This window comes from Peromyscus eremicus, chromosome 15 (genome assembly GCF_949786415.1).
Source record: "Peromyscus eremicus chromosome 15, PerEre_H2_v1, whole genome shotgun sequence".
NCBI classification, from domain to species: Eukaryota; Metazoa; Chordata; class Mammalia; order Rodentia; family Cricetidae; genus Peromyscus; species Peromyscus eremicus.
In genome coordinates, this window is record NC_081431.1 from 31,328,837 (window position 1) to 31,473,015 (window position 144,179).

The 144,179-nt window shown below is 39.9% G+C and overlaps 1 protein-coding gene across 2 annotated transcripts; it reads left to right on the forward strand.

Moving 5' to 3' along the window:
* The first annotated feature begins 42,273 nt into the window (after window positions 1–42,273).
* Window positions 42,274–107,472, forward strand: Prrx1 (paired related homeobox 1). 2 transcript variants are annotated; one of them, XM_059280462.1, is made up of 5 exons: window positions 42,274–43,517; window positions 92,560–92,735; window positions 96,832–97,013; window positions 100,702–100,773; window positions 106,579–106,690. In XM_059280462.1, exons 1-4 carry the CDS (start codon window positions 43,277–43,279, stop codon window positions 100,754–100,756), a joined length of 654 nt encoding a protein of 217 aa, XP_059136445.1. In that variant the 5' UTR covers window positions 42,274–43,276; the 3' UTR covers window positions 100,757–100,773; window positions 106,579–106,690. The 2 variants fall into 2 exon arrangements, with proteins under 2 accessions (XP_059136445.1, XP_059136444.1); XM_059280461.1 differs by lacking the exon at window positions 100,702–100,773 and having other exon boundaries at window positions 106,579–107,472.
* Window positions 107,473–144,179: the final 36,707 nt, after the last annotated feature.

The following is a 144,179-nucleotide window of genomic DNA, read 5'->3' on the forward strand; positions in this document are numbered from 1 at the left end:
GGACTGTCATTTACTGAAGGAGACAAAATCCATTATATTCGTAGTACTTTGTGGATGGACTTTCTGAGGTAGCATAAAGGGTGGTAATATTCACAGTGAGGACTAAAGAAGTCAGTGTTTGAAAGGAAACGGATGCTATTGGTGACCAAAAAGTATTCAACCCTGGCCTTCCCTGGAGAATGAGACTGAGTGGGTGTATGTGTATTAAATTTAGTTTAACACCTGGAAGAAAAGGTGTTTAAAATTCAATTTTCGTTCACAAAGTACGAAAATAACTCAACAGGGTAGATTTTGATCCCTGAGCTAGAGTGTAATATAGGTTGAATATTTGCTGAGTGATGCTGAACTGTTAGGTTCTGATGGCAAGGTATGCCCCCATTGCCTCATGGGCCATAGGAAATGATCCTGGGCACTGAAACATCCCCTGGAATGTGTCTGGCCCACAATCCTTAAGAAGGATTCACCTTCTGCACTTTCCCCTGGTCAGGCCCCTGTTTCCATGGGCTGGCACACTTCATATCCTTCCTAGAACCTTTGGCACTTCTCATCTCCCCAATAACAGAGGCCCAGAGAGTTCAGCAATTTTTCCTTACTACCTCACTCCATAGTCTTGATCATTTTTATATGCTGGAATTCTGAATAAAGTAATTCGAGTGCATCAAATGAACCATGACATTAGATTAAAACAACAATTGTGGTAGTTACTCTTAGAATAATTACCTTTAAGTTTGTTTTTGAAACTCTTTAAAAGTGGTATATGAATTGAACAATTAGTCTAGAAAAAGGCCCCTCTATGTCTCTATGTGTTTTTTTTTCCTATTTTTTTCACTAAAATCAAGCATTCTCTTAAAGATACTGTAGGAGAAGCTGTTTTCTTTGTGCATTCCTAAAAGGAACTGTCAAATTTCTTTTATTTCACTCTTAGTAATTTAATTCATTTAGAGACTCTTCAATAATGGATGAGATTCAATAACCAATGATATTCAGTGGCAATTTTAAACGTCTTATCTGCAACTATTGACTATAGACAGGGCATATTTTTAGATGGAAATGCAGGAAAGTCTATAAATAAAATACACGAAGGCTGAAGAAGACACAGCTCATTCGCATGGGGACTCTGACAGCTTGTTGCTGTTGTTGGAATATCTTCTGAGCTAGATAGTTTATGATGTAACCATGTCATTTCTTACCTTAGCCATATGCCATATGCAGCTATTCCCTTTTTAAAGATAAGGAGACCAGGGCTTAGAGAAGTTAAGTATTTACTCACATTCATATGTTCACATGACTTTAAAGTGTAAAGTTGAGAATTTCATCCTGGACAATCTGATCCAGTGTAGTACTTTGAGTCTAAAATACTCCTTAGTCCACATATCTTACTCATCCTTGTGAAATCCCAATGAGAACACTCAGAAGAAGAAAAAAATCACAGGCAACAAACAAGCGCACATTTTGTTGCTGTCTTGGATTTTTGGACATTGAATAGTTGTTAAGCTACAATACAAGGTAATTTCTTCCATGAACAGTTCCTGAATGTGTTAGCCAGTCAGCTTTCCATTACTGTAACAACAACAACAACAACAACAACAACAACAACAAATCAAACCAAACCAAAACAACAACAAAAACTTAATAAAGAAGATTTATTTGGGCTCTTGTTTGCAGACCATGGTCACTTTGCCATGTTACTTTGGATCTATGCCAACATAGCACATCATGTGAGGATCATATGGCAGAGAAGCCCTGCTCTTACAGAATGCAGAAATCGAACAGCAAGGAGACTGGTGCTTCTAATACCTTCTTCATGGACCTGTTCCCAAAAGCTCCACCTTCTCACAATAGCACTGTGGGCTAAGGAAAAATCCTTCAACACAATGACCCTCAAGGACCATTCAAAATCCAAGCTAAACATATTTGTTGCTAGCTGATTCTCTATGTAATGCATCTACTCTCATTTTTTATTTACTTTACTTTTAATTTTGAAATTTTATAGATGATATATGCACATACATTTACTTGATAACATGAAAAATATCTTCTTAAAAGAAGTGATACATTTCTAAGTTTGGACTGATTTTTTTAATCTATACAAATATTTATACATTTTCATGAAATAATATACACATACTGGCTTGATGCACACATATGTATATACTAATGTCTAAATCAGATATCCATGTCCTTAAATATTTAATATTTCTTGTTGGTAAAAAAAATCTGAAATCCTTTCTTCTAGTTTTTTGAAACACACAATACTCCACCATCATTTATAGTTACATCACTATGTTATGCAAGAGCAGAAACCATGTCTGCTGTCTCAGCTTCATATTCCTTGATCTACTTTTCCTATCTTTGCATCCACTCATTCTTCCCAGCATCTAAAACTACATCCTACTTTAAACTTCCATGAGATTATTTTAGAAATATACTCTTCATGCAAGTGAGATCGTGCAGCACTCATCTTTCAGTGGCTGCCTTATTTCACTTAACATCATCATCTCAGTTCGATCTATGATGTCACAAATGAAAATCTTTCCTTCTTTTTATAACCCAGTAACATTCCATTACATATAAATACATTGCTTTTTTTATTCACTCATCAGCTGAGGGATATTTTGGTTGTGTTCAATTCTTGGCTGTTGTGAGTAGTACTATAATAAACATCAAAGTACAGATATCTCTTCAACATACTGGTTTTATTTCCTTTGGATAAATTCCCAGGAGTGGGATTTCTGGCTCATATGGCAGTTTGAGTTTTAATTTTTGAAGACTCTCTATTATGGTTTTCTGTAATGACTACACACAGTTTACATCCTCACCAACAGGATGCAAGAATTCTCTTTCCTTCTCAGCCAGGACTTGCCGTCTTTTGTCTTTTTTTTTTTTTTTATAATAGCCATTCAAACTTCCAAAGATGATAGCATCCCCCATTACATCTTTGGCTTGCATTTTCCTGATGACTAGTGATATTGAATATGTTTTTCATCTGTCTAGTGGCCTTTTGAGTGTCTTCTTCAGAGAAGAATCTGTTTAGGTCCATTGCCCATTAATTAAAATTATGTTATTATTTTTGTTATTGGATTTATTGAGTTTCTAAATACGCTGAATATTAAGTTTTTCCTGACGTATGTTTGAAACATTTTCTTCACCTGTACAGATGCTTTTAGCTTACTGTAATTTCTTGTGTGTACATCTTCAGTTTTTATTTCTTGTGTTTTGAGGATTTTATCTAAAAAAAATAAATAAATCCACCTACAGTCCAGTGTCCTAAAGCATCCCCATATTCTTTCTGCTTGTAGTTTCACAGTTCCAGGTCTCTAATTGTTTAGGATGGAGCTAGGTTCACTTTTTTGCACCATTCATCGAAGACTATAGACTTCTCTAACTCACGACTGTAGCAACTTTGCTGGAGAACAGTGGATTACAGGTACATGTTATAGCTTTTTTTTTTTTTTTCTGTCCAACAATCCATGTGTCTGTTTCTTTGCCGGTATCATGCTAGAGTTTTGTAGTATATAATTCAGGGAGCTTAATATTTCCTTCTTTGTTCAAAATTGGCTCTTCAGAGTTTTTGTGATTCCATATGAATTTTAGGATATTATTCTAGTTCTGTGAAGAATTGATAAGTATTGCACTGTAAACTACTTTGAATAATATGGATATCACATTATGAATAATACATTACTTTGTATAATATATATCTGTACATTACTTTGAATAATATGGATAACCAGACAGTATTGTGCTGTGGGATGTTCTGTATGTCAAATGTGTTGCTAATTAGTCAATAAATAAAACACTGATTGGCCATTGGCTAGGCAGGAAGTGTAGGCAGGACAAGGAGGAGAATAAAGCTGGGAAGTGGAAGGCTGAGTGAGAGAGACACTGCCAGCCGCCATGATGAGAAACAGCATATGAAGATGCCTGTAAGCCACGAGCCATGTGGCAAGGTATAGATTTATAGAAATGGATTAATTTAAGTTATAAGAACAGTTAGCAAGAAGCCTGCCATGGCCATACAGTTTGTAACCAATATAAGTCTCTGCGTTTACTTGGTCAGGTCTGAGCGGCTGTGGGACTGGCAGGTGAGAGAGATTTGCCCTGACTGTGGGCCAGGCAGGAAAACTCAAGCTACAGTATTGTTCTTTCTTATCTATTAACACATTTCCCCTATTTGTATCTATATTTAGTTATTTACATCAAAGTTTTATAGTTTTCACTATAGATACTTTTGTGTCTTTGGCTTAATTTATTTCAGATGCTTTATTTTTTATATAAACGGAATTTCTTTCTTTTTCAGAAAAGTCATTACTGACATTGAGCAATGATACTTTTATTTTTAATGTCATCTCCTACAACTTTGCCAAATTCATTTATTAGCTCTAGCAAATTTTTGTTGACATAATTGATTGCCTCTTTTGCTTTCTTTTCTTTCTTTCTTTCTTTTTTTTTTTTTGTTTGTTTGAGACAGGGTTTCTCTGTGTAGCCTTGGCTGTCCTGGAACCCTGTAGACCAAGCTGGCTTCGAACTCACAGAGATCCACATACCTCTGCCGTCTGAGTGCTGGGATTAAGGGCATGTGCCACCACTGCAAGGCTCAAGTGCCTCTTTCTATAAGATCATATCACCTATACACAGTGCCTCTGTGACTTTCCCTTTGTCAATTAACATACCACTTATTTCTTACTCTTGCCTCATTGTTCTGGATAGAACTTCTAGTGTTCTGCTGAATTAAAGTGTTAAAAGTAGTAGACTCTTGTGCTAGATCTCAGGATATTTTGAGCTTTTCCCTGCTAAGCATATTGTGAGATATATGTTTATTTAAGTAAAATTGTCCCTTGTCTTCAGGCAGGCTGTAAACCAGGAATGAGTGCCCGGCCCACTGGATGTCCTGGAATTCCAGTTGAATCAGGGAAACAGAGAAGATGCATGGGCCAAAATAAATAAGTAAATAAATAAATAAATAAATAAAGGTTTTGTATATTTTGATAAATAAAATAATGACTAGAAAATCTGTTATGACAGTCAGGATCATTAAAACACAAATCAACCCAATAAACACATTTTAATATGCCTGGAAAAATAGTACATGGACAGCTATATGCAGGAAAATATTCATGACAGCAAAGATTTGAAAACATTAGATATGTTCAAAATTAGAAAAATTAATGCATAAATGATGACTTTTATACCGTGCAAAATGTTCCTCTGATGTGGGTTGAGTGTCCTTAATCTAAAGATCTAAAATTTAATGCTATGCTTAAATATTTTCAGATTTTGAAAATTTTAAAATTTTGGATCTTGAATTTTCAGGTTTGGGATGCTCAATTATTAAAAATCTATACAGATATTCCACAACTTAAAAATATCTCCAAAATTGCAAAAAACTGTTAATCCCAAGTGTTTCCAATCAAAAGCATGTAACTTTTAACAAAATTTCAAGTGAATAAATTATAACAATGTCTTTACACTATTCATCAAGTTTGATGAAATATGCATTTAAATAGACAAATCTGAAAAGCAATGCTTCAAAGCTTTCAAAGTTGCTCTAGTATGAGTGCTACTTCAGGGTTTTGTAAAATTTTTACTTATACAATTGAGAATTTCTTGAGTACTGTACTAACACCATTTTCTCCTCCCTCTCCACTTTCCAGTGCCTGCTATATCCCTTGCCTCATTCCCTTTCAAATTCATGGCTTCTTTTATTTAATTATTGTTTATTTACATATTTATGATATATATATATATAATTGTAGTATGTATATGTATATATAACCTGCTGATTCCACTTACTGTTGCTTGTACATATGTTCTTAGAGCTGACTACTTGGTACTGAATAACCAATTAGGGAGCTCATCCCTGGGGAAGACTGATTCTCCATCTCAGTAGACTTTAATTTCCTGTAGCTCTTCATCTAGGGGTGGGGCCTTATGAGATTTCCCACATCTACATTGGCATGTCAACTAGTTTTGTCATCATTCAGGTCTTGTTTAGTTAGCTATACTGTTGATATTTCATGGTAGATAGTTTTCAATGTCAAAAAATCAACAAAGTTTGGGTAGGGTAGCATACACCTCTAAAGTCTGAGGCAGGAGGCTCAGAGCCTGGCTACATAGTGAGACTCTGTCTCCAGTGGCAAACAAACCAGCAATCAACACTCAGCAAAAAACCAAAAACCAAAAAACAAGAACCCATCACCACCAATAAAACAAGATCAAAACAACAACAAAACAAACAAACAAACAAACAAACAAACAAAAAACCAAATCATGTATATGGAAAAACCAGGAGTGAACATCTCACCAAATGGCAAAAGACTAATTTTTCTTTAATCTAAAGCAGGAAAACTCACTTTTGCTACTTCTATTCAGCATATTGTTGGAAGTCCTAGACAAAGAAATAAAAAACAATCCAATTAGAATGGAATAAGTAAGATTATCTCTGTTTGTAGGCGGCATGATTAGATATGCTGAGAATCCTAAACATTGTACAAAAATAAAACTAAAAGAACTGACAAGTTCAGCCAAGTGTTAAGACATGAAAGAAGTCCATGAAATAATCAGAAATCAGATGTTCCTCAACACAGTGACATGAGCAATCCATGCAGAAAGTCAAAACAGTAATTACACCTGCAGTTCCACAAGAAAGAATAAAATACTTAGGGGTGAACTAAAGAAGTAGAGGAGACAATAGAGACAGCCATGCTCCTGGCTCGAAAGATTCAGTACCATCAAGTGACAACACTACCCAAATGATCTGCAGCTTTAACAAAATCTTTATCAAAATCCCAATGTGTAAATAAATTAAAACTCATATATGTAGTCAAAGTTCCAAACTCCAAAACTGGCATGAGGCAGACACTGAAATAAAATAGAGTTCAGAAATAACTCCTGAAACATGTGATTTTTCAAGTGACTTACTAGGATCATTCAATAAGCAAAAGAAAACCTTCTCAGCAAACAGTTCTGGGATAGCTGGATATCCACATGCAAAATAATAGTTTTGGACTGTGGTGGTATTGTGTTCCCCAAAATATTGTGCAGTCTAATAATCTTATCTGGGGTCAGAGAACAGAACAGCCATAATATTAAACATAGAGGCTAGGCAGTGGTAGAACACGCCTTTAATCCTAGCACTCCAGAGGTAGAGATCTGCCTGGATATCTGTGTGTTCAAGGATACAGCCAAGCATGGTGACTCATGCCTTTAATCCCAGGAAGTAATGGCAGGAGGCAGAAAGGTATTTAAGGCATGAGGACGAGGAACTATAGGTCTGGTTAAGCTTTTTAGGATTTTGAGCAACAGTTCAGCTGAGATTCATTCTGGATGAGGACTGAGAGGCTTCCAGTCTGAGGAAACAGGATCAGCTGAGGAACAGGCAAGGTGAGGTAGCTCTGGTTTATTCTGCTTCTCTGATCTTCCAGCATTCACCCCAATAACGGGCCCCAGGTTTGATTTTATTAATAAGACCTGTTAAGATTCGTGCTACATTGGACCTTTACCTAAATCCATATGGTAAAATTAACTTAAACTGGTTCTGTAACCTAAATCTAAGATGTAAAACAAACTTTTAGACGAAACCACAGGATGAGAACTTCCCTAATGTTGAATTTGGTAATGATTTCTTATATATGACACCAAGGCACAGACAACAACTAAGGTAGATAAATTGGACTTTATGAAATTTTAATTATCTAAAGAAACTATTAACAGCAAAGGGGCAACCTAGTGAATAAGAGAACATATTTACAAATCATATGTGTGACAGCAGATTAATGCAGGATCTACAGTGAATTTCTAAAACTCAACAACAAAATAGACAGATCATTTCAAAGCCATGTAAAAACCTTTGTGGGGACATTAATATATATATATTAATTAATATATATATATATTAATATATATATGTAAATGTCAAATAAGAACATAAAAATATGCCAACATCTAATCACAAAGGAAATTGAAGCTACAAGGAGATACCATGTCACTCATCTGAGCGGCTAATATACTGAACAGAACAAGAAGAAAGAAAAATGGAACAATAACAAATGTTATAGCAGTGGTTCTCAACCTGTGGGTTATGACCCTTTGGGAAACCTCTGTCTCCCAAAATATTTACATTACTATTCATAACAGTAGCACAATTACTGTTATAAAGTAGCAACAAAAGTAACTTTATGTTTAGGGGTTGTCACAACATGTAGAACTGTATTAAAGGGTACCAGAATTAGGAAGGTTGAGAACCTCTGTTTTAGAGGTATGTGGAGAAATTAGAATCTTGATGCACTGCTCATAAAAAAGTAAAATGGTATAACACTAAGGAAAACAGATCAACTTTTAAAAAATAAATAAAAATACAATTGCCATATGATCCAACAGTTCCATTTTGGGGGTATGTCCCCCAAAGAATTAAGATCAGTATCTTTCCAAGTGTAGTAGCACATGCTTGTAATTAAAGCATTTGGGAGGATGAACAAGAATGCTTCCAAGTTCTAGTTCAGCTTGAACATCATAACCAGAAGGTGTCTACAAATAAATACAAGGCATGACCTCAAAGAATTAAGATCAGAGTCTTGCCAAGTGGAGTATCATATGCCTGTAATCCTAGCCTTTGGGAGGCTGAGGACAAGACTCCCAAGTGCTAGTCCAGTGTGGACAAGACAGTGAGGACTTGTCCATGAAAAAACAAACAAAGTCTCAAATAATCTTAGAACCCCAAACCAGAGTTTCATAGAAACATTCAGTATAGACAAAAACGTCAACATAGCTCAAGCAGTATTATCAATAAATTCATGGATGAGAAAAATGTGCTATGCACATGGTCAAATGGTCATAGAATAGTGTCACACTTAAAAAAGGAATGAAATTCTGACATAGATGATGAGAACATTTTGCTACGTAAAGTAAGTGGTGCCAATGGTATATGATTCCTCCTATATGATCATTAAAATCATGAGACAGCACTAGCAGTGGATAGAATCTGAGGGAAGAGAATGAAGAGTTGTAGTTTAGTGGATAGAGACAGTTGGAAGACAAAGGGTTCAGGAGCTGGCAGGATTGCTTGCCTAGCATGCATTTGCCAGCAGAGCAGTGTGTACCTATAATCCCAGCACTTAGCACCTGGGAGGTAGAGGCAGGGGATCTGAAGTTTAAAGGTCTACCTCAGCTACTTAGGGAGTTTGAGACCAGCCTGGTCTAGAGACTGCTTCAACAACAATGTAAAAGTATTATGGAGAAGAATAGTGGGGACTGCTATGTAAGAATATGAATATAGTTAATGTCACCAAATACTTAAATAGATACAAGTAAATTTTATATTTTCCTAAGAATTTAATTTGGTCTCATTTTTTAAGACTATTATTGATTTCTAGTGAGGTGTGGAGGCACGTGGTGTAATCCCTGCAATCATTCTGGAGGATAAAAGAGCTGACATATTATAATTTACATGAAGTATGCCTGAAACAGTACCTGAAGAAAGAATGTACAAGTGTATAGTCCCATATGAAAGCATGAAAGTCTTCAGTACAATGACCCTGCCCTACCTTAAGATGCTAGATCAGGAAGAAACAAAGAAACCTAAAGTAGCAGAAGAAAGGAAACAATTACAATTAGAGCAGTAATCTATGAAACAGAAAATGGGTTAATGAAACCAAAGGCTGATTCACCAAGAAGACCAATAGAGCTAATACAAACTCCATAGACAGACGAATAAAAGATACAAATTACCAATAGCAAAACAGAGTGACTTTCTGCAAGAGGGCTGACTACAAGTACCTGGTGTGACCCCCCTCTCTTGCGGAGGAGAAATAGAAAAGAATGAACACCATCACTGCACTGGAACATTTGAAGACAATCACTGAGCAGAGTGGGAATGAAACAGAGACTCTGGAACACTCAGCATCAAATAAAGAAACACAACAGCACATGCCTTGTATCAGCTGCCCCATCAGCGCTCCAGTCCACAGCGGATAACCAATGACAGGCAACAAAGCCCAAACCAAACAAACAGGATTCTTCCAGACTCGAAGCTTCTCCAAAACTAAAACCGCAGAATAAGGAAAATGGGAGCATCTCGCCGGTGGTGGGTGGAAGGCTGAAGGAAAAGGAGGCTAGGGACAAGATGTAGTCTTCTAAGGCAGACCACCACTGGCCTACAACCTGAGAAGGTCTCACCTTCTGTTAGCCTAGTCACTCATCAGGTGACAAGGTTAGTGTCCTCAGGATTCAATTACCTCTCAGTAGTATCACCAGCTGGAGAATGGGCCTTCCTTTCATACACAAGCCCTTCATTTTTTCCCCATGGCTTAAAACAGCAAAATGACAATCGTAACTGTCTATTTTGTGTGGTTAGTAAACCTGATTTCAGCACTGTTTTTTAATATGTCTGTTGGCTCCTCATCGTTACAATGCTCGCACTACTTCTTTGATGAAGTTTTTTGAAAGAATTTGAACATATCTTTTACTTAAAAAAAAAAATCTGTCTTTGGAGGTTTTCTTCCCCATCAGCCCTTTTAACTTTAAGATTAGACCTTTATTTAAACTCCACAAAAACCTATAATTTTCTTTTTGTCTCTTCATCTTCCTTTGCACCCTCTAGAAGTCTCATCATTCACTTAAATGACTCCTGTATTATACCTTTCAAGTCCCATGTGGTAGGTATTTGTGCATGTGAGTGTGTGTGAGTGTATATGTGTGGGAGAATGTAGGAGAGTGTGTGTGTGTTGTATAACGCCTTGTATGTGGTTTCCATGTGTGAGATATTATGTGATTGGAGATATTATCTTTCCTTGATAGTCTAGACCATTGGTTTGAGCCTCAGTGGTAAGCATGTAATTCATCTATTCATTTACTGAGCTGTTCACGTTGGAAATTACAACTTTAGACATGATAAGTACTTTTGGGCTGCATTCTTATAATTGTCATATAAATTGTCATCTGTCTCCAGCAGCATTGAAAAGTGTTGTATGTTTTTCTCATGAGCATATTGCTTGTTATCATGAGATAGTAGTGTGGGTGTTGGAATAACTAGAAATGAGTTGAGGCCCTTGGTTTGGGGGAGGTGAAGGGACAGCAGTAGGCCTTTACTCCTGAGGAAGCAGGTGAAATCCTTTCAGACTCTGAAATCCACACTCCCTTCCTCCTGCACTAGTAAGAACCCAGCCTGCTTTGCTCCTCGATGAAGACTAGAACAACAGGTGTCTACATCGGTACTGACACTGATTTTCTTCTGAGGATCCATGATGTTTTGGAACAGGGAATTTTCCTTCAAGAATCCTGTTTTTCAGTCTTCATCTGGAAGGTCTTCTGATCTCAGCTTCTCCCAGACCACACAGAATACAGCTCCACACAGCTTCTCCTCTGGGTGCCATGCAGCTGAATGTCACTTACACCTGAGTGTGCACCAGTGAGCTTTAGTAAAACCTCACACCCGAGTGTGCATCAATGAGTTTAAATAAAGCTTCACAAGTGAGTGTGAATCAGTGTTGGTAGAGCAGAAGAGAGGTAAATTAAGAGGAGAGAAGAGAAGCTATATTTTAGTTAACTTGGCTTTTTTTTCTGGAAAATTTCCATTATACATTGAAGAAATTGTGTAACAGGGAGAATACAGTAGAAGAGTTGTAATAATTGTGAAGAATCCGGGTGCTCTATTCAAGTGCTGCCCACTTTTCTCCATTTTTAAAAGAAAATCTTAGATCCACACCTATAAGAAATATATTTCCACTTCATAATACCGATGATTTTCCAAATCATGTTTGACAGTACTGTATGAACCAAATCAAATATGTCTGAAGAAGGAATTTGTCTAGAAGGGTCCTAGGTTTAGAATTTATAGAGTGGGTAGTGCTTTGGATGATGAATGACCACCTTTTGACTAGGACATACTGTACAGTGGTCGGCAATCCTCATTTTTCTTATTGAATAAGCTCCATGAAGGTGCAAGCAGGTCCCCCACTTAGTTTTGTGACGTCCAAGGTTCCAAATCTTCCAAACAGTATACACAGGCCATTTAACGTATATCTTATGGAATGAAGAAAGACAACCTTTGTGAATAGATACCGTAGTTCAGTAAAGGAAGCAGATGATGGAGCAATTGGAAATGAGTGGCTCAGGATGGGAGCAGAGGGGAGGGAGGAGGGACTGGGAGGAGCAGAAGGAGGGGGAACAGTAATCAGGATATACTGTGGAGAAAAAAAATCTATTTTCAATATAAAAAGTATGAAACACAAAGCGTGGTGTCTTTAACAATTAGACCCTTAAAATTGATTTCAGTGGAAGTAGGAAAATGTGCATTTGTTTGCTTTCTGAGTGAGGTCTCAGCTATGCAACTTTTCTATGGCACATGATCAGCCAGACTGTGGATCTTGTTTAATGCAGAAGCAGGAAGTTTTGTCCCAAGGATGCAAATGTGAAGATTTCATAAATGCAAAGCATTGTCTACTAAAGCCCGAGGATGAATTAGAAACATTGATTTTTTTCATTTCCTTCTTATTTTCAATGCTTCTCTAAGAGTCTTGCAGAGAAGGGGAAACAATGAATTCATTGTCCTGTTCTTTATAAACAGTCTGAATATTATAATGCTGAAGAAATAATTGCCCACATTGAGCGCTAAAACATGATTTCAAAGCCAGAGCGACAAGGGCCAAAATCAGATTTTGAATTGCAAACCTACTTAGTGGTTAACTGGACTCTGATGGATTCTTCTCCCTACTGCTGTCTGAATAGGGTTCTTAATTACAACCTGCTTTTAGTTTTCCTAGATGACATCAAGATGTGTGGGATTAAGTTGGCAGTGCCAGGCACACTGTGTAACAATTATGGCAAACACTGTGTTTCCTCAAGAGTAGGAGAGAATAATTTCCTGGGTCAAAATATTAGTGTCTAGATTTTCAAGGCTGCTATTATTATTCTGCAAATAAACTCGTTCTGTGATGTCATGTACCTATTACTGAACTCAAACTATTTTACTCCCTAATTAAAATTTTTATTAAATTAAATGTTTAATTTGAAAGATGGGTTTCAAAATAGATATTATGAACTATCATGAATATTGTTGGGGCTACTTACCAAGGATAGCCACATGGGAATATAGTAACACTACACGTTTATTTGTGACCTATGTGCTTTCAAAGAAAGGATCTGAAGTACACCACTCAGAGTGAGTGAACAAAATTCCACCAGCTCTTTCTGTCTGAAAATTCAAGACTTGAACAAGAATGCCCACAGAATGCCAAACATGGCAATTTTCTCCAGGACTGTCACAGCATTCTGCTTCCAAAGGGGCCGACACCCAAAAAGCTCACAGCTGTTCGGTCATTGCAAGTTTAAACTTGACACTAGTGATATCATAACCATGGAATATAACTTATTAAAAATACCACAGCTGAGCCTTTAGGTTGCATAAGTTGTCCTTAAGAAAGGCACTCCACAGGGTCTGCCTTAGGTTGCTCACACAATAGGGTACACAATGGAAGGAGTTGGCTTAATTTAAGAGTCCACTGTCGCATACTGTGCTGAGACTTTAATGTCCATTATCTCAGTCCCGTAAGATGGGGGACTGAGATAATGGACATTTTCTTTTTATTTAAAATATCTTTCATACAATATATTTTGATCATGTTCCCACCTTCCCCAACTAATATTTCCTTTATTCTGTAAATTAGTACTGAGACTTGGAGAGGTTCGGTACCTTCCTCAAGGTTGCCCAACTGGCAAGGGCAGAAGGCTGCTCCCCTAGCACTCTGCTTTAGGAGCATGCTTTCTTTCCGTTACATCTGGAATGCTTGGAATTCAGATTAAGTTTCTTTTAGTCCTGCATTAAAGATCCGCTCTGGGCATCTCTCAGAAGCCAAATAAAATAGAAGATAGTGAAAGCAGTTGATTTATCTCCTAACAAAACAAGGGACCAGGTCTCACCACTGGAGTACCCATTGTGGCAGTATTAAAAGTCCTGTCCTCCACCATCCCTTCTCTTAGATCACAGGATCCCCCAAGTCACTATATGTGCTTATGGCTAGGCCCTTCTTTAAAAACATTAACAAAAACTACTGTCTGGAAGATGAGACAATTGCATATGATATAAATGCACACTCAAGTGCTTTATGACTACTCGAATATTCTTTCTTCTGAGAAGAAAGGTAGCTGTGTACAGCAGAGGATGATGCTTAGAAACAGAAAGGGGCTGCAGCAAGAAAATGAAAGAATCCTCTACTTCACGTTCTGCTTAGGTCAGACCCTACACATAGCATCTTGGGGCAGGAGGAGAAAGGGAGACTTTGGTGATCTCCTTCCCCTTGGAGTCTAGATACTTGTAAGAATCTGAAGATTCTATCCCTGTTCTTGATGTCTGCCTGAAGATAACCATGGTACTTTGGCCCTATGCTAATGTACACTGGTTATTTTGTTTTAAATCATTTTGAAGATCAAGCTTTGGTATCAGGGTCAATTCTGAACTGATACTTCCATTTTGATAATACAATGGATGAAAAATACATTTTGGAGGTTTCTCCTTATTCTTATATTTATCCTTTGAGTTAGCATGAAGTTTGAAGTATAAATTAAGAATATGACTAAGACTGGTACTTGATAGATATTTTACAAAGGGAAGGGAGAATTCCATGAATTATTGACATCATTGACTTCCCTGCTCCCTGAACAATGCAGAGTACTGTATAAATGACTAGAGAATGTACCACAGCCTGCAAGGGTTAAAGAACCGAATTCCTGCCCATAGTTCGTAAAACACGGAGTTCCATTTTTAAAACAAGGTTCTTAAAAAATTACCCCACTCTTCAGGAAGTAGTGTCGAAGGCTGTCACAATGAGACAAACCCAGGGACTTGGCAGCCATCTTGTGCACTGAAAGACGAAGTGTCTGGCCCTGAGCCAAGGAAAGCCAAAGTGATCAATATTACATTCTGAAAGCACCAATGGACCCTTTGTCCGAGAACTAGCACTTCTGGGAGATGTGCCAGAAGATTCACGTGTGTATATGTGCACACACGGAAAGTAACATGATGATCCAGGAAATTCAGTCATATGGGAAGATCAAAGGCACAGCAGGGTATTCCTGTGACTGGCGTTGGTCAGCAATACTTCAATGTCCACATCCAAATATGAAGGCAGCTTAAAGAGTCTACAGATGGAAGAGAAACCGAGACTTTGAAAAACTGTACCAATTTCTCTCTCTCCTGTTGTCCTTCCACCTACCATGAGCAACCCTAGTGGACTGTCAATCACTCCCTTGTACCACTTTGAAGTATGACTCTCTCCCTGAATCCTACAGAGTGAATGCCAGCCTGGTCTGACTTCACCTCTTCAAGCATTCTGCCCTCCTGCACTCAAGTGTTTGGAACATAGATTGGGGGTTGAAGGGAATATGATCCCAGATCCAAGTCCAGACAGCCACTAGGACATGTCATGTGTCTGGCACTGAGCAAGATTGCATTGCTAATTTAAAATCAAATAAGTGACCTCAGTTTTCTTGGGAAAAAAAAGGACATGTGCCTAGTGAGAGAACAGTGAAAAGATAATGTTCCCCTGTGCAAAATTTATTTATCTGAAAATCAAGGTCACATTTGGGGCCAAATACATGTTTAATTCATGAATAGCATTAACAGAAGGGCCTAATCAGGCATTCTTTCAACTCTAGTCTTTACATATAAATTTTAAGAATTCGTGGAGCCAAAGAGGAAATGAATATTCAATTTAGACCTTTTTATACATTTAATATCTGCTTCTCATGATGTTTGCAATTTTGACAATCTTTGTTATGAATAGCTTCTCATCGCATTTCTGAGAGGGAAATCATTGTAATTACAACCTTATGTTATAGTGGAGCAGAAGGGAGTGACTTGGCAAAGGTCATGGGGCAATGCAATGTCCAAGACAGGAAGGGAACTTACATATATATATGTATATATATGGAAACCATTGCCAGTTATAGATTCCAATGTGCATGGCAGAAACAGGGTTCAGCATGCCCAGCCAAAGCACGGAGCTCATTCAGAATCACGCTTGGTCTATGCTGTTGCCAAGAAGAAAACAACTTTGGTAGCAATATCTTGAACAAAACCTTCTTAGAAGATATGTCCCGATTATCACTAGTCTTGTGATGAAGCATGAGGAATATGACAGAGCAAGGAGGAATTCCTCTTTCTCACTGTGAGAGTTGACTCAGCATTTAAGCAGCTGCACATTCTATTCTTTGCTGACAGCCTATTCTTTGCCAAGGTGTTATAGTAACCCAGGTAAAAATCTTAATCCTTTTCTCAGAGTCTCAGAGAGCTTCGTCCCAGTGTCCTTGTGTTGTCTATAGGACTATGTGATGAACTAATAACTTATATTCTAGGATTCTTATGAGCAGTATGAATTAGGCACTAAATACTTTTAGAACATCACAAAGTTCCTAATTTCTGTGTTCTGTACAACAACTGAGCCATTTTCTCTGATCTTACATAGACTATTTTTTCTCCATCAAACAAAATAATAACAATAATAAAGATAAGCCATATGTCAACACAACATAGAGTAGGGCAAGACTGAAACTCAGATGAAAGAAGGAACTGCAAGTATATTTTCTTTTTCCTGTATTTTTTTCTTTGTATTTTCGAATATATGTATATATATATAGACACACACACACACACACACACACACACACACACACACGTTGTATTTGTCAGTCCTACTCACCACACAGCATCAATAAGAAACACATATTTTAGCTCCTTCACCTTACTTTTTTTCTCAACTCCATTCTTTCTTATTTTTAATTTGTATATGAAATAGATATCTTGCCTTTGGGTGTGTCTGTGCACCACATGAGAGCCTGGTGCTTGCAGAGGCCAGAAGAGGGTGTCATATCTCTTGGAACTGGAGTTACATGCAGTTGTGAGCAATCATGTGGGTACTGGGAATCGAATCAGAGACCTCTGGAAAAACCAGCTAGTGCTTTTTCTTCCTTCCTTTCTTTCTTCCATCCTTTCCCTTTCCCTTTGTCTTTCTCTCTCTCTCTCTCTCTCTCTCTCTCTCTCTCTCTCTCTCTCTCTCTCTCTCTCTCTCTCCCCTCAATTCAATCATTCATATAATATTTGAATTTGGATATTACAGTTTAATATTCTGTGACTCCTAAAAATTGTTGTCTAGCAAGTAAGCTTCGTCATCCTTTCTATTTTTTTCTTCATGATGCTTTTAGACAGCATGTGACTTGCTTCCCATGCTCTCACTCTTTTGGAAAGCTGTATCTTTTGCTCTGCTATGGCAGTTCCTATCAAGTGCAAAATCTCACCAATCTGGGTTGTTTTCATTGTGTCTATCTCTGTCCTTAATCATTTCATCCATCTTTTCTATTGCTTCTCCATCACTTTTCTCTATTCTCTATCATCCTGCCAGACTTCAAACTTCATTAAAAGCCTTCTAAAAATTCCATTGTTACTGTGTTTTCAGTGCATGAATGGGCCCAGATAATGCTCTTTGCAAAACCTCCAGTCTTTGGGAATCGGACTCTAGCACACTTGGTTTCCAGTGCACTTCTATTCTCTTTTAAATGGCAATATACAGATAACCAATCCTAGTAAACTTCTAGTTATTTCACTTTCACCATACCACTGAGAAGTGCAGTTCTTTTAAAACATGATTCTCTCATAATCAGGTCAGATCTCGGCTCTGTTCCTTGGTTTGGGTAACATGCTGGCTAGCTTTATTTGAACTTTATGTTAGCCAGAGTCATTTGCAAAGAGGTAACCTCAACTGAGAAAATGGCCCCACTAGGTTGGCCTGTAGGCAAGGTTAATGATTGACATTGGCTGGTCCAATCCATTGTAGGTGGAGCTACCCCTGGGCAGGTGGTCCTGGATGGTGTAAGAAAATAGGTTCAGTAAGCCAGTAAGCAGCATTCTCCCATGGCTGCTCTAGTACCTGCCTCCAGGTTTCTACTAAGTTCCTGCCCTGGCTTCCTTAAGTGATGGACTTATTAGCTGTAAAGTGAAATAAACCTTGTTCTCCCCAAGTTATTTTTGGTCATGATTACTATTAGAACATTAGAAACCCTAAGGCAGGTAATTTATGATGCTGAGTTATTGCTGAGGCAAGATAATGCAAAGTCCACTTTATTTCCTGAGAGCACTTATCTGTGGTGTCTCCAACCATCAGATTTAAAGGCCCAGCTACCCACAGGCCAATATGATCTAAGGCAAGTCACGCGGGGAGGTCTCATGGCTGCATGTAGGTCATATAGTCACATGTACTTCTAGCAGATAGCTCCCCTGATTCCTGCCTTCCCTTTATGCCTGATTAATTGCAGACATGTAGCAAGCCTATAAATGATTGTGTCCTTCAGTTGTTCAAGTCACTCTCGGACCCTCCATCTTGAGTTCCACACATAGTAAAGCAGGAACAGCTCTGCCAACTGTCAAAGGACAACTGGACAATGGGCATGACAATTCAAAGACTGGATTAATCACACCTCTATGTGGTGGTATTGTGTTCCCCAAAATATTGTGTACCCTAATAAACTTATCTGGGGTCAGAGAACAGAAAAGCCACTAGATACTTAGGATAGGCAGTGGTAGCACACACCTTTAATCCTAGCATTGCAGAGGCAGAAATCCATCTGTTCAAGGATATAGCCAAGCATGGTGACTCATGTCTTTAATCCCAGAAAGTGAACCTTTAGTCACAGGGAGTGATGGTAGAAAGGAAAGATATATAAGGCGTGAGGACCAGAAACTAGAAGCATTTGGCTAGTTAAGCTTTTAGGTTTTGAGCAGCACAGTTCAGCTGAGAGGAATTTGGATATGAGGACACAGAGGCTTCCAGTCTGAGGAAACAAGATCAGCTGAGAAGTTGGCCAGGTGAGGTTAGCTGTGGCTTGTTCTGTCTCTCTGATCTTCCAGTATTCACCCCAATAACTAGCCTCAGGTTTGATTTTATGAATAAGACCATTTAAGATTCCTGCTACACCTCTAAGATTATTACCAAGATGATGATTAGGTGGATTTGCCACACGTTAAATTCCACCCCAATGTTTGGAGTATCTAAAGAAGGAGAACTTCCTTGCTTTTTCAGCTACTCACACAGCTTAAGACAGACAAAACAAATTCACCAACAGAAGACTTCGGTGGGTATGTTTCCAAGACTTCAGATTTTAAGAATTCATCACAAAGAACACTTTATCAAATTGACCAACATAATGATACCCATTAGGTCAAAAGTACTGTATAACAAACATGCTATTGTATCAGAGGACCTGTTGTCTATCAACACCAGAGTCTCCAGCAAAGACCATTCATCCATGAATGAATGGAAGATCAACACAAATGAGCCAATATTTTTTGTTCATCCTTAAGTCATCTTCTAAAACTAGTGTGACATTATTAGCCCAGCTTTATTTATTCATTTTTAAAATTAGTATTAATTTTCTGTATATATGACTCTCTTCTTGGAAACCTGTGATATTATTCTTTAGTGCTTTACATGACAACTGTCAGATTTCTTTTCTGTCTCTTATAGGATGTCTCCTATTGATGGTACTTTAAATGCCATCCCTAGCCTCCTGTTCTTCTCAGTATCCTTCATGTGAGTGGGTTATTCTATCTCCTATATGCTGATGTCTTTCCTGCATCTACTTCTAATTCATATTTGTTTTGAAACTAGATACATAGTCTTATTGGGGGAATAGAATTTCCTTTCTGTCCAAGGGTGGCTTGCTGATTAGAGTTTGGGGGTCACCCTGCCACTTTCTATGAAAGTTAACTTCCCTAGAACAGAATGAAGGTGAGTCAAGTCCAAGGCTTATTTCTTGATCTGACTGGAAAACATGAAGGTCTAGAAAAAGGATAAGTATCAAGTAAACGTTAGGTAATCAATGGGCTGAGGAGGATTTAAATTTCTTTAATCTTGTTTATGTTCTTGTTTAAATTTCTCTTAGAAATGTCTCTATAGAGAGTTAATGGTAGTGAGAGGGGAAGAGCTTGCAAGGCTTCACCTCTCCCGGGGGATCTACAGGTGCTTTGGTGGTGGCTGAGGGAAGGAGAGACATTTTCTTCAGCGGGATAGCCACTGGTGAGGTACCCATGCTTCTATATATTAAACTCCCACCCATGCCTTTCAGCCAACCCTAGTGCAATTCATTGAGTCATACACACAAAAGACAGAAAAGGAGGAAGAATCACTGGGAAGAAGACCGAGCTGTGCCAGAGTGTCATCGGCATGAATATGATCAAAATTTATTATGTCCACCAATGAAAATGTCATAATGAAGCCCAATGCCATGTATAATTCATACATGCTAATTAAAACATAAAAAGTAATGTCTACCTTAATGAGTGATAGATTCCTTAACATTTTCAAAACTGAATTTGCTTTTAGATTTTGAATTGGGAGCTTAGTCTGTTTGGTTCAGAACTGGATCTCCAACATTTAACAGATCACCTGAATCCTGGCAAGTAGTCAGTACTGACTGAATACATGACTGAATGAATAAATAAATGAGTAAAGACATCTTAGAACAATTTCCCTCCCAGTGTGGTCTGGTTTGGGAGTACAGTAATCATATTCTTTATTTTCCCAAGTTGTAATCTCAGAATCTTTCTAGATTTTGCTTTCCTGGCCCTGGCATAGCCAATCAATCATCGATTTTGTCATTTCTATTTTCTGAATGTCTGCTCTGTTCTTCCAACACTGTGACCATTGCCTTATCACCAAACACTTCATTTTCTACATGACTAGCAGAGGAATAATTCTATCCACAAGTTCTACTATGCTATATCCTGCCCAGCTGCATGACCTTAGCCAGAAAACCTAATCATACCGTGTCTTAATGTGACTTTGGTGGGTTAAACGAACTACTATATAAGAATCATTTAGAAAAGACCCTGAGGTGTGGTGACAGTCAATAAATACTATCTATGCTTTTATCATATTTAAATATTAGCCAATGAACCTCCTTTACCTATAGAAAAACGAAAGCAAACCAACCAAAACAATCACTCAGCCAAGCATACAAGGACTCTCCTCTTGATAGCGCTGTGTGAGCTCCATTCACACTGAGGTCCAGGGAAACCAAATCACATTGCATCCTCACTAATGCCTTCCCATACATTTGAACATACTGTTGACATCTCTTTGTGAACTCTTCTTTTCCTTTATGTGTCTACCTCAGTGAGCCTTTCCTGGCATCTCTAGATAAATCCATGTGCTTCCTGGAGAGCCCCACGTAGTTGTACACATACCTCTTCTTATCTTACAGATTGTTAATTTTAAAGTAGTATTTTTTTTACATTAATTAAACTGTGTGCTTCTTTTGGGAAAACAGTAATTTTACCCCTTCTTTATAGTACCAAGGTTTGATATTTAGTAATTCTGTTTAATTCTTATTTGTTGAATAAATGAATTAAACTTACTTGGGAGGCAGAGGCAGGCGGATCTCTGTGAGTTCTAGGCCAGCCTGGTCTACAGAGCAAATTTCAGGAAGCAAAGGCTATACAGAAAAACCAGAAAAATTTGTCATTACTATTCACGACTATGAACAGTTAGTGATTTAAAACATACATACAAGCTCAACTTTTGAATAGTCCCTATAGTCAGTGACATGTTTTTACCTTCATCTATTGTTTCTCTAGTCCTTTCTTACTTTGCATAGGACCCAAATTTCAGGCATATTTTCCTTCTTTTCGATGAATTTCTCTTGACATTTATTGCAGAAGATCTGCCGGCTATGAATTCCCTCAATTTGAAGGATAATTTCAGTTGGACAGAGGGCTTGCTCTGTGGGCATGAGGACCTGAGTTCGAATTCCCAGTGCTTCCAGATCAAAAGTGGTAAGCAGAGTAATAAGCCAATATACTTTTTTAAATGAAATATAAGTGATTAAATATGAATGACTGATATGGAAATGCAGAGCTTTATTTGGAAAGAAAACGTGTGCACCCGCCTTGGTAACCCCTTTTATAAACAAGGAAAAAAAAAACCTGTGATTTAAACTTTTTTGTTTTTTTCTCTTCTTTCAGCCCCAAAGAAAACAAACATCTACACAGCTGTTATAGCACTTGCTTTCTGCTCCTTAGAAGAGTGACTCTGGAACAGAAATCTTCGGTGCTCTCAAGACATTCCCTACTAGCTGAGCAGTGACAAACAGCAGTGGCCAGACTCTCAGCATGGAGGAGATGATTAAACAGATGCTTCTGTGCACCTGCAGCGAGCTGTCCCCTGCTTCTCTGCATGCTAGAGACTGTCCTCTGGGAACTGTAGAGTAGGGAGGCGAGGGAGTAACATCGTGAATGTAGGGAATGAAGGCACACTGCTCCCTGCACTTCTACCATGATAGGTCAATTTCCCAAGATCAAGTAGTATAAGAGCCAATAATGTCTCTTGTTCAGAGGTAGTGGGCAGAGACCATCAGTGCTTTTTCTTAGATTTAATGAAATAGAAAGGAAAGACCACTTACAATTTAAGCATTTCAGTGGGTCATGCGGTTGAAATGCATCAAGATCTTTGTCTTAGGTTAGAGGTGTCCATGAACTTAGTCTTTCTTGCAATTGTTCCTTTTTATAGTTACAGTTACTAATAGTATTAAATAATGCAGGTTAGGGCTGCAAAGAAGAATCCCTGGTTAAGAGCACTTGTTGCTCTTGCAAAGGACAGAGTTTCAGTTTCTAGCACCCACAGGATGCTCACAACCATTCACAACTCCAGCTCCAGCAGATCAGATGCCCTCTTCTGACCTCCACCGATACCAGGCACCATGCTGTACACAGACATATATCCAGGCAAAATATTCATACATAGAAACTAAAATAAATAAATCTTTAAAACAAAAAAATAGCAGATTAGTGTTTTATATATTGTTCTTTAATGAAACTAAATTGGGTTTACTTATTCCTTCTTATAAATTCTCAAATTCTGTTTTGTAGATCTGTAATTCTCCTGTATTTTAGCTCCTTTTTTTTTTTTTTTTTTTTTTTATTTTTATTTTGCAATACAATTCAGTTCTACATATCAGCCACGGATTCCCTTGTTCTCCTCCCTCCCGCCCCCCTCACCTTCCCCCCAGCCCACCCTCTATTCCCACCTTCTCCAGGGCAAAGCCTCCCCCAAGGACTGAGATCAACCTGGTAGACTCAGTCCAGGCAGGTCCAGTCCCCTCCTCCCAGGCTGAGCCAAGCGATCCTGCATAGGCCCCAGGTTTCAAACAGCCAACTCATGCAATGAGCACAGGACCTGGTCCCACTGCCTAGATGCCTCCCAAACAGATCAAGCCAATCAACTGTCTCACCCATTCAGAGGGCCTGATTCAGTTGGGGACCCCTCAGCCAATGGTTCATAGTTCATGTGTTTCCATTCGTTTGGCTATTTGTCCCTGTGCTTTATCCAACTTTGGTCTCAACAATTCTTGCTCATATAAACCCTCCTCTTTCTCACTAATTGGACTCCCAGAGATCCACCCGGGGCCTAGCCATGGATCTCTGCATCCAGATCCCTCAGTAGTTGGATGGGGTTTCTAGCACGACATTTAGGATGTTTGGCCATCCCATCACCAGAGTAGGTCAGTTCGGGCCAGCAGTCTGTTGTTGGGGTATCTTTGTGGATTTCTGTGGGCCTCTCTAGCACTTTGCTTCTTCCTATTCTCATGTGGTCTTCATTTACCATGGTCTCCTATTCCTTGTTCTCCCTCTCTGTTGTTGATCCAGCTGGGATCTCCTGCTTCCTCAAGCTCTCCTTCCCTCGACCCTCGCCCTTCACTACCCCCACTCGTGTCCAGGCTGTTCATGTAGATCTCTTCCATTTCTTTGTCATTGGGCGATCCCCATGTCTTTCTTGGGGTCCTGGTTTCCAGGTAGCCTCCCTGGTGAGTAGCAGTCCAGTCATCCTTGTTCCACATCTAGTATCCTCCTATGAGTGAGTACATACCATGTTTGTCTTTCTGAGTCTGGGTTACCACAGTCCGGATGACTTTTTCTACATCCATTCATTTGCCTGCAAACCTCATGATGCCATTGTTTTTCTCTGCTGAGTAGTATTCCATTGTGTATATGTACCACATTTTGTTTATCCATTCTTCAGTTGAAGGGCATCTAGGTTGTTTCCATGTTCTGGCTATTACAAACAATGCTGATATGAACATAGCTGAACAAGTGCTCTTGTGGTGTGGTTGAGCATTCCTTGGGTATATGTCCAAGAGTGGTATAGCTGGATCTTGGGGGAGATGGTTTCCCAATTTTCTAAGAAAGCACCATATTGATTTCCAAAGTGGTTGTACAAGCTTGCATTCCCACCAGCAGTGGAGGAGAGTTCCCCTAGCTCGACATCCTCTCCAGCATAAGGTGTCTTCAGTGTTTTTTTTTTTGTTTGTTTGTTTTTTTTTTTTTTTTTTTTTTTACTTTAAAGATTTCTAGCTATTTAGAAGAAGTTGATTGCTGTTCTTCCTTGCCTAATGGTAAAAGCAATAAGAATATGAATTTGTTGTAAATATAGTTTATGTTGCATTTCTAGGGAGGAAAACATTTATTGGTCTAACTATCATCTATCTATTTATAATCTACTTATCTGTCATTATCTATCAATCTTATTAGCTATTACCTATCTAGCTAGCTATCTGTCATCTATCATATATATGTTTGGTACACAAGATATGTTATTTAAATGGACCTATAGTTATTAATTATTAACTACTATATTTGTTATTGTGTTTTTCACTCTTTCATTCTTTTCGGCAGAATAAAACAAGTCAGTCATTACAATGAATTATCTATGAACCTGTCAATTCTTTGTAGTTTAAAATATCTGAAGTCTATACCCACAAACAACACTTAGTAATGCTTTACATTTATTCTAAGCACCCTGCAGATACTACCATGCTGATAAATTCATCTATATCTTTTATATTTAGGATTATTTTCAAAAGATATGTTGATTGATGTAGTTATATAGATAACTTAGGGAGAGACCATTTACTCCTAGCCCCTTAGCTGCCATATTGTATTCTATCATATGACTAAAGCTGGTTTGCTTGTTTGTTTGTCTTTTCAGACAGCCTCATGTGGAACAGGCTGGCCTTGAACCCACTTCATAGCTGAAGATGACTTCGAAACCTTATCCTCCTTCCTCTACCTCCATAGTCCTGGGGCTACAGGTATGTGCCAACAGGCTTAGCATACATGCTGCTGGAGCCTGAACCCAGAGCTTTGTATGTACCAGGCAAGGATCCTACCAACTGAGCTATATCCAGGAGCTGACTAACCAGTTTTAATCCTTTCCATTATTAATATCTGTTCTCTTATTTTTCAGTCTGTTGGTATTGTTTTTGCTTTAAATGTATTATTTGTTGGTTTTACAATACTGTGTTTTTCTTTCAAATATTTTCTAACCAATTTTGACTTTTAATGATGATCTTAATCTGTGTGTATCAAGTACTGTGAGTATTGACGTATTTGGTTTCATGTTTTATATTTATTGTGCATCTCTCTATGATTGTATTCCCACATCTCTATCAATTTTGTTGATTTTTATTAATGTTTATTTTCTTTTAGCAGTTTTTAGGTTGCGTATTCAATTTATACTTTTTAATGGTTAACCTCAAATTTATAATACATTAATTTAACTTAATTAAAAAGTTAAAAATTAAATACTTTACTCCCTTCCTCCTAAAGAAACTGACACAAAGTTCTTAAAATTATTTAAATCAATGCTCTATTTTCTGCATAATTTTCTTTAAATTTTTAGCCTTTATTTTTTTAATTTTCATGATTATTTTTACAGTTAATCATTAAAAATCACAAATGTCAGAATTAAACTATCTTAAGAGAAAGTGACTGAATCCACAAATAGTAAAACTTTTACTTTAAGTAATGATAATGTTAGTCTTAAAGATATTAAATAAATACATTCAAAATATTAAAAATAAAGTGTGCATTGAAAATCATTAAGTAAAAGTAGGAAGAGTATTTAAAAAATCAATATAGATGGCCATTGAAATAAAATAATTGACTAGGTGGATTAAACAAAAGATCAGGTCCTGCTAAAGAGATAATTAATAAGTTAGAAATAGATCTAAGAAAGTCATTCAAAACACAACAAAAAGGGATATAGAAATAGAGCATATGGTGGACATTTAGGAGACCTGAATCCTGTAATTAACCAATCACAGAAGCAAATAGAATACTTTTGATAGTGTGTGAATTATCTATTTTTCCATAACACAATGCTACCCATTCACTAATAAGGTAGTCCAGGCTTGCCTCATTAAACAGAGGCAGCCAAACTCAAAACAAGTAACACTATAGTGCATGTTGTCTGTGCGCAACTAAAACTAACTGAAAAAAAAAGACCTTTGTGTCAGTTTCTTTGGGAGGAACACAGTAAAATGTTTAATCTTTAACTTTTTAATTAAATTAAATTCATGTATTACAAATTTGAGGTTAACCACCTATAAGATTTGGCAATATTGATTCTCCTTTTCTACACCTGGACATTACCATTAGCATTAAAGAGAATTTAGGGTTGTAACCTTTATTAATGCAACAATATTTTACCGTTCAATTTTGTGAGTCACTCTTCTTTCAGAAGCCTGTATATAAGTTGAGTTGACTTGATGCTCCTATGAGAAAGGGCAGAAAGTTGTTATCGGGGCATGGTAAGATGTATGCAGTCACTAAGGTTCATTACCGGTATGTCAGGCCGTTTGTTCCTAGGCTATTTATTTGTTATTGTTGTTCTCCCAAATACGTTCTAAAATATTCAATGATCGCAACAATATTTGATTTCTATTGATTTTAGGATGATAGAGCAATTGATTTTTTGGTTTTTGTTTTGTTTGTTTGTTTTTCTGCAATGCCTAAAGGCTCTTCATCAGCTGACAGATTTTACTGTCAGATGCCATCTCATTTTTCTTCAGTGTGTGTGTGTGTGTGTGTGTGTGTGTGTGTGTGTGTGTGTGTGTGTGTGTGTGTTGCTAGAGATTGAACTCGGGGCCTCATGAATGTTAGGTAAGCATTCTATCACTAAGCTATATACCTAGCTACCTCTAACTTTTTATTTTGAGACAGAGTCTTACTAAGTTGCCCAGGCTGGCCTACAATTCACTCTGTAATCTAGACAGTCTTTGAATTCGTGATCCCCTCCCTCAGCCACTGAGTAGCTGTGTCACTATGCCTGGCTTAAATTTTCATGACTTCTTAAAATAGAGTCCGCATCTCAGACATTTGTATGAGAAAGCTGTGGTCTGTCATTGAAAGCCCTAAGAAATCCTATCAGGAAGGAACTTTGTGTATTTGTGTATCTTGCACCAGATTATCAAAGAGAAAACAATTGCAGCAATTCAGTTAACTCTATTTCTGGTTGTCTATGCTCCTTTTTTTTTTTTTTTTTTTTTTTTTTTTTTTGCTGTTTCCATTGTGACTTATAAACTTACAATAAGATGATGTATTTTTAAATTATAATAGAAGTAGGGAGAAAGAGTCAGTCTGTGAAGTGCTTGTCCTACAAGCATGAGAACCTGAGATTGATCACCAGAACTCTCGTGAAGATGTAACAGCATTCTGGGTGGCAGAGTCCAGACACCAGAGAATTCCTGGGACTAGCTGATCAGTCAGTTTAGCTAAGTTGATGAGCACTGAGCTAATAATAGACCCTATCTCAAAGGAAGTGAATGACATTCCTAAGGGAGACAGCTAAGGTTGTCCTCTGGACTCCATGCACACACGTGCATATGTACAACATGCACATACACACACATAAAATGCAAAAACAATAGCAAATAAAATATAAATCTACATATGCAATTTTAAATATAAGATATGATAAATAGATTAAATATAGTAAATCTTAAAATACACATTTTTTAAAAACTTGTATACGTGTAACTCTAGTTATTCAGAAATAAACATCTGCATGAAGGTGGAAAGTAAAAAGAGAAAAGAAAGCAGCTGATAACAACTGACTAAACATGGGATGGACTTAGAATAGTTTTTATGATAGCATTCTAGAAGGCAAGTATTGGGAAAGAAAACTCATTTCTAATTTTTAAAGCCCTATAAATAATTAAGAATTAGGACTTACCAACTTCAATATCAGATATCCAATTGTAGAGAAACTTCACAAAACGTAAGTCATGTCTGCATAGATGAGGATGAGACTACCCTGTCAGTCAACTTGGTTGAAGAAAAAGAGAGAGAGGAGGAGTGAATGCTTAGCCTCGATGCCTCAGACATCCTTCTTACAGAGTGTCCTGCCAATTCCAAGGTCTTTTCAAAAACCCGCTTTCCATTCAGATCTTTAGAAAGTGGTGGCCTCGCCGGGCAGTGGTGGCGCACGCCTTTAATCCCAGCACTCGGGAGGCAGAGCCAGGTGGATCTCTGTGAGTTCGAGGCCAGCCTGGACTACCAAGTGAGTTCCAGGAAAGGCGCAAAACTACACGGAGAAACCCTGTCTCGAAAAACCAAAAAAAAAAAAAAAAAAGAAAGAAAGAAAGTGGTGGCCTCATGGAACTCTATCCTGAATCAAAATAAGGTGGCGGAAGGAGCTGGCTTGTTTATGAGTCCTGGGTTATCCCTTGAATGGCTTCCTCATCTCCTCCAGAGTATGAGAAAGACCCAGAAGTTTGCATCCTCTGTGGTGCAGAATGAGGTTGGGGTTCAGAAAGCAGCTGGGCTGAGCTATTAGACCAGTATGGCATGTTTGTGGGAAGAGATGGGAGACCTACAAGGCTCTGGGTGTGGGGAAGCAGAACTCAGCTGGCAGAGACGGAGCAGTCTGGATAGGGTTCACCAACAAGCATGAATGTTAAGAGAGAATGGAAACACACCTTTATCAATACAACTGTGAAAGAGGAGTCCAGGATTGAGCCCCCAAAAGCATCTTGTCACAGAGGATCCAAAAGTCAATGCAGAACTTTCACACATGAATCTTAGATTTATTCTCCCAGTCCCTGTGAGACTTGAGACACCCTCCACAGTATTCTAAATGCCATCCTAGAGGAAATCAGAAGAAAGCAAACAAGGAAAAAAAAACTACCAGGAAGACAACAGACACGACATTAAGTCACCTTTGAAAGACTTCAATGTCTAGGAGTCTGAGGTACCATGAAATATTAGTTTAAACTTTCCTTTGGTCCTACACATAGAAAAGCTAGGAGACTGGGACAATCATAGAAATTGTAGAAATTGCCTTTCCCTTTTTTTTAAGACCTGAGAAGTAGAATATTCAATGATCAATCCTGCAACACAAATCACTTTACAAATACCAGTTTGTTTTTCTCTCCTTGCAGCGAACACACTGTGGGCAAGGCAGATTTCTTTACTTCCTGGGGAGAGTGGGCATGCATCCTGAATGCCACAGCTGAGGAGTTGTTTTTTGAAGTCCACATTTTGATGGTTACAGATAAACAGACATGAGAAAGGACACTGATGATAGAGCAGGTAACCGTGGATACCCAGAACAGCAAATACAGAGAAATCAGGCCCGTCACTTTTGTATAAGCTGATTCTTTCTGAGCTTTAATCTCCAATATCATTAAAAGCAATATGGGCCATAAAGGATTCTGGAATCCTCACTTCAAGTGCTGCCCGACTCAGTAGTTATACTTTTTATTTGATCTTCAATAAAGCCCTCTTTGTTCTGATGTATGAATAATGGGTTCAAGGTTTTTATTAGCTCCCGTGCGGCATCAGGGAGCAGTAGCTCAAATTCTTCCTCAACTTGTGGAAGTACAGATTTACTTCTCAATTGTAGCTATTATCTCTAAAAGAACACATTTCACCAGGCCAGCGCAGAGGCAGTCATGATCATAGGTCTCCTCTCTGTGCAAGAACAGGCAGCTGCCTCCTGGATGCTGAGGCTCCTGTCTGAGATGTACATCCCTGTTACAACCTGAGGACCAACAGCTTTCAAACACAGAGTGAGGGAACGATGAGGGGGAGCGTGGTCAGGTGTCTTCTGACTTACAGCTAAGTGTACATTTTGCGGTCCCTTTAACCTGTGTTGTACCCAAAACTTCCCAGCAAATCTGAATCCAGCCCTCTCCTCTTTTACTCTGACTGCAAGAGAAGGAACCAGACTGGACAGGTTCTGAAGCATTCATTGCTAAAGTTACCCTTGGATCTGAATCCTTTGGCGACATAAACACAGGTATCAGTGTTCTTTGGTTCTTGATATCTTTGTTTTTGTTTTGCATTGTGTTGTGTTTGTTTGTTTGTTTTTCTAGAGCAATGAGACTCAAAAGGCATGGGCTAAGGAAGGGAAATGGCAACTCTCAAGGATGAATGTATTTAAATCTTACACTTACAGTTTCATGTCTCTGGATTAGTACTTTTTTACATTCTAAATGTATTCATTCCAGCGTAACCCTTCGACTGGTGTTTCAGACGGTGGGACTGATCATCAGCAAGAAACAGATTTTAATCATGGCTTGATGATTCCCCTGGGAAATCTGCTTGATTTTTTTTAATCTGTTAAAGGGGATAAAACTTCCATTATGTGGCTGTTGTGAAGACCATGTAAAAGAGTGGATAGAAAAGCATCTAATGTGGTATTTGACATACTGTTCACACATCTGAAGATGACCAAGTGTAGTCATTCAGTTATGAAATTGAGAGCAGTGTGAACAATTGCATACCTGATAGAAAATTATTATGAGCATATATATTTTAGATAACTGTGTGCAATGATATTTTCTTGGCATGTGTCCTAGTTAGGGTCTCTACTGATGTAATAAAACTACATGACTAAAAGCAACTTGGGGAGGAAAGGGTTTAAGCTCATCTTACAAATTTCGGGTCATAACCCATCACTGAGGGAAGTTAGGAGAGAAACTCCAGGCAGGAACCTGGAGGCAGGAACTGAAGCAAAAGCCATGGAGGAATGCTGCTTGCTGGCTTGCTCCCTGGAGCTTACTCAACCTGCTTTCTTATACCAACCAGAAAAACATGCTTGATGTGGCACTGTTGCCCACAGGGAGCTCTGCCCTCCCATATTCATCATTAATTAAGACAATACCCCCCACAGACTTTTCTACAGGCCAGTCTTATGGAAGCATTTTCTCAGTTAGTATTCTCTCTTCCCAGATATGTCTAGGTTTGTATCAAGTTGACAATTATCAACCAACACAGTATATCATTTCACTGGACACAGAAAAGCATGGCTAAAAGCCGCTTCAGAGTTGGACTGCAACTTATAAAAAAAAAATTGCTGTTCATTAGACCAATTAGCATTATATTATAATCATTTTATTCATGCTCCAACTCACTCATATAGAAATCTCCTATGGTAGTTAAATGGAATCTTGATAACAAAACTAAGTCTTTGATTTCCTGCTTGAGTTATCATTTCTATAAGATGTGATATGAAATCTTTTCAGGCTGGGAAAAGTAATATGCAAAGAAACAGCTTTTACATCCTAAATAAGTGATATATAAACTCTATGCTGTTTGTGTCTACTGTTTTTCAAATATTATCTTTGAGAAAATTATCCATATTATTGCTAGTATTCAATTTAATTAGCATACAATTTTTTTATAATATTGATTTTGAGTATTTAGGGATTTGGGTTATTTGTTTGTTTGTTTTGTTTTAAGATAGGTTCTTATTATGTAACCCAGGCTAGCCTTGAACTCATCTTCCTGTCTCAGCCTTCCTGCTGCTTAGATTACAGGCATATACTGTTGTTTTTAAGTCCATGCATTTCTGTTGTATACTTACTTAGGAATAAAATATTTGGGTCATAGCATGTATTTGGTGCTTGTAGATATTATCAGCTTTCCAAAGTTTTATCTGTGTGTATTCCCCACAACAGTACATGAGAGTTACAGTTAGGTGTACTAATTTACTGGCAGAGCATGAGTACTCTAGGGCATGACAGCAGAGTTATTATTGTTCTGCATCCTTGAATATACCAGTTTAATTAACCATTTTGGTGAATGTATCATGGCATCTTAGGTATATTACTCCACTCTTTTCATACAAAGAGAACTATTTCCATCTTATTGCATATCATCTGCCTTCAGAAAAGATTATATAGAAATATTAGTTATCAGTTACTCATTAAAGAATTTAAAAGAAATACTTTTACATTTTACCAGCAAGTGCCTATGTTTCAATAGGGTTTTCATAACTCCTGTTGATCAGACCAAAGAAATTGCTTCCTATTCCAAGTTTGTTAAGAAAGTGTGAGTGTGTGTGTGTGTGTGTGTGTGTGTGTGTGTGTGTGTGTGCATGCACACATGTAGGTTGGAATTGGTTGATGTTGGGTGCGTTTCTCTATTGTTCACTGCTCACCACAGTATTTGTTAATTATTATTATTACTATCATTAATTTTGATACAGCCTCTCACTGAGCCTGTAGCTCACCCATTCAGCTAGACTGGTTGACCAGTAAGCCCCCAGGATCTTTTTACCTTCTACCTGGTAGTGCTGAGATAACAGGCCTGCACTGCCATATTCAACTTTTGACATGGGTGCTGGGGACCCAAACTCAGATCTTCATGCTGTACAGCAAGTACTGTACCCACTGACCAACTCCTGAATTCCAAGAATTTTAAAAATTATAATTAAATTTAGCTACAAATATAAATAGAATTAAGTTATAGCTAGTGAATTTTATCAAATGCTTTTTCTTCATCATGTGATAAACATGTTTCTCTTTCATTATATTCAATTTTCATTAAATTAAACTCACATTGGTTCATTTTATAATTTTAAACCATCCTTGCATTCCTGCAATAAACCCAACTTGATTGTGAAGTGTTTGGATTTTTGTATCTCACTTGCCTGACTTTTTAAAATTTGTATATAAGTTTTATCTGTTTACTTATGAAGACTAGCCTGTAATTTTTCTTCTGTGTGATTTATTTTTTATCTTCTATTTTGGTGATGTTGTTAGGATCACACTGTTCTCATATAATGTTAAGAGGTATTTCCTCTTTTTTCTTCACTGAGTTTTATGATGTTACTGTTGGTTTTTTTTTTTACATTCTTAGAAGAATTCACTTTTAATGACAGTTGAACCTGAAGATTTCTTTGTGGAGAGAATTCCACACTCATTTTCTTTAAAAGGTGCAAAATTATTCATACTTTCTAATTATTTTTATACCAATTTTGGTGAATTATGTTTAATTATGGGACTTTTATGTCCTGTGAATTTTCAATCTTATTGTAATAAAACATTTATAATGTTCCATTCAGACAGAGAGCAGGGATTCAGTTCAATGGCCCAGTGCTTGCCTGGCATACATGAGCCATGATTGTGACTTCCAATATCACTACATTCTTTAAGTGTTGACTGTAAGAAATTCATAGCACTATTCCCAGCATCAGCAGTTTCTCCTTCTTTACAATTCTTTCTTAGCCTTGCTATGAGTTTATGGGTTTTCTTAGTCTATTTAAAGTATCTGCTTTTATCTTTGTAGAGTTTTTTGAGACAGGGTCTCTCTATACAGTTCTGGTTATTCTGAAACTCAATATGTAGGCGAGGCTGGCCTCAAACTCACAAAGATCCACCTGCCTGTGCCTCCAGAGTACTGTGATTAAAGGTGTGTTCTCTTACTCCCAGCCTGATTTTATTAAAATTTCAATTTTTACTGTTATTGTTTTGTCCTTGTACTCTGTTAGTCATTAAACTGAAGACATATGTCTTCTCTGATACAGTTATGTGACTCATAGGTTTAGTTCTTTTTTATGTCTTAAAGGTATAAAAATCCCCCATTAATCTCATGCCTCAAATACCTTCTATATGTTGGAGATATATATATATATATGGATATATATATATATATATGTGTGTGTGTGTGTGTGTGTGTGTGTGTGTGTGTGTGTTATATGATCCACATTGTTTGTAATTTGCATTTTAATTTCTTCCTCGATGAACAGTCTGTGGAAATGAATAGCTTAATTCCTAAGAATTCAGAGATCTTCCAGTTATCTTTTTTATTGATGAATAGGTTACTGTCATTTGAACTCTAGCTAGCTTGAAGATTTAATTGGCTTGTTTCAGTGTTTTCAATAATTTTTTTTTTTCGAGACAGGGTTTCTCTGTGTAGCTTTGCGCCTTTCCTGGAACTCACTTGGTAGCCCAGGCTGGCCTCGAACTCACAGAGATCCGCCTGGCTCTGCCTCCCGAGTGCTGGGATTAAAGGCATGCGCCACCACCGCCCGGCGTTTTCAATAATTTTGAGACTTGATTGAAAGCTCAGCTTTCTAGAAATCCTGACATATACTAGAGTGTGTTTTACAAATTTTCTTCTTCAGCAAATCGTAAACACCAATGATGTTCCTGGAACTCTCAAGTTGCCAAAATTTCTGCTCTGATTTTTATCTACTTAATCATCTGTAGACTCTTGCCTGTGCTTCCATATTGGGAAATACTTTTAGGGGAAACTGGTGGGAGAGTTATTCTCCTTTGTCTCAGCTTCTGTTGTCTTTGAAATCATAATCACAATCTCGAATTTGTCTTTCTCCAAGGCCACACAAATGTATGTACCTGGACTGTATTTTCCTTGTCTTGATGAGCATTTACTCATTTTCCAGTCTCTTGGTATACACCGAAGTATTGGAGATAAACCAAGAATTAAAAGAGAAGGAAGGGAGTTTAGTTAACCTCAGAGCATCTTTTTCTGGAATACTGTTGCTCAAGTCTTGGCTTCCTCTTGATATCTGAGGAGATGACAAGGACACAAATATTTCGGGTATTTTGTTTGCTCTTGGAGAGAGCATTGGTGGTCTGATCCAAACAACTACATCATAGCCAAATGTAGAGACTGGAACTCTACATTAGAACTAACCTTTGTTGACTGCTTACCACATTCCAGGCACTGATTTTGATCCTTCACGTGTTATTTTAGCGCTTCTGAAGTATCCTGAATGCTGAAGCTCAGAGCTGGAGATTGTGAGGGACTAAGTAACTTGTTTAAAGCTGCATTAAGAAGGCAGAACCAAAGGTATCTAAAGCCATTTTCTCTCCCCCAACTTGGGCTCTACGTGGCCAGAGCAAAGATGTCTAGTAGTGATTATAAGAATTAATGGTTCGCTTGCACTTTACATCATTTGGTACAAAACAGATACAAACTTTAACATCTAAAGTCTTAGACAATAATTTAATGGAGACTGAAATCAACCAAATAATAATGAATATTAGAGACATCACTAAATCTTACCTTCAAATTTTGTGTTTGGAGTTTTTTGTTATGTTTTTGTTATTTGTGACAATAATATCTCTGTATAGCCCACGCTGGCCTAAAATTCAGGATGTTCTGGCATTGCTCTTCCAAATTTTAGATGTCAGGCATCCACCATCATACCTGCTGTCACAGTTAGGATCTGGAATGTCACTAAACATTGTTACATTGAAAGCTTGCTTTCCCATTGCAACAATGTGTGTATGTGGGGCTTTGGAAAAGTCATGGCTTTCGTAGTAGCTCTAAGTATTAAAATAATACATTATTCGGATTTTTAAAAGTCAGGTGCCTCAGTTCCACTCCTGAAAGCTTCCTGCTTATTTGTGGTGTAAAAGGTAAGGCAGGAATGTTAGGAAAAGATAATTGATAGTGATGGTAACTCAACTGGTCTTATATACAGTTGTGGCTTCTACCACATCTTACATATACATTGCCCATAGCATCTGTTGGAGCCAGGCAAGGAAAAAAAATGTCTCTGAATTTTTGTTACCACTGTTTAATCTGCGGCAGAGCTTGAAGTAAGACAGATCCACGTGTGTTTAACAGGAGAAAAACATAAAGAATTGATAGTAAAAATATATACTTAACCTAGCATATGAAATTAGAGGAGAAATCTCAACCATCCAGCATTACTGAAAAAGTGGAGAGGCAGGGAAAAGGAGGAGAGGGAGGCTGAAGTAGTTAGAAATTTGTGAGAACACTCAGGGAGAAGAAAGCAGTTAGAGAGGTGGTCTGGGGTTGGCTCCAGATTTTGGGGGGACGACAAGACAAGGAAGGTTATCCACAGCATACCCATGGAATTGTGTAAATCAACGCTGAAGTCAGTTGAAGAGACTAACTGGTTTCTGATCAGCCAAATTCACCCAGGAACAAAACATTTTGTGTTTCTACAATTAAAAAAAAAATCTATGTCATCTGGGCATAGGCCATAAACAAATCTGTGGCCCAAAAGTTAGGGATTTTGCAGATGCCCCAAGTCTAGGTACACATGTCTTATGTAAGGCTGAGAATCCAATGAGTATGAAGATTCATGAATTCTCAGAATGGGGCACCCTCCCCTCCCCACCAAGAATCAGCTATCTTCCTGTTAGGGATTGAAGGGTCAGTGATGGCTTTCTCGGTAGCTCTGTGTGCTATCACTCATAGTTACGTGCCCTTGCCATCTTTAACGGATTTTTAAAATATGCAGCGGTAACAAAAATTGAGCCACTTATTATTCAGTGCAGCCCCAAAGAACATGTAGTTTGGGCCATCAAATATAAGGGAAGAGACAGAAAAAGAGAATTAATAGTTGTTGAATGTGACCATGGTAAGACAATTCCTCTTTGTTTTCTGTCTTAATCTTCCCAAGAGTCATATGTGGTCCATCTGAAAGGCTGATGATTAAGGCTTGGATGCCTCCAAGGAGGCATCTACACATATATTTTTCTGAGGATATTTGGCCAGAAACCTTGACTACAGATTATACCATGTTTACATAATATAAACATACCCAAATATTATACCTACATATTTTCATGTAGCTTTTCTTATGCCCCTCCCCCATTATTACCTAATCTTCCTCCATTTCAATTCCACTGGAATATGGTGATTATTTTGTGTCAGTATTATAGGTTGTTATATAAAACTGGTAGACCCTTTAAAATGTTTTTAATTTAATTTTTTTTATGTGTATGGGTATTTTGCCTGCATGTATGTCTATGCACCATGTATATGTCTGTGTCTGTGGAGGCCAGAAGACAGCATCAGATCCCTGAAAAATGGTGTTATAGATAGTTGTGAGCCATCATGTGGGTGCTGGGAATAGAACCTAGGTCCTGAGGAAGACTATTAAGTGCTTATAACCACTGAGCCATCACCTCCCCAGCCCTCAAATTGGTAGGTAGTACTGATTACCTGGAGAAGCCAGGGGTGTTGTCTGAAATAACTCATTTCTACTGGGGAAGAGGATTCATATGGGGAGAAGATGGTGAGTTAAATTTTGGACATGTTAAATTTCACTTTCCTCAATAAATGTGCATGATCATCAGGGAGATGGCTGTCTTTTTGTTTCCAAGGCTTACTATATGCCAAGTACTGCACTAGATGAGTTGCATGCGCAGTCATTTAACTTTTAAAGAAGTGTGATAGAAGCCTTATTAGCCTAATTAACCTTATTTTAACCACTTTTGAGCTCCGTCCTGGTGGCATAGCTTTGAAACCACTCAGGAGGCTGAGACAGAAAAACTCCTAGTGTGAGGGTACCCTGGGCTACCCTGTGAAATTCTATCTTAAAAACAAACAAAAACAAGACAATTATGGGTTTTAGATTCATTGGCAAACAAGGGCTGGTTATGATATTGCTCAGTAGTAGTAAGTTATACTGCAGAGACAGGGGTCAGGAGATCAAGGATAGTTTGGGCAAACAAGTAGCAGTTAACCTATGAGTATATGTGAAATATAAGAACCATCTGTTTATTATCAAGGGAAGTAAAGATGACGGACATATCTCAGGACAATATCAGTCTTTAAGAGGGAGAGAAATTCTCCATGAAGACCAAGGGAAGCAGCCAGGGACAGAGAGAGGACGAGGAAGATCTCCCCAAGTACAGAACTCTGCATTGTCAGTTACAGCAGAAGCTTCTAGTAGCATTAGGCCTGAGAAGGGCTCACTTGTATTGCCAGCATGCAGGTGTCTTTGACTAAAATGACCCCTGTGACATAGGCAGCTAGTTGATGGTCTGAGAGGCGGACAGATACAGTAAACAGGGACCACACTAGGTCCCTGAATATACTGATCTCACATCCTACAGTAGAATGGGCCATATCAACTCACTGCCAACAAGTCTGTTTTTAGTCTTATTTCCTTTTATTACTGCAAAGTTTCAAAATCTTTCAATGGGAATATTAGATGGAGTTTGGGGTAAGTAGGAAACCTCCACTCAAGACATGAGGAATTTTCCTAATGTGCCACTTAGGGTTCCAGGAACTAGAATTGGAAGGACATGATAGGGTCTGACATAAATGCTCCATAGAAATATTAAAATATGGTGGAATCCAGCTAGCACTTCTCCCGCACCCACCCCCATTTCTCTATTAATGGATATGTACTGGACTGTCAGTCATGGTCAGGAAAGCAGTTCCACCCCTGGCATGTTGTTTACATGAGGGTAATACTGTGTTCTTTATGTGTCACGGGACCTGTGACCTGTCATGTGTGATTATCATGTCAGCAAATTAAGATGTCAGAGAGCACAACTCCTGGCTTCTAGCTCAGAGAGGGAGCTGCTTAGGGTGGGGGGCATCCTGCTAGCCAGATGAGGCAATGTTGTGCCAGCTTCTAGTGCCAGAGAAACCCTGGACAAATAACCACTACCAAGCCTATGCAGGACCACCCAAGACTATGTGGCTGCCAACCAAAAGTCCTTCTTACCTTGGTCTAGTCTCTTGGCAACTCTCCTCCCTAGTTCCAGCTCTGCACCCACTGGGGGCGGGGGCGGGGGCTGGCGGCGGGGGGGGGGGGGGGAATCTGAAAACATGAATTCTTTTACAGGGGACTAGACAAGAAAGAATGGGTGGGAAGCCACTGTCAGGTGCTGGGTAGATTATTAGGAAGAGAGCTCTGTAAGTTACATCATCCAAAGTTACAGACTTTAATAAATAATGATTGACGGATAGGAGTCAAAGCGAAAGGCAATGGGGAGGCTACACATGTTCCAATCTTCCTACAAGGAAGTCCCTTGGGAAAACAAAACAGTGATTAGACAATGACAAAGGCAAAACCAGGTCACTTTCCTCTAGGACCTTCTAAGTGCTCAGGCCAGTCCAGCATCCTGCCTGGAAGATGACTGGGTGCTGATAGTCATAGCTTCCCTGAATAGCCCCTCCTGGTGTATTTCTGCCAGATGGTCATTCTCTTCTGGAATTCTGAAAGTTCTTGGCTCTCCTGGTAATTGCAACCTGAGCCCAGAGAACTTGGTTTAACATTTTTCTCCTTGCTCCACCCCTGCAGCCAGTAAGCCATCCTCCAGCCTGGACAGAGAAGAGAAAGGAGGCAAAAACCTCCCCAGCCCTGAGCTGAGTGTCTCGGAAGAGCATTAACAGTACTGATTCCATGGGATCTTGGAACACCTTCTTCTGCCCTAGCACAGGCTCATGATGTAAATGTTGTTTGCCATGTCTTGAATTTCCTCCTGGGGCTATTCCACAGTTTTTAATTGCAATCTAGAATCTCAACAAATCACAAATGCCATATGTAAACACAATCAGGATGTAGATCCAATCCGGGTTGTAATTGCTAATAGAAAAGGAGAGAGAGAGAGAGAGAGAGAGAGAGAGAGAGAGAGAGAGAGAGAGAGAGAGAGAGAGAGAGAGAGAGAGACTCACTAACTCTTGAAAGAGCCTAGGGTAGAATACTTCAGAGGGTTTTTTCCGGTGCAGCCAACCCTTCCCTCCGACGGGAGTCCTATGCTAAGTTCCCTGGCCAGACAAAAGGGCTAAAATGCTCGCAGCAGAAGCCCAGCAGGCTTTCTAGGAAGAGTACAGGTCCCAGGAGCCTTTAGAGCTAGCACAGCCGCTAAGGATTCTAAACCCGGCTGGGAGGTGGCTCAGCTGCCTGCCTTGCCCTCCCCAGGCACTAAGGGATGCAAGTTTCTCCGGGACTCTGCTCCTGAGTTCCAGCTTAGGGGACCTGAGTACACTCTGGGCCCACCGATTTCAAAGGACACCCTTCTAGTGTGCCGTTCTGGTTTCTAGAGTAGAGGTGGAAGCCACGCGGGAGGCCAGCAACCGGCAGAGTTGGTTTGCATTTGAATCTTAGGAAAATAGCACACATTTGAATTTGCTGTATGCTAGGTGCTATATTTGTTACTATATAAACAAATTGGACGCACAAATGTCTAGGTATATATCCTAAGTTCCTGTAGAAGCCGTTAGTATCCTAGCTGATACTATTGCATATACGCATGGGTAACACCTAAGGCGATTTTCAAAACCTGTCTCCTGCCTCTAGAAAAAAAAAAAAAAAAGGATACCTGCAAGGGAAGGCATTTGATGGTACTTCCAGAGATGGTGTATGATCTCTCTTCCTTGTCAATATTCCGGGGTCATCAACCATACCGGCTGCACACAGAAACAAGGCTACTTCTCTGGGGGGTGATGTCCTTCCACCTGGAAGAACTGTCTTGGGGTGCTAGACTTCCTGAACTTTTGCTCAGGGTTTGGTCACAAATGGCAATACTCGAGTCTGAGAGAAAAAGAAATCCAACTATATAAGTGAAGTTGGAGAGTGTAAGGCTCCAGTTCTGGGACGATATGGGGGAGACCGGTGCTGTGGGGACCTATGCTGGCCTTAGGGAAGAAAGAAGGGGTGGCTTCTTTCACCTAAGAGAGTAGAGAGTTCAGGAAATGGTGGTGGAAACTGTCACTTTAACCTGTCCAGAGTCGCTACCGCTCCAGGGAGCGGCGCCCATGGTTTAGGCTCTAGAGGCCTCACCGTTAGCATCTCTAAAGACACCCAGGATACCCACGCTCCCAATCTGCCCAGCCCACCCACGCGCAAGTTCCTAGCGTAAGAACTAACTACCTTTCCCTTCTCAGGCTCTGGCATACAAATATTCGCTGCTCAGAGCCTGGGCTGAGGAGCCAGAGCAGCCGCCGGGCTCTGGCGGGGCTGGGGGGCTGCCAGTCGGGGGCACGAGTGGCTGGAAGGAGGCGAGGGGGTGGAAAAAGGAGGGGCAGCGGGTGGACTAATGATGAAAAAGTCTCCTCCATCCTGGCTCCTTAATTAAATGCATGGAAAGAACCGAGGCGCGCACATCTGGTTTCAATCTACAACCCTTTGATGGCATCAAATGTTCTTTTCCCAGATCAGGGCTGGAAGTTCTGGGCTAACTATGGCCGTTTGGAGCCCAGAAACCATTTACACACACTCGGACCCTTCCTCCTTTTCAATTCAACCTCATAGCTGTAGGAGGAGGGAAAATCTAGCAATCAAGGGAGTGAGGGGAAACGTGTGTGTGTGTGTGTGTGTGTGTGTGTGTGTGTGTGTGTGTTTAAAGAACATAAAACCCCACAAATAAGCACTTACTATTTTACTTACTGGCTATATAGTAACTCATTCCTAATGAGACTATTAAAGCTGTTACCAGATTCCAACAGGTCATGAAAACACCGCCCAGCACCTCTCTGTCCTCTGTCAAGCCTGGTCCATAGACACCGACCCTGGCTTCCTCTGACTCGGTGTCTGCCAGGACCGCACCCGGCTGGACACAGATTAACACAGAGCCTATTCCCAGTTCCCCCAGTTCCCCCAGTTCCCTCAGCCGGGGTGCTCCTGTCTGCTCCGAATTTGGGCAGCCTCTATGCTAACAACAATTGTCGCCTGGGAAAGCGACCTTGACCACACCTAAGAAATTACACCCGTTGGAAGGATAGTGGACCGATCAGGACAGACTTCTCTCCTGCTTAATAAATATGTAAATTTTCTACTTGTCTGAAGCCTGGAGATTTCTAAACGGTGGCAGCGAAAGTCTCGAATCCATTCGACGCTGAAGACTTCTGGATCTCTCCAAGCCGCCTTTAGAACGCAGAGAGCCTCCAGTTATTATCGCTCTTGTTATTTTATTACATTATTTAATAGGCTGTCTCTACGGAGCCAAACGAGCTTTAATAGGCTTGCTCTTTTGCTTTTCTGTCTCAGACTCTCCCTGCGCTCTTCGCCAAAACAAATCTGCAGGAAAAGTTACCGGGGGGCGGGGCAGCAGCAGAAGATTTGATTGTTAGAGATGTGCATTCTTCTTTTTTTTTTTTTCCTTAACAAGTTTGCCCTCAGCTGTTATCAAAGCATGCAAATGAGATTTTCCAACAGGATCTCAAACAAATCCGGAGGAGTTAATGCCCAAACAAAATAATCAGCCCGATTAAAAAGACTGTGGGTTTCGGCTCTTTTCTCTCTGTGATACTACTGCAAGGGAATGATAATTAGACCTTTATTTTAAAAAAATCCAAAGGGACTCTCTCTGTGCTTCCCTCCCTCTCTCTCCCTCCTTACCCCCCCCCCCTCTCTCGCTCCCTCCCTCCCTCTTTCTCGCAAAGGGGGTTTTCTTAATCAGACTGTTTTCGGTCTGAGGGAAAGGAGGAAGGAGATCGTGATGGAGAAAGGGGGTCTGTAAAACGTCAGGCGCCGCACAAAGGCTTTGCCACGTAATTACAGGCTCCTATTAAGTGGAGATCTGCCCTCCCAGGGGTCTCCAATTTTCTTGTATTCCCTACAAAGCCTCCTCTCCATGCCAGTCTGTGCCTTTTGAAGTGCCAGAGAGCTTCTTGATCCGACTGAGAAGGGGAGAGGAACTCAACCCAGAGAGGAGAGAGAGAGAAGGGAAGGGGGGACCCGCCGCCCTTCTGCAGACTCTTGAAGCCCCTACTTCTTTATTTCTTATTTTTTTTTCCTCCTAACGAAAAGTAAAGTGAGAATCCTGCTCTCTAATACATCTGCAAGACATCACTCTCCTGAAATTCTAGTCACTCCCGAGAATCCACAGGAGTGCAGAGAGGGGGAACGCGATTTCTTGAAGACATTTTAAAGCTGGAACAAGCCTCCTTCTGTTGGTGCTTGAACTCTTGCCGGGGAATAACTTTTTTAACCTTTTTTTTAAACCCACTTTGATTCTTCTCTCCACCCCTCTTCTCTCTTCTGTTTGCCTAACTCCCCCGCCCTGCTGGCCTTCCCTTTCCTCTCTCCCCCTTATTATTATTTTTAGTGTCTGCGAGTGGACGCTTTTTGAGAGTTCGAAGGGATACTTTTTTCTTCTTGATTTAAGCATAGGGTAACTTTTTTTTTTTCTTTTTAACTTTTTGGTGTGAATTGTCTCTTTGGACCGCGCTGCCGGACTTGGCTTCAGGGAAGCAACCGAGGCCGCGGGAAAGTTACTGGTGCCGAAAGTTCTGCTCTTCGGAAGGGGACTCTCTCTCTCTCTCTCTCTCTCTCTCTCTCTCTCTCTCTCTCTCTCTCTCTCTCTCTCTCTCCCTCCACTCCCCCCTCTTTCTTCCCCACTCGACTCCTCTCCCCCCCTCGCGCCCACAGCGTTTGGTGTTGATTCGAGCGGGAAGAGGGGGGTGGGTGGGATTGGAGGGGAGACCATGACCTCCAGCTACGGGCACGTTCTGGAGCGGCAACCGGCGCTGGGCGGCCGCTTGGACAGCCCGGGCAACCTCGACACCCTGCAGGCGAAAAAGAACTTCTCCGTCAGTCACCTGCTAGACCTGGAGGAGGCCGGGGACATGGTGGCGGCACAGGCGGACGAAAGTGTGGGCGAGGCGGGCCGGAGCCTGCTGGAGTCACCCGGACTGACCAGTGGCAGCGACACCCCTCAGCAGGACAGTGAGTGAGGGGCGCGTGCTCCGCGAAGTGTGTGCGGGGGGGACGGGGGGACAGCGGGTGGAGGTCCGGGAAGGGCGGCGGGAGCGTGTTCTAGGCTTAGGTTCTGGAAGAGGTGAAGATGAGGAAGTTTAGGGTCCTGGGAAAAGTGGCTGATCGCTGATCGCAGAAAGACGGGTGAGAAAAAGAGGGTTCCGCCAAGGGTGTAAGCCAAGCGGACGCTGGAGAAAGGCCCGAAGGCCCAGGGACGCTGGGAGGCCAGGCGATCCCAGGCAGGGACTCTTCGGCCGCGACTGTCTCCAGCCACCTCGGCTGCGTCTCGGTTTCGGGCGAGAGCGGCGGTCAGAAATCCCGCAGGCGGGGCGTCTGCGCCCGGGTAGGAGCGGTCTGGCCGGAGCGCAGACTGCACAGCCACACCGGTTAGGGAAAACCTCGGACAAAGATGCCGGGTGGGCCTGGGAGCGCTTCTTCCGCGGGGTTGAGGGGAAAGCACTGTGCTCAAGGGAGTCTGGCAGAAGCCACTCAGGTTGCACATCCCAGTGCGTGAGACCCAGGCCTGGAAAAGGCAGAGGGCAGTACGCATATGTCCAGCCCTAGCTGACTAGGCTTGCTCTCTGCCCCATGCTGTCATTTCTACCTGCAAATCAGTTTTGAGACGGAGCTAAAAGCCCATCTGTTAGGGCAAACCTTGATGAAGCTAGAAGAAAGTTCTTTATTAGCAAAATCCAAAAACTGCTTAGTTTGATCTAGCACCATAGGTGCACCGGGAAATCGCGGGTTCCAGGCCCAAGTCCTCGAGCAGCAGCGCAGCGGGGACTATTGGCCCCTAGACCTCCAGAAAAGTCTATGTACAAGATGCCTTACCTATCCTCAACCGACGAAATGTTCATCTCGGAGTTATTAACTTTGCCCTTACAAAAAGACTGACTGCAAGCGTATGTCGCGGTCCCTGAGTATGTAACACACTTGTCACCTGGTTCATCCCAAGTGGCCTCTAGTCAGATGCACACAGATACTCCCTTCCCTCCTGGGGGTCGCAGGAGTCTGGACCCAGAAGACAGTTCTAAAATGACCTCTTTCCTTATCTTTATATGCTGTTCGCTCTTTCGTGAACTTTGTAGTTTGGAGGTCCTGGGACATTCCATGATTCTCTCAAGACGCCGCCCATCTTAGACTTGCAAATAATAATTTTAAAAAAGATATTCAAAGCAAACTGGCATCCAAAACAGCTGGAAATGGTACCTGGGCACAGTGGTGAGGGGTCAGGCTCACTGAAGCAGGCCACTGGAGATCCCTACCTGGTCAGGGCACTGGCCTTTAGTTCTGTAGCCTTAAATGCTGCAGTCTGCTAGGATTGAATTAGTTCAGATGGCAGTAACCTGGGGGACAAACAATTCTGGATTGGGCCCACTGAGTGCCACAAGAGCTGGATGAAGAGGTTTGAAGTAGCCATTTGAATTACAGAAACTAGTCCAAACCACACTCAGGAAGAATTAGTGTCCCTAAACCCTGAGCATGGACTAGGTTTGGAACTATAGTCATTCTGTGTAATGTTTGGGGGAAGCTGATCCTGGTATACATACCAGCATCATCTCATGGATGAAATGCTAACAAAATGGGCTATGTAATTCTATGATTATTTAAATCCTTTCACTAGGGAAAATGGAAAACAAAGACTAGGGAGATAGTACCAGGAACCCCAAAGGCAGCTGCTCTGTGACTATCAGGACAGTTTCTATAGGACTCGTTATTGATCCCGACAGTTATCACTGTTTGAAGAACTGAACGTTCACACCTCCACCCATATACACACTACCCCAACAGAAAACAAGCTTTAAAGAAAGTGCTGTGTGGAAGACCAATGTGGGCAGGAGAGAGGAGGTAGTTAGTATTGCTTTGCTCCAAAAGAGGGCTGGAGCATAGGAAAAGCCGGACCAAGGCTGGCCTCAGCAAGCGAGAGCTCCAGAGTGGCAACCAGCCTCAGAAACTGTGGGACTGGAAGGGGACAGAAAGTACTGTTTTTGTTTGTTTTGTTTTTTTCTTCTTTAAGGAAACCTAAGAGAAGGGAACTTGGGGATTGTCATGGTCGTGTAGTGGGCCTATAGAAAAGCGAGGCTAAGGAAGCCATTGTGGAGCTGATTTAGAGAGGCTGTACTGAATGAAGCTGGTTGAAACGAGGGAGTTTTTTTTTTTTATGAGACTCATGCCTAGAACCACCCAGGTCACATCATGCATACAAATCCCCTGGACAAGCTTAGGTTTGCACCTGAGTTGGGGGGCCTTTTACCCCCAAAGAAAGGGACAAGACCCCACGAATCTGCCTGCATTGAACTCAGCCTCCCCTCATACTTGTAATGAATAGAGAGGCCGATGGAGAGAGGACCCAGAGAGGAAACCGAGCCTCTTAAGTCTAGCCCAGGGGAAACAGCAAACAGGACCTTCGCTAGTCAACACAATGCAGGGTGAGGTGAGAGGTATGAGTGACCAGCACTTAGGACTGACAAAGAATTCAGGGAAGCATAACACACAGGCACCAGCTGACTTGGCCTTTGCTGGGAGATGGCCGCAGGGCTCTACTAAGAGACTGTTGCTTTTGGAAGCAGAGTTTTCTCAGCCTTCCTCTTCTCCATGGGGGGGGGGGTGTGCGATATCAGGAGACTCCAGTCTGGTCAGACAAGCAGCTCCCTCACCCCTGAACCCCATCCTTATTCTTGGGGATCAGGTAGAATGCAGAGGAAGTTGTGAGGTACTTGGAAATCAAGATCTGTGGGGCAGCACTGGTTCTTCAGCTTGAGGAGACAGTATAGACAGAGAAGAGGGGAGTCTGGGACAGAGAAGAGCTTCTGCAGAGATCTGGCTGGATTTAGGGGTCACACTAGGGGTCACAGAGGATAGAGAAGTTCACAGGGTGTCAGGTGTGCAGAGTGGAAAAGGAAAACACCCTCCAAAGAGATGGAAACAAGGAACAGTTGCTTCAGCTGGTCAGGTACATGGAAACCTGGCCTCTCTAATTACCTATCTGGAGAAATTAGCATGTAGGTTCCACAGACACCCTCAACATTAGATTCTTAATTGTGCAAAAATTGGCATTTCAACCTGGCCAATTATTATAAAAAGTAGGGAGTCCTTATTGACCTCTCCTACCATAAGTCAGCAATCCTGTCCCCTCCACCGATCCCCTGGGTGGGGGCTGATCCTTACTTTATTTTCCCTTCTGTGGAAGGGTGCTTTTTATTATTGATTCTTCCAGCCCAGTGTATTTTTCTGGTACCTTTACTCTATGATTAATGTAGTGGAGGAACATTTGGTGTATAAATGCCGGTGATGGAAGAGCAGGGATAAGTAGGGAGGGAGAAGGAATCATAAAAACAAGCAGACCTACTCTTGGGAGGACAGTTCATCCCGCTGTCAACTTCTTAATTTCAACTTCTGCAAACTCTTAAAAAAAAAAAAAAAAAAAAGCACGCCTGCCTTCCACATTCCCAACCTCTAAATTAGTGAAACCAGATTGTCCTAATAAGACCTTTTGTTGGAAACACATGTAGTCATAAAAAGGTAGACGGAAAGTCAATTAGACACACGCGCGCGCACACACGCACACAGTCACCAGCCAGCGCTAAGTGTGCACCCGGGCACAGCTGGGTCCCGGGCCGTGGTGGATGCAAATGTGGAACAGCGCGGGGAAATCGATTTGTCACAAAGGGAGAGGTGTAAACGCAGGCAAAAGATCGCCCTCCCGATTGATTCACCAACCCCACTCTCGCTGGCCCAGCTCCCCAATTCCTCTGCGCCAGAGGAACGCCCAGGAGAGCGGGAACACTCTCTAAGGCGCTCCCCAGTTGGAATCCGCATCAAAATAATATCAGTTCCCTCTCTCCCCGCAGCGTCTCATTTCGCAACAGTTATGGCGCCAGAAGTGTCTTTCGCGGCACCACCCTGGGATTTATGCCCCATGCTGGTACTCTGAATTTGAATTCAGGCCTCAATGATCTTAATTTAAGATGGAGATAATAAAACAAGTCCTTTCAATGGTGGCCTGGAAAATTCTCTCTTCATGGAAGCAGAGAATGACATTCAGAAACAAGGGAGTCCCCAGAGCATTAAGCCCAATGCAAAGGCTGGTGGTGAATTGCTTATTTTACACACAGAGGCTAAGAGCCTGGTGGCCTCCATTTAAAATTTTCAGAGAAAAGAACAATCAAGTAATTTCGAAGTTTGGGGACCAAGGACAACTTGGGTTTGAAGTTGTAAGGGAATTGGTCCGTGGGAGCCAAGGACCCAGACTGAGCAGACTCCTTGAGGCTCCATCCACATAAGCGACTCTGGGCGTCACCGTCCCAACCTCACTCTCCCTGAAACAATTTCCAATGCACCATAGCATCCTAGCCTTAGCCTTTGCTCCGTGTAGGTGACCTTTCTCAAGAGGCACTCAAGGCAGAACACTGGGTAGCAAGACAGGCCTGTAGTGGATCACAGGATGGTCAGTAGTAGGTCCTTTGTTTTCCCGGGACAATCATTTTAGATTTTCCAGCAGGAGTGAATAAATGGTCCCTAAACCAACAAATGCCACCCCTCTGTGAAGCAGTCTATTCTAAAGCAGTGGGTATTTTTCTACAGCAGGGACTCCAGAACCCAGTTTTTGTATTACTTCTAGCCAGGACCGAGTTTTGAAGAGTTTTGACCGCTGCTCCAGGCCGGCGGCATGGAGCCCTGTGCACTAAATGACAGCTATAGATTTTCAACTATGAGGGTTCCTAGCCCAAATGGATGTTTTATTTTAAAGGATTTACAATTCTCTTCCTATGCGGTGTTTATCGGCTCACTGCAGAGGCTGTCAAAGCAGACCCTAACCCTTCGGTGGGGAAAACACTGGATCTGCTGCTACCCAATTGTTGCAAACTTTTGTGCCTGCAGGTCTTGCACTGTGACCCCAGGGAGCCTCCAGCTTAAGGCTCCATCCTCTTTGTATGCTGTGGAATGTTCATTTTATTAACCCTGTAGAAGAGCCACATGAGGAACCACTTTAAAACTGGAAGGGGTATTTATAGAAGAGGAGATACGTTTTTGTATTGTGTTGGGGGTGGGCAAGAAGAGATTTTTTTTAAGTCGGAAATATTCTGCCCCCCCCAATATGAGTCTCAGGATATTCTATCCAACTCTTGATAAGTTTAACCACAACCTCTTAAGAGCTAGAAACATTTACAAAAAATGATTATTTTTATCGTTGTTAAGTGCCCAACTCTCTATGGCCATTTTGTGTCCCAACGATTAGAGAATTCCCTGCATACAGAGCATTTCTCTATGACTGGCCATTTCTTGTCCATTTCCCCAATTTACTCTGATGCTCTGAGGTACCACCTCGAATGGGTTTCCTACACTTTAACTTCCTCTTTATCAAGAAAAGGAAGATGGGTGTGTCTTTGATAATGGCATTGATCCACCAGAATTTGAATTCTTGGAAAAATGAAAGACCTTGGTGTGCAGGCTACAGCACTCGAGTGAAAAACCGATATTCACCAACGGTAGTGAAAATATCAGCAAAGCACCATGCCCTTCTTTTTTTCTAAATATATCTTCTGGTTATGCCAGTATAGATGAAGGTATCAGAGAAACGACAGCAGGGCAGTCACAGGCGTTTCTAAGCAAGTTAGCAAGTTTATTTTCACAGAAAGATGTCTCTAATGGAGATGGACTATTAGTAGATTTTTGACATCCGTAGATAGAAGTCTCAAAGAAGTGTTCATGTAGATCTCTATGACATATCAATTTTGCACTAAGATTTTAAAATTACAGTATTTCATTAGCATTGAAATCACTTAATTAAAAAAAAACGAAGAAGCTGATTGCAGAGGTTGATAACCTTGGTATAGAGGAGTTGGTCATAGCCTCTGTTGGTAACCACTTAAGGGTATTTCGTAAAAGAAACAAAAATCATGACAACAAATAAAACTCACAGTGACCTTTTAGAAGAGCCCAAGGGCAGTCAAAAACCTTAGAATTCTGTTATCTCTGGGGTCCTCAAATACAGGGACAAGGGACTGAGTTGTGACCACAGACACTCTTGGGTCCTGAGTGCCTGAAACCCTTTGCTACACCGCAGAGTGAGGGAGTCTCAATTTCTGAGAATTCTACACTCCCTTTTTATGATTCCATTAGGTTCCATTAGGCTCAACATCAAATAAGGAATAAATTTGGAATGTGTGTGAGAAGTAGTAGTATGGTGTGTGTGTGTGTGTATGTGTGTGTGTGTGTGTGTGTGTGTGTGTGTGTGTTAGGTAAAGAGGAATTAATTGGACAAAATTTTTAATTTTAAAACACAATCTTCAGTGTGTTTGGTTTTAACTGCTTTTTGTCTCTGCCCAGGGAAGATGCAAACTCACCTATTCCACTTCCACCCTCTTCTAGCTAGTCCAAAAGTCCCTGCCTAACCTGACTGGCTCCTCCTTGCCTTTTCTTTCCAATAGGGGGTGCAGTTCTCCAAGGCTGAGGTTATTCTGCCTCAAAAAACCCCAGCGCTAGGCCAGGAGACACTAGCTGTAAGAGTACTCTGCATGAATGGCAAAGCACAGTAAATCTTGATAGCATGAAGACACTTCAGGGACTGTATGAATGTATTCCACACAGATGTGTTTTGACAGAAACATGGAGATAGCTGCTGGAGAAGGGGGCTACTTTCCTTAGCTCCTTTGAAATGATTCTCATCAAGATCCCAGGGTAAGAAGGGAAAGGTAGAAGGAGGTAAGGCCAGAAGACTGGCCCTTCAGTTAGAGCGTCTAGAACTGGTGCCTGGATTCTATGGAGGGGGTGGGGTTTGACCCTGCAGATGTCCGTGTAATTGTGTGTGTGTGTGTGTGTGTGTGTGTGTGTGTGTGTGTGTGTGTGTGTGAGCTTGTGTGTGCACGCATACATGTACACATGGGTGTCTAAATGCATTGGAGGTTTTAAAGGAAGAGGTGGAGACTTGGCTGGTATAAGCAAGATGTGTCAGACTGCAATAGAAACCCTTAGAGTACCTAGAGTCTTCAAATAGAGCAGGAAATCTGGCACCCTGGAATGAGGGTAACCCTTTTCCACCAAAGGAAGGTGAAAACTTCCCCAAAATGTGTGTGACACTGAAATCTGAACACCTGAAACCACTATCCAATCCCTAAATCTGACCCTTAATGGTCAAGCTTCAAGGACTTGGGGATAAATTCTTAGCCTCCTCTATAAATTTTGCAGGTCTTTCAATTCCCTCCTTACCTAAGGCTGACTGGAGGGAGACGGGGCAACTCTGGGGGCAGCAGGACAGTGGCCGAATGAAGATTCTGTTGTCTTAGCATAGATGCTGTCCAATACAAACTTTTCCCGAGAATCTGGTGTCAAATGTTCAGGAGAAGTAGAAGCAGGAGGCCAGAACTGTGAGGGAGATTCCTTTCCCACAATCCCGTGTCAGAGAGTGAGAACATTCATCCCATTCAGCTATTTTCTCCTCATTACTCATGTCATTATATTTTAAAGGACCTCACAGTGCTGGAAGGAGGTACGGTTATAAATAAGCATAAAAACAGATGGGTGCTCTCTCAATTATATTCTGAGTACATACAAGGAGGCCAAGTCTTTTCAAAGGAGACTCAGAAATACAACGTCAAGGCCAAAGGGCCCAACTCAATCAAAACCCAGTGCCAGAATGTGCTAAGGTCAATCTGCTTGACTATGGGCAAAGTGGGGAGACTGGCCAGAAGTAGCTACATGCAGCAAGCCACTTTTTCCTAATGTTTCTTTGCAATCTTTTTATACAAATCCAGGGTCAGTATGCCAAGAGTTCGGTAGGGTTGGCTTGGGCCTGGTGGGTGGTAAGAGTGTCAGTACCCCTTTTCCTTGTTCCTCTTTGTGTATCCTCTGCCTCAACAATTTTGGTGCTAGAACATAAAATATCTCTTAAATAGTATGTTCTGAAATCTTCAGAAAGAGAGATATGTTAAGCTCAAGTATATATGCTATGCCAGGTAGCTACCTGTATTTTTCCTCTCTGCTAATTCAGTTTATTATTTCATTTTTAATTCGGTGGTTCTTGAGACAGAGTCTCGCATCATGTAGCCCTGGCTATCTGGGGACTCTTTACACAGACTAGACTGGCTTTGAACATACAGTAATACTCCTGCCTCTGACTCCTGTAGGTTAGAATCATAGGCTTGTACTACCATACCCAGCCTCTGCCCAGTTAGACACTTGTTGGTGACTGTAGTTTGGAAGATTGTTTATTGTACTCTGTTTCTTTTCGGACTAATTGATTAGTTCTCAGAACTGAAGGCTCTGATGGAAAAATGTACTGATTCTAAATCTTCGCACCTTGTCATTTTCATACATCACAATTAATCCAGACCAGGAAGTCGCACTGAATAATTATGCACATGCATGCCCACTCTCCTTTCCACTTCCTATCAATGTTTCTTCCACAAATGCTACCATAGCTCATAGCAGCTGTGATAGGTAGACAGCTGTCAACTGGTTGTCTGTGCTCACTAGTGCTTAGTAAGTACTTCCAAACAAAGGCCTTTCTTACAGAGTGAAAGTACTCAGCATGCTAGTTTCTCCTTCCCACTTCCTGCCCGTCGTCGTGTCAACAGCCATTATTATTCCCTCTTCATAGCTCTAGGATTCTATGGAAGCTCCAGAGCTATGTACGCAGCCACCTACTTGATGTTCCTGTTCCAATGTCACAAAAGTGCTTTGGCCTCAGAAATAACCAAGTGTGGGACTCCCTTCCTTTGATTCTCAGAGAGGTTTTCCTGTTTTTTTTTTTTTTTTTCTAGGTGGCAACACATGGCAGACCTGAAGGCTGCCACACCCATCCCTGACACTCCTTCCTCCATGCCCTTGCTGGCTCCATCCCTGAGACTCTACCTTTAAAATCTACCTACACCCATCTCCTTTAAAATGCCTAGCATGCCTCCCCTCTCCTCCTCCTTTCCTTTCGGTTTTCCCCACAATGCACCCTCATCTTTCCCTACGTGCAGGTGACAGACCAAAGGAGCAGATAGGTGGACTAAATCCTGAAAGTACTTAGTTTTTCATGTATTAGTTACAACTTTCCTTTTTTCTTTTTATTAAAATAGAAAAGGGGAAATATGGTGATATTTTATTTGTACTGAAATGTGATTTTATTTGTATGTTAATAAATAAAGACTAGAGAGTTATGGCGATGGTTTCTCCCACAAATATGTTGTTTATAAATCCTAGCTCCGACTCTTCTTTAGAATGCACAATTGCCTTTCAACCTTTTCGACCTCAAGGATGGAGGACTTATCCTGATTTTTTTTTATTTCTCTTAAACCCATTCTCTACAGCCTTTATTTCCATCCGGCTCCAGCAACTTGCCCTGTTCATCCCAAATCCTGACAGAAGCTGTCTTGCTGCTACGCCCTCGTATGGTAGCTAGGCAAGTGCATTCCTATGTGCTGGCCTCATTTCTGTCTCTGGGCTTCTTATGTGGAGGAGCTTGCACCACACCATGCGTGCTACCTTCCAAGGTTCTATTTCCAGGACACTTTGTGACACCTCTGCTTAATTATCGTCCCTGCAGATCCCTTCCTGTAAATGCCTTTCTACGGTGCATATTCTAGAAACACTCGGTGCTCCCCCACGTATGGTTTACTTATTTTCTAAATATTTTAGGATTGTGAATGTGCCTTTAGAATTTTCTTAAGACTAGAGACTGTGGGGTGGAGCATATTACCTCAAATACTGATAAGATATATCTGCCTGGAGGCATTCTGCTAACTTTGTGCATTCTACCTGCAAGGTTTTTGTTTGTCTGTTTGTTTTGTTATAAGGTAAAAACCAAGAATTGCACATATTTTAGAAAACTATATTGATTTACATTAAAATTTCAAATGAAAAAATAAAGCCATTATTTCACTACTCTGAGGTAAATACAGTTAATATTTTGACATTGAAGTGTTTTCTTTTTAGTTTTGTTTATACAATTTTTGATTATATGGTATTAGTATCCTTGATGACTGATTGTTCTTTAATCAGTAGAGGAGTTTTTAAGCCCATTTTCAAATATCCTGTTTCCTTTAAACAAGAAAACACATAAACATTTATCCCACTTGTTCTCATCAAGAAAGTTAAACAAATAAACATGCAAACAGCAAACAAATGTCTCCAGAGGATTATGCAAACCTTGGCCATCACAGTCAACTCTCAGCGTTCTCAGCTTCCAACGGAGGCATCTCCAGCCCAGACTCTTTCAGAATAAATTGTTTCTTTTTCTTTTTTGCCTGTTCTAGTTGGGAACCTTCCCTGGACATGAACACACATTTCCTGAAGTTGGAAAGGCCTGCCTCATATCTAAAGGATGCTCCTAGACCACACTTAGAAAGGGATTTTCCACAGGATTAATTTTTTGACGTAACTGGTACAGCGTGCTCACCAAGTAGACACAAAACGGAGACCAACATGGTTTCTTTTATTGTAGGTTCCTGGATCTTGCATCTCCTTTTATTAAATGTTGGAAGATTCATCTATTCTCTTCTACTTTGTAGCATGAAAATGACAGTGGCAGATTCAGGACCCAGTGGACATTTTGACAAAGGAAGAAGCATAAAAAAAAAAACCAAAAACAAAGATAATGAATTTTATCCAGACATGAGCTTTTGTTGAAAGGAAGATATGAAATAGTTATTATGAAGTCTATTTAAAAATCATTTCAAGGCAGATTATCATTAAAATATTTGCCCTATGAATACCAACATTTTATTGAGGGGGAAAATTAACAAGGGGTACAATGCCATGCTGAATAAAAACTTTTAGTTTATGAATTAGATGTATTTTGTATATCTTAATAATTACTTTTTCTTTTCTCAGTAGAGGGAATAGAGTAAGCACCATTTTTTGAGAATTAAAAAAACCACACTTACCCAATAAAGTTTCTGCAGTTCCCCACACTGCCTTCTTCTAAAGGAGGGAGGGGAGAGAGAACACCCAGTGAGCAGGCTGCCTGTAACCAGATGTGCCTTCCAGCCGCTCTAATCCTTAAGACCGGGGGAAGACCACAGGATGAATCCCCAACACATTTAAGAAATAAAACGTAATTTAGTTCATTAATCATGGAACTGAATTCTGCAGTTCAGCTAGACATATTTCAAAGACTGAATCCCTTCTGACAAGAGAAACAGAAAATTATATCTCTGCACACTCGACTCTTACAATCTGTTCTCAACCAGCCTCAGGGAAGGAGCAATTTTCCTGAGTGTGATAATTTTTAGGACCTTTTAAAAATGTTTATCTTCATCTTCCCCTCTTCCTTTTCCTCCACTATTCTGCTTTCTTGACATGGTGCAAATATTTGTTTTCTGCCCTGTTTGAGGTTTGTTTGTGTGTTCTGAAGGTTCAGCTTTACTTTGAAGAGGGAGGAAATTTAGCCTATGTTGGCTTAGATCTGAACGTGGCAATATTTCACGTGACCTAATTTCCTTACACTGCTAGCTTATTTCATTCATGGCCTTGATTGCTTGCATGACTTGCTTTGTCATAAAGTACTGAAAACATTAATACTTGGAAGATAAAGCAATATAAAGTATACACCTACTTCATAAACATTTAAAACACAAATTTGCTGTTCTAATAATTCTCTTAAGCTAATTCTGAGAAGTAGATGGAGTTAGGGTAATTGCTTTCAGTTTATGGATAGGAGTCCTGCTTGTGTATAGGATCTTAGTGCATTACTACTGTGATGTGACTCATTCTTCTAATTCCATTTTAATTTTTTAAAATTCTACCCTATCACCTTTGATGTCAACAAAATTATTTTACTTGCATTACCCTCTTAGAAAACAATGTAAATTAGAAATGAGGACTTAGCAAGCTATTTTACAATGTGTCCTCAAGCTGTATAAATATTTGAAAAGTAATCACATTTTTTGACTATAAAGCCCTTGCTCTGCCTATCTCTTTCATAGGGATGCAGTACACCAAGGAAAAAATATACTTCTAAAAATAAATGAAAAATAAACTGGGCATGATGGCTCACGCCTTTAATCTTGGCACTCCGGAGGCAAGAAGATCTCTGAGAGTTCCAGGCCAGCCTTGTCTCTATAGTGAGTTCCAGGACAGTCAGAGCCACATAGCAAGATCCTGCCTCAACCAAAAAAACAAACAAAAATGAAAATAAAATAAAGGGCTAAGCATGTGTGCATTAATGGACTGTAAGAGATAGAACACAGAACTTTCAAAATTGTTATCAAGAAAATATAAAAAATTAAACATGCAGTTCATTAGATTTATGCCCAGCTCTCAAACTGCGAGGAATCTTTGGGACTAGCAACATAGGTGGTTAGGATAGCCTGTGCTTATCAATATGCGTGAGAACTTGGATTCTATCCCTAGAGCTAGAGCCTATCTATACACACAAAAGTGAGAAATATTTTATCTGGGTATTAGTTATATTAGGAATTTCTATGTATTTATTGTGGATTCAGAGAATTCTCTATTCAATTATGATCCCAACAATGCACTTATAACTTGATTTTGTACAAATCTCTGGGTCTCAGTGTCTTCGTCTATAAAAGTGTTGCATTAATATGGATGACCGAGGTTCCCTGCTTAGAGTGAGGTAATGAATGCAAAGTGGTCAGTACTCCAGTACACCTCCTGTTGTAGGTGTAAATAAACGCTTGCCTTTTTCTTCTTCTGCACTTCCCCAAACATCTCTGACAAGTATCATTTCTCCCCAGCATGGTTATATATTCAGTGTGGTTTCCTGGTCGAGGCTGGAGGCCATTTAGTACTACCGAAATTAGAATATTCCCATACTCCAAAAGTCAAACTCTTCCAGCATGTCATTGACTGAGTGACTAAGTCGACAGCCGTTTTTAATCCACAGTTAGAAACTGATGCCTCATGACTTTTTGTGACGCTCACAAGGCTCCACCACAAATGCCACCATGAATGCTAGGCGTGTGTCTGCCTTAGAACTGTCTGGATAAGATCCTTGCTTTCAGGCCATGCGTCTTCCTCTCTTCATGATGAATAGTCATATTGACTCTGAAGTGCTTTGGGGGCATGAGCATTCTTAATCCCCACCTGTTTCAGCCATTACCATGGGCTTTACAGGCTGGGAGGCAACCCCCTTTTGTTTTGTTGAGCTTCTGAATGTTGCATAGATTATGATACATACTTAGGACACAAGGCAGCAAGACTGTTAAACCAAGACCTGATTTAGTAAGTTCCTAGGGACCTACCCATGAAGCATTCTCCCCGTGTTGCAGTGTTTCCACAGCAGCACTAACAGACTACTCCATTGAGATTTCTATGGGGCTTAATAAGTTTTTGTACAGACATAATACCATGTTAACTATGACTACACATAAGTTTGCCATTCTGTTCTCCAACTTCAATTTCCTAATGAGTTGCATAATATAAACATTCTACCCTCCATCTGATATGTGACCTGTTTTCTTACATTCCTCTTCGAAATCTAATAAGCCTAGAATATGTACAGACTGCATTTCTATATCATGAAGTATCTGAGACTTCATTTTTTTCTTTTTTTGTTTTTTGCCAAGCCATTAACAATCAAATTTCCCTGGCATTTTCAAGCAGTGGATCTGTATTGCTCACAGCTGTGGCACATGTGGAGAAAACCAGTCTCTGTGGGTGAGGCGCTCTGAGAACAGTTTATTGCAAGGCGGTGTGCCTTCCCTGGTGTGGTCCAAAGAAGCAGCTTGCCATTTGCTCATTTTGGGAGCGAAGCAGATTATGCCCCAAACAGTCTCAGTGAATATGAGGTAAAGATCATCTAGACCTGCCAAAGATAAATTGCAGTCTTTTATAGAAGCATTTGCACATGTTTGTTAAAAAATAGTCTTCATTTTATGACCTGTGCATTCTGTGTTAGGGTACATAGATAATTCTGGGTTACCATTCTCTTTCAAAGGATATGGAGTCCTTCTTTATCTAGAAAGACCTTTCTTTTGGCCCTTGTTTTCATAATTGATCTGTTATTTATGCTACTGCAACGCTGCTAATTTTTACTGATTAGCAGAAAAAGAAATAAAGAGAAATACCAGATCACCTGTTTCTTTCTCTAACACAGTCACACCCCTTCCTGTACAAACCTGGTTCACTGGCACCGAAATGATCAAGGGACACATTTGGGACTCCAACATATCCAGTGAATGAAGCTTTCCAAAAAGCACACATTTTAAATATCACAGATCATATTTTTATGTGGCACTGAGTTTGAAAGCCCTAACTTAGACCACTTTGCTCCATAGCAATTGGTATGGAGTAACAGAATAAGGTATTTCCTTGTGACAGAGGCTGAATATTTTGTGTTCCATTGTCACTTAAACTCTGTCAATCTTATGTCTTTATCCAGGTCTATGCAGTTTGGAAGACAAGGAAAGAGAGACAGAAGGTTTATACCTCAGAGCACCTGTCATGGTGCTTTTCCTAGTACAGGCTGCTTTAAAGCAGCTATTGAATAAATGAATATCTGTACAAATCAACAAGAAATAAAAAGCATGCAGACAGCATTTATAGGCACATAGCACTGCTCTAGAAGGACAAGAAAGACACTCTGGAGAAATAGACAACCCCTAAGTATAAGCTTAGGTGACTGTTGTCTCGGTATTTAGCCTCGAAGAAGTATGCGTTTGAAAAGTGGCACCCTGTTTCACAGATAGTTGCATTTGCAATTTAGTCTCTCAAGTCTAAGTCATTCTCAAACGAAGGTGTTCTCCTTTGGGAAGTTGGTGTTCACGCTCTTCCTCTTCTTCCTTTTTAAAAATAAAGTATTTCCTTACTTTCAGATAGTTGACAAAGTGCAGGTTTTGTGACACTTTGAAATCTGGTTACTTTTATTTGGTTTGGTAAATTATCTCCCTTTAGATGTGTATTTATGAGAAGGCTGTATATGAGATTTCACCACAACTTTCCCAAATGTAGCTTGTTTAATTGCAACTGAATTTACTTCATTAGTGACATGCTTCATTAATACATGCTTGGACTTGGCATGTATTAGGGCTAGATCTTCAATATTACCTTTTAAGTATGCTCCTGGGATGTTGTCCCAAATGGATATTTTATTAATACCAAGACATGCTTTCTAATGAAGTGCATGTCGGAGTAGACTGGTCTCCAAATGGTCTATTTGTTGGCTCATGTCAACTGATAGGATGTTGGACTGATGAGAAGGAGCTAGTCTTAGAAAAGCAGAGTGAGTTTGACTTCAGTAAGGTCAAAGAAAAGGAACAAGAAAGATGGACACTTGCAAAAATGAGATGAGCCAACACCAGGGGCAGAGGCCTTCCTGGATCCAGGTCTGTAGCAGACTGCACTACAGTTACAGGCCTCTAAGCCCATCTGGGATCCCTTTGGTGACACAAACTTTGCTCTGGTGGTCTATGACATCACTGGAACCCCGTTGGTGGAATTACAACTTCATAATTCACAGCTCACTCTTGTTTATTTTACATTTAATCATTTGTGAGCACACTGGCTGCCTACCCAGGGGAGCTGTGTGGTTATGCTTCTGCAAATCTCCTTGTTACATAATCGAGTACATCAGAAGTCACTTACCAAATGTCATGATATCCCATGTCTGGGGCCTAGCAGATATTGATCTTATTTACGACTGTCCTGAAGTTATCTTGGCTGACTCACCTTCTCAATGAATCTTCTTATTTGGGGTGGGTAGTTATTAAAGACAGCTTCTAGCTTAAAGGCAGTTTGCCGAGGAATAAGCATGTCTCCATAGACAAACAATGTGATCCTAACTTCTGCAACCCAACTGAGAAACAAGATTTTATTCCTGTTAATTCACAGATGAAAAAGTGATATCAATGAGACAGCAAAGAGGGCTTCTGGGTAAGCAAAGAGACTCTGGACTTACCTGTATATTTCTTTATGTTTGTCCCTGAAGTTCAGAAATGATTCTAGTGCCTTTGGATTTCTTATTGGAATAAGAGTACTAAAGGAAAGAAATTGAGATTTATTGAGCACTCACAATGGAGGAGACAGTGATTTTTGCTAATTACGTTGATTACAATTTTATAGCAAGGTTATGAATGGTAGATATTGTTGCCCCTAATATATATATGGCTCTGATACTCAGTGGAGGATGATCCCCTTGCCTGAAGCCTTGAAGCAAGTTATTGATAAAGATCAGAACTAGTCTTGACCCCTCAGGTACATTATATTCCATTATCCTCCAATACTTTCTCCTGTATCTTTTAGTAGCTAGAAAAATAGAAATTGTGGAGCAGGACCTGTTTTCTTTGTGGCATTTATTCAGTAGAATATCAAGCTGGATACTGTGAGAGCAGGTTATGGCCTGGGATTATACATTTAAAAAGTCAGAGAATCCTTTGAAAACTAATACCCTTGCCAAGAAAATCCCCTAACGATGACAGAGACTTTTATTTCAGTTAAATAGAAAAGCTGAATTTCATTACAGGGCTCAGTAACTTAAACGAAGGTATCGAATTGGAGGCAAGTTGTAGAGGTGAAGCCGGTTGAACCAGAGAGACTTACCTTTGACCATGAATATTGTCAACTGCATGCTTTTGCATCTGTCATCAAGATCCTTTGGGCTCTTGTTCTATGAAAGAGGAGTGACAGAACATCTTTTTGACAAATCTATTAGAGGCTAAACAAGATGCCCATGGACCTACCTATCACAGATGTATGGAACCAAGCTCTTTATTTGTGTCAGGTCAAATGTTGAACTTTAGAACATTATAAGGGGGTGGGGGGAAAGACATTCAAAATTTCTGGATAGGTAGCAATGAGATTTTTAAAATTGTAGACTGGATTTTACTTGAGAGAGTCTCACAGTGACCTCTAACTTGACTGTTTAGATTTGGAAATTCATTGGTTCAAATGTGATGTTCTAAGTAATGATTAGTTTCCCAGGAAACCTAAAATAGTTAGTAAATGTATGACATAGTTGAACTGTAGTGTTGGTAGGGACAGTCAGAATGCTGCCATCTTGGAAGGAAGTGATTTTGTGATTCCATAGTGAGGAAGAAATGGGTAAACTTTTCCCCTTCTTTGATGTAGGACCCATGCTAGGCTAGACTTAGAATGTAGTGAGTTTACTCTCTAGACTGCCTTATTCAACATTCTGTCTTCCAAATCTCCTGTGTGCTCAGAGCATCCTTTACAGAACTGCCGCAACACATGGTCTCCTGAAGCTTGGAGTAGATTTGAGTGCCTCAGTCTTCCTCCTGATTCTTTGAGAGTTCCCTGTGAGGAAAAAACACACACAGAAGGGGAACTAAGTGACAAATAATATATGGAATGATCACCATTTAGACAAACACCTGATAAACCATGGGCATCCAGGTTTGTAAGATTTGCTGATACAACAAGTAGGAGGTCTGGAATCAACTCAGACCTCCCACTCCAGTCTCTCTTCCTTTCACTCATGTTTTCACACCATTGGCACAAATGCACTGGGTACCAGCCATCCTGGTCCTTATCCAAGGTGTTGGGGCCTCAACAGCAAACAGAAAAACTGCTTTTTCTCACAAGTTTGACATGTTCCTGGGAAGGAAAGCAATAAAGAAGTAAATGAGCAAACACCCAGGTAAATAGTTTAGTTACAACTACAGGTGAGTTCTATAAAAAAGTGAAATAGGCTTATCTGAGTGAGGATATGAGTGAAAAAAAGGGGATAACCATGAGAAGTGGGAAAGGTCAGCTATAAAGGCTCTGAAGTTGGACCAAACATGAGTATCCAGGGCATGGAAGGAAGGTCAATGTAGCCAGAGAATAGTAAGTGATGGGAACTTTAGAGAAGACAAGGTGAGACATTTGTGACAGCAAGATGTCATACAGATGGACATGTATGCTAAGGGGATTAGGTCTATTTTCTAAGGATGGAAGCAGTAGGAAGCCATTCAACAGATGTAAGTTGTGGAGTTTTATAACGAGGATTTTGATTTTTAAAAGAACATCTTGAGCATTCTATAACAATAGATGTTAGAAAAGGAGCAAAAAATCAGTCAGAAAATTATTGTAAAGGCAAAGAAAGAGATGCCGGCATCTTGAAGTATCCATGAGGATGATGTCTTGAAAAGTCATGCTGGACAGCCAGGGTATGTGTACTGCCCCTGCACAGGAGGCTGAGTGGAGTTGGCTAAGGTTAGTAGATGAAAGAGAAATAAAGGGTTATCAATGAAGCTGTGTGGCCTGGCCTGCAAGACCATTTTCCTAGCCCCACCTTTTCTCCACTTTTGTATCTGGATGTTCTCTCCAACTTCCAGGTGCCCCGTGAGCAGTTGAAATAGGAGAAAGTGACTGCGTCCAGTAGGGTGTGACATGGAAAGTTTCTTTCTGGAATTCATTATTTGAATAATTAGAGCTTGCTTTAAATTCTGCGAAAGCAATCTCTTTGAAATTTATCAAAACATTCACAGATAACATTGCCAAATACTATAATTCAGATATGTGAAGACTTTTGTAACTGAAATTTCCCAAGAAGTTACTTATTTCCTGGTTCTGAGCCTCCCCCTCCTCTTTAAGGGGTACTTGTTAGTGGAACCAAAGATCATAAATCAGTCAGATATTTTCTCCCTACAATAAAACTGAAATCATACCTCAGATGGGCCGAAAGCAACGAAGTTGGCTACAGGCAGGTGGTCATTCCATTAGCAAATATTTATTGTGTCAGCACCACAGGAAGCATTTTGGACAACACTGAAGAACTATCTAACATGTCCTCTTGCCCAAGAGGCAAATCTAGTACAATACCTTGGGTAGTTCGAATTTAGCCTGCTTTTAACATGTCCTTTAACAGCGATCCTGAGCTCACTGATGCTCTAACCTGCTCTTCTTCTCCCTAACACTCAATGATATCTCTAGACTTCAGCTAGACACAGTTCAAAGCTTCCACACTACCTCAAAGCCTGTGTAGCCTCCTTCTTTCAGGGCAGACATTCTGTTTTACAGACAGCTTGCTCAAATTTTTTTTGTGGCACTTTCTGTGAGCCTGATATAATTCCAAACTATGTCAATTTCAGATCTGTAAGAAGCCATTAATTTGGAGTCATCAGAAGGAACTGTGTAGCTTTTGCAGAATATTTTCTACCCCAGATTTCTTTAGCTTTGTGCCTCTTAGAGTGTCTCAATAGAGAAGAATGTCACACTACCCCCTCTGTCTCACAGTCCAAATCTTCTAACATACTCCACGACTTTTAAAATGTATTCATTGCTCCGCACAGGAAATTTAATCTATATTTTGCCTAAGGCTGAAAGATCAGCTTTTTCATCAGGTCTTGTTTATTTGAGGTTCATATCTTCAGACTCTGAGCCTTTACAGATGGCTTCATTAATGAAAAATGAGAGGGGAAATTGGGTCAGGATAAGCTAGTTTACACCTACTGTGGCTGAACCAACCAACCCTGCTCATCTCCTGACACTGGAGGACATGGAGTGATATGAGGGGGGTCAAGCCTGTAGCCTGTGCTGGGGATATACTGTTAAAGGGTGACTCCAGTCTGGACCAGCAGCTGGCTGAGGCCAGAAAGCTGGCTGGAAACCAGGTCTTTTGGAAGACGAACTTTAGAGAGAACGAGTTAGGAATGAAAGTATTTTCACCCATTCTTGGTAATTTGAAAAGTGTTCATTTTGAGAGATAGAGACTAAAGAGTTTGGAATTTAGAGTCAGAAAATTCAGATTTCAGTTCCATCTCCTCTTCTGCCTAAGTGTCCCCCTGCTGGCCTCCCATGCATATTAAGAAAATGAAAAATGATAATGCTTGCATGAGTTTGTTTAAACCAAGAGGCCTATGTACGGTTTGAAGTCTGATGGAAATTTCTGTAGAAATAATAAACCCTTATTACAGGCTGAGAGGGGAACTCTTTGCTATCTACTAGAGATATAGAAGGAAGGCTTTTTTGGAGGAGGTGGCATTTGAATGGGGCTTGAGTGTAGTACAATATTGTTTCCTTTTACAAGTTCAAACATTGTGAGTTATGAATTATATAAATACCAAGCAAGCAAATTTAGTTGATGAGATACCTGTTCAATCCCACAAGAACTCTCCAGTTCCAATGAATGTTTCCTCATGGATCTCCTTGGTAGTAGTTGACATTGTGCTATTTTGTCAAACTAAAAATGTAGACCCTTTGCCTACGAGGCTTTAAGTCTGGCTCTTTTCACTAGTGTTAAACTCACTTAAAAAGGATTTGAAGTAAGTCTAGAGAGATGATTTAGCAGTTAAGATGACTGAGTTCAGTTCCCAGCACCTACAAGGGGCAGCCTACAACCATCTGTAACTCTAGCTTCAAGGAGACCTGATGCTTCTGGCCTCCATGAGTATCTGCACTCACATGCGTGTACACACACACACACACACACACACACACACACACACACACACACACATCATTAAAACTCATTAATAAGTATTGGCATATTTTTAGTTAAAAAATCACAACCTATTATTTTATGTTCTTTTTTGTTTTGTTTTGTATCTTAAAGTATAATTTAGTGAGTAACGAATGGGAGACCAAGAACCTAAGGAAGGAAAAGCAGGCAGCTCTGGTTTAGAATTTATCTTTTCTTTAAAAGGAGCCATGGTGGCTTGAAGAGAAGAAGGAACAGGAAGGAAGGATGAACCACGAGGAAAAGATTTCTCCTTCAGATAATCTTGTGGTTTCAGCAAGGTCAAGAGTGTTAGAGTCCCGCAGTGCTATGGGGAGCGGGCTAGGAAAGGTGGTTAGCCATTCTGGCACTTATTTGAATTCTAGCCTTATGGGGTTGGGGGCAGCTATTTAATGAGGTCAAGAGATGAGGTGGCAGGAAAGGATGACATTTAACGTGGGTAGGAGACAGCAAGCTGCAGCAGCAGCAGCAGCAGCGAGTGCAGTGGATTCCTTGGGAGACATTCCAGAGCAGAGTCACCTCTTAATTGCCTGAATATGGATTTCCCACCTCAGGAACTCTTTGGCTAGTTTACAGCCGTAGACACTTCTGTCTTGTGTGCACATTTCATAATTTCCATATCTCATTATCAGCCTACATTTTGATAATTCAAAATCACGTGGAAATACACCAAGGCAAGACTAATCAGAAGTGTAAACATTGCAGATAAATACAATAAATTAAAGCGAAGAAACTAGAGTGTTTTCCCAGTCCAAATACAGAATGTTTTTGACTACTGTTTATTTTGGGTAATGGAGTCAGCATCCATTGAGCTCCTCAGAAATCATTCTGCTTTGTCCTCTGCTTAAGTAGAATAATGAAATAGCAACTGGACAGTGTCCTACCTCATCCCAAAAGCAAATCATTGGAGTCTTCTTGCTAAACTTGCTATTATCAGTGTCAAAATGTTAAATAAAAGGCAGAGTTTCTATGAAAAGAACTTAATAAAAGATCATCTTGACAATTTGAGTTCTTTTTTTTTTCAGAATAAGTCAGAATACTATGAGTGCAGAACAATATAAACACTCAACAGGAAAATTTCAGGACCTCAAATATAACAGCTGTTTTTCAAACAATAAAAACACATTGGCCTCAGGCTTTCATAGCCTTGAGTGTGTGTTTGGTGACTGTATCTATCGATGTTATTAGTTGAAACTGTAGGACTTTTGTCTTCTCTACTGTCTATGACAGACTCTTTAGATATTTAGGGATGCTTCGGGACTTTTGTAAATACTCTCCAGTCTTTCCTGTCCTAAACCAACAGTGGAGAGTCCTCTGAGGGAGCTGCAGGACACAGATGCAGAATGAGGACCTGGAACAGCATCTTTTTTCTGTCTTGTTTGTTCTGAGATACTCTCTGAACCTCCTTTGCTTTCCTCTAAAAGGAAGATTACAACACCCCCTGCCCCCATGTAGGGTTTTTGTGAACCCTGACTAAGATAATGTATGAATGTGGTGAGTGCCTATCACGGAGTGAGTCCCTGTCAAATCAAAGACTTTTTATAATAAGTGCTTGGAGCTCATTTTACAGCAGAACAGACACCGTGGAGTCCTTTATCACTCAGCCATAAAAACTATGTGGATATTTCCGTGAGATATTTGTAAACATCTGGAAACAATTTAGTGTGAGGACACTTTAGGTAACTAAAGGGACTCATTCTCAAAATGAATGTATAGTCTCAGAAGACTTTGAGGTCAAAGAGCAAGTGACCAAATACTTCTACTCAATCCAAAAAGCTTTGTGGTGAGAGAAAAGGCAAAAAGAAAGGAGGAACGAGGGAACTTTGGAAATTGATTTTGCGTAAAGTTAAGCCTCACAAACAGTTTGATGAGAACCCGCTGGCCTCCTGTGAACAGAAGTCCAGGTGTGTAGGCACCACACCCATTCACTGGTGTGACTCTTGAATTCGTTGTTAAATTTCTCAACAGTTGTTGTTGTTATTATTATTATTTTATTAACCTAGAGACCTTTGGAGGCAAAATAAATCCTAGATCTTTTTGTGGACTTTGAACCCACAAAGTAATGTAAAAGAGGAATTTAGGGAAACATTAACCATTCAAATAGAATCTGGGTCGAAAAACTATGGTGTATATAATGTTAAATATTCTTTTCTGGAATTGGACTACACTGGGCAGAAAATTAAACTCGCAGATTCCCCGCCCCCCCCCCATACTTTCTTTAAAAGAATTCTTTTATTTCACCAATCCCTTTGGGAAAAAAATTAGACATTTTATACTTGCTTCTAAAGATTGCTCTAAGTCAGATATTTTCAATGCTTTCCTACTTCTAATTTTCCTTGAAATTTCATTTTAGATTCATGCTTAAGTTAACCCAGAATTTAGAAATCTATATACCAGTAAAATTTTATTTTTGTTTTTGAAACGGGGAACTGCTTATGTAGATTTGTGAGAATATTTAAATAAATCTACAATCTGTTATTTTATAAAACAAATGACTTTATAGCACCAAAATCATAGTAAATTTATTTTCAAAATAAAATAAATACATATATTTTTTTACTTACAGACTACACGGCCTGAGGTTAGGTAATACAAATCACTGACACAGTTTTCTGGATAAGCAAGCTTTTGAGACCTGAACTATGTTGGGGAATGCGCACAGGGACTGGAGAGTGTTCATATTATTATTTAAAGATGTAAATGGAAACAAAATTGCATTCTGAAGCAGATTTATATTTGAATCTTGTTTGTGGCCATATGTCTATGTCAGAAAACAGAACTTCTTAGAAACACTTTTAGCATATGGTTCCAAAGTCCTGATATTTATCACCCTGAAAAATCATTTTCAGCCACACCCAGTAGTACATGCCTGTAATCCCTGTACTTGGGAGGTAGAGACAGGGGGTTCAGGAGTTCAATGTCATCCTTGGCTACATAGCAAATTGAGGCCAACATGGACTAAATGAGAAATGATCTCAAAAACAAGGAAATAAAAATTATTTTTGTTTCTTTTTTTTTGGGGGGGGTGTATTTTTCTTGTTTTTGGGCACCAGGTGGCGATATGAGGTGACCTGTGAGATGCATGGAGGTTGGCAGTTTAGATTACCGCCTAAATTAAAAAGGAAGCCCCCTGAGATTTGGAGAACAAACAAGATGTGTGTGCTCACACAGGCACGTGCTTGCATGTGGTTTTGAGAGACAAATTAAAAAAGGGAAACCTTGTAAAGGTTTAGTAACATGTTGACTAAGAAACACTAGGTTAGCAGCACCCATCTGAACGAAATAGTTTTCTTCGCAGATTCCATACAATATATTTTTTGTAAAACATAGGAGCTCCTGGACTTGTAGATCCTGATGGCCATTAGGACTAGCATTTCATTGTAGAGAAGGTCTCCACTCCTCCCCTCCCGCCTACAACGGCCCACACCGTGAAACAAGCTCTAGAAACACCATTTCGGAGGCTCTCTGGTCCCTGCTGCCTGGGATTTAGATGTATAAGCCTTAAATTGGCCGAATTTTATGGAGTCAAAAACGAAGTCAAAGTGAAGGCAAGGCTTACAAAGGGGAGCTTTCCATCTAATGGGTAAAGAAACAAATTCCAGGATAGATATGAGCCTGAAGCTGAACACTGGAAGATGAGTAGATAGATGTGCATTGAGGGAATTATTATAATACATGATTTTGTCCCCATGAGCTGTTCAATCACGTGTAGTATGTAGAGGAAAAGCCAGCTGGGTCTAAGCATTTACATATAGTCAATCTTGTAAGGACAATTAGGAGTTAACATTAATAGTATAGTTATTTGTTTGTTTGCTTACATGCTTTTTGTTTTGTTTTGTTTTTATTTGTTTTGTTTGAAACAAAGTCTCACTGTAGTAGCTCAGGCTAGCCTTGAATTTACTCTGTAGCCCAGGCTGATCTTAAACTCCCTCCTCAGCCTCCCAAATGCTAGAATCACATGGCCAGCTGCAGTGTAGGCTTTGCATGGGAAAACTTGAGCAAACACAGATTTGATGAAACTTAATTTCCTCATTTATCTTCATATATGAGAGTTTGTGTGACAGCTCCAATTATGATATAAATTGGGCTTTAATGTTCAAATACCTTACTGGGTCAGAGAAATTAAATATAGGAGTCTGGACAACGTGCCAGAAAGGTGTTGTAAGTGTGACTGTGGGAAGAAAATAAAATGAAAATTTGAAGCTCCTCAGAGGGTTGGATATTTCATAAAGTAAGAGGTTAAAGAGAAAGAAGGGAGACAGCTTGATTCAGGCAGTACCAGCGATCAGAACAAGGAAGTGATGAATTGCTTGTCAGTAGTCCATTCAGAACGGTTTGGTTCCAGGGAAAAACTACTTAGTAAAATTCAGGTGTGTATAATATTTCCAATTTGAGTTTAGGAACAGTAGAGAGAGCAGGGTGAAGCTTTCAAGCAAAGTTCATATTTCACTAACTACTGCTCTTTCAGTGCTCTTCACAGGACTGGAAACTGTTGCTCACAAAGTATTTATTAGCCTTGAATGAGTACATGGAGGATTGGAGATGCGTGAGTTGCCAGCAAGCGAGCATGAGTTGGATGAAAAGTATTTATTAGGAATCTAGGGGACAAATATAAATTATTGACTTGTAGGAACCACTGATTGGGAAGCATAACGAATGGAAATGAACTTAATTTTATAGACTTGCCCCTTGCATGAATTTTGACATCATTGAGAAAAATGTCGTCTACTCTTTCTTTCCCTCCCTCTCTTCCTCTCTCAATAAATAGGGAAAACCTTCCTTGATTCATTCTTGTTTTGTATTTTAGAATGTAGCTAGCTTTCCCTTCGAAAGGATCGCCTTACATTATCATTAAATCACCAGGCATATTTGAAGACCAGTTGAAGCTGTATTTTATTTCAGACCACTGGAATTCTCTTACTATGTAACAATTGGATTGGTCCTACCTATAGGATCTTATTTTTTTTCCCCTAGAAGTGATAATCTATGACAAGTATTGGGAATTAATACAGGTTCACTGAATAACATTCATAGAAATAAGAGAAAGAAACCCTTTGTTTCATTTCATTCTCTCTCTCCCTCTCTCTCTCCTTCTCTCCCATCCCCCACTACTACTACTACATTTTTCTGCAACTAAGACTTTTGGAATTTTTATAACATCAAGAACGCTTACCTTCTGAAGAAAGTCCTTGACCCAGAGGTACCTTGGGAAATTTTAGGAGCTGGCCTAATCCTATATATATTCCAGGCAAATTTTGACAGGCTTATTGCTTTTCATCATTAAGTGATCCTGGAACTTTTCCTAAATAGTCAGACATGTTAACACTAGCGTCTTGATCCAGTTCCAACCAAACCTTCAATTTATTCCATTTAGGCTAGTCATAGCATTTCCCTCCTACTCTGTCTGTGACCTAAGCCATTTCAGGAGACCTCTGTGTGTGCTGGTAATATTTGTAGAGTTCCCAGGGGACAGAAGCTCCAGAAAAGCTACATAACATAGCTTTGTCATCATTCCCAGTCACAGGGTCCTACCTCAAAGGAATGAAGGCAAGAAGAGGTGAATAAGCACTGATAAATGACCTGCAAAATAGAATATGCTGTAAAAAGGTTCTAAATCTGCTCCAAAGAGTGGAGACAGCGTGCAAATGTGATTAGGGAGACGGGGTCAGAAGAGGAGTGCTGGAATATGGTGCACTTAGGGTCAGGGTGACCGAATTCCACTATGATGTAATGCTTGCACATACCAATCTCCGAAGCAGGCTTCAGGAGGCAGGCTATTCAACGTGGCAGCACTGCCCTGCTTTTGGAGGGGTCGAGAGAAGAACAGCACTTTGCTTTCTTGCTGGGCTGAGATCCCACTCTCCCTGCAACCGGCTACCACTAAATTCAGCTCTCACTGTCACGCAAAATGTCAGAATATGTGTGTTAAGCAAAACCTGCTCAGCCAGCCTCCTAAAAGAAAACGTTTAACGATAACAGATTTCCTAGTGCAGATAGTGTTATGGGCAGTGGCTAACCTGTTTAGTATGGCACTTTATTACTCATGGTTTCTTCAGAAATTTAAATAAAAAAGATGAAAGGCTTCATTAGGGCTTGAGTCAGCCTAGGTTTACAAGATGGGATGAAAGATAAAGGAAAAACATTTTCTGAGAAATCTGATCCAAGGGGGAACAAGGAGGTGTAGTGAGCTACAAAGCATCTGCAGCCTGTGATGGTCAGGTGGGTTTTGTGCTCACAAAGCAACAATGGTTGCAGACAATACTTTTATCTTATTTATACCCACCTGACTCCTACTCTTCATGCTCCCTGCCCGCAGGAAGTGAGAACACTGTTTTTCTACCACACGGAGAGTCCAAGAAACAAATAAAATTTGAATTTTTGGAAGCCTTTGTAGTTCCTGGATGGAAGTTGCTGCCCAGAGGGGCTTTACTACCACGCACTCTGGTTTCCAGGTGCAAGTGGGACCAGACCCCAGGTGCAAGGATATCGAAATTTCAACACCATAAGTTTTCATTTTCTCACTTGCATTTGCTGTGGTACCTGCCACCACACGGAAGGTGGGAGAAAGGCTGGATCGGTTCTTAAAATGAAATTAGGAAACACTTGTGACTTACAGAACTGTTAACGTCATAACTGAAACCTGTAAGTCACCAACCAAAACCTATCCTGGAAGCTGGAATTCCTCCTCTCACATTCCTGGCAGACATAATCCAACCTTGTGCAAAGATTTTCACGGAGTGCACTACCTCATAGAGTCCTTGTTTCCTTTAGAGGGTGCAAGTTCTTATTAGAAAATTATATGAGAATTTGGGGTATGCACATGCAGAATCGGTATGCCCAGCTAGAAAAGGCATAGTCCTACAAAGCTGTGTTTTCTTACTCAAAAGCTGGTCCGGGTCTGAGAAATACAGCCATACATCTGGGGAAAATAAGGCCGAAGTGAGATAGTGCTTAAACCTGGGAAGCGTGCCCACAGCCTTTACTGCTGTTTTAAGGAGACATACTTATGCTGTTAGTACCAAGCACATCTTTTTACTGATTCAGAACGTCTACCATTTTACAGTGAGAGTAGATTATAAATAAAACTTTACTGGTTTTCTTTTTCTTTTTTTCTTGTAGCAACCAAATGCTTTCAGCCACTGGAGTCTAATGAGTAACAGCTGTGCTTGAAAGGGTCCTACAGATAAAAATCAGAAGTATGTTAGCATCTTAGAATGTTTTGCTGTTGTTGTTAGAATAAGGGCAGACTTAGGAATCAGGAGTAGGCTAGAGGCATCAATTCTTCTATTTTGTCATTTAGCTTCTCCATGAAATTTGTTTTGAAAGAGAATGCTGAGGTTCTCGACGTGATTTCTTATCACTGAACTTGCTGTGGTTGAGTCTCACTCCCTGGTAACGGCGAGAGAAGCTCACTGGAACGTCTTTGGAGGCCTGAAATGGAAGATATTGGATGTTAGTATGACCAAAAGCAGTAACTGTAGCCATGGACTACTAGAGGGAGAAGGAGCCTGAGATGGTGCCCCTCCAAACCGCTTACTTGCAAACTTTCAAAAGAAAGTGAGTTGCAGAGTCAGTTTGCTAGCTTGCAAAACAGGTATATGAGCCTGAGTCCCTGTTTACTGCCCATTGGATCCCAGCAACTGCTTTACCACAGCTGTGTTACGTCAGAGCCATTCAGTATTTTGGATCCCATTAGATGCTAAATACTCAGTACTACATAGCTAAATGTTCAATGTGATTATAGATTTTTTTTTCTCCTCTTTCTACCAAAACCACAATGGAGCTCACGTAGAGCTGGTAGAAGGTATAAATGTTCTGGGTTGGACTATTTATTCTTTTATGTTCGGGGAGTTTCTGAGATTCTCAGCAATAGTCAGAGGGAAGTGTTTTCTGCCTTAGAATCAGGACTGAGAGCATTTATGTCACCAGCATTGGGACCTTTTCACTTGGACATGAGAACACCCAGTTCCTACATCTTCCCGATCAATGGGAAACCCACATGCAGCGAGCGCACGTTCTCACACGTAAGCCCTTGTATGAAAGACATAACTTTGTGTCCCTTCTCCACATGCCTTGACTTCTACTTTCTCTTCTCGATTTTTCTTGGGTAAATTTTTCTGCTCGGTTCTCTGGGAACTTCTCTGGAACCTCTGCTGAACTCAAAGTGCACGTACAGAGAAATGGTGGGTGATTTTTCCTAGGTGTTCTAGATGCTCCATGGGGAGAGATAAAATACAAGCCGACTTTTCTTCAAACTACACGAAGACTACGGTACTTTAGTTTCCTTTGTGTATAGCAGTGCATGTGTCCAAAACCCAGTACAGAAACAGGGGCGCAGGGGACTCACATAGGCCTCATACCTGCACAGGTCACTCACTGCACAGAGGGTGACACCAGGAAGTCCCAGTGTAATACTGTAGATAGTAAGACCGACCAGGCACACTGGTTTTATAGCTGTTCAAAAACTCAGTGGTTATCACCCAGACAGAAAGAACAGTGGTAAATCCATTGTTAGCTGAGAGTGGCATGGGCATTCTGAACCAGAGACAAAGGGCAGCTGTGACTCTCAATTTCCGATTTTCTCTTTTATATTGGCTGTTCTCCAACAGGCAGATCTCAGAGAAAAATGTATCACAGTAGGCCAGCAGTTAGGAAAAGATAAGACAAGGTGCAGCTGGAGGTCCAGAAGGGATGTGGTTAAGACTTGTCAAGCTCTCTAAAGTCACTTCTAAGTAAAAATCCCTCCCTCAGTGACTCTGAGGAACACAACTCTCTGGTTAAGAAAAAAAAAAAAAACGATGAACTTATTCAGCCATTTGTGCCAAAGGTTAGTGTCCCTTCATTTATATGCAAATTAGTCTAGAAGCTAGGAAAACCTATAAAGTTTTCAATATTCCACACCAGGGGCTCACACTAAGAGTCTTTGTCAAATAAAATGAGTTCTCACAGATCTGCTTTGAGCTCCTTTGCCTCTAAGCACAGTCTCTCTCAGAGGAAGGAAACAGTAAAGTTCTCACAGAGAGAGAAAACGTTTACCACTCAGTAAAAATCCATGGGCCTTGCTCTATGAAAGCTTTAATTTAGCTCGGCTCACAGCTCCATGAGGTAATTTAGAGTGCCAATAAAAGGAGATTATTTTTGGACTGCGAATCTGCCTGGCACATTCTTTGAACTTAATAGAGCTAAATAAAGCTATCCAAACTCGCGTGATTTTTGGAGAAGGTCATCCACACAGGATATTCCTGTGATAGCTGGTATGTACACAGCAGAGCAAAATGAAAGAGAGAGATTAGGGGCCAAACACATGAATAGGCCCGCTTCTTAAACATACACTAACTGGAAAAGATAGGGATGCAAAGGAGCCAGTAGATTGAAGAGCACCCACACATGCAGCCAGGAGATATGGGAAGGGCAGAGGGAGTGTCATAGGCCCCAGCACAGGACAACTGTGCCCTAGCTTTGGCTGTGGAGCAGAGCTGGTTTCTCCTGAACCGGCTGGTTCAGCTCCTTAAACCTCTGTTACTTTGCTGTAATGGAAACTGTCTTCCCTGAAGGGTTGTAATTGAGTCTGAGCCTATTAGCACCTGTTAAAGCTTTCTAAAGAACCACCGTGCAAAGCTAATATGTTAGTATGGATGATTTTCCTTGCCAATATTGACTATTCTATTTTCTTCTTATAATAACTGTGTACAAGCTTACTATGGAAAATTGGAGAATAGAGAAAAGGAGAAAAGAAAATATTCATTCTTGTATCACTCAGAGGTGAACATCTTAGTATTTTGACTTGTTTCCTAACAGATTTTCTGCTGGATATTGTTTTATGTAGCTAAGACTATATATACATGTAACATATATATCTAACAGTGTCCCTTCATATTATTAAAAGCATTTATGAAGGTACCATTTAGCACTACATACTCTGCTGACCTGTACCTTTGTCTCTACATCTACATTATCATGTCCCCAATATCCCTTGGACACTATGTGTCAAGCTGTGTAGAAGTGGCTTACATACATTATGCCCCCTTCACTTCATCCTTGAACATTATTAATGCTGGTATACTTAGAAAAATATGAGCAAAAATATTAAAGAGAAGTATAGTTCAGATGTCAGCCTCATTCCTGTGAGAGATACTTAGGGCCATTTAAAATAATGGATTTGTAGCAAGTCCTGGTCATGACCTGGGCATGATCTTGGGCTAATTAGGAAATCTGAAGCTAAGAAGGGATATCTATCTCTCTATCTATTGTTTATCTGTGTTCCTTGAGAAAAGTCTAATATATATATATATATATATATATATATATATATATATACTTAAGGGAAAAAGACATTGTTTAAAAAGCTGAAAGACTAGAAAGCAAAATATTTCTTTACTTTTCTATTCTGAAGGCATTATATCATTTTAAGGTAGGTTAGACCATGCATTAAGAGATAGGCACCACTCAGGGATTGAGAAGTTAATTCGAATCAATCACAGTGGAGACCTTTTATTTATTCAAATCAGCTGTTTTCTCTATTTAGCCTCTTGGAGCAGTTGAGAGAATTAGCACCCTATTATTTCATTAACTTTCAGAAATCAATCTTGTACATTTTATTTACATCATCAGAATACATTCAGAGCAGAACCAGAGGAAAGTTGCTGGGAACTAGATTCAGCCAGAGGGTTATAAGATGTTGCTGGAGCACAGTGTTCACCTCTTTGCTGATCTCCCAGCATCAGCTAGCCCAAAGTAAAGGGAGAGAGAGAATGGGAGAGTCCCTCACAGCTGTAGGGGGAGAGTGTAATGGAAGGGCCAAAGGGTCTCTAGAGGAGGGGACCCTTTCCAAGCCTCCCTTCAGCGAGGCCCAGACTGCCAAGACTGAGCGATTCCTTGTGCGGTGTTGATGGTCCATAATCCTTTGTCAGGGTAATTGACATTGAAGTCTGCACTTTTGCAGCTAATGATAAATAGGGCTTTTAAAGGTTGTAATTTCTTGTTTAACCAATGCCAGTTGCAAATACTTTGTGCTGAGAAATAATTCCTCTCTGCCAAATAAAATACAGTGGACGTCTGTGGTGTGTTTTTCAGCTTATTGTTAGTCACAGATTGCCTGACAGAGCACTTTCTACGCAGGAGATAAATGCCAGGCCAACCGGCTGCCAAGTTCAGCACAGAAAAGACTTTTCTTGTGGAAGGAAAAGACAGCTTTGTTTCTCTTGAAAACATTAATAAAGTTTCTTCCCACTTATATTTTTAACCTTTAACAAAGCCCTTTTAGAAGTAAATGTTTTGGTTCCTTGAAATGAGGATTCATTGAGAGTTGACATGCGTTTCTCTCCATTCCCTCTTCCGTTCAGAGGCTCTGGTTTGCACAAAGCTCATCTACATAAAGGCCAAGGAGACAACTCTGCAGTCAGTTCACAAAAGTCTGGGGTGTCATGGAGTATAGAACAGAGAAAGATTTCCCCAAGGGTCTGTCCACCCCCAGATAGAATAGAAAGCGACAAGGAATGGTGCCCTGTAAATAAATGAGTCAGGCTCCCTTTGGCTCAAAAGGGAAGGGCTTGCTTACAATTAAATTGATATTACTACTCCCCCATATTCTGAGACATGCCAGCATGCCTCACAATACAAATAGATGGATTTTTAAGGGCTTTTGCACACATGACTGTAATGATATTTGAATGTCAGTGGAGCTGGCAGCTTATAAACATCCTGTAGTCATTTTTTTTAAAGGGAAGTGAATTGCCATATCTGATTTTATGGTTCTGGAAATTATTTTTAATGAATCAGATTGCTTATAGTGAGACGTTCCAGGAGCCCAGGAAGTTCAGTAGGTCTCAGGTGAAATATTAGAGAGCAAGGCATGTCCAGCTGGGGTAGAGCCACCAATGACTTGTGTGATCATTTGTTGCTCATAGAAGTGAACATGGGCTTAGGAGATGTATCTGGACCATTTGGAAAACCTTTCAGATCTCTTCTGTCTATTAAAAAAAAATCACATGCCCTTTGAGTCTTGAGTCCATACTTTGCTTTTTTCAGTGACTGAGTTAAAGATACACTTCATTGGCTGGGAAACAATATGATTTTGGAGAGTTAGAAAGAGAGTGCAAAGTGATGGGAAGGGCCAAGCCAGACATTTGGGAATCAGAGAGACTTATGCATACTAAGCATTAAAGCAGCAGGACAAAGAACATTCTTAGAAATGAACCTCTTCTGAGTCTTAGAACAGAGGCATTTGTCTCACAGACAAATCCGAACTCTGCACAGTCACCAAGATCTCGCGTGGAAGGCAAAAGTGCTCGGGTGACTACCTCTCTGCTGCAACTCCATTGCTGGCTTCTCCGCACTGAAAGTCTAACAGCCGGAGAATGCTGTAAAGGGCCCACTGCCGTCCACCTCCTCTGTCTCAGCTCCATCTTTCCTCCTTTCTCAAAACTCCCAAACTCTCAGTGCCTGCAACCCTGGAAAGCCACCATCTTGTCTCTCACTGATGCCATGCTCTTGGCAAACTTACTTCTCTGAACCTAATATTAGGACAATAACACCCTCTTAGGGAATAAATGAGGTAAAAACAAAATTTTCAGCAATGAGTCACACTGCTTTTTATCACTCTGCTCTAGTCATTACAAGTTTTTTTTCTCCCCCGTTGGTCAAAATATGTACTTTTTCCCCTTTGAAAAATATAATTCAATTATTTCCTCTTATTCTATGACTTTTCCATCGTTTAATCTCATCTATCACGATATGGCTGATCCCTCTGTGCCACAGCTTTATAGTATATACCCTCGATTATTTTACTTAACTCATTTGTTGAAGTTACTTGCTGACATAGGGTTTTTTTTTTTTTTTCCCTCTGCTGAACCATGAACTCCTTATTGGAGGGAACTCATCTTTCGTAATTACCAACCAATTCATTAAATATAAGTTATAACAACCAGAAAGAAAACAAAAGGTAGGAAATATGGATTGTGATTTTTTTTATTGCTGCTTAATTTGCATTCCATGAGTTGCAAGCTTACGTAAAGCTTGAGGGTGAACTCAGTTTAACCTGTGGACATCTGATTGTTTCAGCTCTATTCAAGCCAGAAGCTCTGCTTGCATTTCTCACGCATTGCCATTTCAGAGAGTATAAAATTTTCATCCTAAACTTCCAAGGAGTAGAAAAATTTTTAAGTTCCACCTAAGAAGAGAACTTATTAGACTTTTCCATATGGAGTTGATACTGTGTGATGGGTGTGTTAGGAGGAAGTGGACCCGCACTTTTGCTAAATAAATCTAATTTTTTATACAAAAGGACTAAGCACGAAACTATCTAGTCTAATTTCACTAGCATGAGGCTAACTGGTCCTAAGATCAAGGCCATTATCTATGTTGATATAAGATGTCACACTTTGATTTGCTTCCCATTGTTCACCATCTAATCCCTCTGTGAATGCGAATGCTCCAATCATTACTATTATTATTTATTTATTTATTTATTTTTTACTTTTAAAATTGAGATGAAGACAGTCTAATATGTCTCTCCCAGACGTAGCAGCAAGAGAGTATTTCTAATAACTTGGGGATTTCAGAACGCTGAGGCTGTTGCATGTGATTTATGATGACAAGTGTGATGGGTAGGTAACAGATCTGTGCAATTATCTTGTTCCCATTGTCTTCATGCATTATCAGATTTATGCTTCCATGATGCCAGGAAAGATGTGAATGTAATGTGAATTAGGAGAGGAACAGAAATATAGGCCAGAACTTCAGTTCTCAAAGGCAAGCAAAAGATGCACAAAACATGCATATCTTAGAGGAATATGTCTTATGAAAAATCATCTAATCATGCCCTGATCAGAAGAAGAAGGCTCATTTATCTATTTCAGTTTCTGGGTTAAAAAGGCATCCAATATATTTGGAAAAATTCCTATCTACTAAAAAAAAAAATCCTTCATTCCCTTCGTCACTCTCTTTCCTTCTCTTCTGTTGCTTTCTCCATTGTTTTGAGACTGGGTTTCCTCGTGCAACCCAGGCTGCTCTTGAATCTGTAATCCTCTTGTTTCTACCCACCACGTGCTGGCATTAGAGGCATATACCGCCTCACCCAACTTCTTCCATTGCTTATTAGGTCTTAGGAATGACATTCTACAGCTTCCAAGTTCTTTCAAGATCGTTGAGTCCTTTAATATCAAACAGAGCAAAGCATTTCAGAACTTGAGTTCTTTTGCCAAACTACTAGATGTCAGCTCCACGCTCTTAGCTAGAATGCTCAGGCCCCCAAGCTTGGGCTCCTTCATGTATAGAACAGATAGAGTAGTAACATAATCTCCTAGGACAAGAAAAGTGAAATTAAAAAAAAAGAAAAAAAGAGCCTGTAAAGCGCCTTAATGGTGGCAAATAGCAAGTGCTCAATAATTGTTTAATATTAAGATATATTTATTGAGTGCTTACCTGGAAAATCATATCCACCCAACATTACATTAGATCTTTGAGAGGATATAAGAAGGTAAAAATATTCTCTGCCTTCATAGAGTGTGTAATAATAATGCCTCACATGCGTGCATCTGTAATGTGTGTTGTACACATTACACATATGGTTTTAGAAGACTTTACTTGAACCTCAAAAAAATTATCCTTGAAAATATTTACAGTTTTATTTTTTTATTTGTCAATTAAGGAACTTGGACTCAAGGAGGCTGCATTTGCTGAAGTAAGTGACTGATTCAGTCTGGTTCTAAGGGCTCTTGTCTTCCAACTAGTGTGAAATATGTTACAATATGATACATTGTTTGAATCAACTACCAACTCAGAGTTAAGGAAGAAAAATAAAATTAATATGGCCTAGAGGTTGGGAACAGGAAAAGAAAGATATCATCATCATCACCATTGTCATCATCATCATCATCATCATCATCACTAACATGTATGGATGGGTGTTTTTGCTTGCATGTGTGTCTGTGACCACATGTGTGCAGTGCCCACAGAGGCCAGAAGAGGGCATCAGATCCCCTGGCATTTGAGTTTGTTGTGAGCCACCATGTATGTGCTGGGAATCGAACCTGGGTCCTCTGGAAGAGCTTTTAACTGCTGAACCATCTCTCTAGTGCCACCACTGCTCCCAGATAAATTTTAATTAAAAGATAGAAATAATAAACCTCCCGAATGGCTAATTTTTCCAAAATATTACTAGGTGCTACTGTTTCTTGCAATTAATTAGATGAATGTGACTTCACTAAGTTGTGTTTTAATTTGTTAAATTAGCCCTTTTTGGTTAAAAGTGTCTTAAGTGCTCCTTTGTTATACCAGAAACATTTGGAATATGAATGAAATAACATATGTGAGGTGTTTTACGGCCTTTGGAAGAAAGGACCTACAGAAACCTGACGTGCTAAATGCTCGGAAGTTGAGAACGCAATTCCATTATGCTTTGCTGATGGAATTCTGATCTAACCATGCTAAGAATAGAGTGTGTGTGTGGCGGGGGGTGGGGGGTGGGGTGCGTGTGGATCCCTACTTGTTTTTCTACTTGTTTTTCTGAGGTTCAAAAATCTTAAGGCTGTGGTTAGCTTTTGGCTGGAGACCATAAAAAACACATTCCAAAAAGCCATTATATTCCTAGGTGTAGCTGGATGCCTAAGATGTAACTGATTTATTGGCTATGGGTCACTGCAGTGACGGTCTGGGGCCGTCTACGAACGTTCCTTCTCAGCTGTATTTTTCCTTTGAGGGATCTTGAGAAGCAGGATGTCCCTCAGAAAGCCAGTGACATCCCTGTTACTCATGTTCTTCACCCCCCCACCCCCCCCCCACCCCACCCCCCGCCATGTGATGATCGTGGAGAAACTCACCTTCCTCATAATCATAACTGGAACAAACTAAATGATCAACAGCTTTTCCTCAATAGGTCAGACATGTGGTGTATTCCACCAACAAAAGTTTTCTGGTGTTAAGTATTAGACTTTCAAACGGAATTTGGAGAATAAACTGTTTTTCTCAGTCTTCTCTGAAAAGAGAAATCTAACTCACAGGCCTCTGTGCTGTTATGACTGGATGCTTTTTTGCCATTATTTCTCCAGTTCTGACCAAAAAAACTCCTCTTTTTCTAGAGGGACCCATAAAACTTACATAGTGGCTTAGCTCAGAACTTTGAAATATACACCTCAAATGTCTCCAAGGGTGTATATATCATTTGGGTTCTAGTGGGACTGAGAATGTCTCAATGTCAATGTATAAACACTCAGATTTTAATGGAAAGTTGTTTTTTTTCTTTCTGTAATTGTCTTCAATGTCTCCATTACCTTTTTTTTTTTTTTTCCATGCTTGAATTGTACAATGATTTAAGAGTCCATTGATGTGGTGCTAGGTCATGCCAACCAGCACAATGTGCCAGTTGGCTTCACTTGGAACCTTACATGCTCTGCCTTGCTTTATTTCAATTTCAAATGTCTGAAATATCTATTTAAATTTTCTTTTGTTTTGAAGCTAAGTCCAGCTGGCAGTGACATATGAGCCATTATCTGGGAACTCCCACCACAACTAATATGTCAAAGTGAGTTACCAGATACAGTTAGTACCCCACCAGGTAATGATGATAGGTCTCAGCAGCTTTAGTGGGCTATGTGGACAGCCCAAACAAGTAAATCTTTCACAGTACAAGAGACTGGGCCTTTCCACCACAGGCAATTGGATCTGCTCTGAGTTCTTATATTTATAGCACTGTTGTTACTAGTTCAGCTGTGGATTTCCTGAACACACACACACACACACACACACACACACATCACATACACTGCTGAGTCCATTTTGTGTTGCTCATATGTTTACATGTTTAGTGACGACTATTTGGGCTTGGATCACCTGTTGTGGGGCTCAGTGGTTAAGATCTCATATTGTTCTTTCAGGGAACTCAAGTTTCCCAACACCCACACTGGAGAGCTCACCACAGTCTGTAAATCTAGCTTCAAGGGGGACCTTCTGACACCCCTCAACTCTACAGGTACCTGCACTCAAGTGCACATACCCACTCATATACAATACATAATTTTAAAAACCCAAATCTTTAAAAAAAAATCCTTCCTTATCTGGGCAGTGGTAGCACACACCTTTAGCCCCAACACTCAGGAGACAGAGGCAGGCAGATCTCTGTGAGTTTGAGGCCAGTCAGAAGTACAAAGAGAGTTCTAGGATAGCCAGAGATACATAGAAAGACCCTGTTTCAAAAAAAAATCAAAAAAGGGGGGGGGGAAATCCTTCCTTAAACGTAATTGGAAAATCAGAAAGTTTTAAAGCGATACTAAAGCTGAGAAGTGACGCAAGGCTATGGAAAGGAGAATGTCTGGCGTGGGAGGCACACTGGAAACAGATGCTGAGGGAATGACCCAGTGGCCCCTGAAATGCTGTCACTGTCTTCTACTTATCCTTTTCTTTTCAATCAATAAAGCCTTTTGTTAAGGCTGTCCTCTACCCTGGCTTCTTCCTGCTGTGAGCTGGGAAAGGGGGACTTCCTTCCACCAGCTTTCAGATGCTGGGGTGTGGATGCATGGTCATGAGGTGAGTCACAGGTCTCTCACAGTCTCCACTCCAGGCAGACAGGATCATCCACTAACAAGAACGTCTTTAGGATACTTAAAACCAGGGCACATGACTCAGTGGAATAAGATTATCCCCACACGGAGTTTGGGGAACTTTGCCCAAATTTAACATTCTTTTTTTTTTCATCTGACCTTAGCGCATCACCACCCTTGCTAGTTAAAATACTCACAGATCCCCAGGGAAGAAATCGTCATATAATTAAGGTTAGGTGTGGTTGACAGGCAGTCATATTCCTGTATGTTAGGGAGTGAATGAGCCAGGCTTTTGCCCAAGCTTTCTTGCCAGGGAAAGGAAACAGCAAACAGTGCCTGGAGATGAGTGGCTAAAAGGAAAACAGTCTGAAGTATGCAAGTCTTTGGGAACACAGAATTGCACTGAGCCATCTTTCAAGACTCCCTTTGCCTTCATAAGACCAAACTGGTCAATAATTCCATAAGTGCTGCCATTATCAGGGTCTAACATTTATTAAAGGCTACTAGGACTGTGACATTGTCACACCTCATCTGCCTTCAAGGGTTCCATTTTCAACCGAGAAGAGTTATTGATCTACTGGATAATCTCTGATGCAAAGCCACTGATAGAGTACACCAAAGATCTGAATAAATGCTAACCCTGGACATTATGTCCTTTATCAAGACTACAGTAAACCTTAGTCATTCAAAAATTTATGTGCCAAGATTTTTTTTTATTTAAGTAGAAACCGATGCCTGAAAGAGTTGCCAGGCTCAGTAGCTAAGTGTGAACTGGCTAGGTCATGCAAGACATTTTCACTAAGGAGTTTAATGTATTCCTTTAGTTATTCCAAGAAAAGTTCCTAAACTGTGCTGGGTACTATTGCTGGATGCCACAACGTCACACTTAGCAAGTCAGACAAAGCGCTTGCCTTCAAGACACAACAGTCTACTATGTCGGCAATGAACATAAGACCTTACAGATTTCCATAAAGGTTTGTAAGGGTTATTAAGTGGGCTAAAATGCTGGGAGTCAGGGAAACAGTGAGGAGAGGTCTACTGCTTGTTAGAGGAAGTTCCTGCAAAGAGCTGGCAGGAAGTTGAGACTTTGAGGACACAGTAAAGTGCACGGATAAGGGTAGGGCCAAGGATGTTTCATTCGGCCACAAGAGACACAATAGAAGTTTAAAAAAAAAATCCCAAAGACATTGGTCACCATTAATGCTACTACTAGGGCAGAGAAAACGGAACTCAAAGCAATGTTGAACCTGAGGAAGGATGCTGAGCTTCCAACACAAGCGAAGGAAGCTCACGCAGGTTGTGTCTCCACCCTAGCACTCACGGGGCATCTCAGTCCTCCTCCTTTGCCTACTGCTGCCTCTGGTGGCCGCTAAGTTGAATGCATATATTTTCTCTGCTGTTACTTTTCCATTGCAATTTTGTTTCTCAAATCGTCATGAAATCCCCCGAGAGCAGACTGTATGTGGCACTTCTCTGCATCCAGAGAGCCAACTTTCCCAGGTGGCAACAGGAAGCTGGTAGATATTTGGGGTGACAGTGAGAGGACGTGAAGGTCATGATTGGTTTCGACTACAGTTAGAGTCAGTCATTTTAGAACTGGCCTTCAGTAGTTGATATAAGCAGTGTTTGCCGTAAGGAGAATGTTCTAACTCACTGAAAGGGGGTCAAAGACTGAAGAAATGGAAATGGTATATAGTTATTACTATTTCCTTTTAGTTCAGCTAGAAGACACAGTAACTGACTGCTAGGTTTCTTCCTTGTCTAGACAATAATTGTACATGAATTATTTCTTATAAAATAACATTCATATCACTTTCAACCTGGAGATTAATCCCTGTGAGATTCTTTTGGCATTCAGGTATTTGTCAATCACCCAGGATTTCCCCAGGCATGCTAATTACAGCACAGCCCTCATATAATTTTTAATTGAGCCAATGATTTTCTTTAAAAAAAAAAAAAAAAAGGAACACACTACCATCAAAAGAGCATAATTTAGTTACCATGTAAAGCAAACCACTACGGGACACTTTCTATCTGGCGAGGGCCTTGAAATATCAAAACAATCCCATGATTTCACATTGAGACATTGGTTGCACTGCGGGTTGATGTCACAGCCTTGGCCAGTAACTCCTTGAATTAGATTCCAATCCCTCTGTTTTCCAACCCATATTTATTTCTAGAATTACTAGTAATAATTACTAAGACACAATATGTTTTAAAGCAAAAGGCAATGGTGTGTAACTAGTTGCTGCAAATGGATTCCTCTGAAAGTACGTGAACTCTTTGTGTCAAAGCGATTCTCATGAAGCAAATGCTTACCCTCACCCCACCGCCACCTCCATCCCAGTTCGGGGGTTGTAGCTATAACACTGAGTGTGATGTGTTTGGAGGTCAGGTCTTGGGGAAGTGATTACGTTCAGATGAGGTTATGAGGGTGGAGTCTTCAAGATAGAATTCAATCCTTGTTACCCCCAAGAAAACACGCCCCCTCTGATAATGTTAAGGAACTGAATAGGCCCACACTCAGGCTCTAAAGCTCCCCAGTTTCCAGGCTATGAGAGATACAGTTCTGTAACTCACAGTCTGAGAGAGTTGATGATGGCAACCTGAACTGACTGAGACAGCAGCAGAGTTTACATATGAAAATATTGACACTGGGAGATGTCACCCCTGCAAAAATAAATTCTAAGCTGTGAGTCACTATACTTTCACTTTTCTCGTTCTTTAAGGAGAATTTTAATTTCCTTTACTAAAACACTATTTTTCAATGTCAGACTTCTTATGTTGGGCACATTGGCATCCTCCTCTCTTCTGATTATTTTGGTATCTTCAGAATGCCTTGTTTACTGGCAGATACTAAGATGCCCTTGCCTCTGTGTTTTATTGTGATGGACAGCTAGCTCTGTTCCCTAGGGCTTCTCTGCTAGAAGCATTTTGGTCTTTCGATCTAAAATAAAAATGTGCAAGGCAGTCTAAGTCACACTCTATTCTAAGAGCTCAAATACCTTTTAACTACTACTTGTTTGTTAATTCCAGGAGAAGAGCCCTCTCTGTTTCACTAGTCCTGTCCTTCCAAGGGCTGAGTTCATTCATTAACTGTGGACATCTTACTCATTGCAGTCTGATCCCAGGAGTGTTTTTCTTAAGCCTGCTTTTTTAAAAAAAAAAAAAAAAAACAAAAACAGTTTTTAAAGCAACATTTTAAAATGTAACAAATAAAAGAATTACCTTAAAAACTGACCTGGAGCACATTGATCCACATGCTATTGCCAGTTCCTACCGGCAATGCCATTCAGGATTGATGTCAAGCCTTTTATAAAGTGGAAACAGTCTTCGCAAAGGAAGGGTGTCCAGCAGCAGCATACACCTCACCCAGAGCTGTCCGTGGAGGGAGCAGTCACCTCAGGGGACCACACACCTGGAATACCCGGAGTTTAGAAAGCTTCTAAAATGCGATTCAGAGTTTATTCTTTTCCTAGAATTGTGTCTTCCTTGGTGGTTTCTTTCTTTCATTTTAAAAAATCTTTTGGTATTTCCCAAAATGCTCAGACATAAAAAAGAAAGAAAAAAAAAGAAGAGGAAGAAAGAAAACTCACTGAATAAATATTGAGTAATGTGACTTTTAGTTTTTAGACATGTGGCAACCAAATTAGTTAACACAAAGCAAATGAGCTGGGAATAATTGCATTTTCATAGCCTGGATTTAGCCTTTGGCCTTCTTTTTCCCTGTGTTTTCGAAAATACTAATTTCTGGTGAGGTTGCTTACAAAAGTTATGAATTCCTTACCTATTTGAGTGCTGGCATCTGCTTGATATTTGAATATTTATTTCCAAAGCGAACTTTAGAAAGAGAAATTGGCTCAGTAAAAAGCGAGTAATTAACTAAGAGCCAGAGTGTCCCCAGTGGAGTGTCTGGGACAAACTAGGGATTTCCTTATGCTTTGCTGGGTCTACCACCCTGTCTTTCTTCCTACTGATGTTTACAGCTTTTATGAATGAGTCTTGTTAGCTTCGAGCTACACACTCACCCAATGTGATCAAAACGTGGTCACCATGTCTAAAGTGTCTTGTGACTTCGCCTGTAGCTATTCTGTGAATGGATGGCTCACTACCCAGGGGGATCAGAAGGCAAAAGGCTCAGCACAACGGTCGGACTAGTTCATTTCCAAAGAGAAATCACACCTATAATGGCAGCCACACAACCACTTACACATGCTTTCCCTGTGACTCACTGGCTGCTTAGGATGCATTTCTGAAGGCCTCAGGCAACCTTGAGAACTGAGTCTTCCTCTCTCTTCTGGTTGCTTTGAAAAGAGGCTCAGAGAAGTGAAGCAGGAAGTCCAAGGTCACCGAGAATACTGGGTAGGACTACAGGAAAACAGGGATCTGGGTTTCTAAGCTGGGATGCTTCCTGCTCTGTATCCCCTCCATTACAGTTAGGTGGACCTGATTGAGGACTCAGAAACTGAAGGTACTGTACATATCTAACCCCAGATCTTTATGTCTCTATCAAAGAGAAGGTACTCTATCATCGGATAACTCAATATCTAGAATGTATTATCATTATTGTTGTTGTTTGTTGTAATTTGGTGGTTCTGGAGATCAAACCTAGAACCTTGTACATATTCTACACAGCCCCAGAACAAGTTAGAGTTCTGATATAGAACTGCATAGGAAGGTTTGTTTGTATTGGATTCCCTCAGGAGTTCTCATCAGAAATGCCTTAAGAGACACATCTTGAGAACTAAAGCACATAAAAGTGATATGAATTGTGTTAACATTTTAGCACTGTGGAGATACATTTGCCTTACAGAGAAGATGAAAGATTTAAAGCAATACCAACCTCAGTAAGGTACCTCACAGTTTTAGTGCTTTCTGTTTCCAAGGAAGGTTGGCTGTAACGAGAAAGCTACAATTTGAGATTATATACAGAACCACAGGCTCACCTTTTTAGTCAGGACCATTAAAAATAAAATTCTTCAAAGATTAAATGTGTGTGTGTGTGTGTGTGTGTGTGCGCCTGTGCTTGTGAGTACAGGTGCCTGTGGACATGTAGAAGCCAGAGGAGGGCATCAGACTGCCTGGAGCTCAAGTTATGGGTAGTTATGATGTGCGTGCTGCAACTCTGGCCTTACGCAAGAAAAGTATGTGCCCTTAACCACAGAGCCATTTCTCCAGCCCCCCTTTCATGTCTTTAGAACATTCTTTTTTTTTCTTGAAAGAATAATCACATTTTGTGTGTTTTAATATTATTTTTGCAAGACTTAGACTGGTGCCTGACTAAAAACAAACTAAATCCATGCCAACTTGACAGCAAAAGGAAAAGTACACCTGCCTAGTTTCACCATATGGTGTGGGACTGGCAGCTCTAAGGTGATCATTTACCTATAATGACTGAATAGTTGTGTATTTGTCAGAGCCCTCGTCTCTCTGCACAGTAGATGAGAATCAGTGGTGAGGGACCATGATGTTAAGAAAGGGTAGGCATGCTACTAAACCTGGCTTTGGTCATTGTGATAGTGAAGCTCCATACACTTTGCAACCGTGTCTCCAGCTAAGTGGTATCTGAACCACTTAACAGGGCACATGTTAGAAGGACGCTGCTGCCCTGACTTCAGTTAAAGCTGAGTGTACCCAAGGAAACGCAGACAAACACCATAGTTGTATTTCACTGCTTCTCATAGGCCTGGCTATCAAAGCAAAACAGCTTTTAGTGGCTTTTGCAATTATACTTCCTCTCAATTTTCTAAAGGTTACAGGGCCTGAACCACACAAATCCCATTAAAGTAAGTAGCTGTTGTGCAATATAAATTGCTTTGAAAACATTCTCCAGTGCCCATAAAGTGATCAGCGGTCCGCACTTCAGATCCGCTTGCCTGCCATGATTCCAACCCAGAGACAGATGACAAGCTTTGATGTGGTCGTTGGTTTCTGCTACTGGAGTTGTCATTTTATCTTCTTGCATCAGATTTCTTCCCACATTGATGTGACTCAGGCACAGGGAACACATTTTTTACTGCGATTTTCTTCCTAAAATATATTTTTACTATACCTTTAAATTACGTTGGGCTGACCATTGATCTTGGACCTCAGAGGTTTCTCCTACTGGACACAGCACAGCACACATTCAGAGACTGCGTGGGGGTTGTAAGGTCTTAGCGAGTAGGGATTGCCATGGCTGCCTGGTCCTGATACTTGAAGGGATAGTTTTCTGCTTTCTGCACACTACTTGCAGGGCAATGCCAGCCATCTCATGCAGAATGCAGAGGAAACTTTACGATACAGCCAGGGTGAGCATTATTTATTTATTTATTTATTTTTTTTTGAGCCATGAGTGAATATACAATTTCTCCTGCAAGGGTTTCTGACCCCTTTTTCTTGTGAAGCATTTCATCTCTGACCCACTGAAAACATCGCCCTTTAGCATTTCTGTCATGTATGTGTTCCCAATTATTTAAATCACTCAATCATCTCAAAGCTGCTTTTCACAGAAGAGGTGAAAATGAAGGGCTGAGCCTCGCATTTACAAAGCAACAAGACCCCAAGGCTTTTCCTCTGTCTAGATCTTAAGAAGACACACTATCCAGAAACAAAGACATTCCTGGCCTAATTAGTTGTTTTGCACTATTAAAAGAATCATCACAATTCAGGAATCACCAAATCCTTTAGACACCAGTGTGGTGATATTGTGTTCCCCGAAATATTGTGCACGCTAATAAACTTATCTGGAGTCAGAGAACAGAACAGCCACAATATTAAACATAGAGGATAGGCAGTGGTAGCACACGCCTTTAATCCTAGCTTTCCAGAGGCAAAGATCTACCTAGGTCTCTGTGTGTTCAAGGATACAGCCAAGCATGGTGACTCATGCTTTTAATCCCAGAAAGTGAGCCTTTAAGCCCAGGGAGTAATGGCAGAAGGCAGAAAGGTATATAAGGCGTGAAGACCAGAAACTAGAAGCTTTTGGCTGGTTAAGCATTCAGGCTTTCAAGAAGCAGTTCAGCTGAGATTCATTTGGATAAGGACTCAGAGGCTTCCAGTCTGAGGAAACAGGATCAGCTAAGGAACTGGTGAGGTGAGGTAGCTATGGCTTGTTCTGCTTCTCTGACCTTCCAGCATTCACCCCAATAACTGGCCTCAGGTTTGATTTTATTAATAAGTACCTCTAAGATTCATGCTACACACCAGGGTTCTAATTCTCTGGGCCCTGCTTCTACATGATAGTATAGGTCTAACTCTTCCAACCTTTGTTGTCAGCTCATCTGGGCTTCCTGTATCTCTTCCACAATAATGATTGAATGCACAATGGCAAGAATATCCACCTGGAAAGAATTGGACTGTAATTTTTACATAGTATTTGATAAAATACTTACATATGCACGGGGATTTGGAAAGGGATAGGTCAATATAGAATGTAATTGTTAGCCAAGTCTTAACACAGGTGGTAAAATGCGAGATGTCTTTCCTATGACACATCAAGTTTAATGTGTCCCTTAAAATGAAAGAGAAGTATGCCCATATGTTTCCTGGGGAAAAGATTGAAGATGGGGTGTTCTTTTGTGTGAAAATAACCAGAGATACTGAAGAAGGCATCTGAATAAGAAAGCACAGAATACCCGAAGCAAACAGCCTACTCAGATGAACATAGCTTCATTTTTAATGGGCATTCCAGCAAGAATAGTATATGACACATTGATTTTTGTTCACAGACCCTCCTTATAATATCTTTATAACAGCTAGCATGATGAAACGTTTCCCATGAATAATTTCCCCAGGTAGCAGTCTATTCGCCTTGTGGACGCTTTCTTGTTTGTCTATGGCATAGCATGAATATTGCCATTCACATGCAAGAATGGAGTGGAATTAGGTGTCTTGGCCTCCAGCTTTGTCTAGAAATCTCAAATTTTCATTATTATTTTGGGCAAATCACTCTGTTCTTCTAGGTCCCTACCTCATCTGCAAAATGAGAGGGATGGATTAGGTAATTTTTTTTGTGTGTTTTATTTGGTGCAAGCATTTTATGATTCATCATCCCTTGGATTTACATGATTTTAATAAAATGTATCCACAATTCATGGTTATTATGTGTGCTAAGGTCCCAATCCCTTTAGAATGCTAAAGAATAATGCCCATCCCATCATCCATTTGGATATTAGTGCCTATGGACCACATCTTTTGAAATTCCCTTTCACTATGGCTGCCCTCCACAGAAAGATGACCCTCCCGCTCTGATAAACACCCACTGCTTTCCTTCCTTGTGTTCAACCAGAGCCCCAAGTCTGATGAATGTATGTATCACACGTTTTTCAAGAGCCCTGAATTTGTAAACTTTGCCAGTATTTACTTATCCTCTCCTGCTGTGGAAGACACCGTACTGCGGCCTGTTCCTCAGTGGTAGGGAAACCTCTCAGACTGTGAGTAGTGAGCAAAGACAGATGAGCCAAAGGGCTGCCGTGCATGCTGTCTCCGCTGCCTACTCATTGTCTCTTTCCATTTGACTTGGGCTTTGAAGGACATTGGCCAGAGCCAGACTCCTGGGACTCTTGTTATTTGCATGTCATGTTATTTTCTCACCTTCAACGTGATCTGAACTGATGTTTTCATTTGTTAAAAACAACAAGAACCTTCACTGGGAAGCTCTTGCTGGAATCACTTGAGATCATCATAGCTATTTATCCCCTGTCATAAACTGTAATCCTCCATTTCCCTTACTCCCACCGCAGGGGAGTTGGTGGTTTTTATAGTGGACAGTCAGTGGAATTTCAACGAACAGTGGGAGATTTCAAAGAACTACCGAGTGATTATGTGGCAGGTTGTGGCACCAAGAACAAGACGTGAAATATTCTTGACCTTGATCAGAGCTTGGCAGTACAAGGAGAAACAGGATCACAAAACAGAACAAAGGATTTGGAGCTTGTGATTATACAGGAGAAAGAATTTTCTTGAGTGAAGAAAAATCAGAGTATTTACTTAATCTGGGGCTTTCTTTATATGAGAAAAATATTAACTTGTGGTCTGATAGGTCTCAAATTTAGAAGAGTATAGAAGCTAAGGACTTTTTGCAGATTCATGTTTAATGGAAACATGAAATTTCATGATAAGGTACTGGTCTCAAAGTCCCTGAAGACTCAGAGATACCCAGAGAGCTAGGCGTATTGATCTGTGGATAAGAGATCTGGGGGTGGGGAGGGAAGACAATAAGAATAATACAAATGTTTTCAAGCAGTTGAACAGGGAGGAGATTGTACGTGCAAGAGAAGTGCTAAAAGACTTTAGGTCCTACACGTCTGAATTATAGTGTTGATATTATTGTCAATTAATTTTCCTAATAGGTAAACAGTGTCAGTTATGAATGTTCTAGGCCTGGAGAGACCTTAGAAATTATGATTCAAATAATGAATCATCAAAATGTGGCTGCTTTGATAATTTCAGTAGAGTGTAATGGAAGCTCCATCAAGGTGCCATAAGTATCAAAAATAAAGAGGATTAATGGAGCTCATGTATCAGTCAGAGAACAGTGGCCAACAGTCTCTTTCTTAGAGAAATTGGGTAGGATCTTACACATTTTTTTTCTATAGAAACATTTCTGAGGACAAGAGAAGTTTCATGTTTCCCATGGAATAAACTTCAGCCAGTGTTTATTGTGTCTGGGCCTTTAATTACCAAGGACAATATATAGTGTCTATTCTAAGTTCTGAAGAAGCTGGAGGGAGAAGGAGTCTCAGAGTGTGAAGATAGTAGTCTCGGCCATCAGGCACCTAGAGATCTGCCTGCAGGAGTCCTAGGTCTAACCTGTACCTTAAACCAAAACATAAATCTAGAACAGGCTCTAATTTATTAGTTTGTGGTAACAATAATATTACGTCTGAGGTGGATGTTGATGAGACATCTTAATTCTTGCTAGCAGTTTTGTTGATAGTGCTGTGTGTGTGTTTAGTCACAGAAAACCAAGATTAGATGTGCTGGAAACAAAGAGCTGAGAGCTCCTTTTTGTTGAAGAAGGAGAAAATATACAACTTCTCTTTTCCCATCATCTTTACTCCATGTAATTTGGGGGGGGGGGCTGAGCCTCTCTGGTGAGAAGCTAATGCACAGCATTTGCCATAAAGGAATGCATTGGAGACGAGCCATATAGGCTCTGGGAAGTTCAAGTGTCTGGACAATGGGTTGATGGTGATATTAGCACAGTTGGTCAACCACTTGGTTTCCACACTCAATAATTCTTGTCCTGGGGCTGCGTAGGGGTTCAAGACAGGCCCATGTTACTCTCTAATGGGGGTATGCTGCTTGTTGAATGATTAGCAAACCAAGATGGCTTTGGGATAATTCATAGCAAACCCAAGACAGACCCCAGCAGGTAAAAATTCAGTGATGTAATTTTCCAAAGGTTCCTCCAATCCACAGGACCCTACGATTCAATATAGAATGCAACATTTCACTATTTCAGGAAACAGCTCCCCATTCTTGAGTTTTCTTAGGGTGAGTCCCAAGCCAATGGTTGCTTGGGTTCCTGGTATTGTTCCTGACATTAACCTTGATCTAAGCTGAAGCCTGCTTGGGCAACAGCATGGAGGTTTTAGTGAATATTGTTTTGAGTCACTGCTTCAAAGAGAAAGCATGTTAAAATGGAAATCCTTCTGGTTGGTTTTGAACAGTTTCATTTCTGTAAATGTGAACTTGTGACCTTGGGTCTGTGCTTTGGAGAGGAGCCAGGAAGTGGCTGGTATAATTGGTAATAAAACTGTATGATTGAACATCATATTGTGTAAGGGAATAAGATAAAATGTGATTTACTTCTATTTTTCTATCTCTAGTGAAATATAGAGAATAGAGACAAGCATGAGATTTTTTCCTTTAGCCCTCTTGTATGAAACAGACTTCGAAAAGCATGCAAGTTATATTCTTCAGGCAACCATCTCAGGTCAAATCTTACATATAGATGCATTAATAAGGCACCAGAACTGAGGAGGATTCTTGACCCTTGCCAGGATTTGTATAAGAAAAGTAATGTTTAACGTTAGTACATTGCTAGGGATATGAGCAATCTCCCATTAGAGAGAATGGTAAATCTAGGCCACCTGGGACCTCTGGAGTGGTATTCATTCCTTATCCCCAATCAATTTCATTCCAGATGATCAGTTGAACTCAGAGGAAAAGAAGAAGAGAAAGCAACGGAGAAACAGAACAACCTTCAACAGCAGCCAGCTGCAGGCCCTGGAGCGCGTCTTCGAGCGGACACATTACCCGGATGCTTTTGTGCGAGAAGATCTTGCACGTCGGGTGAACCTCACTGAGGCCAGAGTGCAGGTAACTCATACTCTGGGTGGCAGGTACCAAGTGTCCCCTCCACAGCAACCCATCTCTGAAGACTGTTTATGAATATAAGTTGGAGGTTTGGGATCGGAGCTGGTACTGAGAAGGGCTGTGAATATGAAGTAGGACGACAGGCCGCGTTTCTTTGGGTTGAATGGTATTTTTTAAAAAATCAAATAGAATGCCTTTAGGAAGGGTGGAATATGCCGTAGGGAAGGCTAGCTCTTTCCCGTTGCTGTGAACCTTACACTTTGGTGTTCTATTACGCCATCCACTTGAGCGCTTGCCTCTGCACCCCCAATTTTCAACTTGAGCTCTAGAGCGGCCATGCCTAAGCTATTAACTCTCCCTCACCTGAGCTTTCTTCTCTAGCTTGGGAGAATATATAAACCTTCCAGCACCTTGTTCTGAGTATTCATGATTATGAATGGTGATAAAGACTGGAGAGGAATATGAGAAATTAAGTTAAGAGCACATTCGAAGTAGATAACTTCTTACAGTCTCCAATGTCTCTATGAAATAAAGCAAGTCAAGGGAAGGTAGCGTAATGGTGACTCCTCCAGTTGGAAGAGGAGTGTGAGAAGATTTTCCGCGTGGGGAGACAGGCACTCCACCTCAAAGTTCTCCCCATGAGACAAGAAAGAATTGCAGTACAACGATGCAAGGAAAGACATCTAGGCCCTTTTTCTGGCCCCGAGGAAACTGAGACAGAATATGGAGGATACGCCTCTGTGTTGGCTGTTAGGACTCATATGACAACACTATGATCCTGTTTTCTCCATCCCATCATACTCATAGAACTGACATTAACCTCAGTGCACACCACCCCAGGTTGCTTTCCGCACACTGCTCTTAATTTCCTCTGCTTTCCTAACCTTCTACAACTTCTATTTCCACAACATCAGCCTGCAGTGAAATGAACAACTTTATATGAGTAAAACACACACACACACACACACACACACACACACACAATCACACACTCACATGCACACACAAACCACACACAAAAAACATGCTCTTCTCTTTTTTGGCATTTTAATTTTTTTATTGTTTTTACCTTCGTTTTTTGTTTATTTATTTATTTGAGAGAGAGGGAGAGAGACAAAGAGACAGAGAAACAGAGAGCATGAGGTTGGATAGGTAAGGAGGTAGGGAGGACATGAGAGGAGTTGGGGAATGGGAAAGAATATGGTCAAAATATGTTGTATGTAAAAGAAATTAAAGTAAATAAACTAGTAGCCCCTAGTGTCTTAGAGCACCGTTTTGCAATAGTGCTTCAAATTTGAGAAAGGAAACATAGATAGTACAATGGTGAAAATTGTTTTAAAAATGCAAATGGGTAACTTCTGAGTTGGGAGATTATCTTGTTCAACTACAACAGTTGAATGTTGTACACATACATACATATATGCCCACATACATATACAAGGTGGGAGAGACAGGAAAATGGAATCTATGTATCTTCTGGGGGTCTACCATCTATCTCTTTTTTCCTTCCTTTTCCACCACACTACAAACCAATGCCTTCCATTGCTGTGAACATTTCCTAGGCAAGTGGCAAAGAATTGTTCCCCTGTGACTTTATTATTTCTCCATAAAGTCCCAGGCTAGATCAAACTAATCCCCTAACTCCGGGACTCCATATTCAGGGCATTCATCATAACATGACAGGTACTGTATCAAGTTATCTCGATATGACACAGGTATTGTATCCAGTTATCTTGAGTGAGGATCAACTCCCCTCACTGGGTGATGGAGTCCTCTTGTGTGGGGATAAGTTTTATTCAGCTTTTTAAAATTCATTTCCCCCTTTTCCTCAAATGCCTATTGAGCAACTGTGGACTTTTTAACCTGATTTGATTTGTTGGTCATAAATAAGACCCTAACCCTCTTCTTAAGGATGACACAGTCTGGAACAGAGAGAAAAGACAATTAAACCGTCAGATGATGCCATCATGAGATGATCCCCACAGTAAAGAAATCTGCAGGAATTATTGATAGAGTAGAAGAAATAATGATCCACTCTGCCCAAGGAAAAAGAAGGGACTATGCCCTTATTAATTGTACATTGTGAACCAACTCATAACTATTTGTAAGCATGTCAGTCATTTTTAATCAACTATGAGACAAAGTAACAAACAAATTAAATAACAGTTCAATGATAAATCCTTAGTATAGGATAGCTGGTATTTTTATCCAATTCTCTCAGACCTTAAAGTCTTTGCCTTTCACTACAACACTTCATGGAGGAAGTGATGTTACAATAAAATCTTGAATTTGATACTTGGACAGAGAGAAAGAATGCTGCCAGTAGAGGAAATGTCTGGTATAACTGTGTGCAGGTAGACAGTCACCTACTGCATCTGGAAGTCCTCTGGTAGCCCTGAGCTTAAGACACAGTAGAAAGTAATGTGGCTTTATGATAAAGAGAGAGCTAATTCTTGAATAGCGTTTTCTCTGTGTTAAGAAATTTTCATTTTACTCTCCGGTAGGAAGGCAGTAGATAGTATCGAGCAAGGCACCAGTTATATTTACATTTAAAGTACTAATTGTAACAGCGATGTGTTGATCACATTACAAATGAAAGATCTGAGGACTGGGAAGGTAAGGAGGAGATATTTCATCTCACCTTTGCTGATTTCCATTCAGGTCCTGCATGCTACATAATTCCGTGGTATGTGTGTGTGTGGGGCAATAGTAACATGGTATTTTAGGCAAATGTCATCCCCTAGAGTAATTTCTTCCCATATACTGTCATAATTTCTATGATTTGACTAAAATATTTGCTTTGCATTATTTCAGATATACTTACACATCCACCTTTAATAAATTTCGAGCTGCTTGAAACAGTCCTCTTCATCTCTTTCTTCCCAGCATTTAGTACAAGGCCTGCGCTCCAATGAGCACTCCACAAGGAGTTCTTGAATGAATATAAATGAATAGCTAAGATTCTATTGCAGTATAGGAGAATTGTATGGTCATGGGTTAGACATCCTTAGGTAAAAAAAAAAAAACAACAGAACGTCAGTGTTGTAATCTCACTGGACATGTTCCTCAACTTTTAAGTAGAAATGATAAAACCCAATATGCAGAATTGTCATGCTAAGTAGAAACAGAGCGTGTAAGTCCCAATGTAGGTCACTAGTCCTGGGAGCAGTTTAATAAGTGATGAGTTTATCATTAGCTATTGCAGATGCTGTCAGGGCCACCCACACTCCTTGAGATGTGCAAATCAATGTCCTTCATTTGAATTCTCAGGGCTAGTGCCCATTTTTTTTTTCTGCTGAGAGTTTCTTTATAGAACATAAATAGGTTCAATACATTAGAAGTGCTAGAACCTTATAGGCAGGAATCAGTGTACAGATACACCTTTGAGGGGAGAGGGACACCCCGGAACATCTGCCTTCCATTAGTCTTGGTCTCTTGAGTCACCATTTGATTGAGCTCCCATAAGGGTTGCCAATTTGTTGGGCACTCTTTAGTGGTTCGTTTTCTTCTATTGCCGCCTCACTCTCTGATGGTTTTTCCTGCACCTCTCATATGAATCATTTGCTTCTTAATCCTTGCCAGAAGGTGTGGGGGAGATAAAGGGTTTTCTTTAAATAACAAACACAATAAAAGCAGGCGAAAAATTCTGCTTTGAAGAATTTTTTAAATGCCCTTAGAAAACCAATGTATCCATTGCCAACATCTAATGAAATCCTCCTTTTATTGATTATAATTACAGCAGGGTTTATAACCTACATTTCCTTGTCTCATCTATTATTCATAGATCCCATCTCTGGGTTCTTAATTACTAGAAGCATTTCAAGGTCCTTTAGTCAAGGGGATTAACATGGGGCTTTGTACATGCTAAGCTCTACCACTGAAGTGTTCCACAGACATAGAGGTTTAACTCTGAATCACATAGGCCCTGGGGGAAGGATTACACTGCAATATTTCTAGTGTTTTAGGAAGGGTTCCAGACCCATCCCGAATCTTTCTTGGGATGGCATTGTGTAGTAAAATCAGCCAAAATTTGTAACCTACTTTTCTTTGTTTTTCCTCTCCCTCTTTATATCTTTCTCCCCTCTCAATAATATTCCAGGTGTGGTTTCAGAACCGAAGAGCCAAGTTCCGCCGGAATGAGAGAGCGATGCTGGCCAATAAAAACGCTTCCCTCCTCAAGTCCTACTCAGGAGACGTGACTGCTGTGGAGCAGCCCATAGTACCTCGCCCTGCTCCTAGACCCACCGATTATCTCTCCTGGGGGACAGCCTCTCCGTACAGGTGAATGACTGGCCCACTGTCCCTTGCTCCACTTCCACATGCTTCTCAGCCATCCACCACTCTCAAGGCTGCTTTTGCAGCTGGTTGACATTCCTTACTGGGTTAACCTCTTCAGAGACATTCAACTTGCTGACATCCCCACATTTTTACAGGAGATTGCTAGTTGCCCCAGGAGCAGGGTTTGGGGCAGAAGAGAGAGGGGCAACCATCAGCAATCTCCTCTTGGACTCAGGAATTCTTGCCAAGGTTGCAAAACTGGGAAAGAATACAAAAGAACAGATCCTTTGAAAACCGTATCCAGTGCCCCTCTTGGAACCATTCTAGAACAAAACTATCCCGTTTAGGACACATGTGCTGTATTATGGTCAAGTAGAGAATCAATGTGTAATGCTCCAATTGTAGGGCTAAAGGCACTCTTCACAATAAAACTGATTTTGAATTAAAAGGAAAGGAAGGAGGGAGGGAGGGATGAAGGGAAGGAGAAGGAGGGAGACATGGAGGGAGGGAGGAGAGGAAAACTCAGCAACAGAAAAGTTCAATCACTTTCATGGCCCTAGTTCTTTGGTAATGGGTAAGGCTTTCTTAAGACCCCCAAATGCCTTCCTAGTCTATTTGTAATTCTTATATATTACAATGTTTATCCCACTCTCTTTTTCCTTCCTCTCTCTCTGTGGTATGCTTCTTTCTCTCTCACTCTGTGTGGTATGCTTTAAATAAGAAAAAAAATACACTAAACTTTTATATTAAAAAGGGAATGTTTGAAGCAGAAAATAACAGAGGACAATTCCAGTCTCTATTTGGAGACTTTTACCCTCCATCCAGGATGCTGTTCAGAAAGCATAGGTTGGTGCAATCACATCTAGGATTCCTGTGCTTAGCATATGATCAGGCTTGTGTGTCCTTCTTTAAACCTGGGAGACACCACTAGGTCAAGGCTATATATTCTGTCTGGCTGATTTCTATGGAAGAACTATGCACATGTTCATTTTTCTATTAAACAACATCTGTTTATTTTTTTATTCTTAAAGCTAATTCTTGACCTAAGGAGGGGTTTAAAACTGGTTACAGAAGATTGGGCCCAGCTAAAGATGTGAAATGCACATTTGGGAAACATGAGTACTTTGCCACAGTTGGTAGGTGTCATTAAATCTCAAAGCCTCACCTAAATGGTCTTTCTGGTCCAAATAATTTCTTCAGAGAAATACCATAAGAGGAGCATTTGGGAGTTTTGGGTACATTTCTTGTGAAATTAGCCTGAAGTAGCTCTGATCTCAATGATAGATATCCCATGTCTAGAAGAATGAGAGGGACCTATTCCTACGCTAGGTCTTCATCGCCCCCATCCTGGCTGACTTTGAAAGATCAGTCATGTCTATGTTTCCTACTTGAAATTTAGATGCTTCTCTCATGGAACTTACTAAGAACACATTTTGGAGGCTGTTATGGAATAGCATATTCTTTAATATTTTAAGTAAGTGGGAGGCCTGTTCTCCCTACAACTACTGGCAGTCTACAGATTCAGCCAGCCCCTTGGGATATGGGTGCAGTTCAGGGTTGGCTGCATTAAGATCTCTGGTTTGAATTTGGTTGTAACCAGGAAGTATTGCTCCTTTTTCTGCTTATGTCTTCATTGGGATTTTTTTTTTTTTTTTTACCCCCAGCTATTCACAATCCACATGGCTGCCATGTGGTCTCTATCCATGAAGCCAAACACAGCATACTACACAAATGGAGATGAAATCTGTCCTGAACTAGCACTGAATTAGGCCACCTGAACCAAAGATAGATAAGCCCCGGTGTCTGCATCCAACAGAAAACTAGTAACACGGTGATTCGTGTGTGCCTTTTGGGAAATACTCTATTTTAGTTGAAAAATGATAGAAATTCTAGATACATTTCCAAAATCCACCCATAATTTCAACATCTTGACATAACTAATTAGTTCATTTTATGACTAGAGTTCAATATTTTATTTAGGAATAATCTCAGTGTACATATTTTTTGTATCGTGCTTTTTTTTACTTAAGACTGTATAACCTAGTTCCCTTTACTTATTTCATGGTATGCATTTATTTCTCTTAAATACAGTGTTTATAAAAAACTAAGTGAAGTGATACCGAAGCTGATTGTTCATATATTGTATGAAGAATAAATTAATATCCAGGATACGTAGAAAAACAAAGTTTAAGGCAACAGTTTAATGAATGATATGTTTCTTTGACCTAATGTTGACTGAAGTGTTTATAATTTGGTTAATTTCTGTTACTTGGGGATTTTTTGACTATGTTTAGAATCAAATATATTATGATTTTACATTTCGAACCTTGCTAGGAAACATAATTGTTGTTAAGGAAATATAAAAGAAAAACAAATGATGAAAAGCAAAGGAAACGATAGTTGTTGTTGCTATTGGTACCATTATGTCAAGCTAGTTGCCTCACATGTGATACTCATTAAAAGACATTTATCTTGGTTAACCTTTTAGACCACTCCTGTGTGATAGCTCTGTCCTTGCCCTGGTTCAAAACAAGAGGAAACTGAACACTTCCCCAGGTTTAAATCTTCAGTAAGCAGAGTTAGAACAGTACTTCTGGGCCCTGTTTCTGTCCAGCACATAGGGTTGCATGGCTAGCCTATTCTATTCAAATTTCACAGTGCATTGTATTGGAAGTACTAAAAAGTATAAGATCAGAAAACTATCTAAATGCTTCTTGGTTCAAGCATTCTTTCTTGATCAGCAAAGCATGTCTGCAGCTGGGGTCTCTATTCTGGGGTGTAGGCATCCCAGTGGGATGGCCTATGTGGTTTGATAATGGAACCCCGGGAAAGTGAGTAGACACTTTTGTCGGAGAGAGTGGTTTTCTGACTTCAGTAGCTCATCTCTGGACCAAGTCATAAAAGCAGGTATCTGCCTATGGTCAGATCATAGCCTGGGAAGTGGCCAACTCCCTTCCTCCTGTTTTTGCTGGATGTCTTTGCTATTGAGTGTAAAGACCATATAACATATCATCTGGACTGGGAAGGTTTTAGAATACTAATAATTATATTAGGACAAAGAGTATAAATCAGGATTGTCCCTGGCAAGCAACGACATTTGGCTCCCTCTAATTATGGCTCAGTATGACCTCACCCATTCTCTTGAGGACACTAGATGATGATGTCAGACAGGCAACTAAGGTACCAGAGGGAGCAAAGGATTTCCTAACATGGACACTACTTTCCTAGTAGAGGTTGTTATTTATTTACTTGTAGCTAATAAAAGCAAGCTTCTTTGGGACATAAACACACTTCTTAGCAGAGAATTATTTTCTTTAAGCAAATTATGAGAATGAAAATGCACACAAACACTAAAATTATCAAGACTCACTAACTTACTTTCCAGTGTTATGCTTCTTGGGTAGCAAAAATCAACCAAATCCTATACTATTCTTTGAGATGAAGTAGCCAAGAAACCTTCCCCAGACACCTTTGTTGCTCTGAGAGGTAGCTCGTGAATGGCTTGTCTCTGTAGTACTGGTCTGGAGTGCCATTTACAGAGGGAGGGCTGGACTCGAAACTAGTGGCAAGGGAAAGAACAACTGATTGCTCTTTCATAGTGCCCCTCCCCTCAGTTGGTCTTGGTCATGGTGCTGCTCACATCTGCTCAACGCATTTGGCTCATTTCTCCCTTTCACACTTTCAAAAATAGATCTTCGTCCCTCCCAAGATGTTGTTTACACGAGGGGCTTCATAACGGATTCTAACGGAAGACACTGAACAGGTAACTTGTCAGATGGGGATGAGGGGGGCTTCTTGGGGTAGGGCTTAAGGGGGAATTAGTTGTTTTTTTTTTTTTTTTTTTTTTAAAGAAACTGGGGACTGATGTCTTAGAAATATAAGCAGTGGAGTTTCCCCAAGCGGGAAATTAGAACTCAGAACTGTAAGAAAGCACGCCTTCTAAGGAAGTGTGACAGCCTAGAGCAGCTTCAAACATGATTATGTTCTGGGATGACCGGGCTGTGCCTATGAAGACTGATCCATTCAGTCTAGAGTGAGGCTAGGCTTCTGATCTCTGTTGTTCCACTCTGAAGTAATTCCCATGATGGTCTTATTTGACAGACTTTGACTAGGGAGCCTTTAGACACCCAGAGTATGAGCCGGGGGTCAGACTCCATTATTGTCCTGCCTCTGTTGCTTCTCAGGATAATATCATAGTTGATTTATTATGTAACCTTATATTGAAAAATTGAGCTAGACATAATTTCCCTATTGTATGTCTCACAAGGGAGTTGAGAATCTAGGGATAAACAATATGGCATGTTCAATACTGAAAAAGGGAAAGACAAAAGATCATGTGGCAGTAGGAAGATGTTTCTAGAAAGAGAAGTTGAACATTATAGAGGGATCACAGAACAGGCGATGGAAACTAACGTCTTACTAATGAAATGCGGTCCCATGTGTCCACTTAGAAAAACCAAGTATATATTTTAAAACTCAACTTCCAAATTTCAAGCAGAAGTAAGAAATGATGATTTAAGTTACATAGGCGCATTGCCAAAGGATTTGGGAGATCTTACTTTAGAAGTACATTTCCCTAGGGAGACTGAAATTTACTTTTCTTAGATGAAATAAGCATACTTCCATTGTTCTCATGTTGGCAAAAGAACAAGCCAAAGAGATGGCTTCCAACCGCTGTATTTCAGGGTTCAGAAAACCACAAACTAGGACCTGTGAAAGACAAGCTAGAGTGGATGGGAACTTGGATGCTAAGGACCATTCACATACTCCTTAGGCTGTCATAATCATCTTTAGGGTGATGTTTTGAGCAGTTTGTCATCCTGTATTCAAAAAAGCTGACCAGAAAATAGCACTTAAGATCAAGTCAAGTATTAACATTTCTCCTCAACTGTTTTGTGATTTATAGGACTGACACTATGGGTGATTAGAAGTCAAACCGTTTAGAATATTTGCCATACTTCCTTGGTATTGGCAATTATTTTCACTCAGTTTTCCTTAAAAACCACCTTTCAGATCAAGTAGAACTGGTCTCCAGAGGAAACAATTATCTAACCGTTAGTGGGGTTAGCATGCTGCTGGGTTGCATCTGCTTGGAATCTCCAAATAAGGAAGTGGAAAACCTTATGCTTCTCAAAATAAATTTGGCTCTGTGAAGTCCCACTGCAGACTTGATGAGTCAGCAGATGGAAGACAAGCATCTCTTTCTCATCCCTAATGTCTCCATGTGCTTTATTTGGCAATACAGTTTCTTGGTTACAGATTCAAAGAGCTTTGTTAAAAATTCATCAGAAATGGTATATTAGCCGACCTTTGAAAACTCGGTCCCAGGACGCTCAGCTCATATGTGCTCCCTGCTTACAGGAGTAAGAGATTCTTACCCAGTGGGAGACTAAGCACTTAGATGTCTGTCAGTTGACCGGGCTTTTGGTGGCTGTCCTGTGTTTAACTGATACACATTACTGAGTTTCTGTCTTTTTTTTTTTTTTTTTGGTAATTCCAAGAAGTTTCATTCTGTGTAGGAACAAGTGATAATTTTACATGGGCTAGATGACCCATTATTTGGTTGAAATCAGTTAATTACCTTCTCTGGTGCCTCTCTGGTGGGAAGATATTTAAGGGCTCTCTCTCTTTTCCTAAAGCAGAGTTTTAGAAGTTTCCATGACATAGAAAACAGGTGGTCATGAATAGTCTCTTAGATTGGCAGCCATTCAAGGTTCTGTTGCATCTGTTGTCACTTATGCAAGCAAGTCTTCCACCTTCCAATGCTATGTTTAAAGCATGACTAAGCAACTCTTGGGACATCAGTAGTTACTTCTCTCTTTTCTGACTGATAATGTTTGTCGTAGGTATGTAAAAAAAGCTGCCCATTGCTTGCCTATATTGCACATTTAGCTTGAGCTGTGAAAATAGACCCATGTCAAACACCCAGAGGAAAATGTATAAAATATGACTGAAATTCTGATTTGTGGGATTATATGGTGTCCGTTCTTCATAGTCTCATATTCAGCTAGCAAATGCTACAATACTAAGTTTGTTCAATCTTTGAAAATTAGTGACTTTCTTAAGCATTTATCAAGTGAAACTTGTATCACTTACCCAGCTTTCCAAGGGAGTGCAAATGTCATTCGTTAATATCAACTGCTTTCTTAACTTCAGGCCCTGTAACTTGAGGGACTTCATATAAGATTGCCACAGAATCACTGCTAGCTGTCGCTTTCATCATTGCGGAACCAGAGTGCAAAAAGACCTGCTCTCTGCTGTGCTAGTACAGGCTGCCACTTGAATGCCCTGCTGAATATTCAATCTCCTGTGCAAGATACTATCCTAATTCTTATTCATTTGGTTTTGAGTGAGAAAGTAGATCGATTCATATTACTTACTGCCAACCTACCTTGGAGAGAAATTCAGTGTGTCTAAGAGATGTGTTATCATAGAAAGTACTCCAGCTAAAACATCAGATGAGATAGATAGCAGACTATGAAATAATTGAAGCCAAAACAATGTGCTATAGCAGAATGGATGCCAACACTACAGCAGAAAATTCAGAAAAATAGTAACAACAACTTCCGAAAATTAATACATGCTCCCCAAGGTTCCAAATCCCTTCTTCCAGCGAGGAAATAGAACACTTTCAGTTATCACAGAAAAGGTGAATTTCTATGAGGTAGGACCTAGCTGCCCAGAATCTCAAAGGATGGAGAACAAGTCTCTTAGAAACATAGGCAAAGTATCTAAAAGCAAAATCATTCCATAACAATCTAGAATTCACATTGATCATTTTTTCTTTAAGTTCTCTCATGAAGTTTTAGCCTTGTATATTCAGAAGTCACTCAGTTCTCTTCCCAGTATTTAACAAATAACACAGACACCCTGTAATGACAATTTCTGAACATGTGTTTAAAATGCTAATAACTGTAGACTGTCTTTAGGACTTGATATTCTCATAGAAACCTGATTGAGAACAGCTAATTTCATTTTGTGATAATCCATAATTTAGGTATATTCTCCAAATCTGGTTATTATCTCTTTTCTTAGCTACTATTTTTTTTTGTTGTTTTGTTTTTTTTTTTAAAGATTTATTTATTATGTATACAGTGTTCTGCCTGCATGTATGTCTGCAGGTCAGAAGAGGGCACCAGATCTCATTACAGATGGTTGTGAGCCACCATGCGGTTGCTGGGAATTGAACTCAGGACCTCTGGAAGAGCAGTCAGTGCTCTTAACCTCTGAGCCATCTCTCCAGCCCTGTTTTTTGTTTTTTCAAGACAGGGTTTCTCTGTGTAACTCTGGCTGTCCTGAAACTTATTTTGTAGACCAGGCTGGCCTCAAAGTCAGAGATCCACCTGCCTCTGCCTCCCAAGTGCTGGGATTAAAGGTGTGTGCTACCACACCTAGCAACTACTAAATTTTTGAGTGTTTGGTATATCCTGGAAAGTTTTGAACTATAAATTTTGGGTTTGCATTGATTTCTGATAGGATATTAGATAGAAGCATGTAATTCATCTAGAATTTAAATGATATCTATTTGGCTTTTGTCCTTGTCTTAGTGGATTGTTATCTTTTACTCATTCATAATTTAAGCCTGCTTTAACTGAGGACTCCTATGCCTCTTGGATGAACCTTGATAAAAACAGTCTGTTTTATTATGCTTTAATGCATTTTTTTTAACTATGAAAAGACATCTTTACAGATCTAGGAATACGCAATGATTATGCCCTCTTATGTCACATCCTTCTGACTCTTTCCTTCCATTAAGTTAAATTTTACAGAAATGACTAGTTCTCCAGAATAAATGAATTCCTTTTAAAGATCTCTGCGGCAGGATTACAGATGGCAGGGACACTGAGCACAGATCAGTTTAATCACTGTGTATCTATCTATGGCTGTTTATTCAGTAAGCAGTTTATTGAACACTAAATATGTGCTGGATGTGGTGTCAGCTCTACCTGAGGATATGGTGATGGAGAAAGCAGATGTGGTGATCTATGCAGCTTATACATGACAATGACAGATACTGAACAAGTTATTAATTATACATGAAATAAATGAGTAAAACAAAAATACAGGGTGCTACAGGAGAACCTAGCCTTGTCTGGGTCGGAGACTTAGGGCCATCTACCCAGAAACGATCAGCAAGAGGGAAAGCTAGACAAAGGAAATGTAAGCATGTAGAATTCTTTTGTAACCTTGGACCTTTTCACTTCTGCTGTAATGTAGACTTTATTCTCACAGTCACTTATACTCATGTAATAAAGCTTTTAAAAGGTTTGTTTTATAGGGTGAGTAAGTGATCTGAAACTTAGTATATTTCTTTAACTCGTGTTTTTCTTGGTAGATGCTAGATTCTGAGGCGAAATAGACTACTGTGAGTCTTAACTCTAATCTTGACTCTGTGCTGTCCCAGCTAAACACCAATGATCTATTCCCTCTAGCTTTAGTTTTCCTTCTTTCTGATCTTGTCATCTGATCCCAGAACCACAAACTCCTGTGTGGCTGACAAAATTTCACTGGAATGTGGGCGGCAGGAAGAGCGCATGTCATCCCGATTCTAAGTCTCATCTCAGCTCTCTGTTGAAAGGGATTTTACTAATCTTAGAAACAGCTAGAAGCATTCCATTTAGTCCAAAAAGTCTTGTTTTAACTATTTCACACAGAGAAAGAGACCATTTGCACCCACATCTACACACCATTTTCTTTTCCTTTAAAAAAAAGATTTGTGGATGCCCTGAATAAAAACCCACCAATGATGAGTTCTTGTCAAGGTCTTAACTATAGTCTATGACAATCAAAACTAGCTCATGTTTCTCTCAACAATATAAACAGTGAGAAACAGTTACATCTGAGATCAAGGATGGTAAAACTATAACTTGGGAAGTTTATTTTGTAATTTTAAGAATCTCCAAAGTGACTCACCCCAAAGGTGGTGTGTGCTAGTCAAGTACTTTTGAGAAGCTTTAAAAATCAAGACCCATTGATAGGAAAGTCTTGATTTGACGTTTGTTACTACTGTCCAGTGAATCACAATGCCAGAGGAGTATGTTGGGTTGCTCAACCAATTCTACAAGTACATCATTCCTTATGGTTATTGTCAATTATCCAAAATGCATTGAAATGAAGGTCACTTTCCCAGACTGAAGAAGCAAAATTCTTTCAGTCTAGTGTCACTCCCTTGCTGATCTGCTCCACTGGTTCCACAGGCTGTCTGGTATAGGCAGGAGAGCTTAGACTCTGTTTAAGTAGCTGATGAAACTCCTGCTATTTGACTTGAGCAGAATATCCTCTTCCCTCAGAAATAAATCATTACTCACTGTATTCAACACAGCAAATACCTCTCCCTACCCTATCTCGTTTTCCTCTGCTTCCCCAATGCCCTGTAAAAGATGGCCACCCTTTTCCAAGGACCTTAGACTAATTGAAAGCTGGGGCTATCAGAGACTCCAGAGGTCCTCTATCCACCTTAATGCCCTGCCTGCCCCTGTCCTGAGAATATCTCCACCCAGGGCATGGACTTGCAGCTTTATGAAACTAATGCCTGTTGTTCTCCCTGCTCTCTCCTTTGTCCCTACAGCGCCATGGCTACTTATTCTGCCACATGTGCCAACAATAGCCCTGCACAGGGTATCAACATGGCCAACAGCATTGCCAACCTGAGACTGAAGGCCAAGGAATATAGTTTACAGAGGAACCAGGTGCCAACAGTCAACTGAGGAAAAAAATAATTAAACAGGCCTAAGAAGAAAGCAAAAACCATAAGAAACCTATCCTGTTCTGTCATTTCTTCATCTGCTGGAAAAAAATAAAAGCAAACAAACAAAGCCAGAACTAAAATATTGGGACCATGGCGGAGAAAAGCAGGAGAGGAACAAAATGAAAATTAGTTAACAGTGGTTCCTTCTTCCTCTCGGATATCATCACCATTTGCTTCTGTGTGTGTTTATTGTGTTTTCCTTCTATCCATGCTTTGCTAATTATACTCCAGGCTTCTTCAGTTAGGCTCAGCCCACCCATTCCTATAACTGTGTGAGAATAAAAAAAAATCTGCAGCAGCCAAAGAAACACACACACACACACATACACGTATGTATGTATATGCGCATATACATACATATGTGTGTGAAAGATTACTTCTCAGTAGCCAATTTGACCTCAGTGCCTTACTCTGACTCCTTCTAAGTAAATCCCTTTAGGAGATTTTGAAAATCCAAAGTATTTCTGAAGAATCTGTATCATTGTCTCCATGTCTGTTTGTCATAGTAAGGTTTTTCTATCAGCTTCAGGAATAAGAAATGTACACATGTTCTGGTGTCTGACCTGTTTAGTCAATGTGATTGGCCATGTCTGGTGCACTCTAAGCTCTAAGATCTAGAGATAATCTGTGGATTTAAGCTCTAAGCTCTAGATTATAATGTCACCATCAACACCATCCCTCATCCAAACCAAACAATAAACATCCTAACTTAAAGATTTTGTTGTTTTTGAACAATTGCTGTCACTTGCTCTTTGGTAGAAGAAGTACTTTTGGCTTTAGAGAAAAAGAGAAAATTTTGTAGGATATTTTGTAGAATTTTTTTAGGAAAACAAATGCTGAATTGTGAAAGGCATAGCCTTTATCTCTTTGGTGCCTTAGGGGTGGTCAGATGCACACTTATATATATATCTATATATTCTGTGTATATTTATATATATTATATATATAAAATATTGCAAGCTTGAGTTTGCAGTTTCTCAAACACTATAAAAGCAAACTTTACACCACCACCACTCTCCTTATCTACACAGTAATGGTACATTAATGTGGCATCTTGCTGTTTTCCATAGTCTATATAAAATTCTCATTAAGGTCAAAGAGCAATTTGCTAGTAAACTGTTTGAGAACAGCTTTCATTTTCACATTAGGGCTTTAATGGGATTAGGAATTATTTGACAGTATAAGAGTGATCTTGAGTTTGGAGCCTAAGCTTAGATGGAAAGTCTGTATCGTCTGACATATCACGGAAGATATACCCAGAAATCAGGCATGGTGTGGGGGTGGGGAAGGGGAATAGTTAGGCATCTGCTCTTTCTTCACTCCACAGAAATATGAAAACAAGTAACGTTTAAGTGAAGTGCTTAAAGCTTTCTCTAAATTCCAATAAAAAATTAAGGACAATTGTACTTATATTTTAGTATTTTTGAAATGAGGTTTAGTGTGTAGGGTGGGAGGCAGGGCAGGTATTTCTTTGTTTCTCTTTGTTCCCAGTTATGCTTTGTCAACTTTCCTGGTGGACTTGACCAAACCATGTTACCACACTGTGTCTAGTTTACCTGATTATAAAATGGGTTTAATAATTCTTACATACCTCACAGGGATGCTGTGAGGCTATGTTCGTTGGCTCGATTTCTTTCCCTTTTCTTTTCTTTTCTTTTCTTTTCTTTTCTTTTCTTTTCTTTTCTTTTCTTTTTTCCTTCCTTTCTTCCTTTCTTCCTTTCTTCCTTTCTTCCTTCCTTCCTTCCTTCCTTCCTTCCTTCCTTCCTTCCTTCCTTCCTTGTTCTTTGTTTTTCCAGCACTTTGTAGCCATGGGAGAAAAGGGACTTTAAGAGCATACAATGTTCATGGACTAACACAGTATCTGGAAGCTTTGTTTTCTAGCAGGAAATGATATCTGGCTGTGCATACATATAACCCAACCATGTATTTGGAAATAATAAATAGGTTTATATTTTTAGATATCTCAACAATCATATCATTTGACCAAAGAATAATTTAAGGCACAAAGTATAGAGATATTTTTAACTTATATTCTCATCAATAACTTGGTTCTAATAACCATATTTCTCAGTGAATAAAATGCTTCAGATTGATTTTGGCCAAATATGTCAACTTTGTAATATGAGTGACAGGCAAAGTATTTGGGGGTATACAATGCACTTTTAGTACACGTTTGTATTTCCCTTGGCATACCTAATTGAGCTAATGGTGATATTTTTTTCAGTTAACAGCCACAGGTCTGAAAATATATTTCAAGTGATTTTGTACTTTGTTTAATAATAAGAAGGAAGACCGTCTTGTGTACTTTGATCTCATGAAGTGAACCTTCTCAATAACTACTATTAAAGCAGTTCTTTCAGAATAGGTCATGTGGTCTGGCTGAACGCACACTGCTTGTTTTAAGGAGTCTTACCACTCATGTAGTTGTCCCATTGGTTGCTGTGTGTTATCAAATTTCAAAGGAACAGTACAACCTTATTGTAAAAACTTCCTTTGATTTGTAAAGTGAGTACAAGTCCAACAGACTGATAAACTTTGGGGATTTAGAGTTTGCAGAGAATAGCTAAAAGATTTGGATTATAGGCAAGGAACAGAAATTAGAAATGAAAAGGTTTTGCTAAGGAGGGTAGAATCTTGGAAGAGAGTCATATAAGAAAGTTGTTTGAATCCTTCATCCTGACTCCATTTCCAGTGGCCATCAAAAGAGCCCGATTCCTTAAACTCAGAGGAGAAAGTGGGAGCAGGTCTTATTTGATGCTTCAAATCAGCAGTTTCTAGGAATTTCACAGAATAACCCATGCTAGTTAGTCACAGGAATGCCTGCTGCTGGTGGACCCACACCACAACATCTTTATCTGAGCACTTATCTGGATATATCCCTGAAAGATTAGCTCTCAATTTTGTTCATATGATCCACTTTTTAAATAAACATAAGTTTAACAAGTAATTTGGAGGAATAGATTTCTAGCTTGTAAGTCAACTGCCAGAGGAGTGTCTCAGTGCCACAGACTCAAGGCATACACCTGTTGCTCTCCATCAATATACCCAGATGAAGGCATTAAACTATTATTGTCCCCAATCCCTTTCCAAATTAGTAGAGTACTTGGCAGGTTAAATTAAACCAGAAGTAATGACCTAATTAAATGACATATGGTAATAAAGATCTCATAAGAAATGTAATATGTAAATTATAACTTGCTTTATGATGTAAAATATACATTGTTTGTGCTAGAATAGAAATGATTTCTTTTCAATAAAATGAAAGACAGATACAACATTATCTTTTGTTATAATATATGCTGGACTCAGATGATTTTTTTTTACTTTGAACTTCCAAAATGAAGAACTGCTTGGATTCAAGATGACAATGAGAAAAGTGAAGGTAAGAATGGTTTATAAGCAAGAGAACTGTTTATCAAAGTACAATATTACATCCTGTAAGAGAAAAAACAATCTATTATTTTCCAAAAGCAAAAATAGTAGTGGGAGCAAGAAGGAATATCTGTATGTTCAGTGGGAAGATGAGGGCCGAACTTCTCATGAAAATTCAGCAATTTTACCAATGCCTTTACTACCCACAGTACTACATACGATATGACAAATAGTCTTCATACAAGGCACAAGCTTTTATTTTAATAATATCAAAATGAAGCATTTTAAGCAACCATTGTGTACAGTGTGGGCGTGTGACAATAAAGATAACAGAAAAACCACGTGGTGAGGAATAGTTTGACCAATTAAAATCTAGTCAAAAGGGCAACTTGAAAATAAACAATTTTATGCAACAATTCAAGACAATCAGTTAGTAGTTGTTAGACAGATAGAGTACATAGAATAATTCCAGAAGAAGAAGAAAGAAAACACTGAGCTAGAGTGGGACAAGAGGAGAGAGGAAGAAGAGGCCACAATAGGAGATAGGAAGGAATGAGCCAGGGATGCAGCCTTGAGGAATCTGGGCTCAGGAAACTCAGGAAGATGGAGAGTTTATTTTTAAACTAAGTAGAAAAAAAAAACCCACTGAAGTTTGATGTTGACCTTTAACTTCAAACAAAAGACATGAACTTTTCTTCAGGCCATAGAGACCCATAGAAGGGTTTTAAGCAAGGATGGTTTATAAGCAAGAGAAAAAAAAACTATCCCCAAACTTGCCATTTTGGCAGGACACTTCTTGCAAAAGGGCAAAGATGAACTAAAGCCGAGCAAGCACTGGAAGACAGAGGTGCCGTATGGGGGATGGTGACTAGGGCGCATCTTCCAAGGGAAAACTCATAGGACGGCCCCGAAAGAAGGGAAGAGAGTCAAAGATAACACCGACTGAACCCTGGTGACTCAGGGAGTAAATCATTGATACACTTCATCAAAATCAACAGCAAAAAGAGAGGCTCAGTCATGGGGAAGGATGATGCAGTCTCAGATATACCGTTGATGCTACCAACTCCAAACGGGAGCTCCCGGTAAGTAAGGACATGAAAAGCAGGACTGAGTATCAAGGTCAGGGGCATAGTCAGAAGTTTAAAATGACAACTTGGGATACATATATGAATGTTTTTTTTTCCGAGATGAGAAATTGTCCTGTCACACATAAATCATTTTAGTAAATGGTTTTGGGGAGTAGTTTCAACACAGGAATAGATATTGTGCTTTGAAGAACAGCTACAGTCAGGGAGAGAGCAATGCAGGGCTGCTTCTAAGAATCTGAGAAGAGAGAAATCAAGCCTGTTTATTATCTCAGACTTATGTCAAGGCATGTCTTAATCCTTGACCATCAGAAAACACCTGAAAACTACATGGAGGTGCCATCTCCTCTCAGTGACAAGAAAATAAGTGACAGTTGCTGATGAGAACCCTTGGTGGGGAGGGTGGAAATCAGTACGGAGGCTCCTCAAAAAACTAAAACTAAGAAGAGAACTTTTATATCAACTGCAGTAAACATGTAATTTACAGTAACCAAGATATGGAATCAGCCTGGATGCTCACCAACAGAAGAATGACGTGATTTTTAAAGACGTGATTAATGTACACAGTGGAGGTTTACTTATCTACAGTGAAGGGTGAAATTATGTCATTTGCAGGGAGCTAGGTGGAGCTGTTGACGATTTTAAACACAATAATATTGCATATTTTCTCTTATAATATGTGTCCCCACTCTAGAGATGGTAGGACCTGGGAGAAAGGAGACGATAAATGAGGTGGACTAAAGTCTCGTGTAACAGTCAACTTTATTCAGAGCCCCAGACAATTTATACTCTGAGGGTTAAGAAAGGTCTCATGAGTTCAAGTTGTATACAGTTACAAGGATAAGCTGCAAGTAGTAAAATCACATTTTTCCACAGAGGCATATAAAGGATCATTTAAACATTTAATTGAATAACAGCAGCAAGCAATAGCGAGTAATCTGAAGTCAACTCACTCCTGTCCGCTACACCTGAGAGAGCATGAAAACACGTTCCAAGAACAATCCCACATTTTTGAAGAAACTGAGGTCACAAGACTCTTGTCTTCTTTTCTTTCTTTCTTTCTTTTTTTTTTTTTTTTTTTTGGTTTTTCGAGACAGGGTTTCTCTGTGTAGCTTTGAGTCTTTCCTGGAACTCACTTTGTAGACCAGGCTGGCCTCGAACTCACAAAGATCCTCCTGCCTCTGCCTCCCAAGTGCTGGGATTAAAGGTGTGTGCCACCACTGCCTGGCTTGTCTTCTTTTCTTGAGTGTTCTCACAAGAACACAGCATTCTCCTCACACAACTTTATTCCGGGACCATTCTCTGACAATATGGAATCTAGATTTAAAGAAATATATATATAGGACATATTATTGATATGTATATGCTTATCTTGGTGAATTTGCTCATATATTCATTTTGATATTTCCTGAAAGTGAAATAACATCTCTCATTGGATGCCAATACTGCTGGTATAAATTACATACAGTATGATTTCACAGTATGATATAATATGCTTATATTTCATATCAATGTGAATTATCTTGTCAAATAAGATCTCACACCACATTCCAAAAATGGTTATTGTGAGGAAATCTGGTCATTCAAAAGATTTAAAAATGAAAAAGATAGACCTCATACTATGAAATATGAAAGCCCGAAGATACAATCACAGACTAACCTCAAATAATTCTACTAAAATGTACTCTACTAAAAAATCCAAGTCTGACTGGTTGGAGACCTAAAGTAAGGATTAGGTATCGGATTCTCTCCAGGTGGAGTCTCACAAATCTGAGTGACAAAATAGTGACTTCTCCATTTCATTCTGAGTTTGTACCAATCACCTGTACAAGGATAAATGTCCAATTTCCCCCTTACACTAGCCTTTTATTTTCTCAAAGCCAGGGAGACACCACGTCAGCATGATGAGGTCACCCACTCCTTGTCACCTTAGGATAGTGGGTACACTGTGGACTTTGCAACTCTCAAATTTCTGTAAAATTTTAAATCTTTTCATGGAAAAATCAAACTTGGAAAAGAAAAGAAAAAGAAGGGAGGAGAAGAGGAACAGGAAAGTCCACTGCCCTGCTCGCTGGGTATTCCTATCACTCAGAACTAAGAAGGAGACTATTAATGGTGGTGAATTTCCCTAATTATACTTGAGAATCTGACCTCCAGTTCGAGTGGCTTCATGTCCTGCTGCCCAGCTTGAACTCTTAAAAACCTTCAGATTTCTAAACCCAGCATCCCCTGATTTTGCCAAGGAAAATAAATCTATTTTCCTATTTCCTGTGCTCTGTCAGGGTAAAAACCATAAAAAGAAGCCAAAATTCCTCCACAGTAGGCTCAAAGACCTAAGGAGACCATTATTTTCAGTGCAGAAAGGCAAATAATCTTTCTAGAACCGACATTCTTGCTGACCACGTTGAACATTGAGAAATCAGAGAAAGTTTTCTTGAGGAAATAAAATAGAATTGATTGAGGAATTTGGTCTGAGAAAACAGGAAGTGTGTTTCGATTGCTGTATACAGCCAAGAAAGGATGGGCATTTCTAGACCACACTGGTGAAGGTGAAGGGGTGTGTGTGTGTGTGTGTGTGTGTGTGTGTGTGTATGTGTGTGTGTGTGTGTGTGTGTGTGTGTGTAATCCCTGGAGACAGTGACTACTTTTGATGCATATCTAAACCAAAGCAAAGTTTATGCATCATTCCTCACGTAAAGACAAAGCCAGCCTAACACCAATGGACTTCCTGAATTTTCACTCTTTTCAAGGCAGAGGAGCTCAAGCTGGGAAAGGCTAGTTTAACACTTTTAAGAAGTCTTTAGTACAAACACATTTCATCCATTAGGGTAATGTTTTCCTCAGGCTTGTCCAGGAATAAATCCTAACCTTCTCTCCTTAAGATCCCAAGGACACAGCTGATTTGTTTTCAGTTGGGGCAATGAAATGTTGAAATGGGAAACACATGTCCGTTTGGTCTGGAGAGGACATGATAGGAAGCTTCTTGTTTATGAGGCCTCCACTTAGCAATAACCTGACAGCCACAGAAAGTCTAAACAAGCAACTTGCAATTAACTCCTAGTAATAATTCTTTCTAGGGTCAGGATGAATTTTAATTCTATGTATAATGCTCCTTATCTAGTAAAGTTTTCAAGTGTTCTTGAGTCTGAAAAGAAGGCAGTGCTCTTCCAAACCTTATTTAACTGTTGCTTTCCCTCTTTCTTGGAACACAAATAATTTGACCTAACTGCTCCACTCAAATGCCCATGAGCCCACAGTGCTGTCCATTTTAGGCAATGTTTCCCTATTGGTTTTTCTTTCAAGCATTAAAAAAAGTTATTCTGATTTTTTTTTTTCTAATCTTGAATCCCAAGTACAATCTTTAGAGAGAACTAGATTTAATAAAGAGAAGTTGCTAAGCTAAAGGATCTCAGGAAACAACGTCATTGAAGAGTTTGAGACTGTCACTTCAGGCACCTGGACTGGAGGATGCGAAGTGAGAAAGAATCGTAGCGCCAGCCCTGCTTGGAGCTACTGCCATGGTCCCAGTGTGTGTCCATGGCCCCATGTGACGCTCACAATGAGTCATTCTTGTAAATAAAGTAAATACTAGTAAGTTTAATCACATATTGTGTCATGTTCTCTGAGTAGTGTTTCAAGAAATAATAGTTTGGAAGTAAAAAATGATGCTTAAATTGCTTATACCAGCATGTGATTATCTGTACTGTTGCTATTCATGTCAGATGATACGAATATCAGAGACCTTCAAATAATGGACTCCGGAGTTTTCCAGCATTTGTACATTAGTTATAGGCTACAGGGTTTTTCATGTTACCCAAAACATAGTCACATTACTATTAATGAATATTAATAATAAATAAAATTGATCAAACAAATATTTTTAGACATTTACATTAATGAGCAAAGAGTATACAGAGGGTTCAAAGTACATTAAGAATTACTCAAGACATCAAATTCCTGAGAGTTCCCAGAAATTCTGATGTCTTGTTCTCTAAATCCCTAAGATTAACACCTTTTGATTTGAAGCAGCAGTTGCCCTGGGTGACTTTAGAGAGAAACACCATTCTAGAATGGAACACTAGGACCCAGATGTTCAGTGCACAAGCAAAGAAGAGTGAAAATATCTTGAACATAGAAATCAGAGGAGTTAGAGATAGGCCTCCTAGGTGTTCTTGGAGAAGCCACTTGGGCTCCCGAGACTCTTTTACGAAGTGCAAATGCTAACACTTACAGGATTGCTGATCAGACCAAATTAAGGTTAGCCTTTATACCATTACACCATTTAACACACTCTTGATAAATAAGGAATACAAATCCAGAGACTAATCATAAACAATATTTACTAAATTTTGTGTGCCAATGTGTAATTTGGAGAAGAATAGTAATTGGGGGTAAATAGTAGATACTATTTATCAAACAAGCAATGTTAAATACAATAAAGAGAATAAAGAATGATGGATGTGCCTAAGGCTGCTTGGGACCAGCTTTGTGGTTGGTTACAAGCATTCTGCCTAGGCTAATGAGTCTCTATAGTCTATAGAAAAGAGTCAGGAGAGTGTGCTGGGAAGAAAGGGTGGAGTTTTAGACCTGAGAGATTCTCCAGGTCTGCTTTAAACTAGGCTCCAGATTTGGTGGCCTTTCTTTGCTCAAGTCAAAGTCCTACCTACTAAATGACAAAACATGAAAAGGGGATCAGCTAGAACAGAAAAGGTCAGGAGTGCCCAAGGATGCTACCAAATACTCAAGGTCATCAGGACACCCTAACCATCCAGTATTCCCAGTGTTTGTGAACTTGAGTCATTTAAGCACCATTTTGTACTTTGTGCAAAATCTGCCTGCCACCTGGACTCTTATTTACTTAATATTTTCTTTAATTTGGCCTATTTTGTAACTTAGCCTTGTCCTAAACAATAATAAACATGAAATTATTGATTGATGTGCAAATTATATTTCCCTAAGGCACATTTCCATAACTATTACATATATCATAACACATTGGTACATAACTCTGACACTAAACAAATGTCCATCTGCATACCATCTAGCATCATCTCATTTACTGCTGGACCACACTTTTTGAAATTGTAAAAAGGCTGTTTGCACTGAGTTCACTAACTAAGCCTGGAGGAAAGGCATCTTGCCTTAGATGAGTAAAGGTAAGCCGACCTGTGCAGCCACACACGGCCCCGTGCTCAGAGGGCCCCAGGCTTGTCTTAACGCTCATCTGTCACCTTCTTGAAATTCTGAATAAGTTTTGAACAAGTGTTTCCACATTTTCATTTTTCATCAGGTTTTGCAAACTCTATAGCCAGTCCTGAGAGGGTACAGGAATATGATAGACTGGCAGGACGTATCGTTCAATGGTACAACTGAATTTTTTTTTCAAGAGCTCCTTTACAACGAATCATTAAAAAGCTGTTAGGAAAACTTCTGCCCAAACACTATCTAAGATAACCATGGAAGTTCAAACAAACAACCAAACAAACAAACATTCTAGATATTTATTAGCTAATATTAGAGCTTACTAGGTTGAGGGATATAATCATTACTCATAAAGTAGTTAGATATAGTCCACATATAAGAGTTCAATTTCATACAATGGGTAATAATTGGAATAATAGTTTGAAAAAGGAAGATCTCTCTGTCAGGAACAGTTAGAGGGGAATGGGGAAAGGAAGAACTTGAGCCATCAACAGCTCATGTATCTCTTTTAGGATTTATCTACCAAGCCCATATGAGACCTTCCAGAATCTCATTCATCCCAATCTTTCCTACTCTACCTTTGACTAGCCTCCCCAAATATAAAACTGTCCCTAACATTTACAGAACTCCATAAAGAGTACCAATGGAGACCTACTTCCTTTCATTTAAATACTGATATGCTGTGAAACAAAGTAACAATCTGTGAAATAAATGCATCATACCTCTGTGTTGATTATCCCGCCCTTATAACAACCTGCAAGGCTCCATTCCAATTTATAAATCATGGGTTCCAGGAGTGGGGTGCAGATGTCTGGATCCTAATACCAGTCCTGCCATCTGCTGGCCCTCTCTGCCTGTTACCTGTTCAGTGTGTGATGTGAGGGGCCTCCAGCTCACCCACCCACCCTCACTCACAGCCCACAAACAGCTGCCCCTTGGTGTGTACAGCAAGCAGCAGCATCTTCCTTTGAGAGCAGAGGCTTTGAGAAATGGCCTCTGCAGGTACTCAAGGAGGGCACCTTGAGAAGGAAACACTGGAGCCCAGGAACCAGGTTGTGGTCTTCAAAGGCAGGGATTGGCTCAGAGCAAGGCTGCCACGTTTGCCCATGAAGTTTTTGATTCTTGGAAAGCATGCAACTAAGGGAGAGTGAAGCCTGACCTTCTAACATTCAGGTTGCAGACAGATACTGCCAATGTGCTTGCATTCTGTTCTCAATTCCTCCTTTTATTTTTGGAGTGTCTGGGTGTCTCTTTGATTTTACATAAATCACACCGCTGACTTCCTCTTCCACTGAGAACATCTACCTTTACTCTGTTTAAGTATGAAGTCTTGGTCAAATGCCACCTCATCGTTGAAGCCTTGAAAACTCCCAGAGTTCATCTTTGCATTGAATTCCTTTGTCCTCTTGTTCAGGCGTCGTCATAATCTGCTTTACTTTTCCCACTAGGCTCTGAGTTCTTTAGGGTGGGTAGTCACATGTCCGACTTTTTACAAATGTTGCCCAGAGAAGAAATAAATGAAATGTGCTCCTATGTTCCCTTTTTCAGCATGCTATGTAAAACTGTATATACCTTGCAATATTGCTGATCTTAAATAGTAGACGTCTGAAGCTGCATGACACCATCCCAGTGAGGACTGGAAACACTCAGTCATCCAGATGTTTGGTGTCATGTGGATAAATCCCCAGATGATTGACTGAATTTTTCAGTTTTCATCGGAATGATTGGCATTGTGTGTACATGGCCTTGTGTTATCAACCCTCAGACCCCCCATCACAGTGGGTTCAAAAAGTTACTTTTATAGACTCAAGTATTCAGAAAGCTGCTAATGGGACACAGCATTCTTCATCATGTGCTACTCATGGGAAAGCTGACAACTTCAGTGCCAAAGGCGATTTCAGTTCATCAGTCCTCATTGTCATTATCAACTAGCATTTATTAGGCCTTCACATGTGTGAAGCACATTTTCAAATGAAAGACACCATGACAAACATTAGCTGATGAGAGCGGCTTTTATTTTAAGCCATGGAATCAACTTTCTGGCTGCACACTAGACTGTTTTATAAGAATTCTACCTAAGGAGAGTTCAAAGCAAGTGCCACATGTTGATCATGGAAATTTCACTCACTCTGTGGAAGACATTTCTTTCCTTAGTGTCCTGCTCTGTTAATGCCACTGTCATTTATCCCAAACTGCATTTACTGGGCATGCATTTAGTTGTGCTGTTTTGATGCTCAGCTTAGGTAACTGGGGTACAATAGAGACTAAGGGCCCTGAGAACCAAAGCCCCACCTTGAAATAGGAGGGAAACCATTTGATCTCCCCATAGCTTGGCCTCTTGAGTCATAGTTACCAATGCATGTGGTAGGGAGAGCATCTTGCTGGGCAGCTTCAGGAAGGAGGGGGCCTCATATTCAAAGAGTTTAACAAAAGCTAAGATAAGCAGCTAGCTAGAGGACGAAGTTTGCACAAGCAGGCAGTATAACGGAAGCTAAGTTAGATGGGGCATCTTGACCTTGGGTTCCTAGAATAGAGTTGGGTAATTTCCCATGGGATTCTCTATCACGATCATATTCTCGTTAAACTTGAAATGGCCTCAACAAGAACACAAGGAATAGAGGAATCTCTACGCTGTTTTTCCCTGTCACACACGCCTTTCAGAACTGTGAGCAGGAATCAGATAATGTAGGAAAGAGTGCTCTGAAAATGCCTAAGAATAAAAATGTTCATGGTTATTACTGTTTGTCTTATGCATGTTTTTATATTTTATTTAAGTGGTGGCCTCAATCCTAGATGTTATCTGAACATTGTCATATAGAGTGTCCATATGTAAAACACTGAAAAATCAATAAAAACTTAATAATCCCTTTGAATGATGACAAAGGTAAACTGTGAAACATAGATGAACTATCTTGAGGGCTGACACTTTCCAGAGATTTGAGAGAAGATTCCAGAACTTCGATCCAAATTCCAACACTCCATGTGCTCCTTCTCTTGCACTGGCCTCTCCTGCCATGGTTCTCCCTTGGAGAATTACAAAGTGAGACCTAATTTTTTTTTATGTGCTTTTATGTGGCTCTCATGATGGAAGAGCTGGAGAGCATCAAAGAACCCACTCCGGTGATATTATCCCATATGCGGGACATAGTCTCTCTCCTGAAGGATGTCTGTGACTCAACTTTGCTCTCCCCTGTAGTGTATATAGAAGGTATCCAGGCAGCAGTCAACAAATACAAAATTGTTGCTCTTCCTTGAACATGGGAAAATGTACCCTATTGGCTTTTCTAAACAAATGTATTTGGCCAGCCATTTCTCTCAGCTTCTGGACAAATTTGAGGTGCAGAAAATGACCCACTTAAAGGGGTGATAGGCAAGCAAAGACTATAGAATCAACACAATGTGGGTCAAGAAAGATTCTCTTTAGATTAGAACTTGATAAGGCCAGATGGCTAAGGGGAGTAGTTATTTTAATTGCACAATAATACCACAAGGTGGATCTGGAAAGAATTGTGTGAAGCCTGAGACTTCTAAGGAGAGATTTCTTCCTGTAGCTTGCTCTAAGGCATTGTCTGAGTTTCACAAACACAGTCAATGTCAGTAACAGAATATTTTCTGCATATCAGAAATAGTTTCTTAAGTGCTTCAAAGAAGCATTTGAAATGGTGTTTTATGAAATTTTCTCTCAAGGTCCCTCAGGCAGACAAGAGGTTGGAGCACTGGTAATTTCCCAGCTCACTTGCTCCCCGTTTACATCAGTCAGAGAGAATGCATTCTTTGAGGTCAGAGATGTGACTTTCCTCTTGGAAAGGAGAGCTATTGTGGTAGGCAAGGCAGCTGCCTCAGTGAGATGCAAATTTGGGTCTCCACACTCATTCATCCAGGATTTTTCAGAATTTACTTTTGAGACGTATTTTACTAACTTAAAAAGGAGAGTAAGCACAGCTACTTCAAGAGTCACTGCAAGAAAAAGAAGCTCATGGCTGGAGAGTGCCTCGTGCAGAAGTGCGGAGACCTGCATTCTTTTTAGTGTTTTGTAGATAGAGCATGCACATGCTTGTAGTTTCTACTTTAAAGCTTAAAGCTATAGTTTTGAGTTTATAGTTTAGTGAGACCCAGCATAAAAAGGTCTTCACAGTGGGGTGAGAGATACATAAGCAACAAAGCTTGTCTCTATGATAATTTAACCATTAAACTCCCTTACTCATTCATGGGCCACAGGAATCCAAAAGTCTTCTCCATGATTTCTGCGAATTTGTTGTCAGAGGTGGGTTTAGGGAGCTGGACTAATATTCAACAATTACCTCATTTTGTTGAAACTCTCTGTTTTAGGCCACACTAGCCAAATATTAAACACAGCGTCTTCCCTCACTGGGCTTATATTCTTACTGTGTCTTTAAATGATTTTAGTACGTAGATTTATTTAGAGCTAATGACTGGGAGATAGAAGAAAGCATTGCACCACAGAGTTGAAGACCACTAATTATATCTTAGGCTTGTCCACTCTAATATATTTCCATGTTCAGGAAGCTTCCATTGGTCCCTTGGACCACATAAGCTGAGCCTGCTCCACCTACTGGGTACCTTATTCATGCTACCCTCTCCTTCCCTCTTTCTCTAAGCAAAACAATCTCACGTATAAGGATTTATCCATGTATTTGTCCTGGTCACAGTCACACCTGCAAATTCTTACTTCCAATCCTGTTTGTTAGAGTATTTTACTGAGCAAAATAACTTTTCCATGTAAGAGGATGTTGGACACCAGCTGTTAGAGCTGTAAGAAAGACAGATTATGCATGCTTAGAATACAGAGCATGCTGAGGATAGGACAGCAGAAGAATTCTGGGACACAGTACCATGGATAGCCTTGACAGCATCTAAAGGAACTGTCCCCATTGCTTTGCCAAAAGGCATCCACTAATGTGGGAGGTGGGGGTGGGGCTAGGTGGAAAGAAGTTACATGGAGGCAAAGCACAGAAAATGGATGATGGTTGCTGTGGTTAGATTAGAATTTTGCTAGCTTTGTTTATTTGTCTGTATTTTCATTGCCTGTGAGTCCTGGCACCCATATTTACTAGCTACGGACTTTAAACAAGGCTCTTATACTTCTTGTTCATCTGAGAACAGGGATCAGCATAGACAGGCTTTTTTATTATAATGGCTGGATCTGTTTATATTAAAACATCTACTTTTTTATGTTAGACTTTTACCTTCAATAACTCATCATTAGTCAGTCAAAATATTTAAGTCTGTGTCTGTGTGGGCACAATATTCAGATAAATTGATGAATGAATGTATGGGGAGCTATGTTCCAGAGACACATGTACCTCACAAAGGGAATTTTAGAGTGTAGAAGTCAATAAAGACTCTGAGAGATTGGAAGAAGAATGAGGAGAATCAAAACCATGGTTGGACAATTTGTAATTCTCACTGAAAAAAGAGTAGACAAGATTGCAGGCAGTCAAGAAACTTGGTGAAATGGACATTGGAGGTGGGAGCACCACATCCTGAGAGCCTGGTTACAGCAAAGACCTCCAGTGGCAGCCTAGCCACCTTGTTCACAGATAGCAAGGAGGCCTAGGCCGAGTATCTGGAATACAGTGAGTGTGCTGGAGGGTGGTCAATAACTTCTAAAGTGCTCTCATAGGATTAGGCCCAGAATTAGTTATTTTTTTCCCATTTGAAATTACTTTTTAATCTGTAAGTTCACATAAAAACACCGGGCTTTGTTACAATATTTTTATACAGATGTGTTGTTGTCCTTTATTATAATTCATCCTCCTCTTCCCACTACTGGTTCCTGTGTCCCTTGAACCCCCTCTGCTTTCATGGAACAAGTGTCCCATTATTCTCTCTCCCCCACTTCTTAATATCTCACCTTTGATTCTACTTCATGAATCTTTCTTCATTTTAAAATTTTCATTGTATATACCTACCACATGACCTCTCTGTACCACTCCTCAGTGTTTTCCTACAAGACCCCCAGTCAGCATATTGCAGAGACACTTGCACATCAAATTTGTTGTAGCACTATTCACAGTAGTAAATTCATGAGATCAATTTACCTTTCCATCAACAGAGAACAGTGAGAGAAAATGTAACATGAAATGAAAATCTTAAAGCTATTGTCTTAGGGTTTCTAATGCTGTCATAAAACACCATGACCAAAAGCAACTTGGGAAGGAAAGGGTTTAGTTTATCTTACAGTTTGTCATCAGTCCATCATCTTTGGAACTCAGGGCAGGAACCTGGAGGCAGGAACTGAAGCAGAGGCCAAGGAGGAATGCTGCTTACTGGCTTGTTCACCAAGGCTTGCTCAGCCTGCTTTCTTGTACATACCAGAACTACCTGTCCAGGGGTAGAGCCATGCATAATAGGCTGGGTCTTCCCATATCCATCACTAATTAAAAAAATGAGTCATCACAGGCTTCTCCATAGGCAAATATACAGAAAGTATCTTCTCATTTGAGGATCCCTCTTCCCAAATACTCTAGTTTGTCTCATGTTGACATAAACACCCAGCAGAGCCATGAAGAAGAAAGAAGTTCTATGATTTGCAGCAAAGTGGATGGAACTGTAGGTGATCATATTAAATAAACTAAGCCAATCTCAAGGAAAATGAAATGGTATGTATGGTGATACTTTATTTGTAGTAAAATGTGATTTGTATGTTAATAAATAAAGTTGCCCAGGGGTCAGAGCTATTAGCAAACCATAGCAGAAACTGGGCGGTGGTGGTGCACACCTTTAATCCCAGCACTTGGTAGGCAGAGCTAGGTAGATCTCTGTGTGTTCAAGGATACAGCCAGCATTGGAGACACATGCCTTTAATCTCAATACCAACCATAGAAGACCTGGAGGTCTGTACAGACAGGCAGTGACTAGGAGGTCATGTGATTGGGTTTACAACCAATGAGAAGGCAGAACAGAGACTCTATAAAAAAGACAAACACACAGGAAGTAGGTCTCTTTCAGAGAGGTAGGACTACCACGACAGTGAAGGGTAAGGTTTTTAGCTCTTAGCTATTGCTCTGACCTCTTGGCTTTCATCTCTGTATTGGCTTTGTGTTTCTTATTTAATAAGATGGTTGGTTACATCTACAGGTATGTCTCCTCTCCCATGGGTTTAGTAGATTATACATAGATAAGCACATTCAAATACGTATACATGACATGAAAAGAGAAGAGGAACTGTCTAGGGGAACAAAGGTGGCTAACAGACCTGGGGGTGGAGAAAGGAGAGGAGATGGGGGCATGGGTGGGAATACACCTAATGTACAATATATGCTTGTATGAAAATTACCGAGATAACAGGAGAAAGATTTATACAATCTGAAGAGAAACTAGAGTATAAAATCTTTTTAGATTATACATTAGCCTATAGAAAAATGTCTGCTGTAAATCAAACAGTGAAGGGGAAGATGAATAGGAATCTCACTTACACAACTTAAGTAAAACATAACTATGAACAGATGAAGATATGTTTCTTCTGTATCCCAGAATCTAATCAATATTTATATATATAATTCAGCTATTATTTGGCTTAAAGGGGTTTATTGGGAAATGTTATCATTTTTACTATTTTCTACAGAGAAAATATTTTCCAGTTTCAAATAACCCTGGACTTTTGAATTATAACCTGTTTTTATGTTCAGGCTATCTGTGTACTATTTCTCCTGTAGTTATATATAAAATGTTTTTACATTAAAAAAGGACAAATACTATAGAACTGTATTACATAAAATATATAGAATATACAAATTCATAGAGACAGAAAGATTAGACGTTATCTCAAGATGGAAAAGAAAGGAATATAGAGCAATAATTTCCTAAGTACAGAATTTCTGTTTTGGAAAAGCCCCACAAACAAACAGTAGTATCAGGACATAATATCATGAATGTAATAAATCACATCATAAATATAGTTATTGAATGAATATTGCAAATGTAATCAATGAATACCACAAATGTAATTAATATCATGAGTATAATTAATGAATATCATGAGTGTAATTAATATCTTGAATGTAATTCATGCCAAGGAACTGTGAACTTAAAATGGTTACAATTGCAAATATTATGTTCATTTAAAAAAACAGGGTGGAATGTAATCACCATACATTATATGTGTGTATGAAATTGAAGACAGCAACATTCTAAAATAGAAAGTGGTGATGGATGGTATCATGGGCTTATGAGGATGCTGGACTAAAGTTTATCAAATTGTGCAAACAAGCAAAATGTAAACTATGTGAATTATTTGTCAATAAAGATTTTATAAAACGTAAAAAAAAATTACCTAGGTAACACAATATTCTATACAAAATTAGTTTTGTTCCTCTCTCCCCCAAATGAATTGGCTTAGCACCTGTCACAGTGACAGGAGATCAGGATTCTCAGACACAGCATTATTAACATTTCACACCAGACAGTTCCTTGCTTTGGTGTATAACTTGTTTATTTTATATTTCCTGGAGCCATCCATCCCTACCCTCTGCCTATCAGATGCCAGCAGCAGCACCTCCTTCACTTGAGAAAATAAACAAGTGCCTCTGGATGTTTCTGGTGCTGTAATGCTTTCTCAGTGGGCAGTCCTTGAGAAAGACTACTCGGGGCAAGAAATAGGGAAAAATCTTAGTAGGCTACTGTGGCTACTGAGAGAATTTAGTCAGGAGATCTCAGTGGCTCTGATAGGGCCATAGCAGGCTATAACAATTAGCATCTGAATGATGGAGAGATTGTGAGACAAAAGGGATTCCTGGGAGATTAGACACAGGGCCTGAGAAGAGAGAGGCATCAAGAACTCAAATGTTATGGGCCTGGGCAAACGCAGTAATGGTGTTGCTGCCTAACAGAGATAAGCAGAGCTATGGCAGAATCAAGGTTTGGCATATGTATTAGTTACTCTTTTGTTGCTGTGATAAAATATCGTGATTAAAAGTAACTTACAGAAGACACAGTTTATTTTAACTCACAGTTCAGAAGGAAAGTCCGTAATGACCATGGAGGCAGGAAATGGTGTCAAGAGCAGGAAGCAGGCTGATCACATTTTTATCCACACAGGAAGTAGAGAAAGCAAGCAGGAAATAGGGTGAGGCTATGAATTCTCAAAACTCACCCCTCCCCAGTAATGTATTTCTCCAGCAAGATTGTCCTGTGGGATGTCTTTCTGTAGGCTGTGAATATATGTTGTTGCTCTGATTGGTTGATAAACAAAGCTGCATTGGCCTATGGCAAGGCAGCTTAGAGGCAGGTGGGAAATCCAAGCAGAGATACAGCAAGAAGAAAGGCAGAGGCAGGGGAGACGCCAGCCTGCTGCCAAAGGAGCAAGATGCCTACAGACCAGTAATACCACGGATACATGGCAACACATAGATGAACAGAAATGAGTTGAGTTAGGTTATAAGAGCTATCTAGCAAGAAGCCTGTTATAGGCCATGCAATTGGTAAATAATACTAAGCCTCTCAGTGATTATTTTATAAGTGGATTATTTTATAAGCGACTGTGGGACCACAGGGCTGGGCAGAACTGGAGAAACCTTCCAGCTACAAGGTTGTACCTCCAAACGTCCTACAACCTCACCAAACAGCACCCCAACAGATTCTGAGTGTTGAAATTTATGAGCATATATCTCATTCAAATCTCACTAGGAATTAAAATACAAATTAGAGTTTATGTCAGTATAGGTTGTGTTTAGAGTTGAAGATGATCAAATAGAATGAATGAGATTGCCTCTTTACATAGGTGGAAATAACTTCATTTTAAAAGTTTATTTTATTGTTTTATGTGTATGGGTGTTTTGTCTGCATGTATGTATGTATTTTATGTATGTATGTATGTATGTATGTATCACATATGTATGTATGTATGTATGTATGTATGTATGTATGTATGTATCAAGTGTGTACCTGGTGCCTGCAGAGGTCAAAGGAGGGTACTGGATCCCTTGGGACTGGAGTAACAGATGTTGTAAGACACCATGTGGATTCTGGGAGTCAAACCCAGATCCTCTGGAAGACCAGCAAGTACTCTTATTGGCTGAGCCAACTCTCCTGCCCAGAAATAAATTTATTATTAATTGTCATTTTTCTCTTGATTCCCCAGTACAATTTTTACACCATCTCAGATCACACAAATTGAATCATCCCGATATTCCGATAATTTACACGATGACATCCTGCTGTCATTCTCAAATCTGACAGACTATTTTGTCCTCCTACATCCAGCTTCATTGCTGTGCAACTCATCCTCAGGGATTTCAGATATGAGCACAACCATTTCATCCTCCTGAGCTCTGGTTCCTGCCGCAGCCTGGGATGTTGTCCCTCACAATGGAATCAATGTGAAAACAAATCTATCCTAACACTGCTTCACTGCACATGCAGCCTATTTTATGAAGCCTCTTGCCAAACTTTGTTTTTATTCCTGTGCTATTTTACAGTGCACATATCTATTAATTACTTTCCTCATTGATATGACAAAATACTCAAGAGAAGTCAACATTTACTTTGGCTCACAGTTTCAGGGCAAGTGCATGATGGGATTGAAGGCATGGCAGCAAGAATGAGAGGTAAATGGTTACATTGCATCCACAACCAAGGAGCACAGAGAAATGAATGCTGGTACTCAGCTTGCTTTATCTTCATGCAGTGTGTGACCCTGGCCTCTGGAATGGATTTGCTCACATTTAGGGTAGGTCTTCCCACCTCAATCCATTCTAGAAACTCTCACAGACATACCCAGAAGTTTGTCTCCTAGGTGAGTCTAGACCCTATCAAGTTGACAGTCCATATTATCTACCACAATAAATGTATACAAAGGAAAATTGAACAAGTATTAGAATTGTTATTTGTATATTTATCCCTCCAGATTTTAATCTCCCCTAGGCTAGGGATTATGTTTTAGTCAAAATAAAGAAAATAATCTTAAAATAAAAATAAAGATCCATTATGTTTTAATCAGTGATCAACAAACCTTTGTTGACTTAATCCATGGATGCAAGAATGACCTAAGGGTCCCTATGCAGACAACAGCATGCAGAATGTTTCATTGAATTTTTAAAACGTAAATATATACTAATTAAAACTGGATTCATTTAAGTTTTCATATTCAAAGTGCTTCCCTATTGAAATGGAAACTGTGTGCAGAGCAAAGACAAATGGATTTTTGCATGAAGCAAGTAAGGAAGACAGGTATGGAGTAATGGAAAGAGAAGCAGATGATGATCAGTAACTCAGACCCAGGACCAGCTTGTTCACTGGCTCCATGACTTCTGCCATCTTGAACCCCTGACCATCTATGTGAAATGAGGCATTGAGGTGATATAACCTAAGGTCCCTTCCAAGGTTAACACTTCATGATTCTAAAATGCTATGAAATAATCAAATGTCTGTCAGACTCGAGATCAAGTTGCCAAGGAGAGTCACTTGAGAATTTCTGGCTTGGTAATAACATTGAGTGGACACTGTAATTTTTCACCAGAGAGAGCAGCAAATGGTAATTCTTCCTTTTCCAAAGCAAGATGATTGGTTCTGCAAATCACGTACTACTCTTAGCTCAAAATCCCAGGCAAGTTTTATGCTCAGATCTACATCAGAGGACAAGGACGGATGCCCAGAGTCTTCAGTCTTGATGGAAAATGTGTGTCTGACTCTGTTTTAAGGGCCCACGTGAGTGTACATCTTTTTAAATCTAAATGGAAAATGTGACATGGTTCAAGTTGGGTTCCAACCAATGTACAGAGAATCACTTCTGAAATCATGAAAAAGAGAAAAAAAAATGACCCTGCATCACTTCAACCAAATTGGAATTGATATTTGTTGCAGAGCCTGGAGACTCGCCTCTTGGCAGAAGTAGATTTTTTCCCAGTTGGTTACAAGTCTAATGATATAAAACAACAGCTGGTGTTGTAATGCCTAATAGACTGCCTCTGCCCTGATATTTGAGAATGACCATGACAGCATTCCCAGTGGGGAGCTCTCCCAACCTCAGATGATGCTCTCATTCCCTTTTTAAAAAGAGAAATCACGAACTGTCCTTTGTGTCCCCAGGACTGTGCCCAGGTTTGAAGAATCAGAGATTCACAGAAAAGGCACAGAAGGAACAAGGTCAAGCTTTAAATTCTTTAGAGCCAAAATTAAATGTCTTACAATTCTGCTTATTGGTCCGTGACTGATTGTGGTTTTTCCATTGCTGTAAAAGTGGTGACGTGGCATAATGGAAAACCATGGTGTTTGGCAGCAGGTGGCTCTGAGCTTAACTAGTAGCTCCTCAATTTACTGGCTAAGTGGTTTCATGGAAGTCACTTAATAGTTCTCAGTCTGTTTGTTCCTCAGAAAAATAAAATCACTTATTGCTCTTGCACAGAACTGTAGATATCATAGTGGCTAAAACACACGAATAGTATGTGTATGTGTGTGTGTGTGTGTGTGTGTGTGTGTGTGTGTGTGTGTGTGTGTGTTTGCCTGTATGCATATGTATGTTTAGGTACGTATGCATGTATGTGTGGAGGCTAGAGGACAGCCTCAGTTGTCCTTTTTCAATTGATCTCTACCTTACTTTTTGAGACAGAGGCTCTCACCTAGCCTAGAGCTCACACATTAGCTAAAATAGCCAGCAAACCCTGGGGGTACTCCTGTTTCTGCCTCCCTAGTGCTGCATTACATGCATATATCACCACGTTCAGCTTTTTATGTAATTGCTGGGGACTCAGGTCCTATGCTTTCATGGAAGGCATTTAACCCAGAAAGTCATCTCTCCACCTTATACATTTTGTATGTGTGTGTGTGTGTGTGTGTGTGTGTGTGTGTGTGTGTGTGTTTGCTAGATTCTCTTTTGATTATGAACAGTCTGTGACAGGATAAAGTGAGTGAGTACTTCTATCTTAAACAATCAAGCTGTTGTTTTAAGATTGAAAATACCATTTTTAACCCTACAGACCAGCACCATTGTTCTCAAGATGATATCAGCTGCAGACGAAGTGAGAGCTGGAAATCATTGACGAGGAGGCTGCTTCTGATGGGGTCTCAGACACACCAGCTTCACAGGCATGCTTCCTGGACAAAGGGATATGTGCTTAGGAGGTTTCATGCTTGATCTAATATTCTCTTATTACTAACTTTTGAGCAAGGGCCTTGCATTTCCATTTCACACTGGAACCTGCAAATCACTTAGTCAGTCCTGAGATTTAGGAAAGAGTTCAATTCTACATCCATTCTTGCTCAAATATATAGAAAAGAAACTTCATATAAATGGTATCACTCTGCCTCATGACAAGAAGAGATATGAGCATTTTTTGGGTTTGCTTCAATGGATAAAGTTAGTTCTCAGTTGGTTTTGTAGCTTGTAAATGGACCTTATTCCATATTCACATGTAAATACAATAAGGAATCAGAATGATGTCAAAGAAGGGTAGTAGAAATGCTCTCAAGTTAAGACAACCAAGTGGTAGTGAACCATAGCAGTTATAAGAATTCTGCAAGCAGACTGTTGGGGGTTGAAGCTCAGTACTGCTTACTAACCATGGAGCTCTGAGAAAGTTATTAAACCTTCCTGTGCCTGTTACCAACCTAAAATGGGATACCAGCAATCTCACCAGGCTGCTATGAAGACTCAACATTACCCAGAAATCTCTTGGCACACTGATGGACACAGAGTGAGTGAGCAATACGTGTAACTGACTATTATCCCCTCCAGAGAAGAACCAACAAAGTTCCACGTCCATTTAGAAAGAATATGTATTTGTTACCTTAGGAGATCTTAAAAAATATCCTAAAATAATAAAGATAATTTTGGGGGTTTGTTGATAGTATTTTATAAGCCTTAGAACCATAACATCTGGGAATATTTTGATTCTACAAAAAGAATCATTAATAAACAAATTTAAGTACTGAGAATAAATACGCAATATAAGGCATTAACACCTTTATACTAGTGGATTTATTATAGCTGTTCAGTAAGTACTTGTTATATACAACAGATTTATACTCATAAGTAAGTTAAGACATCTCTCTGAAAGCCTTCTGTAAGAGAGAATACAGATCTATAAATGAAAAATCATAATTACCACATCAATACATCTCCATAGATCTATAACTTTTATGAGAAATAAGTGTCAAGTATCATGGAACCAAAGGCAGATGCCTCTAAATAGGAAGGGACCATAGAAGGCTTCAGAGAAGAAGAAAGAGCTAAAATCATCAGGATTACCTTTATGAAATGGAGGACAGTATGAATAAAGATCTGAGGTTGGTTATAAACTCTGTACAAGATTCAGCAGGACAAATGGGACTTGTGAGGTAGAAGAGTAGAGAGGCAAGAGCTTGAGTTAGTGAAGAGGAGATAAATTATGGACTTTGACTTTGTAAGCCATGTTAAGGAATTTAGACTTTATCTTAAGGATACGCTGAGTCATTCAACTGAGTTGAGAGAAATAATGAAGTTACAATTCAGAATATTTACCCTGACTGCTGTATGAATTATTGATTGGCTATAGAAAATTGTTCTCAGAGAGACAGAACTCTGTGAAATAATCTGAGTGAGAGATGATAAGACTTGAACTAGGAAATGATAAAGCTAATTATAATAAACAGACCGTCAACAGATGTCATGGTAGGAAAATCATAAGGACACTAAGAAGAAGAAACAGGAATTATCACTAGATTTCAGGGTAGGCTAATGTAATGGTTGGCAATCGATACTGTCACTCATGTTTAAGAGGATGGGTAGGATTATTAAGGGTAATAATGGATTTAGTTTGGGAGATAATGCCTTTGAGGCATCTTTGGAATAAAAGATGGAAATGTCCAGTAGGCAATTGTGTGTTTGCTTTAGGGTTTGGGCAAGAATTTTAGGAAAATATTTTGACAATAACTAGTATAATTAATGAAAAGTGAAATTATGAAAGGAGGGACTGTTTAGAAGAGAGAAATTATGAAGAGCCACCATTTAGAGAGAGAAGTCCACATTTGACTGGATGCCGAATCAAAAGCAGGTGGAAGCGAAAGGGCTCAAGGAGCGGCAAACCGGTGGGAGGGATAGAGGAGAGTGCCATACCAAAGCCTCTAGGGAAAGGAAGTGCTTCAAGAAGCAGAGGATGGCCCAGATATCCAAATGTACAGTAACGCCAAGGAGGAGAAGGGGTGAGGGACAGTGCTCACTAAAGTGCTCAACAAGGGCACACTGCTCTTGGAAAGACAGCCGCTGTGGGGTAGGAAACCACCGTGTGCATCTGTGAAGAATGAGGAAGAGCAAGGAAGACTCCTGGAGATAAGGGTGGCCGCCTAAAACCGAACCCTCTGCACACTCTACTAAGTGATGGGACTTAAGAGAACTTACATCACCCATAGTCCTAGTGGCCGCCTAAAACTGAACCCTCTGCACACTCTACTAAGTGATGGGACTTAAGAGAACTTACATCACCCATAGTCCTAGGACTTATACATAAGGAAATAAAGGGGATATACAATCCAATTACTGAAGACAGGTTCTAGACCAATGAAGAAGCTTAAGGGAACTGAGAGGAAAAGAAGATAACTCAGTGAGGCCCTTGCAAAAGGTAGAACACAGCTGATGTCATTAAGTCTTTCTGGAAGGCCTCATCTCAGTGAGAAATCTGGAAGAAAAAAATCTCCAGAAGAAAAAAAATCTCTGGAAGAACTGTGGGTTAGAGGACTGCGTGCTCAGAGTCAACAGGGAAGGAGTTAGATTCTGTGCAGAGCAGACTTTTGGGATGAGGGGGATATTTGGAGAACAAGGCTGCATGATCAAGACAGAGAAGAAAGGATGTCAGCCTCCTGGTTCCTACTGAATCTTCTCTGATTGTCCACTCTGTTCTTTGTTCCCTGTGTCTCCCTTTTAGTGTCTTCTGATGTTTTCAGTGATGTGTCTTTTGCTGCTTTATTTGCTTCAATTTTATTTTTTATCCTGCTTGAGGCTTTGGGGTTGGTAGAATACATCTTTATGTGGTCACAGCCAACTTTGAAATGTCCTTATCACTTCATATATACTGGAAAGTCCTTATTGTAGTCCTTATCATTTTTTTCCTGGCACTGTAATGCATTTTACTTCCACAGATGGCATATGCCCTGAAATACATTATTATTTTTAATTTTTTATTAAAATTATCTCAGGAGAATTCGAAAGTAGAAATGATTCCAGGTTGGTTCACACAGCTAACACTTTCCTTCTTTTTGGCAATATATGTTTCCATTTTGTGTCCTTTTCCTTCTGTCTGAAAGAGTGCCTTCAACATTTTTCTGCAGTTGTAGGTGCTCCAGCTTTTGTGTGGCTAAAGATTTCTTTCTTGTTTAGAATAAGCAGAGGAGGATTTTACTACATGCAACATTCCAGTGACACCTTTTTCTCACAATACTTGGAGGTGTTGTTGTGCCATCCCCACCCCCCACCCCACTCCTGAGCGCTCTGGCCATCCTTACCTGTTGTTGTCTCATTCGTAATGTTTCTTCCTTCTTAGGATGCTTTAATGCCCTCCACTGCATCACCAGTTTTGAACAAATGGATTCTCACGTGCATCTGTGTAATGTTGATGTTCTGTTGTCTGTGGGTCTTCAGCCTTTATCCAATACAGAATTTTATTAACAATTATTTCTTTAAATACATTTTTTGTGACCTGTTTGAATAGGATTTCAATTATACATATATAGGGCACTTAATGTTTTTCCCACAATGCACTGATGGCTTTTAATTTTGTGATTGTCTTCCCCTGTGATTTGCATAGGAATTTTTATCGTTATGATTTCAAGATCACTGTCATTTTCTCCTGCTGTGTCTCATCCCTGTGATGTCTTATTCCATTCAATGTATTTCCATCTGAGACTAGTTTCCCTTTCTAGAAGTTTTATTAAAGTCTGTGTTATACCTATATTTCTGGTTAACATGTTTAGTGTATGCATATTATAATAACTGTGAGTAATTTTAATATGAGTCTTTTCAGTTGGTTGAGATGTTCATTTCTAAAAGTCATACATTCTTCATTCTTTGTGTGCATGGTGGTTTCTGTAATTATTATATCCCAGACTTTGTGAATGCCAGTTTGTTAGCTGCTAGAAGTGCTTGCTTCCTATAAATAGTCTTCTAGTTTCTTCTGAAATACAGTTGAATCATAAGCAAAGAGTTTAGCCTTGTGGAGTGTTGTTTTTCAGATGTGTTAGGTGGGGTTGCAGGAGCAACATTTCCTAGGACTGACACAAGTTTCTTCTGCGTATCTTATTCAATAACCCCAAATTAGGGTGTTTTCCAGTCTGCTTGGTGAAAGGAGGCACTATTTTCAGCCCTTGACATGTTATCATGGACTGTAGCTTTAATTCTTTGGGTAGGTATTTCCCTGCATTGGGTAATTATAGTACATATATGGTTCCAGATCTGAGCGGGAGAAAATGTAGTTGCACTCTTGTGCAGCTTAATCAATTGACCTGAACACTGTTTGCTAGCTTCTCTCTGGAGTTTCATCTTCTATATATTTTGAAGGAAGGACCTGAACACTGCCTGAACTCCTACTTCTGAAACAGGGTCTGGAAACTCTCTTAAGGGAGCAAACTTTGAGCAGGCAGAGTTCAGCCTGTTTATTTCCCGTGTTGTGAGAAACACTATCCCTTGTTGTCTTTCGTCCAAAGCCCGGAAAATTGTTCCAGATAGATTGTCCAATGTGTTCTTGATTGTTTCCAGCAAGATAGTAAATCTGGTCCCCGTTAGTTGACTTTGGCAAAAAAAACTAAAGCTCATCCTTTCAGAGTACATTTCCTAGTTCTCACTTATGCCGACTTCAGGAATGCCTCCCTGGTGAAAGCAAAGGACTTGGTATCCGGAGTTTTGTTTCAGCTAGAATTCCACACTAACACAATAAGAATAGTTTGCAAAAGTGGTTGATTGTGGGGGAGGGGCCTTGGTTTGAAAAATGTTTTCTTATTTTCTAATTTGGGGCCACCTTTCTTTCCTCTTCCTTCTCCTCCTCCTCCTCCTCCTCCTCCCTTATATGTCAGGAAGCAAGAATTCAAGGTCTAAAAGGGATGTGTCAGCTTGAAGGGATTTCACAGGCCAAATCACCACTGGAAGTGATTTCTCTATAAAAGTATATTGTGAAACAGGTAAACAGATATAAAGGGTAGATATATACCCATTTAAAAAGAGGAATTATGGTTTCTCTCTCATTGACTAAATAATATTTTCTTCACACACTAATACATACAGCAATTATAATTGAAGAAAATACCTACCATTTTTCAACTCTGTGATAAAATTATTGAGTGTGGTAAGGATTGCCAAATCTACGACAAAAATCACATGAAATAATAATTAAAATTTATATGTTCACGTGAAACCGCTATTTACTTTCTAACTATGTGAATTTTTTTAAAAAAGAAAGTATTACAGTGGAAACATCTTAATCAAATACTCAAACTGGCATTACCCAAAACAGGACAGTCTGATTTTTTTGTGTCATGTGATGTGACACAACCCAAAATACATTACATCCTCTATAAAATCTCCATATTCAACATCTTTAACCTGAAGCTAATTATTTCTTTATACAGAGCTCCTAGTTTATAGGAATAGAAGATAAAAGAAACAAGGAGAATGACCTCCAGATGGAAGCAATCAGTCTAGTGAATTCAGGTTGCAGGAACTCTGTACGTCTGGCCTGGTCGCTCCAAAACATCAGTGTTACTGAAAAGAAAAAATATATTGAAACTGTTCTCAATTACGAGAGGCTAAAAGATTTAACAACTAACACAGTAGGGACACTTAAATTGGAGTTTTGTTTAGGAAAATAAAAAAACAAAGAGATAGTTGGTAGATAATTGGGAGGTATTTAAATATGGGCTGATCAGACCCCAAGAGTTTAGTTCTAATTTTCTCTACAGCAATGATAATACTATGGTTATTTATTGTTACAAAGAGGTGAAATACGGGGGATTTTTATTTTCAGCCGTGGTTATGGTGTCTGCAACCTGCCTTGAAGAAGATGGACAGTTGGTCCTTCTAAAGCTTCAGTACCTGAGATGCATTTTATTCCTCTTTCTATGTTATGCGCACAGTTAAATTTTCTCATGACATGATGTTTGGTAGTGGAGAGAACATGTTTATAAAATAGTTTGTTATCTATGATGCCATCCTAAGTAATTAATTATGGATGATGGCAAAATTTTAGCCACCAGAATGCTCCTAATGAAATAACTTAAATAGTTAATTTTATAATAATTATATATAATAAATCTTTATATATAAATAAATAGATAAATATAAAATAATATTCATATAGAAATAAATATTTCTATATAAATAATGAACTTTATAGATTTAAAATTGTAGAAAGATAAATTATATGTATAGATACACTAGGTTGATATTATCAAGAGCAAAAAATTAATTCCGACTTTTTTTTGAAGATTGATTCTAAAATGTGTGTAGACCCAAAGAGAGCAAAGACAAAAGACTAGGCAATTCATTTCTGAAGAGGCTGAGAGGAAAAAAATGGAGGGTTTTGTTTGTTTGTTTGTTTGTTTGTTTGTTTTTTAAATTATTTCAGAGTTAGAAAGTGTGGTATAGAGACAGACTGTTGATATAATACAATAGAGTACTCATGTAACCATGGCATTTTGATGCATGATATAAAGAATATGGGAAATGACTGGGGAAGTAAGAAACTGGTTGATACATTGCAGCAGGAACAATTGGAATTCTCTTGGGGAAAATGAAATTGAATGGAGCTCTATCTCAAGACACTTATAAGAAACAATTCCAGACCTATTAACAGCTGGAGGACAGCATCAGATGTGTCCTTTGTTTTGAACAATAGGGGAAACACAGACTTCAAAAAAGCATCTACTGGAGGTGAAGACTTAGAAAAACTGAAGGGGTGCCCTGAGCCAGCAATGGCAGTGGGCTGAACAGGACACACTCAGTAACTTTCAAGTGTAGGGAGTAACTAATAAAGAAAAGGAACTGGCTTAGGTAGAAGGTACAGAAATTGCTTCTGAGAGGAAACAGTCTTTTTTTAAAAGAATATTTTGTATTCTTTGAATATTTAATCATGTACATAATGTATTTTTATTGGATCCGTCCCCCCCCCCCGTCCCTTTCCAGCTTCATCCAAGCTCCATCCCCATCACCTATCAACTTCATGTCCTCCTTTAAAAAAATTATTTGTTTACTCACCTTTAACTCACTGGGTCCAATTAATGCTTCCCATATGCACACGATGATGGGGTCACCTACTGATGCGTGGAAAATCTACCAGTGGCCACACCCCCAAGGTAAAAATGACTCCTCCCTCCTTCCCCAGTAGCCATCACTTGTCAGTAGTTCCTCATCTAGGAGTGAAGCCTTAGGGGTCCTTCCTCCATCCATGTTGGAATTTTGACTGGCTTGACTTTATGTAGGTAACCATACCTGCTGTGGTTCATGTGTACAACAACCACGTCTGGTCCAGAAGACAGCATGTCACAGCCTTCCTTTCCATCCTGACTCCTGTAGCTGGAGAGTTTCTCTCCAGCTCCTGCCAAGCCCCGGCAGTCCCGGAGCCCACTTATAAAATAAACACACAGACTCTTATATTATTTAAACTGTTTGGCCTAATGGCTCAGGCTTCTACCTATCTAGTTTTTACATCTTAAATTAACCCATTTTTATAAATCTATTCCTTGTCATATGGCTTGTGGCTTACCAGTATCTTACATGTTGGTACTCACAGCAGCGGCTGGAAGTGTCTCAGAGACTTATTTTGCTTACAAACTGTATGGCCATGGCAGGCTTCTTGCTAACTGTTCTTATATCTTAAATTAACCCATTTCTATTAATCTATAAGTTGCCACATGGCTCATGGCTTACCGGTATCTTAACATCTTCTCATGTCAGCGGTTGGCAGCGTCTCTCTGCCTCAGCCTTCCACTTCTCAGCATTCTCTTCTCTGCTTGTCCTGTCTATACTTCCTGCCTGGCTACTGGCCAATCAGCATTTTGCTTATACAGAGTGATATCCACAACAGACTCCTACATTCTTTCTTCCCCCTCTTCCTAGATATTCTCTAGCTTTGTTAGGGGAGGGTTGCTATAGACTACCATCCACAGCTGAGCACTCATAATTTCTTATCCTCAGTATTTCGAGTAGTTATGAGCCTCTGCCTTAACCATTGCACACTGCAATACAAAGCTTCTCTTACCAAGGTTGGGAGCTGCACAAAACTATGTAACGTACATATTTAGAAGGTAGTCTAAAAGACATAGTCAGTTAGCACAGTTGGTGAGAGCATGGTACTAACAGAAGGCAGTTTCACAAAATGACCACTTAGAAAAACAACATTAATACATCCTTTCCCAAGGAACAATGGCCTCCCTGGCTGTGGATTTTGACAGACAGGTATGAAGGTGAAGGTAACCCTTCCTTAGTTGGCTCTGTGACTTTTACTTTCAGGCTTTGGAAACATGTCTTAAGCTAGGAGAAAACTCTGCATGACTACAAGTCAAACACAAATTCCTCAAAGCTAAAGAGCATAGAAATCATACACCGATAAAAGATAACATGTCCTGTGTGTCAACAGAAAGGTTATTGCAGAGAGACTTCATTAATGAATATCATTTGCTTACATGCATACTGCTGATGTCACTGATTTTCTCCCCCTGAACCTCAGCACTAATACATTCCCTTGAAAGATAGGTATCTCACATGACAAAAAGTGCGTGCGTGTACCAGATATGGAAGGAAGCTAGTCCTCAAGCCACACCATCTGGGTTTGCCTTCTGCTTACACTGCGGTGAAGCCTCGCTCAAGTTACTGGATATCTGGAACTTCAGCTGCTTCAATCAGGTAAAAGTTCTATTAGTTTACATTCTTTTGATTGCAAATACTGTAAAATGACTGTAGCAAATGAGAACAGGCCCTCACAGAGACAACACAGTGCAGCCCACGAATCAGGGAAAAGCTGGGCTTAGCTGAGCAGAAATGAGTGTAGCTCTAGACATCCAAGGAGGGAAGGACGAATAGTTTTCCGGGATTCTGGCCTCTGGGTGGATAATGTTCAGAGGTTTGTGCCTGTTGTTGATATGCTCAAGATTCAAGTTCCATAAAGTTGTTGGTTTTTTTCCCCCCAAACAGCCTAATTTGGTTTCCTTGCTCATTTTTTATCCAGAGGAATGCAGGCCATCATGATTCATCAAGCTGTAGAAGAGCCTCGTTAGGAAGGAAGGGGATGGGGGTAATTGTTATGTGAAAACACAAGTGTGTGTGTGCTCCAGGCCCTTAGTGATCCAAGTGTCCACATTTTTATCCCCATACTTCAATCTTCAGCAATGCTTTGGTCTAAAGGAATATAACTTTCCATAAACAAGGAAAGCACAGTTCTCTTTTCTTCAGAGATAGACAACCCTAAACCATTGTCATTTCCAAGTCCAAATTTCTAAGTAATATATCTACATGCTTTAACTCCCTTGCCAGCCTGACTCTGGAATCTGATGCCTGTGTATTTCAGGAAAACCTCACAGCACAATAATCATGGGTTTCTGTTAGAGAGCAGGGTGTTCACATCAGTACTGATGTGTCTCAAAGATCTCCCATGGACAGACATGGAAAGCAAGATATGGAGCAGTAATATACTTTATCCAAAGCAACCAATAACTGGGTAGTCAGGCCACACAGTTAGAACCATAATTTGCCCATTCTAGAGTCATCCGTTTCTGTTCCATCTCTGGAGAGTTAAAATGTCATCAAGTAAATACCCCTCTAGGGGAATCTTAGTAGCCATCAAAGCTTTCAGGCACAAGAGAGTGCTGAAGAGTTTCAAGCTATGGAAAGCAAAGGATGGGACGCTTAAGAGTATAGAGTTATGGGCAGGGGGGGTGAGAGGTATATTTGTTTAATGGAGAGGAGGGATGAGTTGGAATTTTCTATCTTTAAAGACTTCTCCCTACAATGTAACAATTATTGATGACTTTCCATCTAACTATTTTTATACTAATACAGTTGCTTAGACTGTCCTATTCGTAAAGGCATTGATTGACATAGTTAGCAGATCATGACGATATCTGATGATCTTACTATTGGTTTTCTTTACCTTAATATACATAAAGCAAACTATCATTCAATAGAGATATGATGGTGGTTAAATTGACTATTTCAGGAAGACATTTAGGTTCTTGCCTTACGACAAAAAAAAAAAAAAAAAAAAATCAACCTAGAGAGAAGGCTCAGCAGTTAAGAATGCATGCTCTTGCACAGGACCTGAGTTCCCAGCACCTACTTTGGGCAGTTTTCAATTGCCCGTCACTCCAGTTCAAGGAAATCTGTCTCCTCTAGCCTCTGAGGGCACCTGCATTCATGCATACATAACCACACACATACACATATGTACACACACATATAAAAATAATGAAATATCTTTTTAAAAGGAAAATTCTAAATGCATTAAAAAGTTATTGTTTTTTAAAAATAGGAAGCATAAGTTAAAAGCTTAGAAGAAAACATGGATAAGAGAATAAAAGAGATTCTAGGAGACTAAAGACAATGAAATGTCCCCACTGGCTGGAGCACAGACATGCTCAGGTGCTGCCCAGGCTCTTGTGATTGGGGGTGAGTGGTAATAAGACATGTTCAGAAGGTTGTGCTACAGTTAGTGTCCAGAAACATGGGCTTCTCTTTAAAACTTCCAAAGAGTGAGTACCCTGCCCCCATTTCTTTATACTCAGGAAAACACAGTGCCAGATTTTTTTTTTTATCCTGCTAAGATTTATTCCCAATTTAAATCTTGGAAACTGCACACAGGCATAATTATTTTGGTCAATCAAGGAGAAAGCTTATTCTGTTTCAAAACAAGTCATGCAAGGAAAGATTTAAGGAATTTCATTTTAGCCTGAAGAAGTGAAATTCAAACTTCCACTAAAGGACACTGAGGGGAAATGTTTAGAGAAAGTCATGGTGTTGGCTCCACTTTTTCTGAGTGACTTATTCTGATGTCAGGTATGTGGTGAGGCTTAGTAAGAGCCTCGTATTTGGCACAGCCTAGGTTCTCACAGTGTCAAGTAACAAGCTGGCCATACTTGAATTTTATTTTCTTTGAAGTGTTTACATTGCATCGCACTGCTTGGCGTGGTTACCATTATTCAATGTACACTTTAAAGATTTATCTGTGGGTAGACACGGAAGTCAACAGAGAATATTTTTTCTTTGTTTTTAAGTTTTTGGTCAGAAGATTTAGAACATGTTAAGTTCCAAGAGAAACAAACTGAGATCTAAGTTCATGGCTACAGTCATTGCTACAGAATTCAATCCCCGTGTGTCATCTCCGACTGTAATTTTTAAATTAGTGCTCACATGGTGTCGCACAACGTGAGAGCTTCTGCCAAGCAAAGCAGAAGTAAAAGATAATGTCACAGTGGGGCAATCTGCCAATCAACCGAACGAGCTGCACGTAGTAACGAATGAGCTCTGGGTGGGAAAAGTCACTAGCAGAACCCCCAAGCTATCGATCAGTTCTGCCACGTCTGTCCCATCAGTGTGTCTGTATCTTCTTGAAGATGACATACAACTTGGCTATGTCTCTCAGTACAGCCTAAAATCAGGTTATAGAATAAAATTGGGGCCTGGGGAGATGCCTTAGTGGACAAAACACTTGACCTGGAAGCATGAAGACCAGAATTTGGATCTCCAGGACCCCACAGGTGTGGCAATTCCCCATAATTTCAGTACATGAGAAGCAGAGAGAGAGCATCCTTAGACAAGTTGGCTATCTATACTACTCAGAACTGGTAATTCCTGGGTTCAACAAGAGACTCCAGTTCAGTAAATAAAGTGGAGAGCAATCCAAGAAGACTTTCAACTTTGGGCCTTATCAAATATGCTCACGCTCACACATGTATATACACACACACACACACACACACACACACACACACACACCTCATGTGCATCATTTTCACCCCCATGGGGGGAGGAAGGGAGAGAGCATGCATAAACAGAAGTGCACTAATACATTGGTCAAGAAAAAGCCTTAGGAATATCTCAAAGTTATATACACAAGTAGACATAAATATCACTGGAGAATGAATGTGGCAGAGTTGTAAAGGAAGGTAGATGGGTAAATTACAAATTTAATTTTGGGAGCAAAATAGTATAACAGATCTCCATTCCATGATGTTATCAACCAGGAAATTTCTATGGTTATAGAAACCATCCATAAATTACATTAGACCAGCATCTGGTATAGCATGTGAGTTTTAGGAAAGGAACAGGGGCCTTACTGAAGTGCTGTGTCAAGGGTTCAAACATTGGTGTTGGGGGCTCTTTGACACAACAGAGATGCAAGCAGATATAAAGAAGATGCACAAAAACAGGAATGACATGAGTAATGAGAAAGTCAAGTTTCTTCCCCATTCCACCATAATTTAAGAAAGATGTGGGTAAGGACACACAAAGCTTTGGAAGTGTTCGGTGTCTATCAAGAAGAAAGATGAAGAGTTTTACTGCAGTAAATTCAAGCTAATTATTAGAATAAACTTTCTGACAGTCTTGTTTTATGTGGAGAGAAACTGCTCCACACAAAACAATGTGACAGACAGACTTCTAAGCATTCCTTGGACTTATTGTCCTCAGTAGCCGTCATAAATGTAAATGGGCTAAACTCCAATTTCTAAAGCAACTCTGACTTTGTCCCCCTCATAATTGAAGCATGTGATTTTAGTATGTTCAACTATTTCTTGATTTCCTGGTGTGGATGGAAACTTAGGTTTTTTGGATGAGTGTGATATTTTACGTACCTTCTCATAGGGTCTTTAGGAGATTTGATCTGCCCACCTTCTATGATCCTTATAACTGCAAGTTCCCTTATAATATTCTCTTTATCAGACATCTTTGACCATGCCAATCAGGTTAAATATAGCCTATATCTGCAACAACACTCAACTGTCTATGCAGAGAGTGACTAGAGCTTTAGGTACACAGGGAAATAGGAGACATGTAATCTTATACTCTACTGGGAAGGAAGAGAAGGGACAATGTAAAGATGGGTGAATTATTTACATAGTGTCTGTGTCCATTAAGTCAACAAACATTCATTGTTTGCTCATGTAAGAGTGGCTATGTGGCTAGAAATTTGGAGCATATAAAATGAGTGAAACACCAATCTAGACATTGAAGAATTAATGTTTCATGAAAGAGAATGTGCACATGCAACAATCATGATGTAAACACACATGTAATATGATACTATGGTAAAGACTATAGTAAAGGAAAGCCAAGACAACAAATAGCATCCTATTTCCAAGGTCACCATGACATTCCTGGCTTATACTGCTCTAGTCTTCATCTAATAGAGAAATGGGGTTTGTATATAAATGAAAATTTATACTCTATTGAATGATATAAATGTATTAAGAAGTTCTCTACATTCATTTTGTTTCCTCATACATTTTATTCTTCTGATTTACTATCTATTTATTAGAATGAGCAATTTCATTTTTTTTTAAAGTTTTTATGCTTCTAGGTTTGTCTCCTCCATAGACTCCCAGCATTATGCACATTTTATGGCTTCTGTCTTAGTGAGTCTGGAGTAGAGTCTATCTCCATCCCTTTCAGATTCCATGACCCTCGCCTACAGAGGTTCGTTCAACTGTCTGCCACTCAGGTTTCTTTCATTAACCTTGAATATGTTCTCATTTGTTTTTATTGGCCTAACAATCAACAAGTGTTAATTCCTCCATCAATCCTACAAACTATTATTCTCATTCCAGTTGCTAACAACTCTCCCGTGACTTTTACAATTACATTCTGTCTATAATTCTTTCTCTAATATATAGAATTCTTAAAGCATTAACAATGTCAGAACTTTGCCCAAAGTCAGTGTCTTCCCATCGTGTTTATAATAATTTACTTCATCTTCAAGGAGGTGTAAATGTAATTATTGGGTTATTATTTAAATACTTGTCTTTCCAAATTCAAGTTGAAATTCAATAATCATTTTAATGGTATCAAGACAGTCTTTTAAGCCAGGCAGTGGTGGTGCATGCCTTTAATCCCAGCACTTGGAAGGCAGAGGCAGGCGGATCTCTGTGAGTTCGAGGCCATCCTGGTCTAAAAAGCTTGTCCCAGGACAGCTAGAGCTGTTACACAGACAAAGTCTTTCTCAAAAAACAAAAACAAAAACAAAAACAAAAAGAAAAGAAAAGAAAAGAAAAGAAAAAAAAAGATGGTCCTTGAAGATGTGATAAGGCAATGAGGATCATATCTTCATTAACCCATTCTGCCCTCCATCACCGTAGAGGTTGGTTGTTATAAATTGATGAGCTTTGGCCTCCGATTCTCCCCTTCATTTTCCTTCCCTTAACCACTGTCATGGGGGAAACACCAAGAAGGCTCCTTCCCAGTGTTAGGTTCTTGATCTTGGACTTCCTAAGCTCTAAAACTATGAACGGTACATTTCTGCTTATTATAAGCTACCTAGTCTGTAGTATTCTGTTATAGGAACATAAAATGGAGTAAGATGCTCAGGTGTGCCTTTTAAAATAATTTCTAGTTAATCTTTTTAGGTTAGCAGACAACATAATGTGTTTCCGTATTGGGCTTCACACATGTATGTCATTATGCCCGGGTTATGTTCTCAACTCCGTGTCATACTGCTTCCTGTCGCTGCATTCAACCCACGTGACTTTGTTTCTATTCCCACCACCCCAGTAACTTCGTTACCTGCTCCAGCCTCTGCATTTGCCTTTCCTTCTGATTGAAATGTCTGTCCAGTTATTTTCTTGGATGGCTTCTTTTGT

Coding starts and splice junctions, on each gene's coding strand:
- Prrx1 (XM_059280461.1), top strand. CDS start 43,277: ATGACCTCCAGCTACGGGCACGTTCTGGAGCGGCAACCGGCGCTGGGC. Junction 43,518..92,559: donor CGACACCCCTCAGCAGGACA/GTGAGTGAGGGG, acceptor ATTTCATTCCAG/ATGATCAGTTGAACTCAGAG. Junction 92,736..96,831: donor TCACTGAGGCCAGAGTGCAG/GTAACTCATACT, acceptor ATAATATTCCAG/GTGTGGTTTCAGAACCGAAG.